The 144,179-nt window shown below is 36.7% G+C and overlaps 2 protein-coding genes across 2 annotated transcripts; both read left to right on the forward strand.

Moving 5' to 3' along the window:
- Window positions 1–5,763: 5,763 nt before the first annotated feature.
- On the forward strand, window positions 5,764–97,773 carry LOC131429718 (uncharacterized). Its single transcript, XM_058594032.1, has 6 exons — window positions 5,764–6,380; window positions 74,535–74,700; window positions 89,462–89,641; window positions 96,631–96,699; window positions 96,876–96,962; window positions 97,062–97,773. The coding sequence occupies exons 1-6, from the start codon at window positions 5,764–5,766 to the stop codon at window positions 97,170–97,172; spliced, it is 1,230 nt and encodes a 409-aa protein (XP_058450015.1). The 3' UTR covers window positions 97,173–97,773.
- A 20,666-nt stretch (window positions 97,774–118,439) lies between these two features.
- On the forward strand, window positions 118,440–119,776 carry LOC131430615 (lipase member H-like). Its single transcript, XM_058595720.1, has 3 exons — window positions 118,440–119,271; window positions 119,335–119,494; window positions 119,551–119,776. Exons 1-3 carry the CDS (start codon window positions 118,452–118,454, stop codon window positions 119,603–119,605), a joined length of 1,035 nt encoding a protein of 344 aa, XP_058451703.1. The 5' UTR covers window positions 118,440–118,451; the 3' UTR covers window positions 119,606–119,776.
- Window positions 119,777–144,179: the final 24,403 nt, after the last annotated feature.

Below are 144,179 nucleotides of genomic sequence, written 5' to 3' on the forward strand. Positions count from 1 at the left end.
ATACGCTGCTGTCAACGATACGTTCAGGTAAGTGTGCTTTGATGTTGTCATGGGTTGCTATGTGTTTGCTTTCCCAATGACTACAACGCTTTTCAAAAATGCAAAACAAAAGCAGACTGTGATCTAATTCGTGAATAATTTCACATTTTGGAATTGTAAAAAATAAAAAAGGAGCGTAGCTGATTTTAACATTTCCATAGTTATTTTTATTCACTGGATAAAATCTCCCAAACAAGTTTCAGAACTTTTAGATAAATCAAATCTGTGCAATTTATTTTCATACCATCCGTCGTTTTTTGAAATACTTTCTAGAATATTATTTTCAGTGCAAAATAAATCCAAGCTTCCCTTGTGTCAAATTTTGAATTGCGCCGTAGGTTAGATTAAATTTAACTACTCGAGCAAGTATTTTTCTCGAAATGTCAAATTATAATCTACAGGTTAAAGTCATTCGCTATGTAGTTCACAGTGAGTTTGCGTATTTATGTAACATTTTTTTTTTGTTTCTCGGAGATAGCTTATCCGAATTTCTCTAACTAAGATTTAAATAAAACTTTTTAAAATGCCATAGAATTTCTAAATTTAATCTTGATCCACCAATTCTACGGATTGCGGAGATAATAAGTATGAAAAAATGCCATTTCATGAGTGTTTAATTTTTGTTTTCAGAGAAGACCGCGTAAATAGTAGTAATTTCTTTGGAACTGATTTTAAAGCCTCTCTCGACTGTAGGGCCTCCTAGGAGATGATCAAATAATTTTACTTTAGTCGTGCTGATTCTCTGTTTCCGGTTCCAGAAGTAATAGGCATCAAAAATTTGAAAAAGAAACTCACATCGATTTCTCAGAGACGACTAGGCCGATTTCCGCAGAATTAGATTCAAATGATAAATACTTCAGTTCCCAGGTTCCAGTTTTGGAAATATCGGAAATAGTGGTCACATTCAGAAAACCCTGTTTTAATCCACCTAGTGGTGTAATGATGCCTTTCTCATGTATAATATTGTGGTATTCTGTTCAAAATTTTTCTCTTCGATTTTTGAAAAAAATACAAGGGATTGCTTGTGCATGAACTAGTATAACATACAGAATGAAACAATACTTTGCTCGCGTAGGTTATTCTTAACAAAACCAAGTGAGTTCACTATTATATGCCCTTCCGGCACCGGAACCCGAGAACCGGTATAATCGAAGTCGGCTCGTACGGACACCAACTAACATGACGCACAAACTCTACTAGTTTTTATTCAAATTGTGAAGATTTCATACAATTTTACCATCGCACTCTAAATGACGATTTAAATGTTTGTTGTATCCGAAAATAAGCAGTAATTTTTGGTAGGACCGTAAGACCTTTCATTTCAGCCTATCAGGAATCAGGAATCAGAACAAATTGGCTCAAATGGCACGTTCCCCTTGATATTTGGAGATTTGTGCCTTGCCATCAATTTGTTTTTAGCATCATTTTCCCGATATATAAGAGGGAAGGATTGAAAGGAAATGGTAAGGGTTGGACTAGGAGGATGGGAAAAATTGACGACACAAAAACACATAAAAGCAGAAGTAAATTCTGCACCCCTAAGGGATGCTGAACAATCTGCTGAGGATCACATTTAGTGGAAGCAGAAGGAAATTCTGAACCTCTACGAGGTCCCGAACGGTCTGCTGTTAATAAAACCTCCAACCCCCGAGAGGATTTAGAGATCTTACAAAAGCGACACCATTCTGCACTCCCGGAAGAATGCAGAACGACTCGCAGTATGTACGAGCAGAAGTAAATTCGGTACCCCCCAAAGGATGCCAAACAATCTGCTAAACCCTATTTAAGGTGAATACAGAAGGGATTCATTCACTCCAGGAAGAACGATGAACCCTTCTGACTATAGCTCCTTACCACATTGGGTGAGAAACGAGAGAAGCTCCGCATACACAGACTCAACCATGTATGGAGAACCAAAAACCCGGATACGTAGCTGCGTCAATGCGGGACAGTTACATATCAGATGATATGAAGTACCATAATCGCATTCACATAAATCACACGAATAATACTCAGCACGTTGAATAGTAGCCATGTGATAATTGAGTTTGCAATGTTCTGTCAGAGCTCTTACCAGAATACTGCAATGATGCTTGGAGAAATGCAGTAGACACTTTTACATTTTCAGATTTAAATCTGGTAGAAATGCTTTTGTCTGAGCGAAAGTTTGCAAGCTGCGCCAGTAGCTGGCATGTTTGGATGCAGCCCAAGAACGTATCTTGTGCTTTATCCAACTAGTTGAAAGTGGTAAAGCTGGTTCAGGACCAACGAAATCATTCGTTGCACCAGCTCTAGCCAACTCATCAGCCCATTCATTTCCAGTAATACCAGAATGGCCGGGTACCCATAAGAAGTAAACAGCATTTGAAATGCTGAGGTCTTCAATTTGAGTTCGACATGCGATCACTAGATTCGACCGTGAGTCATTCGAACTGAGTGCTTTTAAGGCTGCCTGACTGTCGGAACAAAAATAAATTCGTTTACAACAGATCCTCTGCTGAAGTGCCGATTGTACTCCACACAGAATTGCGTAGATTTCTGCTTGGAACACAGTACAGTATCTACCAAGTGAAAGAGACTGCTCCAGCCTCATTTCACGACAGTAGACACCAGCACCAGCACGACCATTCAACAGAGAACCGTCCGTATAACAAACTATGTGTTCATCAAGTTGTCGTTCCAGACAATCATTCCTCACGAAGAGGATAGCTCACATGGAATGTTTTGAAAGGAAAACTGCATGTGAGAGTTAGGTCACTAGGAGCGAGTAAATACTCATCCCATGTAACCATTTGAGACCACAAGCGAGTGTGGCTGGTAGCATAATCTAATGGGTTACTGTTCCAAAGCCCTGTAACCCTAAGACGGTATGCACAAGACAATGCTTCTTGTTTTAGGAACACATGTAGTGGTTTAATGCACAGTAGCGCCTCTAGAGCAGCAGTAGGAGTTGTCGTGAATGCTTCTGTCATCGCCATTAGGACCATCCTTTGGAGATGATTTAGCTTTGACTGAGCTGTCGCGACTTCTCCTTTCTGCCACCATACAAGACATCCATATGCTAAAATTGGTCTAACAATAGTTGTGTAGATCCAATGAATATATCTGGGTTTGAGTCCCCATGATTTTCCAAAAGCTCGTCTGCATTGGCCGAAAGCCATGCAAGCTCTTTCAATCCTGAAGTCAATGTGAGCAGACCAATTCAGTTTTGAGTCAAGAATAACCCCGACGTATTTAACTTGATCGACCACAGTGACCTCTGAACCAAAGAACTGCAACGGACGAGCTCCTGTGATTATCCTACGATGAGTGAAAAGCACCATTGATGTTTTGCCCGGATTTACAGATAATCCAACCTGACAACACCATTGTTCAACAGATCGCAGGGCTTGCTGCATTAAATCAAAGAGAGTGTTAATGCTTATACCGGTCATCAATATATGATAATCGTCGGCAAAACCATAAGTCGGAAATCCAAGGTTATTAAGTTTCCTTAACAAACCATCAGCGACTAGGTTCCATAAAAGTGGGGATAGTACACCACCTTGAGGAAAAACCCAAGATATTCCGTTTACGACTGCAATGTTTAACCTCCTGCAGCCATTCAGCCATCGGCACGGAAATACACCTTGACTTAGGAGTTCCTATTTTTGTGGCCTTTTACGACATGGAACAGGAAACCAGTGGATCAATTCTTGGTAAAAAAAAATTCCGCCGGATGCCACACGGCTTAGCTGTTTGGTGGACTTATACCACCGGTACAGGTGGACCGTAGCGTTATTCTTAGCCAGTTGGGAAACCGCTACCGACACTACACGGCTATCTAGGCTGCTCAGAGAGGGAAGTTAACATTGCTAAATATATGCTCCAACACAATTTCGCTGTGGATGCCTTTTCCGTCTGCTGCCCACCGTGTTAAGTTGAGTATATTGAATACCTATTAGCTGGTTATTTTTAATCTACGGTGACTAGCGGGCCAATTTTGAAATATCAGCGAAACATTTCTCGGAAATGTTTTTTGATGCGCTTGTATCTTGGTGGTTTGTTGATGGATTTGCCACACTTAACTTGAATCGAAAGTATTACTTCAATATTGTACGCTAAAAAAGAGCTTGTTTTGTCGACGGGGTCGTGTGCATACTGCAATCTCCATCTACACGCGAAACGGTGGCTTGCAAATGGAATCAGTTCGAAGTTCAAGTTAGCTAAAACGTTTTGTGTAAACCAGTATCAAAAAGGAAAATTGACGTCTGATTTGTTTTTTTTAATCATAATTTTGAGCGCGTGCAACTCAGTTATGTTGATAGATTTTTCTTTAGTCCGTTCGCATTGACACATGTTTACATGTCTCGGTGATTTTAGAGGGGATTTATATGATACAACTCATAATCGGTTCGATGTTACTTAAAAGTGTATAGATGTAACATCATTGATCTTTATTGTATGATTCAAATCAGAACTAAACTCTACCAACAAAAATGGAAATGAATGAATTTGCATAAGTTATTATAAGCGATACACTATATACGTATAACAGTGATTATTACCGATACAAATTCTGCGGATTTTTTCGCACATCAACCAATCTTTTTTTTATATATTTTTATATATCATTTATACCTGGCTTCAACCTACTAATGGTCTTTCGCCGTGTTTCTGCGGAGTCTAGTTTTTGTAAGCGTCTACAATGAACCCCTGAAATTAGGTACAACTAAACATACGAGAAATAAAAAAAAATACTTTCTGCATATTTAAAACAAATGTTAGCAGCGATTTTGACACTAGTTATGCAGTCCTACGTCAACGGTTAGAACAACCCCCCATCGTAGTGCCTTGTAGTTTTTCTTAATATCTCAATAGCATACATATTAAGCATCTCACGAGGCTGGTTAATGAATATCCATCTTCCCGTTTACATGATATCGGTCGAAGTTGAAGTCTGCTACACACAAATGATATTTTAAAATAAATAAGACTGGTCTCAAGCGCGCGAACCAAAAAATACGGTAGATGATGTTTTATTATAAATATCAGAAGACAGTTTAAGTAAGCTCCCTTGAACCTGCAGTAGAAACCGATCAATGTAATTACTCGAGCAGCTATATTAGTAGTAGACATTTCTTGTAACTCTCCGCAATATGCTTTCCGGTACAGACAAAATTAGGTCATATAATGAAATTTTACAGTTATGGTTACGTATCTAGGAATTGAAGCAATAATTAAATTTGTTTTGCCTATATGATACTAAGCCAACAATAACAATGTTTTCTTAAGTTCAGTGAACTAATCTATTAAAGTAAAATAATGTCTGCGTTTATCAAATGCCAATCATTTTTTCTTACTTGTCGCTTAAAATCAAAATGTGCACGGCGAAAAAGGTGTTGATTCTTCTTCAACTATTTTCAAACGAATGGTACTTAAAATGGGTATACAGTCTGAGTTAGTTCACTGTAAGTTACAAGATAATTGATATTTCTCAATTGTTCGAACCTTCCTTCACCAAAAGTAATATCATTTCATTAACGTAAGAAATACATTCTTTATTCATAATTAGCAGTACATAATTGCCGTTATAGAATTCCAATATTTTTTCTCAGTGTTCTGATACATAATTGACACTGGTTATTGATACATAATTGACGCAACAAGCCTTAGCTAAATACTCACCAAAAAGTAATTCATTAGTACTACTGGAAGCATCGTACAAAGAATACACCTTCAATCATGCGATGGTTCACCGTGACCAACATTTACGAGTCCATCGGTCCACTGTACTATCCGTTGAAAGCGTTCGGATTGGCTGCGATTCCGTACAATCAAATCTCCACTCGAAGATCCACTGTGGCCCCGTGGCTATATCTACTGGTGTTCGTAGCTTTTTACAGCTACATTGCTTACTTCTGGATGTTCCTGAACCCATTTCAGAGTAGATACCGATCGTTGATCCTGGACCGAATCGAAGACCTTTACACGCTAATATTTTATCTATTGGCGGTGGTTGGCATCATGATGTCCTATTTGATGCGTTATAAAATTGAAATGATACTTCGCTACCAGCATGAAGTGGATTCAGTCCTGCTGCAGTTGGGAACTAAAATGCAACATGCTAGACATCATCGTCTGCTGACGGTGACAGTTGTGTTGGTGGTCGTCATAACTGTCAGTATAAGCACCGGATACTTTCGAGTTTTTTCGTACTTCATAAGTGTCGATCGCCACACTTATCAACGTCAGCTGGCTTACACGATTTATATGAATTGCTTTGAACTTTCCATAGGCTCGGGAATATTTTCAGTGTATTTGTTGCGGAAAAGATACGCTGCTGTCAACGATACGTTCAGGTAAGTGTGCTTTGATGTTGTCATGGGTTGCTATGTGTTTGCTTTCCCAATGACTACAACGCTTTTCAAAAATGCAAAACAAAAGCAGACTGTGATCTAATTCGTGAATAATTTCACATTTTGGAATTGTAAAAAATAAAAAAGGAGCGTAGCTGATTTTAACATTTCCATAGTTATTTTTATTCACTGGATAAAATCTCCCAAACAAGTTTCAGAACTTTTAGATAAATCAAATCTGTGCAATTTATTTTCATACCATCCGTCGTTTTTTGAAATACTTTCTAGAATATTATTTTCAGTGCAAAATAAATCCAAGCTTCCCTTGTGTCAAATTTTGAATTGCGCCGTAGGTTAGATTAAATTTAACTACTCGAGCAAGTATTTTTCTCGAAATGTCAAATTATAATCTACAGGTTAAAGTCATTCGCTATGTAGTTCACAGTGAGTTTGCGTATTTATGTAACATTTTTTTTTTGTTTCTCGGAGATAGCTTATCCGAATTTCTCTAACTAAGATTTAAATAAAACTTTTTAAAATGCCATAGAATTTCTAAATTTAATCTTGATCCACCAATTCTACGGATTGCGGAGATAATAAGTATGAAAAAATGCCATTTCATGAGTGTTTAATTTTTGTTTTCAGAGAAGACCGCGTAAATAGTAGTAATTTCTTTGGAACTGATTTTAAAGCCTCTCTCGACTGTAGGGCCTCCTAGGAGATGATCAAATAATTTTACTTTAGTCGTGCTGATTCTCTGTTTCCGGTTCCAGAAGTAATAGGCATCAAAAATTTGAAAAAGAAACTCACATCGATTTCTCAGAGACGACTAGGCCGATTTCCGCAGAATTAGATTCAAATGATAAATACTTCAGTTCCCAGGTTCCAGTTTTGGAAATATCGGAAATAGTGGTCACATTCAGAAAACCCTGTTTTAATCCACCTAGTGGTGTAATGATGCCTTTCTCATGTATAATATTGTGGTATTCTGTTCAAAATTTTTCTCTTCGATTTTTGAAAAAAATACAAGGGATTGCTTGTGCATGAACTAGTATAACATACAGAATGAAACAATACTTTGCTCGCGTAGGTTATTCTTAACAAAACCAAGTGAGTTCACTATTATATGCCCTTCCGGCACCGGAACCCGAGAACCGGTATAATCGAAGTCGGCTCGTACGGACACCAACTAACATGACGCACAAACTCTACTAGTTTTTATTCAAATTGTGAAGATTTCATACAATTTTACCATCGCACTCTAAATGACGATTTAAATGTTTGTTGTATCCGAAAATAAGCAGTAATTTTTGGTAGGACCATAAGACCTTTCATTTCAGCCTAAGATTGGAAATAAGGGTTTTGAGACCAGTTTACAACATTTTTCACGGTTTTGTTCCACCAGTTTAGGTGACGGTGTACAATATTCAACACACTTTACCCTATAACTTCTGAACCGGAAGTCGGATCCAGATGAAACTCAGAATACCTCTCATTTGAATCTAAGTTTGTGAAAATCGGTCAAACCATCGCTGCGAAGAGTGAGTGAGATATATTGTGGAATATATCACCACTGTTTCCGGTGCTTCCGGAACCGGAAACCGGGAACCAGGATAGCCGAAATCGGTTTGGTTAGTTGCCTACTGATAATGGCTATCGATTTGTGTTGTTTTGAAACCAGTTTAGAAATTTTTTTACGTTTTTTGTCTCGCCGGTTTAAGTGACGGTGTACAATATTGAACACACTTTACCCCGGAAGTCGGATCCGGATGAAATTCAGGAATTCCGTATGGGGCCATGAGGCCTTTCATTTGAATCTAAGTTTGTCAAAGTCAGTTCAGCCATCTCCGAGAAAACCTAGTGAGATTATTTGACACATACACACTCAGACATTGCTCAGCTCGATGAACTGAGTCGAATGGTATATGGTGCCATATAAATTGGTCGATTTTTTTACGGATCCGCCTTCTGGTTCCAGGATTATAGATTGACAAGCGCTCAAAATTTTAATTCCTTGTTTAGAGTAATAGGTATGTTAGTTAATTGCCAATAACAGATCCGGTTCCCAAATTCCGGTTCCGAAAGTGCTGAAATAGTGAAACTCATTTTCTCGGTGATGGCTTAACTGATTCGAAAACTGTTTCATTTTGAAGGTTATACTGGCTGATGCACAAACTTTTTTGTCTTCTATCTAGGTTCAGTAAAAAATAATGTTGAATAAGAGTCAGTGTCATTTCGCAGATAGCCATTTCACCGAGAGCCGTTTCGCCGGAAGGGTTATTTCGCCGAATTGACCGCTTCGCCTAATCTTGCAATTGTCTTAATATCGTGATTCAAATTGATTTAAATAAATAAAAATGAAAGATGATAGCGTTAACGCCCATTTTGTTAACCTACAACTATACTTCTTGGATCAGATTGACTTCCCAAGATAGCTTCTTAACTTTATTAGCTACTAAGCATCAAAGCATTTGCATAAGTGTATCTAACAGGCAAATTTTTGTGGTACTATCCGTTTACTGAGAGAAAGTGAAAAAATATGTAATGCAATATGAATAATATGATGTATTCGAAATTACTCTTTGGGCGAAATGTCCCTTTCGGCGAAATGACCCGCTCCCGTTGAATAATATTACATTAGTAAACAAAGAATAGGAGTTTGATGAGAAAGGTATCGTTACACCACTAGGTGGATTAAAACTTTTTTTTCCTGAACACCCTCGCTGCGAGTTTTTAAGCATTTTTTGCACACTATTTTTCCGCTTACGCATTGCAAATCAGAGATAATAAAAGTCATTTTCATTGACTTAAAATATGTGAAAATGACGAAACATAAATGTCACTTTCAACTCCACTTGCAAATTTTGAGAAACTGAGATCCATGTCCAGTCAACGAAAAAGCGGAATATTAACTATTAAAATGTGCTATTTCTTTCAATTACCCTTTCAGTCATTTCCGGTTTTCAGTGCATATGGTATATTTTGCAGTATCGATATTCAAACGAAGCTTCAAGAATCGATAATAACAGAAAACGATACAAAATTATTTCTACCTGCCGAAGCTCGTTTCTATAGTAGTTTTGGTTTTCAAAGTGGTCATAGAGTGGAATAACTACAATTTTTAGGTATAGTTGTTTAGTAAAAGACGAAAATGTTTCCTCCCTCTTCATTTGCCTGGAATGCTATTATTAACGAATGAGAGAGTTTAGAAAATAAAATAAAACTGTTAGATTGTCTTCATTTCACGCCAAAACAGCAAACTATATAGATCAAGTTATCGGTAATTGTATGTCTCATTCAGAATACCTGATTTTTGTTTATGTAGTTTTGTTCATAAAAACAGAATTCAATGAAGATGAAGATCACTATGAGCACAGTAATGTTTTTTATGTGGAATGAAAACTGTAGTGCTTAAATGACTTAAAATGTTTTTCACCGAAGCTTTAAATATTGCAAATGCCTTCAGATAGTTTTTGTAGTGATTTTTTTTAAAGGAACGTATCGAACTAACATAAATTTTTCGTATTAATAGCAAGTTCAACGAGATATTGATGTGTTTTTTTTTGTATTTTTTTTAATCATGGAAGAACGTTCGACTTTTCATTTTCGGGGTATATTTTGTTGGATGTCCAAACGATTTCCTGAAACTTTTTCTTGCAATCCATTTTGTGCAAACAACATTTTCCGAGTTACAGCAATTATAAGAAAGTACTTACAAAATATACATTCCACCGGTTCGGATAGTAAATGGCAAACGACCTTTGCCTTTACTTTCTGACATATCAAAGACTCGGGTGACTCGTATGGCTAAGATGCCTAAGTTCGACTCCTCTGGTAGAAGGTAAAAGTTTAGATACGAGAAGGCTTCTGCTTACTTAAATGACCCTTGTCACGTCTCACTTTTCCGCACTTTATTCTTCACATCCTTACTCTTCCTTGAGTACTATGGCTCTTTAATTTCATATTCTCTCTCTTCTTATAATCTCTAGTTAGTTTGATATCGTTAAAAACCGAAAAAACTGAACATAATGTCGTTTTCGTTTTTAAATTGTATTACACCGGTGTAGCGAAAGCTGCACTGAAACCGTTCATTTTTGCCAATTGCACTACACCAGTGCTACACTTTTTCTGCACCGACCCAACTGGTGTTGCACTCATCAAAAGTTTGGTGTAGCTCTATGCAATGGAATCGTGTATGGTAGTCAATGGTTACTGTTTATGTTTTCGTCATTTTTGTTCGTTTATTCATGCCTCAGTGTAGCACTGCACCGGTGTAGTGCAAAATAAAAACGAAAACGCCATAAAGTCATCGGTTTGATGCGCCAAAAACGTGTGCAAAGTTTCATCCAGAACAGAGCAAGTGGATCCTGATGTTGTTCTCTACTGACAATTTTATGGGAAGTAATATTACTAAATATGATGAGAATGCTCACTTCTGTTGTCTATTTTCAACCCTTTCTGTCAATGCTACAAATAGTATCTGACGGTTTTTGGAAGTTATGACCGGGTAAACATTTGAAATCTGCCCCCGAATAGAATTCATATCATCAGACCATATTTCAAAGAACTTGGACTTGGGACAATTTTCCCAAATTTTAACATAATCAGAGATGATTGAGGAAATGACAGGTATATTTATATAATTTATGGCTTTCTTCACGTTTCGCCTTCGGCTCATCAGGTCTTAAAGCTCGTTTTGGTTCTAGCCATCAGAGAAGATATTGCATCTTGGTACAATATTATAAAAAGTCGTAACATAAATAGTGTAAACTTTGCGTCTTCTTAGCGACTCTAATTGAAATGTTAGACGGAGATGGCAGTTCAGTTTAAACTGCTTTAAGCTTTAATGAGCCGAAGCCGAAACTTGAAAAAAGCGGAAATAAAATATGTGCTCTTTTGTACCATTAAACCCCTGAATATTAAAAAAATTTCTCTTTTTTGCATTAAAAATACATGAATATTTTACGAAACATTGAAACATCTCTTATTTAGAAAAAATTACATTCAATCATGCGTCTCATTAAAATTCTTTTAGAAGGAAACGCATGGTTCATAACTATTAGAACTGATCAACTCCAAGCTGTTAAACTCCATTTAGATGTAGAAGTTTCAAGCTTAAACTATGATAAAAAACTTTTTATGGTCGCTCCAATAATACTCAAATTTGTACAAATCCACTCAAATCGTTCGTACGCGACTTTTTCTACGTAAAATTTCAGAGTTATGTGCATTATGCAAATCTTTGAAACTAAACGGTTTTAATACAAGTTGTCAAAGTTATGCGCCATATTTTGTCTTATAAATGCATGAAACATCGAGATCTGGTGTTATCTCTTTTTTTTAAATCGACTCTCGGATATTTTTGAAATATTGTTGTCTTGACGCTAATTTTCTTCTAAATTTCATTAATCAAGATCTATTGGTATCCAGAAAAAAAAAACTTCAAAAATGGCTTTTGAAAGAATATAGAATTTTCTCTGAAACAGAATTGATTTTTGAACTTCTTTATCGAGTTTACAACAGATCTCGAAGTTCCATGAAGTTTCACATCTTACGAAAAATACTATTGCCAAAGTTATGCCGTTTTTAGCTGAATTTTCGAAAGTGCTTTTATATTAGCATTTTTTTGTTCAGTTTGTTCAGTATCCTTCTAGAAAATCACAATTAATGGAAATTGTTTTTCAAGAATTATAATTTTGATGAACAGCGAGGTGATATTAGAAGCTTAACACAAACTACTAATGTACTCATGAGTCGATGAGAAATCGTTAATATTAGAAAATTAGACTTGTGCATTTCTCATAGACTGGCTATCTACGAGGTACCAAATACTACCAGGGACCTATACCTATGCACAGTGGTTTAAATCGACAAAAACGTGAACTTAACTCTCTAGCGGGTAAACCGTTGTTCCGATATACATTTTTTCTTTGAAGAATTCATTCACAAAAATATTCCTCGTGATTTGATCACAGTAAAAAATGTGCAAAGCCTACTACGATAAAAGTTCATTTCAACAACTTTTTTTCCTTAAGAGATAGAAAAACGATGTCTTCTACGAAGTTTTAGAACTTCTAACGAGAAAAAACTTTGCTATAGGTCTTTCGGATATATGAAGCATTTTCGTTTGAAACCACTTAAAATCACTTTTTTGTGCATAATTATTCTCAGTGTCTACTATGTTCGAGACAATTACTAAAAACGTAAAATTTCACATTTTTGTTGAAGACTGTGCACGGTTTGGCCTTTTTCTTAAAAAGTTATTTAACATTTAAGCTTTTATATACACTAAATTTACCTACTAATAGGAAGCAGGGTCGCAGACCAAAAGGCACATGCATATACTTTTTGGAAAGCTTAAATGAAGTAATATAGAGTTACGAAGTGTGTAGCGTGGCCCTTTAAAATTGTGTAAATAAGACAACGAAATATAGAGTGTTTTTTTACCATTTTCTTAGCAAAAACATTTACTGAAACGACTATTATTGGTTTATTAAAATGAACTTTGTAGGAAATCGGTCATTAGTGTAGCTTTGGTGTAATGACTGAATATAATTTCATGATACATTCTTGTATGCAATTGATTAAACTAAAGAAGCATGTTTTACTTATTCTTTTAATAGAATATTCCTTATCCGTTCTTTTAATTCCAATCCAATTCATTTCAAGGATGAAATCTTACACCATTACCAGTACGCCTAAAAATAAAAACGTTCTCATGAATTAAGCCATGCACTGAAAAAAATAATGTAATTCACACGATTTCTAAATAAATAATTTTATGAAATGGACATCAGTTGAATAAAAAATTCGATTCAAAACCATCCTCGATGTAAAACTTAATTGAAATACATTAATTTCAATGAATATGACCGTTTATTTATACTGACGCTTAGTTTTACTTTTAATGTATATTGAAAAATGGTTTTCAAGAAATATCAAGAAACTGGAAGTCGCCATCTTGAATTTCAGAACCACCTCAAACATCGTTTTCCGACATCTACTCAACAATCCGGTTCCGAAAATACCCCTATTGTTAGGAGTTTTAGGCAATATCAATAAACCGGAAGCCGCCATCTTGGATTTTGAACTTCATTTTCTTGCACTTACTCTTCATATCCGTTTCGAAAATAGCCGGTGATGGGCGGTTTCCACATTCATTACACAAAACTTTTTACGAACCCCCGTTTAGTTCGTAAATGGAGGTTTCGGTGTAACTTTGAAAATTCGCCTGAAAAACGCATAAATTTGAAATTTTACAAAAAAAGACGCCTTAAAATCGTATAAAAACCGCATAAAAAGGCACTTAAGTATTAATTGTGTAGTGCTAATTTTTTTACATGAAAATATCATTTCGATTAGGAGCCGATCTATTGTATGCATACCATTACTCTTTGAAATTAACAGATTTATTAGAAATTCATTCACATATCTATTCTAAAACAACGCATCGGGAAAGGATATAGAACCCAATATAAAGTTTAGGAATAACAGTTCGGCTGAAAAGTTCGTATCGTTTAATAGAAACATACATTTTTTTGCCAAAATTCGTTTTTATTATTCAACATAATTGCCATCAGAGGCGATACAGCGATTATAGCGATCTTCCAACTTTTCGATACCATTTTTGTAGTACGATTTGTCCTTTGCCTCAAAATAGGCCTCAGTTTCAGCGATTACCTCTTCATTGCTTCTAAATTTTTTACCAGCGAGCATTCTCTTGAGGTCTGAGAACAGGAAAAAGTCACTGGGGGCCAAATCTGGAGAATACGGTGGATGAGGGAGCAATTCGAAGCCCAATTCGTTCAATTTCAGCATGGTTTCTCGTTGTTGTTTTTGATCGATTGTGAGCTCATGCGGCACCCATTTTGCACAAAGCTTTCTCATATCCAAATATTCGTGAATAATATGTCCAACATGTTCCTTTGATATCTTTAGGAAGTCAGCTATCTCAATCAACTTCACCATATGACCAGTACGAAATTTTGCAAACCATTTGCGAATTGTTGCTTCGCCCGGTGCAGAGTCTGGATAACACTCATCAAGCCGTTTTTTGGTATCGGCGGCACATTTTTTCATCAAAAAGTAGTGTTTCATCAACACACGAAATTCCTATTTTTCCATTGTTTTCACAATAACAAAAGTAGCTTAACTCAAAATGCAATATCTTACAAACTAATAATCAGACAGCTGTCAAATTTATACACGTATCTTTTGAAGGTTGGTACTAACTAAAAATGGTATGGATTTAATTCTAGTGGCGCCATCTCATAGAAACGATACGAACTTTTCAGCCGATCTGTTAACACCTGAAAATCATTTTGCACAGCAAAAAAATTTTTTATTGCAGCGCGAAATTTACAGCTGTCGGGATAAACGATTATCGCGGACATTGTTTACTGTACCGTTTACCGTTAAGCAAATGACTGCTGAAGCAAGATATATCTTGAAAACTTTGCAAGCAATACCGGTTCAGATACGCACAAATTATTTGAATATAAACCAACGATTCCTACTTTTCGAGTTTGCCTCGTATGTACGTAAATTGTAAAGTAATTTACGGATTATTTCAGATTTGAAATTTAGCTCAAACCGCCTAATGGGCACTGATAATCAGCACAAATAACTCTGTTACCCGCAGTGGTAGTGTCCATCCTTCACGACCGGCTATCGTTAATAAAACATCACACTAAATTATCTGCAAAGCATTGCGCGGACCAAAGAGCATATAATCATCTGGCGTGGTCAATCACTACTATTATCCATTTACCACCCATCGGCACCTAGGGGCTTTCAGTGCGCTACGCTCTCGTAAAACGGACGCTCGGGTGAAATGAATATCTTTAGGACGAACAAAATTGCGCCACACCCCAATGTCTATGTCTGTTTGCTATCCCATATTGGAATACTATGAAACTGCAAAATAAAAAAATCAACCAATAATTCCGGTTGTGACAGTGGCCAGTGTTTGAAATCCATTCGAGCCATTCGGTTGTATCCTGCGGTGTGTGCTGCCGCGCCATCCAGCAATGGCACACAGTGGAAAAAACGAAGGGAAAGTATTTGAAACCTTTCATAATTTCACCATCATACTGAAGTGCCTAGGACTCTACCCCCTGGTGACCGATCAAGAGCGAGCCTTCAAATGTGGCTACCAACTTTTAAATCTGACAGGTTTTACTTTGTCATTCTTTATCTACGGTTATCTTCTGTATTGCTTCTCACTGAAATCGGAATTTCTTCCGATCAATATGGGATCGGTGATCGTACGGCGGATGCTGGAGGGCTTCCATCTGTTCCGGTTCTGCGGTGGCACCATCAATGTTTTCTTCATCATGCAATCGTTACGCAAACAGCACCGGATGCTGCACCTTCTGCAGGATATCAGTGATGCGATTGTGAAATTGAGTCCTGTGAAGAGAGCTATTTTCGGACTGTTGGAAACACCTCATTTCTATCGACTAGTGATGCTAATTTCCGTGCTGGTCCCACTGACCGGGGTAGCGATTGTCAATATTGCGATGGCGGCCTGTTCCGGTGTCACCGATCTCATCAAACTGATGTTCGTTAGTAAGTTTATGTACTCCTGTGGGTTCGTGCAGATGTGGCTTCAACCGACACTTTTCCTTCTGGTGGTTTGTTCGCGATTTATGGCACTGAACCGGATTTTGAGGTAAGCAAAGGAACCAAACCGTTGTAGAATAATTCGATTCGACTGATTATTTTGTTGTCATCATTGCGGCCGTTCTACACTCGAACTGATGCCTTGTTTTATTCGTTTAATTACTGATAAAAAAAAACTTATCGCTCGTTATCTGGAAAACACACCCTTTAGTAAAAGGTTTTATTACTCATCAGATAGACCGAATCGATTCGTTCGAATACGCCGGCATCCCCTGTTTTCTAGTATGTACAATGCGAAAGTCAGTTGTGTGATTATCTGATTAATTTGTTTTTGTATTCCACGTGTGTGCTATCACCACAGAGAACAGACATCCAAGTGGAGATCTCAATGTGGGTAAGAAATTTAACGGTTGTTTGGCAAAGCTTTGAGCAGCCCAGCAATCTCATGCGTTCAAGCTTGCATACAATGGTAACTCATGCATGCAAAATCGAATGCAACGATGATTTTTAACTAAATTTAAAACAGCTTAGATGTCCGTTATCTGTGCTAGTACTTTACCTGTTAAATGCTATGTAAACAAGCCAGCATAATTCGCTTAAAACATCAGTTACGAAACAACCGCCGTTGCGAAGGAAACATTTCTGTTGTGACCGCGGTGGACCACGATCATGAAAAGTTCCTCGAATCATCCCCGTTTGAAAATAGTGAAACAGTGGAAATTCGATTACGACCGGTTCGACTGGATGTGCAAGTTTTTCGGTATCGTTCCGATTTTCGCGGATCCTGTGCCTTCCAGATGGAGCCGACCGTGCAAAGTTCTGAACTGGACGGTTTCACTTGGAATCTTGACATGGCACATGGTTATGTTTCAGCTGGGGGACGGGTATAGCGTGATGGGTAAGTCGATGCCCTTTCACGCAGCCCACCTGGGTTCGATTCCCAACCCCGCACATAGGGTCAGAAAATTTTTCTGCCCCGAAGAGGCGAATGACCTTAAGGTTAAAACCTCTATAATCGAAACAAAAAAAAAATGTTTCAGCTGCCATTGCAGGAAGTTCTAGAAGACATTATGGAATCGGGTTTGTGGGTTCAAATTATAGGACTCATCCATCAGCATATCATCCTAACGATGGTAGTGGCAGTGTTCGCGAGTGAATTATTAAACAACAAAGTTCGAACAATTTACCGAACATTAGAACATATCGACGCAACATTGACTTCAGTAGTTTCTTTGGGAAAATTTAACCAAATCGCACGATTTGTGATTTTCATCGGAGTACTAGGAGCAACTGGGATGCATTTGAGCTGGTACTTGTTGCTCAGAAGCCAGGTGGAGCCGTCAGTCAAACAGAAGATAACGTGCATCGGATCCCTGTATGTGACGCTGTCGTACACTTTCTACATTTTGCAGCCAGTGTTCATAATTCTTGCCATAACCAGTCGGCTTCAGGCGTTGAAACAAGTATTCAAGTAATTCAAAAATACTTTGTTACTATTGTTGTGTGCTTGACCTATCCCAAATGTTGTATGAAATGTAAAAGATTTTTGCGTTCATCGCATCGCCGCTTTTAAACGGCGGTTTAACAGTTTAACAGATCGGCTGAAAAGTTCGTATCGTTTCTTTGAGAGGGCGCCACTAGAATTAAATCCATACCATTTTCAGTTAGTACCAACCTTCAAAAGATACGTGTATAAATTTGACAGTTGTCTGATTATTAGTTTGTGAGATATTTCATTTTGAGTGAAGCTACTTTTGTTATTATGAAAAAAATGGAAAAAAGGAATTTCGTGTATTGGTGAAACACTACTTTTTGATGAAAAAATGTGCCGCCGATACCAAAAAATGGCTTGATGAGTGTTATCCAGACTCTGCACCGGGCGAAGCAACAATTCGTAAGTGGTTTGCAAAATTTCGTACTGGTCATATGAGCATCGAAGACGATGAACGCAGTGGACGTCCAAAAGAGGCTGTTACCGATGAAAACGTGAAAAAAATCCACAAAATGATTTTCAATGACCGTAAAGTGAAGTTGATCGAGATAGCTGACACCCTAAAGATATCAAAGGAACGTGTTGGACATATTATTCATATGAGAAAGCTTTGTGCAAAATGGGTGCCGCGTGAGCTCACAATCGATCAAAAACAACAACGAATTGATGATTCTGAGCAGTGTTTGGAGCTGTTATATCGAAATAAAACCGATTTTTTTCGTCAATATATAACAATGGACGAAACATGGCTCCATCACTTCACTCCGAAGTCCAATCGACAGTCAGCTGAGTGGACTGCGCGCGATGAACCGAACCCAAAGCGTGGAAAGACTCAACAATCGGCCGGTAAGGTTATGGCGTCTGTATTTTGGGATTCGCATGGTATAATTTTCATCGACTACCTTGAAAAGGGAAAAACCATCAACAGTGACTATTATATAGCGTTATTAGAGCGTTTGAAGGACGAAATTTCAAAATAAACGGCCTCATTTGAAGAAGAAAAAAGTTTTGTTTCATCAAGACAATGCACCGTGTCACAAGTCGATGAAAACCATGCTGAAATTGAACGAATTGGGCTTCGAATTGCTCCCTCATCCACCGTATTCTCCAGATTTGGCCCCCAGTGACTTTTTCCTGTTCTCAGACCTCAAGAGAATGCTCGCTGGTAAAAAATTTAGAAGCAATGAAGAGGTAATCGCTAAAACTGAGGCCTATTTTGAGGCAAAGGACAAATCGTACTACAAAAATGGTATCGAAAAGTTGGAAGATCGCTATAATCGCTGTATCGCCTCTGATGGCAATTATGTTGAATAATAAAAACGAATTTTGGGAAAAAAATGTGTGTTTCTATTAGACGATACGAACTTTTCAGCCGAACTGCCCTCATAGCTTCGAATTTCCGGAATCGGATCCGGATAAACTGATGTTTTGTATACGACCATAATACCATTCATTTGAATCTAAATCTATGAAAATTGGCTGAGCCATCTCTGATAATCGTAGTGAAATCCGATTGGAAATATTGGATCACTTACATCAACTTATGAAAACATAATATTTTTCATTTAAATCTGAGTTTGCGAAGTCCGGCCTGGTGGTTTCTGAGAAATTTGAGTGATCTCCGGTTTGGAACGCACGAACACTTTCCCGGTTCTTCCGGAACCAGGAACAAAGATCCTGTATATCAAAAATCAACGTACTTGGTCGTCAACTAACCATACTTGCTTAATTGAAGCATTTTGAATGTATTTTAGCTCTGAGAGAATCGAGTGCACTTCCGTTACCGGATGTCGGATGTGGATAAAACTCAATAGCAATCTATGGGACCGTAAGGTCATTTATTTGAACCTAAATTGAAAAAAAAAACGGTTGAGCGGTTCCTGAGAAATTCGAGTGCACTTTTTCTTCATTTTTTTCGCACATTTTTCCCCTTTACTCTCGAACCGGAAATCCGATCCGGATAAAATTCAACAGCAACCTATGGGACTAAGACACCATTCATTTGAATCTATGTAATCGGTACAGCAAACTCCTAGAAAATCGAGTGCACATTTTTGTTACACAAACCCATACATTTTGTGTACTTAACGAACTCAGTCGAATGGTATATGATACTTAACCCTCCGGGCCTTAGTTCAAAAGTAGATTTTCACACAAAGATTGCAATCTATATGAGACAGGCAATAATAAATTTTGGATGTTATCAACCTGAAACCAGGAGGGCAATTTTCAACGTCGTAGCACTTTTTCAATAGTTCGAAAAAGTTTCCAACTGCAATCCGGTTGAAACCATGCCGCACCAGTGATTCCAAAACTGATCTCTACTACTACGCCCTACTAGTCAACAGGTGGCAATAAGGCCAAGCTTTCTTTTAAAACTCAAGCCATGTCTACATTTCATATTTAATTCTGACAGAGTAGAAGAAGAAATATGCACTCATGCTTTCTTTTTAGCAAATGCGTATATCCAGAACTGTCGTTTGACTCTTTCCATCAAGTTTTGTACTGTCTCCATGGAAGAAATGAACGTCTTCGGAGGGTTCATGCCCTGGAGCTTGTTCGTGGAATACCATTCCATAATGCCGAGATGACAAATCCGGCCAAAACAAAACGATTCAGTTGTACTGGAAAGGAAGCAAAAGAGCAATTCCAGGAATGAGTAGACGAAAATGTGACAAAATCAGAATCGACCTTCTCCGATTTGGATGAAACTTTGCACATGGCTTCAGTATGGCAAACCATAAGTTTTGAACCGATTGAGAGGTCGATCCGACTAAGGACTGATTTTTAAAAAGGGCGTATGAATTTTTGCATTTCACAAAAATTGCCTTTTTCAAATCGTTGTAACTGGCGATCAGGAAAAAGTTGTAGGGAATCGATTGGGCAGTCTAAAAAAAATATACACAGGAAAAAATTTTTGATTTTTTTCTCAATAAATACAAAATAATCCGAAAAAGTTAAATAAAAAAAAGCATGATTTTAATTTTTTTGATAGTTTTTATTTTAAAGCTGTTATTAAAACCTACAGATTGATGGCTATCCCATCCGTGCCTTTTGAAAAATGAAGAAGTTACAGCTAAAACAATTTACATACACATTCGAAATTTCAAATTCACGTTGAAAGATAATCATTTAAACAGTAGAATATTATTCTACGGGTTAAAGGCAATAAATTTGTTCATGATATCCTTTCTTCTAAAAGTAGCTGTTCTTGAGATACACCATTTTTTTATATTTCCATGAATTGTTTATTTGCTTGCTATATCTACAATTATTACATGTACATGAATAATCGGAGAAGGTCGAGTCTGATGATCTGCTAAGCATTTCTGGAGTTGCTCAAAAGGTGCTCCGATGCAAAAATATGGTTAATTTTGAATTGAATGTCGCTCTTCAAACCATTGGGACAGATGGTTCGCAAAACGAGGTATTTTATTTGCAAGTTTGGATAGTTTAACATATTTGAAAATAGCCGTTATTTCATCATACACCTAAACCTCCGTTTAAGTCAACTTTTTTTACGTTACCTCTTTTTACGTAACTCATTTTACGAACAAAATTTAAAATAACGTAATATTTTTTTACGAACCAAATCCCAAATAACGTAGAAAAGAGAGTTTTGCATACAATGAAAATGTGGTCGCCGGAAATGGACCACAGTAAAGTATTGTGGACCTGGAAGGGTTTTTGAGTCCTCCATTACATAAGTCTCATTGTCCATCAAAACGCATTCCGACACTCGTCCCTGCTCTTTTGGCCAAATCACGTATTGACATTGATTTGCTCTTCATGATTAGAGATACCACTTTCTGGTCCAATTTCAGGTTGGAAGAACCGGGTTTTCTGCCTCTTCCTGGTACCTCATCCAAAGAGTAGTGTTACCCAAACTTATTAATGGTGGTTTTAACACTGGCATGATGAATTCCAAACCGCTTCAACAATTTTCGCATAGTAATACCCTTCTCACTTAGCCATGTGCCCAGAACCTTAATTTTCACTTCCTTTTCAATACGCGAAATTTTGAAAACGCAGAATTTCAACCACACAAATAAGTAAACAAACGAAAGCTGACAGCCAAACGCACAGCATGCTGTGATCTGAGCATAAAAAGCCGTCACAAATACATGCGTACAGCACAAATGTATGTGGATAGCTTATTTTCGATACACTCCTTACTACTGCTTCAAAAATGTAAGCGTCTACTCATGGAAACCGTTCCAAAAATATACATAAAGACTGTCCCAGAAAGTATGGACGCACTTCGATTTCGCTGTAAATAATTCACAAGTGTTAGATATTCAAATTTTATTCGATATACTGATAATATTAGACTACAACAACAGAATATTATTCTCAACATTTGCTACTTAGCCATTGTAGACTAGTTGACGCACCTTCTTGCGAACTTTTCTCATTAAATTCCGTACAGACTTCTTGGCGACACGTTTTGACACTTTTTCCCAATTTTTTTCGAGCTGTTGAATGGTTTCGGCTGCCAAAACATGTTTCCTAAGATGTGCCTTCGTTAATGCCCAAAACTCCTCAATTGGTCGAAGTTGTGGGCAATTTGGTGGATTCATGTCTTTTGGGACGAAAGTGACATTTTTGGTAGTATACCATTCTACCGTTGATTTCGAGTAGTGGCAAGAAGAAGATCTGGCCAGAAGACAACAGGATCCTTGTGGCTTAGAATCATGGGTAGAAGTCGTTTTCCTTGATGTATATTTCGCTGTTTTCATTGAAACAGTGGTGATGAAGGGTTTCGAAATCTTACCGCAGCTACAAATTGCTTGCCAGACCATAGCTTTCTTACCAAATTTTTCGACTTCAATCGAAGTCTCCGACTGGTTTAACACTTGCCCTTCTCGCACCGTATAATATTGTGGTCCCGGCAAGGATTTGTAATCGAGTTTCACGTAGGTTTCGTCGTCCATGATTATGCAGTTCAAATTTCCAGCAAGAATCGTATTGCACAGCTTTCGAACCCTCGGCCTGATCGATGCTTCTTGTTTCGGACTACGTTTTGATTGTTTCTGCTTCTTATAGGTTCAAAGATTCAAACGTTTTTAAGCACGAAGAACATTTGACTTCGAAGTGCCCACTTTTTTGGCTACATCCCGAACTGAAACCTCCTTTTTTGCTCGAACGTCTTCAGTATACGATTATCCAACTGAGGGTAGGCAGGACCTTTTTTTCGACCCGTTTTCGGTTTATCCTCAAAGAACTACCTCACGGAACTGCCTGATTAGATTTCGCACGACTTTTTCACTTACTCCTTCCATTTTTGCTTTTCACTGAAAAAGAAGTGACAGTCCGCGTTCTGTGCACCATTTGTACACAATTTTTCGACGTTGTTCTGCTGAAAGTCCACGCTTTTCGAAACAAACGAATGAAAAACGAATAAACAACTGCAAAAGTGGTTAGAGAGGAGTGTAAACAACAGGACGCAGCCATAAAAATTGACAGATTCTGATCCATTACGAAATGGCAGCGGTTTTTGGTTGCGTCCATACTTTCTGGGAAAGTCTTTATTACCGTACCGTTGTGCATTATTAGGTACAAAACATGATGATTTTGTATCTTTCATGCTCGTAATTAAAATCGTTTATTTGAGGTTTTTGTAAAGCATAGTTCGAAGGTTCGGTAGACGTATTTGCGAACTAGAAAACAGTAATATTTCATTTGTAATACTATTTTGTAATACTTAAAAAAGCTTAATAAATACGAAACATTTTGTACTAAACCAGTGCCGATCGTCAGTGCATTATTAGGTACAAAACATGATGATTTTGTATCTTTCATGCTCGTAATTATAATCGTTTATTTGAGGTTTTTGTAAAGCATAGTTCGAAGGTTCGGTAGACGTATTTGCGAACTAGAAAACAGTAATATTTCATTTGTAATACTATTTTGTAATACTTAAAAAAGATTAATAAATACGAAACATTTTGTACTAAACCAGTGCCGATCGTCAGTTGAAGGCTGGATCTTTAAGATATCGATCACTACGACCCATTATTCGAAATTTAAACTAACTGCAAAAAAGGTAAAAATTAATCCATCAATCATTGTTTTAACGCAGTATAGATCAGGGTGCCCGTATGAAATAAGTAAAAAAAGCCTCGTCCACAGCGGCAGTCAATGAGAACTTTATATGAAAAACCAGAATAAAACCATTCGTTTTGGAAGAACCGGCTAAGTTTTTACTTGATTTTTGTATTCAAAATAATTTAGTTCGGTTATTGCAAAAAATGTTTTTAAACGATTCTTGCATTGCTACATCCTTGTACGATTTTTGCATTCGAAAATACTTGAACGGATTTTTCCAAACTAAGCTGCATTTGTCCGTTCATATCATCTAGGTGCTAATGACTCGATGTCGTTTGTTTGGATTTTATGACTAAATAAATAAGTGTATAAAAATAGAAGCAATATGAAATTGTATCCTGGATGCTCTATGAACAAACCCAAATATTTATATTGGTTGTTAAATTTTCATTCTCTGTGGAAATAATGGGAGGGGCAAACTTGACCCTCTGGCAGTCTTGTCCCACCTTGCCCTACTCATCAGACTTTGTCATGTCAAACTAATTAACAATTAACTTTCTCCACGCGTCGATCTAGTGAAACATGACTCCGATGAAATGTAAACCTTTCAGAAAAAAAAACTTTGACTCCACCCAATTATTATCAACAACGCCAATTCGCCAATTAATTTTACTTTCCAAATGGAATTTCAATCCATCATTCCAATGGACACAACAGTCAGTGTTTAGAATCCAGGCCGATTTGTCCAGCCATGGTGAATAGTTGCAAAAGTACAAACAACGTATTCGACACCTATCATAGCTTGTCCATTATACTGCAGTGTCTGGGGTTGTACCCAATCGTAATGGGTTCGCATAGAGCCTTCAAACCGGGCTATCGTTTGTTGAATTTCGCAGGATTTATCCTCTCATGCTTCGGCTACACCAATCTGCTTTGGTACTTTTCCACAAAATCGGAGTTTCTGCAGGTCAATCTTGGTTCTACGATCGTTCAACGATTACAGGAAAGTATCAATTTGCTGCGATACTGCGGCATTTTAATCATCCACGTGTTTGTTTGGCATTCGTTGGGTACACTGCACCGGATGTTGAATCTCCTTCAGGAGGTCAGTGATGTGATTGTGGAATTGAGTCTCACGAAAGGGTCCCACGTCTTCGGGTTTATCGAAACGACCGGATTCCGTCGTCTAGCAATGTTGGTTTCTCTGCTGGTGCCACTGACAGGAGTGACAATTGCGAATACCCTGTTGATCCGTGCTGGAGTTACCGACCTTACGGATCTGATGTTTTTGACTAAGTTTGGATACTCTTCCGGGCTGGTGCAATTGTGGCTTCAATCGACACTGTTTCTGCTGGTAGTTCAATCGCGTTTTGTGGCACTAAACGCGGCTTTAAGGTAAGTGTTAAAAAAATATGAAACCTAGAATTTATTATCAGGCTGAACAAAAAACGCTTTCATTGTTAATAAAAACACTTCAAGCTTCGAATTTGTTATTCATTAAAATTGAATTGCAAGTCGGTCGTGGCAGCGTTGGATGTGTGTGTGTGTGTGCGAAATAGTTTATCACTCCAACGCCGCACACCTCAAGGGAGGAGTCCAGTGTGAATGTAATTTGCATTATCGGAAAACCACTCCCATTAGTGGCACTATTGCTACCAATTGCACTGTGAAACAAAATCGATACGTTCTGGTCGGTAAATACAAACATTAGTTTTCCCCGTAGCCGTAGTCCTGTGCAAATAAAACCAATTAGCTTTTCAACGGGTGGTGGTGGTGGTGGTGGTGGAAGAACACTAATTGAGTACGGCACCACCCACAATTCGGTTCGCTTCGCTAAATACACATCATTTGAAAAACCGCAGAACACAGGCAGTCGACAGATCAGTTACCATCCTGCCTTGGCCGTGTTTGAAGGTTAGTTCCACCCGGATGCTAAATGTGCCGGTTAATCGGTCACGGTCCGGGATGAATATGACTAGTGAACCTAAAGCTCCCTGTTGGAAAAAATTGAAACCACGCTCGATCGTGCCTCGGTCCGCCTACCATCGGTTCAATGTGGCGTGTAAATTGTTCGGCATCATTCCGGTCTTCACGGATGTGGTCTACTGCAAACGGAAGCTTCTCTACAGTGTCCTCAACCGGCTGATGCTGATCGCGTTCCTGGCGTGGTACACTTTCCTCTTTCAACTAACCGTTCAGATGCGGGACGTGATGATCGACGTGATCAAATCGCTGCTGATGGTCGGCATGATGGAAAGTATTCACAAAAAATTCAACATGATCATGATGGTCGTGATATTCGTGAGTCATTTGTTGTACGGTAAAATTAGCATTATTCATCGCAAACTACAATTGGTGGACGGTACATTTGATCTGGTGGGGAGCCCAGTTTCGTTGGAGAAATTCAATCGAACCGTAGTTTGGATGGTGTGCCTAAGCGTTCTGTCATCTGTGATCATTCATCTGTGTGGGTACTTGATGCTGGAAGGACAGGTCGATATCTCAACAACCCAGAGATTTACGATGATAGCCTCATCGTATCTCATGACAGCGTACGGCTTTCTGGTGCTAAATGCCACGTTCATGGTGCTAGCAGTGGTGGTGCGATTCGATGCCGTCAATCAACTGTTTAGGTAACGTGATAACATATTAAATTATATATCAGGTGTACAATTTTGCTTCCGCCGTTTTCCGATAGGTGGCTGTACCGGCCGAGGCTGGTCAAAATACATAGATGATAATGCCTTTAAAGTGCGTGTGTACAGTGCCTAACGAATTGTCATCGCAGTCTCAGTGACAGTTGTTCTTGTTTTCGTATTATTCATGCTCGAAAATGTCTGTTTATGTGCCCAATTCTCGCCATTTGCGAGAAGTTTTACTTTTCTGTTACAATTCGAAAAAAACTGCAGCTGAAGCGCATCGAATGCTCTCAGAAAATTACGGTGATGCTGCTCTGAGTAAAAGAACGTGTCGGGAGTGGTTTCAACGTTTTAAAAATGGTGATTTAGATGTCGAAGACAAACATGGTGGTGGAAGAGAAAAAACTTTCAAAGATTTATTTAAAAGACCTTTAATTTATTTATTTATTTAATCAACAGACAAATTTAAGTCCTAATGATTGTTTCTAAGAATATTTAAAAAATTTTCCCTTATTCGGCTGCGGGAAAAATGAAAATCGAATCCCGTCGAAACACCGTTGAAGGTTCGTTGCAATCCAATGATGGCACCGTTGATTCCGTAGTTAGTACGACGTAGAGGCAATCTGAGGAGGTTGTTGTTGAGGAGAGCTCTGGAGCGAACATTGATGTTGATTTGACTAAGAAGTGCTGGGGAATCGATATTGTTCGTCAAGACATCGGCAATAAGCATTGCACGGAACAGGTCACGACGCACTTGCAAAGTATCGAGCCCGATAAGCGTTCCACGGCTTTCGTAGCTCGGCAGCTGATGAGGGTTGTTCCAGGGCAATTTGCGAAGAGCGAAACGAACGAAACGTCGTTGGATTGACTCAATTCTGAGAACACCGTTAACATAGTGAGGGTTCCATATCACCGAGCCATATCATTCGAGTGTTGAACGAACAAGTGAGCAGTAGAGCGACTTCAAACAGTATATATCTGTGAAGCGCTTAGCAATTCTCATAACAAATCCCAAACAACGAGAAGCCTTCGTAACTATGTAACCAATATGCTGCTTGTAATTCATTTGTTCGTCTAGATAAACTCCAAGATCCTTGACACAAGTGACTCTTTCAATCGCTGCATCATGGAGGCAATAAACAAACCGCAAAGGGTCTTTCTTACGAGTGAATTTGATAATAGAGCATTTGCTAATGTCTAAAGTCATTCGGTTGATCTCGCACCACCTCGAAAAAATCGTCAGTTGACGCTCTGCACTCTTGATTATTTGGTATAACTTCAAGTCATCAGCAAAAGATAGTCGTGAGCCTTCTAGTGAGTAATTTACATCGTTGAAATAAAGGAGGAAAATCAGTGGACCTAGATGGCTTCCTTGAGGTATTCCGGAAAAAGCAAAGAACTCCTGCGATAGACTGTCATTGATTTTAACCGCCAGCCGTCGATTGCAGAGATACGATTGCATCCATCGAAGAACACTGGAACCGAAACCCACCTTATCCAGTTTGGCGATCGTGATAGCGTGATTGATTTTATCAAAAGCTGCGGAGAGATCCGTGTAAATAGCATCCGTTTGGAAGCCACTAGACATAGCATCCATTATGTACGTCGTAAAAGATAAGAGATTGGTAGCAGTGGAGCGTTTCGGCATGAATCCGTGTTGAGTTTCCGCGATGTATTGTTTACAGTGATCGAAAATTGGCTTAAGAACTACTAATTCGAACAATTTAGGTATGGCGCTTAGGGCAGTAATACCACGATAATTGTCAATGTTCTTTTTGTCTCCTTTTTTGTGAACTGGAAACATGTAGGAAGATTTCCACATAACGGGAAAGACTCCGGTCGTGAGTGATAGTTGAAACAGTTGGCATAAGGGAGTTACTATTGCACTTGAACATCTTTTCAAGACAACTGCCGGAATACCGTCGGGTCCAGGCGAGTGTGAAGGTTTAAGTTTTACGATTGCCGTTAGTAAAGCTTCGAAGTCGATATTGATTACATTCAAAAACTGGCTCGATATGGTAACATTAAGAGCCGCCTGAGAGATTTGGTACGGGCTTAAGGTCTCTCTAGAAAAAACACTAGAAAATTTTTTCCTAAACATATCGCTTATCTCTTGCGTGCAGGAACCAGTTTGTTGTTCGTAAAACATGGTCGAGGGTAGGTCTGATTCCTTTCTTAGCTCGTTTACATGTTTCCAAAATGATTTTGGATCGGACTTTAGCCTCCTTTGCACATTGCGCAAATAGTTCGAGTAGCAACGCTTGGTTGTCTTTTTGAATACTTTATTTATTTGCATGTAATTTTGTCGAAACACTAAGCCGCCATTCTTCGAGTATTTCTTCAATGCGGTCCTTTTTACCTATTTTTATATATATAAAAAATAGGCATAGAATTCGCTCAAACTTTCGAAAATTTTTCCGAGGCCCGGAGGGCCGAATGACATATACCAATCGATTCAGCTCGACGAACTGAGCAAATGTCTGTGTGTGTGTGTGTGTGTGTGTGTGTGTATGTGTGTGTGTCCGTATGTGTGTTGTCAACTAAGAGGTCGAGATCTCAGAGATGGCTGGACCGATTTTCATCAAACTAGTCGCAAATGAAAGGTCTCCCCGTCACCCAAAACGCTATTGAATGGTTTTGAGATCGGATGTTTACTTTTTAAGTTATACAAAGTTTTATGTCAAAATTTTCAGTTTTTTGACAGTATCTGTCACAATTGACCTTGAAAACAGAATATGTTTTCAGACTTAGATTCCGCACGGTAATACCTATCCAACAAGCCATAGATTGTTAAAATCCGTCCATTTTTAACGGAGATATCGAAATTTTTGTGCAAGCGACTTTTTCCCCTATTCCAGCAGTAGAAGTTCTGAGCGCTGTATGGCAAAGAAAGGCTTGGAAGCAACGGAAAACACGATTTTTTATACTGTTACATACAATTGTTTCTAAGAACCAAAAGGATTGTGTACAGCATTCTTTTTCATGACATTTAGCCTCGGACCGATTTTGGCACGGCTCGTTTTTGGCAACATAATCGTTCGAATATGACATATATAAACCAGATGATGGCAGAATTTTTTTTAATTATTTTGTTTTAAACTACTTACAGCAATAAATGCTGGAACAACATAACATCCATATACCATTCGAATCAGTTCGTCGAGATCAGCAAATGCGTGTGTGACAAATAACTTCAATCAATTTTCTCGGAAAATTTCTTTTCTACAAATTCAGATTCATACGAAAAGTCGTATGCTCCCAAACAAAGTTCCTGCATTATGTTTGGTTCCGACCTCTGGTTTCGGAACTACAGGATGATATGTGAAACGAAATCAAAATTGTGTAACTCATTTTTCTTGAAGATGGCTGAACCGATCTAAGATGCAAATGAAATCTAAGAATCATCTAAGATTCAAATGAAAAGTTTCAAAGTTCTATAAAACATCTTGCTTTTCAGTCAGATCCAACTTCCGGTTTCGGGGATTGTATAAAAATGTCTATTCCACATAATTTAATCAGGTTTATCGGGTTAGCAGATTTGGATAGTCGATAAAAAAATTAACTTTTTTCAGTTTTAGTGGTATTCAGTTGTCGATCAGAAGGCACCTAAAAATTTAATTCGTGCTATGATCTCTCAAAGATGTCTTAACTGATTTTCAAATGTTTTGAAACAAATGTAAAGTGTACAGCTACTCAGGTGAATTTATCTGACTTCGGCCATACCGCTTTTAGAATTCCGGTTCCAGTATAAAATCGTTTCTCAAAGCTCAATCGTTTTCTCAAAAAAAGCCTAATCAAATTTCAGAAACAAAAATTTTAATTAAAACAAACTTATATACAAAAATTAATTATTTTATCCAATTATGACTTCCGGTTCTCGAATTACATGATGATGAATTTTTAAAATTCAAACCGATATAGAAGATGACAATCCCGAAAAGCTTCAAAGTTGAACTCAAAACTGTTGTAATTTATTCGTCATATGGCCATACGAATCGGTTTGGGTTATGCTGGTTCCTGAATACCGGCTCTGGAAGTACCTTAAATTACCGTAAACTCTAGAGTGGAACTTACATATCATGGCATGTTTAATCGATTATCACACTTCTAGATTCAAATTCGATCCGATTTGCAGTTTCGACATTACAGAGTAATGAGTGATTAAAATCTCAAATTGTCGCTTAAAACGAGGGTCATTAAAATAATGTCATGAAAACTTAAACACCGAAGAATATTCATGCAAAAAACACATGCGGATTGATAAAAATAGGTATCATCTCACTGCTAGGTGGATTAAACACGTTTTTAACTTTTCAAATGTATTAGCTCTGCGGTTTGCCACGGAGCCTGTTTGGAGGGCTGGATAATTCGCTTTGGAACGTATTGATCGATTGCATACGTCATAACGTTAGAAAAGGTTTGAGTCGCAAGATTAACATCGTCGTTGTCAAGAATTTCACTCCAGGTCAAGTTAGAAAGAAAAACAATGATACTATTGTAGTCGGCTTTTTTGAAATTGTAGCTGACGATGCGAGAATTATATCGATCGTGCGACGATCCATCTGATTCGAGTACAATGTGGAGCGGAGGGTGGTGTCTAACGGATTTCACCACAGGAAAGGGTGCTGCGATAATTCTGGGTGCACAATCGGATTGGCTCGAGAAGCAGAGGTCGAGTATTCTGCCATTCTTTTGTCGTGAATACGACTTACTTTACTATGGGGCGCCTTTTCAAAATTTACCCTCTGAGAGAGTGATAAGTTTTTGATCGAGAATATCTCATGTTATATCTAATGAATCAACATAATTCTTGCTACACGTCATCGGAAATATGATCACAATTTTACAATAAAATTTTCAGTTCTGTGACATATTCTCAAATAGTTCAAAATTAAACTTTTCTGAAATGTTTGGTATAAACGAGTATCAAAGAAAATAATTCATAAGGTGCGTTTGCCTTTCTCGTATTTTGAAAGCTCATAGCTCAGTGATCTGTAGAAGGATTTATATAATCTAACTACCAATAGAATCGAAAATTTTTAACTTGAACGTGTATTGCAACAACATTGAAGTTTTTCAATAGTACACTATTGAAAAAGCACCAGCCAATCAAAACGCGAGATGTGTGCTTCTATACAAGAGCATCCATATAAAAGTTGAATGGTTCATTTTTCCTACCATTTGCTGAGCAACTGTTCCCGAAACAAGACACACGAGAGCAACATCGAGGACCTGTCGTCTCACTGTTTCCCGATCTGAATGCACGAGACACAATGATGCACAATGACACCGAAAATCGGTAGAAAGGCAGCCAAAAAGTCCAGCAAGGCTCATTGCTGAAACAAGACACACACGAGAACCATATCAGATCTCAATATTTCCTACCAAAAGATGGAAGCTAAATTAATTTGCACCGTCACTAACACATTCAATTACAAACGGCAATGCGAAAGCGAATGTGATGATGTTGAACACATCTTTATACTAGTATGGGGTCGTGTGAAAATATGCCATGCGATACAGGGTTGCCATATATACAGGTTAATCTGTATTTTATTTATACATACGTATGGTCGTCAAATGGTGAGATAACTAAGTCCTCACAAGTCCCTATCTCATGCCTCCCCGAGCGTCTATGATGACATTTGGTCAATAGAACGGCGTCGACTGGGTGCTATCGCCTTCTGCGTTAGTAGCAGAATGAGAGGGTGCGAAACGGCTTGCAGGTTGAAGCCCATCCTAAAGTGCAGTGTTTATCATAGTATATTACAACATATAATTCTGTTGTTTATTACATCATGTATTATTATTATTATTATTATTATTATTATTATTATTATTATTATTATTATTGTTATTATTATTATTATTATTATTGTTTTTATTATTATTATTATTATTATTATTATTATTATTATTATTATTATTATTATTATTATTATTATTAGAAGAGCGTAACTTACACTGCGACATTAACTGTTATATTGTATCATAGCATATTATTTCACATATTATCGTCTTACACTATTTTATGTTATTATATACTATGTTGTATAGTATTATACTGCATTGCATTATATCATATTATATTGTATTATATTATATTATATTTTATTATATTATATTGTATTCTATTATATTATGTTATATTGTATTGCATTATGTTGTATTATATTATATTATATTATAGGCTTTATTATGAGTAGTACTACGTACCTCTGCGCAAAATATAAATTTGTTTTCCTTATAAGTTATCATTTTTAAAGTAAATTTTAACTAAATATCAAGGTCGTCACAAGGTGAGCTTGGTGCTCACTGGTTCCTGTTTCATGCCTACACGTGTATCTGTGGTGACAATTGGTCGATGGAATGCGTTGATGGCAGAATGAGAGGATGAGAAATGACATATAAATTGAAGTAATATAATATCATAGCATATCGCAACATATCATTTTATTCATGCTATTATTTATTATATAATTCATTGTACTAAATTATGTTGTTTTTTATTATTATTTTCATTATTATATTTATTGTTATTATTATTAATTTGTCATCAATAATAATAACATATGTTATTTTTATAGATGTGGATATTATTATTGTTATTAGAAGAGAAATATTCTACTTCCTGCAGTATCGCGAAGATAGAAGAGCATAACTGACACTCTACATTAACTGTTATTTTATATATTGATTTATAATATATTATATTGTATGACATTGTATTATATTATATTAAATTAAAATATATTATACTATATTATGTTATATTATATTATTTTGTAGTATTTAAGTATTATTATTATTATTATTATTATTATTAGTATTATTATTATTATTATTATTATTATTATTATTATTATTATTATTATTATTATTATTATTATTATTATTTTTATTACTATTAATATTATTAATAATATTATTAATAGTATTTCTATTGTTTCTATAAGTATTATTTTTATGATTATTAATATTATTATTACTATTGTTACCATTATTATAATCTTTATCATTATCAGCTACATTTTCATTTCCATACTAAACATTTCACTTTACACATATATTATTAAATTGTATCATATTATATTACGTCATATTTTGTGGTATTATATTATATTACATTGTACTATATTATACTATATTATGGTACAATGTTTGGTATTGTTTTATATAGTATTGTAATACATTTTTTTAATACACAATTATAAGTGTATTATATTGCATTGTGATGTATTACATTTTTATATTTTATGCATAATAATATTTTGTAATATTCAGTGTCGTATAGTGACCAAACTATATTATAATATATTATGGTATATTTTACTATATTATGTCACATAACATTATGATACTATTATATTCATCATAAAATATTATAGTAGACTATAATACACTGTACCATACGATTTTGCACCGTTTTATACTATATTGTGTTTTATTGTATTATACTGCCGGAAATTATATTTAAGTGTATTATGTTACATTATATAATACTATGCTCAAGTACATTGTAAGGGAAGAGGGATGGGAGTGCATCAGGGTATCTTACAAGTGAATGACTGGATGAAGGAGTGAAATGTCAACCCGATTCACAGGGGAAAGCTGTGTGTTTTCCCCAGAAGGTCTGAAATGAGTAAGACGCACCCTTCTAACAAACAAACCATCAGGCAGGTTTAAGCTGGTACAGCGAATTTTTTTATTATATGGCCGGATGTTATTGCTGGAAGGCGCCGGGTCCTCAAAACCCATTTTGGCCTTCTTAACAGCAGTAATATGAAAGTTATCTGATAATCAAATTCGGATCTACTGTAAGTCTACCTGCATCCACTGGTAATGCCTTGAACTGATGGTGGCTTCACACATACATACATACACATACATACATTTTATTTATACATACGTATATGTACAGATTAATCTGTATTACTATTATTATTATCATTATTATTATTAAAATGACTTGCATACCGAAGATCGTCGATACATTTCAGACCAGGCCATTGCAATTGTTTCGTACTGAAATTTCGAGAAGAATCAGATATCTTCAAACTTCATAGCTTCAATTAAAATAAACTACAAATTTGTCGTACCTAGCCTTCTATATTGGCAAATTAAAAAGGAATTGTTTCAAGTTTGGAATATATAGCTGTAAAATAGTAGCTGTTTAATGTAATTAATCTGTACTTTAATGTAGGTGCATCGCTTCAAACTCTATTAGTGAAAAAGGAGAAAGCTTGCACAATTCATATAATCAATCAACTAACTGATATTCGGAAAAGTGATGGGAGCGTGCCAGTTTTTTCGTATTCACGACATCCAGTTATGTCTGACATTACCCACCCGCCTTTTTTTGAACGTGATTCACTTGACGTAACAGGTTGAGACTGTATCGGTCAAGCAAGTTCGTGATACCAGTGAGGAAGGAAGAATGCAACGCATCTACATGCAGGAAACCGTCGGAAGCGGGGAGCCATTTCAGTCCGGGAAAATTGAAATCACCGATAATAAAGATCTCATCAGTAGGTCGCATATGAACGGAAGTAATTTCGTCTATCGATTGTATATGCGTATCGATCAGTGACAGGTCACGTATCCGGTCCGGTGGAAATAAACCACACAGAGAAATAATGATGAGCTATCACTCAATCTGATCTTCACACATACCTGCTCAACGTTGTTTTCAGAAGCGTTTTGCAAAAGTTGTGCTTTAAAACGACGACGAATAGCAACAAGAACTCCACCACCGATGATTTTGTTACTATTGCGGGAGCTGCGATCGGTTCGAAATACTTCGTAGTTGCTATCGAATGCTTGTATGGACAGCGTATTTTCGGTCAGCCAAGTTTCTGTTAATGCGATGATATCAAAACACTCGTCCGAACAGGCTAGGCGATAGTTCTCCAAGCATGAATTCATACCGCCAGCGTTTTGATAATAAAGTTGAATTTGTTAAACGTTTCTATGTAAGTTTGAGCTGGAAGCAGGGAGGAAGTCAATTGTTGAATTGTGCAAGTTGCTAGTATACTTGCCGGCGGCGACGGGTTGGAAGACCTCTTCACCGCACTCGCACACTGAACCGGGACGGCTGACGAGCGCTGGCTGCGATGGCACGACTGTGGCGAGGGGATCAGAGGCTTCCATAATACCACTGCATTGCGTCCCAGTGTCCGGTGAGTAGAAGTCGTCGAACTGGAACCGGAGAACAAATCAGCGCATACATAACTGGGAAATGATAAATACTTGCCATGGAGAAAAGTTTGGAAACCCCCTTCACCGCATCCGCCCACAGGACCGGGACGGCTGATGAACGCTGGCGGCGGCGGCACGACTGGGGCGGGGGTGTCGGAGGCTTCCATTATTCGAACAACGGTGCGTCCCAGTGTGTTACATCCAGTTATTGTCGAGCAGCATCCACTTGCGGCGATGCCGGCGTAGGAGGCGGGTCCACTACAGGAGGAATTCGAAATTTTTGAGTAGATTTGTCCTCAAACTCGCGAAAGTAAATTCCTTGTGGCCACGTTGCGGGGTTTAAAGCGACGGACTCCAACCCTCGATCAAGACCGACTTTGAACGAGACAAAAGTCATGGTGCTAACGTCAGCACCTTTGGCAACCAATTTAACAACAACCGGGTCCTGTGCTAGTCCGAGATTGGCTCGTACCATGGCAGAAATCTCGTTATTCGTGACATCGGATACGGGACAAATAAAGCCAAAACTTATCAGTCGATTGTTCGCACACTGGAACATGAACGACGTTATCGCCTATAAGTTTAGAACCCGATTGGCACTCGGAAGCTTTTTGTTCGATATCAAGTCCACGAGGTCTTTTAGCCGGACGACGATTGTCCAAGGATGGCCAGGGCCGATTGAATGGATTGGGTGTCCGTGGAATCGGTTTAGATAATGCTTTTATCTCACTCTGTAAGCTGTTTATTGCCTCCGTGAGTGATACCAATGGCGACTTCTCGTCTGCAGCTTTCGTGATAGAGCGGAGATGCGCGTTCTCGAACAAACTAGCCCCAATAGAGCACGTGAGACTCCCGAGCATGCCATGTGAAACGAGCATCCACAGTATCCACGGCAAACTACTGAATCAATACCGGTAATGACTTGACTGCATTTAGCACAATTTTTCTCCATGTTCATCCAGGAAAGCGCCTTTGATTAGGCTATACACCAAGCAGATGACTAAGTATGCGAAGAACTCGATCAAGACGATAGCTTATTGTTTAAACCACAAAGCGACAGCAGCTGTACAAATAGCACTAAGCACAGCACGAATAAACGTAAATCACTAGCCAATATGCAATTGATGGCAAAGAATAACACCTCACACAGATTCAAACAGCATATAGTCAATCATAAGTTGAAATATGAACTAAATAATGATGCGGAAAACAGTTTAAATTGCAAAAATAACGGACTTTTAAAAACACAACAAACTTAATTGAACAGTGTTCCCAGATGAACGACTAGAAGCATTGCTTGATGAAGATTCGTGCCAAACCCAAAAAGAGCTTGCCGAATCGTTGGGAGTGAGTCAGAAAGCCATTTCAAAACGTCTTAAGGCCCTGGACATGATTCAGAAAGAAGAAAACTGGGTGCCGTACGAGTTGAAACCGAGGGACATCGAGCGCCGTCTATTTGTATGTGAGCAACTGCTTCAAAGACAAAATCGTAAGGGGTTTTTACATCGAACCGGTGATGAAAAGTGGGTTCGATACGATAATCCTAAACGCAGAAAATCATAGGGAAAGCCCTGGCATGCTACTTCATCGAAGGCAAAACCGAACATTCACGGCGCCAAGGTTATAATTTGTATTTGGTGGGATCAGCTCGGTGTTATTTACTACGAGCTCTCAAAACCGGGTGAAACCATCACAGGAGATTGCTACCGAACGCGACTGATGCGCCTTAGCCGCGCGCTAAAAGAAAAGCGGCCACAATATCAAGAGCGACATCACAAAGCCATCCTCCAACACGACACTGCTTGGCCTCACGTCGCAAAAGTGGTCATAAAGTACCTGGAAACGCCAAACTCCCCTAATGTCGCCCCTTCTGACTTCCACCTATTCCGTTCGATAGCACACGGCCTGGCAGATCAACATTTTCAATCCATTGAAGAGTTGGAAAAATGGATTGCTTCATGGATAGTGTCAAAAGAGGATTCCTTTTTTTGAGCCGGGATCCGAAAACTGCCGGAAAGATGAGAGAAAGTTGTCGCTAGCGACGGACAATACTTTGAATAAAACATCTATAAGCACTTTTTCGCAATAAAGCTTTTAATTTTGGAAAAAACGGCGGAAGCAAAGTTGTACACCTGATATTAAAGACTGTACTCGAAAACATGCAACATTTTATTTTATGAATAACTTTTCATGACATAGGTAAAAATTAATAACACTTTTTTAGTAAAAGTATAATGTTCTTATGTGAAAAATTTTGCCACAATCTGTCAAGTGGTTGTTGGGATGGCTTCCAAGCTAGACGCGTTGCGATGAAAAATCACGGGCGGGTTATCGTAGAATTTCAAGGAGTCCCCCAAGGGGATACCAAAGCAGTTTGGGATTACCAATTCGACCGTGTCCCGTGTAGTAAAATCGTTCAAAGAAACTCAGCAGAAGGCTTGCTGCAGAAGAAAGATGAAGAAAGGCAAATATTCCTATTGCGCTCGAAATCATCCCTCACTTTTTTTGGGTTCTTCCAAAAGAAAATGAAGCATTCCGGACTTCCCAGTTTTCAGGGCAACCACGTGGTCTAATCGAATCGAAATGTGCGGAGATACCAGTGGTAACCTTCTCACGAACAAACGTGAGATGATCGACAGGTGGAAGCAGTACTATGACAAGCACCTGAATGGCAAAGCACAAGATACAGAGAACGACACAGGAATCAATCTGGGTGCACGCTCAGCCGACGACAGATTCCCAGCCCCTGAACTGTCGGAGATAAGTGAGGAGATCGGCAAGTTGAGGAACAACAAAGCCGCGGGCAATGACCAGTTATCAGGCGAGCTGCTCAAACATGGAGGAAAGGCACAGGCTAGAGCGTTGCACTGGATGATTTCTAGGATATGGGAGGAGGAGATGGAATGGATTGAGTGGTATGTCCCGTCTATAAAAAGGGCGATAAGCTAGGATGTTGCAATTACCGCGCAATCATATTGCTGAACGCCGCCTACAAGCTACTCTTCCAAATCCACATATTCGCGATAAGACAAGTACTCCAGAAGTGTCGTGAATAGAACCATCACCTATTCATTGACTTCAAAGCGACATATGACACAAACGATCAAGAATAGCTATGGCAGATCATGCACGAATACGGTTTTCCGGATAAACTGACGCGATTGGTCAAAGCAACGATGGATAGAGTGATGTGCTACGTCCAAGTATCTGGGACGCTCTCGAGTCCCTTCGAATCTCGGAGAGGGCTACGGCAAGGCTCTCTTGTATCATGCTCAATATTGCCTTGGAAGGTGTGATTCGAAGAGCGAGGATCGACACAAGTGGCACGATCTTCCGAAAGTCCGTACAACTTTTTGGCTTCGCTGACGATATTGATATTGTGACACGTAACATTGAGAAGATGACGGAAACCTACTTCGGACTGGCCATAAATGCGTCGATACAAAATACATAAGAGGAAGAGGCTCTAGAGAAGAAACACTACGCCTCCCACTAAGAATATTGATAGACGGTGACGATATCGAGATGGTTGACGAGTTCGTGTATTTTGGCTCACTGGTGACCGCCGATAATGACACCAGCAGAGAAATTCATAGACGTGTTTTGGCAGGGAATCGTGTGTACTTTAGACTCAGAAAACCCCTACGATCGAGAAAAGTACGCCACCGCACGAAATTGACCATCTACAAAACGCTCATTAGACCGGTTGTTCTCTATGACCACGAGACCTGGACTATGCTGGCAGAGGACCAACGCACCCTCAGTGTTTTCGAAAGAAAGGTACTGAGGACCATCTATGGCAGAGTGCAGATGGAAGACGGAACGTGGAGACGGCGTATGAATCACGAATTACAACAGCTGCTAGGGGAATCACCCATCGTACGGACAGCTAACAGATCGGCTGAAAAGTTCGTATCGTTTCTATGAGAGGGCGCCACTAGAATTAAATCCATACCATTTTCAGTTAGTACCAACCTTCAAAAGATACGTGTATAAATTTGACAGCTGTCTGATTATTAGTTTGTGAGATATTGCATTTTGAGTGAAGCTACTTTTGTTATAGTGAAAAAAATGGAAAAAAAGGAATTTCGTGTGTTGATGAAACACTACTTTTTGATGAAAAAAAGTGCCGCCGATACCAAAAAATGGCTTGATGAGTGTTATCCAGACTCTGCACCGGGCGAAGCAACAATTCGTAAGTGGTTTGCAAAATTTCGTACTGGTCATATGGTGAAGTTGATTGAGATAGCTGACACCCTAAAGATATCAAAGGAACGTGTTGGACATATTATTCACGAATATTTGGATATGAGAAAGCTTTGTGCAAAATGGGTGCCGCGTGAGCTCACAATCGATAAAAAACAACAACGAATTGATGATTCTGAGCAGTGTTTGGAGCTGTTATATCGAAATAAACCGATTTTTTTCGTCGATATATAACAATGGACGAAACATGGCTCCATCACTTCACTCCGGAGTCCAATCGACAGTCAGCTGAGTGGACTGCGCGCGATGAACCGAACCCAAAGCGTGGAAAGACTCAACAATCGGCCGGTAAGGTTATGGCGTCTGTATTTTGGGATTCGCATGGTATAATTTTCATCGACTACCTTGAAAAGGGAAAAACCATCAACAGTGACTATTATATAGCGTTATTAGAGCGTTTGAAGGACGAAATTTAAAAAAAACGGCCTCATTTGAAGAAGAAAAAAATTTTGTTTCATCAAGACAATGCACCGTGTCACAAGTCGATGAAAACCATGCTGAAATTGAACGAATTGGGCTTCGAATTGCTCCCTCATCCACCGTATTCTCCAGATTTGGCCCCCAGTGACTTTTTCCTGTTCTCAGACCTCAAGAGAATGCTCGCTGGTAAAAAATTTAGAAGCAATGAAGAGGTAATCGCTGAAACTGAGGCCTATTCTGAGGCAAAGGACAAATCGTACTACAAAAATGGTATCGAAAAGTTGGAAGATCGCTATAATCGCTGTATCGCCTCTGATGGCAATTATGTTGAATAATAAAAACGAATTTTGGCAAAAAATGTGTATTTCTATTAAACGATACGAACTTTTCAGCCGAACTGTTAAAATCGGACGTCTACGATGGGCTCGGCACGTCATAAGAATGTTGGACGACAGCCCAGTGAAAATGGTTCTTGAATTTAATCCGAATGGTACAAGAAGAAGAGGAGCGCAGCGATCAAGGTGGATCGATCAAGTGGAGGGTGATCTCAGAAGCATCCGTGCCTTGAGTGGCTGGCGACGAGAACTTCTAACGAGAAAAAACTTTTCCGAAAAAGTTATGGGTCTAACGCAAAAAATTTCGGATATATGAAGCATTTTCGTTTGAAACCATTTAAAATCAATTTTTCGTATATAATTATAACATTTCACAATTATTTTCTGTGTCTACTATGTTCAAGACAATTACTAAAAACGTAAAATTACACATTTTTGCAAAAGATTGTGCGCGGTTTGGCATTTTCCTTAAAAAGTTATTTCACATTTAAACTTTTAAATACACTAACTTTAACAACTAATAGGAAGTAGGGTCGCAGACCAACATGCACATACATATACTTTTTGGAAAGCTTAAATCAAGTAATATAAAGTTACGAAGTGTGTAGCGTGGCCCTTTAAAATTGTGTAAATAAGACAACGAAATATAGAGCGCTTTTTTGACCATTTTCTTAGCAAAAACCTTTACTAAAACGACTATTTTTGGTTTATTAAAAGGAGCTTTGTAGGAAATGTTCAAAAATTGGAATCAATCGTTAGTGTAACAGTTCGGCTGAAAAGTTCGTTTCGTTTAATAGAAACACACATTTTTTTGCCAAAATTCGTTTTTATTATTCAACATAATTGCCATCAGAGGCGATACAGCGATTATAGCGATCTTCCAACTTTTCGATACCATTTTTGTAGTACGAGTTGTCCTTTTCCTCAAAATAGGCCTCAGTTTCAGCGATTACCTCTTCATTGCTTCTAAATTTTTTACCAGCGAGCATTCTCTTGAGGTCTGAGAAGAGGAAAAAGTCACTGAGGGCCAAATCTGGAGAATACGGTGGATGAGGGAGCAGTTCGAAGCCCAATTCGTTCAATTTCAGCATGGTTTTCATCGACTTGTGACACGGTGCATTGTCTTGATGAAACAAAACTTTTTTCTTCTTCAAATGAGGCCGTTTTTTAAAAATTTCGTCCTTCAAACGCTCTAATAACGCTATATAATAGTCACTGTTGATGGTTTTTCTCTTTTCAAGGTAGTCGATGAAAATTATACCATGCGAATCCCAAAATACAGACGCCATAACCTTACCGGCCGATTGTTGAGTCTTTCCACGCTTTGGGTTCGGTTCATCGCGCGCAGTCCACTCAGCTGACTGTCGATTGGACTCCGGAGAGAAGTGATGGAGCCATGTTTCGTCCATTGTTATATATCGACGAAAAAAATCGGTTTTATTTCGATATAACAGCTCCAAACACTGCTCAGAATAATCAATTCGTTGTTGTTTTTGATCGATTGTGAGCTCACGCGGCACCCATTTTGCACAAAGCTTTCTCATATCCAAATATTCTTGAATAATATGTCCAACACGTTCCTTTGATATCTTAAGGGTGTCAGCTATCTCGATCAACTTCACTTTACGGTTATTGAAAATCATTTTGTGGATTTTTTTCACGTTTTCATCGGTAACAGTCTCTTTTGGACGTCCACTGCGTTCATCGTCTTCGGTGCTCATATGACCAGTACGAAATTTTGCAAACCACTTGCGAATTGTTGCTTCGCCCGGTGCAGAGTCTGGATAACACTCATCAAGCCATTTTTTGGTATCGGCGGCACTTTTTTTCATCAAAAAGTAGTGTTTCATCAACACACGAAATTCCTTTTTTTCCATTTTTTTCACAATAACAAAAGTAGCTTCACTCAAAATGCAATATCTCACAAACTAATAATCAGACAGCTGTCAAATTTATACACGTATCTTTTGAAGGTTGGTACTAACTGAAAATGGTATGGATTTAATTGTAGTGGCGCCCTCTCATAGAAACGATACGAACTTTTCAGCCGATCTGTTAGCTTTGGTGCAGTGGTGTAATGATTGAATATAATGCATTCTTGTATGCAATTGATCAAACTAAAGAAGCATGTTAACGTGCTCATTAAATTTCGACAAGTTTTACTCTTTTTTTTAATAGAATATTCCTCATTCGTTCTTTTAATTCCAATCCAATTCATTTCAAGGAAGATATCTTACACCATTACCAGTACGCCTAAAAACAATTACGTTCTTATGAATTAAGCCATACACTGAAAAAAATAATGAAATTCACACTATTTCTAAATAAATAGTACTATGAAATGGACATCAGTTGAATAAAAATTCGATTCAAAGCCATCCTCGAAGTAAAACTAAATTGGAATACATAAATTTCAATGAATATGACCGTTTATTTATATTGACGCTTAGTTTTACTTTCAATGTATATTGAAAAATGAAACACAGTGAAGTAACTTTATATTAAATTTCCTGCTCCAAATATGCACTGTTGGTGTTGGTGAGAGCAGCGCTGCATTTTTTTTAAGAACACAAAAGAGCTGGTTGATAATACAGATGCTGAAGCATTTGGTCGATGATAATATTACAATAAAATGCGTGAGTGGTTCAACGTTACATACAGGCGTACACGGTAAAGTATCAAATCAAATTATGTAAATTATTGTAAATTATGAGTCTAGACATTTTGTCGTGAATACGACTTACTTTACTATGGGGTGCCTTTTCAAAATGTACCCTCTGAGAGAGTGATAAGTTTTTGATCGTGAATATCTCTTGTTGTATTTAACGAATCAACATAATTTTTGCTACATGTCATCGGAAATATGATCACAATTTTATGATAAAATTTTCAGTTGTGTGACATAATCTCAAATAATTCAAAATTAAACTTTTCTGAAAGGTTTGGTATAAACGAGTATCAAAGAGGATATTTCATGAGGCGCGTTTGCCTTTCTCGTATTTTTAAAGCTCATAGCTCAGTGATCTGTGGAAGGATTTATATAATCTAACTACCAATAGAATCGAAATTTTTCATCTTGAACGTGTATTGCAACAACATTGAAGTTTTTCTATAGTACACTATTGAAAAACCTGTCTCATTTGAGCCATGTCAACACCAACAATCAGAACGCTTTCTAAGGAAGACAACAATATATCTGCTGCTGTACAACAAATTATTCGAGAAAAATGTTCCTAACAGTGCTTAATATCGTAGTGAGTTCCACAATTTGATCCTTCTAAAAGGCAGGAATGAATCCTGTACAGCATCCTGATAGTTTCTTTCAATGAAATGCAAATCCGAAATGAAACAATCGAAATTAAAATTCTATATGCTGCTATTTTTATAGCCGTTAGGACCGCCCATTAGTGAAAAAGCTACAAACGAAATCAGGTAAAAAAAAGCCTCTCAACAAAAATTGGATCAGTTTGGATTCTATCGTCACTGCGAGCAGATGTATTTTGTGTCGTTTGCAAAGCTAGTTTCGCCTCCGACATGAGCGATTACGTCACAGCTGCCAGTCATTTGCTTTGGTGAAAAAGCAACGGTGGAGAGCATTACACAAAATCAGCCGTTCTAATGGCTCTAAAAGTTTTTTAAAGAACTATTAGGATTTGTTGTTCGTAAATCGAAGGTAAATATCCTCAGTTTAGTGCAAATCTAGAACAGCTTGGTTAGATTTGTGCACTTTTTGCTGTGTGAAATTCACAGTAATCGAGATCAAATGAAGCCTTCTTTGATTTTGAGAAAAAATTTCCAGAGTTTAATGTCGTAGAGAATTACGCAATTTGACCCTTCTGAATGCTAGAAACGAATCCCTACAGCATATTGATAGTTTCTTTCAATAAATTATGCAAATCCGAAATGAAATAATCGACATAAAAATTCGGTATGCGGCTATTTTTATTATGAAGAACTATACTGGTTATTTCATAATATTTGTGTTTCAGAATGTTTAAAGTAACTAATCTGTACTTTAGTTTAGGTGCATCGTTTCAAATTCTGGTAGTTAAATTAAAAAGGGGAATGCTTGCATAATTCATACAATTGATCAACTATTTGATATTCGGAAGTGTTAAGGAGCATGTCAGTTGTTTTCGTATTCACGACATCCAGTTACGTCTCTGACATTACCCAGTCATAATAGTAAGCTATTTTGAAAAGTTTTCCCTTTCGTCTGGTGTTAAAACTAATGTTCTATTTTTATACCTCGACTGCAATTTCTTGTAAAAGTTGTTGCCTAAAGGTAACTTATAGGTCGATATCACAAAAAACGCATGATATGAAGATAAACAATTTTATTAATGTACGTTTTTTTCAAAGAAAATGGTCAATAAAGCACTCTATAGTTTGTTGTCTCATTCATACAATTTCGAAGGGCCACCCTACACACTTCGTAGCTATATATTACTTGATTTAAGCTATCCAAAAAGTATATGTGTGTGCCTTTTGGTCTGCGACCCTGATTCCTATTAGTAGTTAAAGTTAGTGTATATAAAAGTTTAATGTTAAATAACTTTTTAAGGAAAAGGCCAAACCGTGCACAGTCTTCAACAAAAATGTGTAATTTAACGTTTTTAGTAATTTTCTTGAACATAGTAGACACTGAAAATAATTGCGAAAAAAGTTATATACAAAAACTTGATTTTAAGTGGTTTCAAACGAAAATGCTTCATATATCCGAAACTTTTTGCGTTAGACCTATAGCTTATTCGGCAGTTTTTTCTCGTTAGAAGTTCTGAAACTTTGTAGAAGACCTCGTTTTTCCATCTCTTCAGGGAAAAAAGGTGTTGAAATGAACTTTCATCGTAGTAGGCTTTGCACATTTTTTATTATGATCAAATCACGAGGAATATTTTTGTGAATGAGTTCTCCAAAGAAACTATGTATATCAGATCAACGGTTTAGCAACTAGAGAATTAAGTTCACGTTTTTGTCGGTTCAAACCACTGCACAGTGCACAGTGGTCCGAAACGGGAAATTAGCGTTACAAAAATATTTTCACTATTAAATATTAGTTTTTTGTAGTTGGTGTCTTCACAAAAGTTTTTTGTAATCAAATGGCGCTCCTTTTGAAGGAAAAAGTTACTAGGGTGGTCCTTATTTAGATTGAAATCTGAAATCTAACTTTCTTAATTGAACTCAAAAACGATTTTGTTGTACAATAAAGTTGTAGGAAATTTTATTTTGAGCAACTTTGTTGAAAAAAGCACCTCTCTAGCTCTTCATTTGATCGAGTTACATTAATTTTCCCGAGTAAAAGTAGGGTGGCTCCCAAAAAATCACTTTGTTTGTTCTAACTTTTTTGTGAAACGTTCTATCGAAAAGTTGTCTTTGAAAGAGTTGTTGAACTAATCATTGCCCTCAATTTGAATCCACCAAGCTTTTCATATGAGCTACCAGTTAAAAGTTATGATTGCTTTTTCATCAAAAATAAATAATAATATAATATAAGTAGAAATTTAAGAGATAATATAAGTAAATCCAGGGTGATATTTTTTTAACTTATTTAAATTAGTTTTAAAAATACCTTCGAAAAACTCAAAAACATTGCATAACTCTTAAACGCCTTAACGTATCAACATACTTTCTTGAGCAAAATAATAGCATCAAATTAGTTCTACAAATATTCCATACATTGTCCGTTGGAGAAATGAGACACACAAAATCTACAGCCGAAAATAGTTTGCAGAACAATTTTAATTCATTTATCACCAAAACAACAACTTCAATTGAATTTGAATAACTGAGGATTAAAGATACTGTGTAATATGGTTATTCCGAACTAGTTGGCCATGATAAATTTATGAACAGAAATTTTCATGATCTCGCCAACAATTCCAACAAGCTGGTGCAAGTTAGTAAAATGCAAATATTGTTATCCACATCGTGCCAAGACGCCTATGACACTGGCCCTTCTTTTTCATCCACTTGTGTACCGAATAGCCTGTAAAAGCCGGAAAACGACACACAATGAGTTTTGGTTCGAATAAATACATTCTACTCTTTTTAACAAACTAATGATTTTTTTGAGTTTCAGTAAGTGTTTTGACTTACAAAAAAATCTATTTTCGGTTGTATTTTTTGTGTGTCTCATTTCTCGAAAGAACAATGTAAGGAACATTTGTAGAACTAATTTGATACTATTATTTTGCTCAAGAAAGTATGTTGATACGTTAAGGCGTTTAAGAGTTATGCAATGTTTTTGAGTTTTTTGAAGGTATTTTTTAAACTAATTTAAATAAGTTAATAAAATAAAAACTTTCTCTTAAATTTTTACTCATATAATGATCTTTCAGGAACCGCATAGGATACATTTTTATCGATCTGGCATCTAATGAATATTGATATTTGAAGCTTAACTAGTTTTAGATGAAAAAACAATCATAACTTTTTACTGGTAGCTCATATGAAAACGCTTAGTTGAAAAAAATTATGCGCAATGATTAGTACAACAACTCTTTTGAAGACAACTTTTCGATAGAACGTTTCACAAAAGAGTTACAACAAACAAAGTGATTTTTTGGGAGCCGCCCTACTTTTACTCGGGAAAATAAATGTAACTCGATCAAATGAAGAGCTAGAGAGGTGCTTTTTTCAACAAATTTGCTCAAAATAAAATTTCCTACAACTTTATTGTACAACAAAATCGTTTCTGAGTTCAATTAAGAAAGTTAGATTTCAGATTGCAATCTAAATAAGGACCACCCTAGTAACTTTTTCCTTCAAAAGGAGCGCCATTTGATTACAAACAACTTTTGTGCAGACACTAACTACAAAAAACTAATATTTAATAGTGAAAATATTTTTGTCACGCTGATTTCTCGTTTCGGACCATAGTGCAGTGGTTCAAAGGCGCAATTTCATGCTCTTAATTGATAACTCATAGGAACTTGGCTTTTGAAGTATAGTGTCTTTGGCAAAGTTACTCAAAATGATTGACGCCATCTTTTGGCAAATTTTATTTATGTGCTTAATCCCCCTTAAAGTGAGATACAAATATTATTTTAGTTCATGGTCAACATAGAGGCTTAGTTACTTCGACAAAGTTGTTCAGAAAGTTATATTAAACAAATTTACTGAAGGTACTATTCCCGTAACTTGAGTGTAATACATGATATAATGTATTCACTGAAAAGGGTGTCCTAAAACCAGTTTTTGTAAGAAAACACATATATTTTCAATTTATATGAGTTTTTCATGTTATACAAAGTTTTTCGTCAATAGAAACTACACAACTTTCTCAAACATACTATGCTGCTATCATTTGAGTTTAATGAAACAGAGCCATTTTTCATGTTTTTCGACATGATGATTGCCTTTTTTCGAAGTCGTGGCTTCTTATCTCACTTTCAAAAAACGTCTGACAGTTACTTCAAAAAACGTCTGTAATGATTACTAAACTTTTCAATTTGTAGACTTCGATGTCCATAAAAATCATTTATTGTGAGAGTTATCGTGGTAACGAATATATACTGAAGTCTGATCTGATATACAATTAACCTTATTATTGCAAATGCCAAGGACAAGGATATTTGAAAAGAACATATCTCGCCTGCAGACGATCGCAGACGAGTAATTAAACCACGGTATGAAAGTTCTTTGGAAGTAGTTTAATATGTAAGTAGTCTCATCTGCTTCATTCTGTGCCTTTTGATGATAGACAAGTTGATATTTTGTAATAAAAATCATGAAAAATGGCTCTATTTCATTAAACTGAAATGATAGCAGCATAATATGTTCGAAAAAGTTGTGTAGTTTTTAATGATAAAAAACTTTGTAGAACAATATATATAAATATATGTGTTTTTGTACAAAAACTAGGTTTATGACACCCATTTCATAAAATACATTATATCATGAATTACACTCAATTTACAGAAATAATACCTTTAGCAAATTTGTTTGAAATGACTTTCTGAACAACTTTGTCGAAGTAACTAAGCCCCTATGTTGGTCCTGAGCAAAAATAATATTTTTATCTCACTTTTAAGGGAATTCACAAATCACAAAAACAAAATTTGCCAAAAAATGGCGTCTATCATTCTAAGCAACTTTGCTGAAGATACTGAACCTTAAAAACCACGTTCCTATGAGTTATCAATTAAGAGCATGAAATTGCGCTTTTGAACTACTGTGCACTGTGAGTTGGACTTGAGATGGGTTGCTCTTTAGCCTTTATTTGCTGATTAGATGATACGAAAATGTTTACTTTTGTGAGTTCCGCTCTTCTTTGAAACAGCCATGACATGAGCATTTAGAAAAAGGTCCAATTTAGAGTTGAGTTTCCATGTAATAAAATTACACTTGAATGAATAGAAAGAGTTATCCATCAACTACAATGTCTATTAAAATCGATAATCATTCGAACATGTCCACCATAATTGCACATGTAATTTATTTACATTTATATTCATGAAACCTGTCAAATGCGATTGAGTTCACTAGTAATTTGTGTCATTGCCATATCCTTTACTTATTTGCAATAATTCCTACCCCATCGTATCCGTGTAAATATTGACTATTGCATTAGCGAAATTAGATTATTTAATCATAATAACTGAAGCCGTCACTCGCTGTTAACTTCGGTGGAAAAATGCAACTCACACCGAAAGCATCCAACGTGTTCGAAACCTTTCGTCCGGTGGAACTGTTTCTGGTTCTGTTCGGTCTTTTACCGGTGGTTCGTCACCGTCCTTTCGAGCATCGATCCGAGCGAGTTTGGAAATGGTTTATCAAACCGGCTCACATCGCCCTGTGCTTCGGAATATACGGGCTCGCGATTGGAACCTCCTACGAGTACTCCTTCCGGAAACAATTCGATCGAGTGGTTTTGGTTCAAAGTGGAACGTTTGTACAAACGGTGTGCTATGCGGAACCCATCGTCACCATGACCATGGCCGTTCTCATGGGCGACCGAATGCGCGGAATCATCCGGATGCTGCATGAGGTTGATGGTCAAATTTTAACAACACCCGGGATCACTATCAATCACCAGCAACAGAAAACGCTGATTGTCACGTATTTGACGCTGCATTCGACTGTCCTTACGGCTTTGAGTGTGTCATATTACTATATCGTAGATAGATCCTATGTAGAAAGTAGCCTTTATCTCGTAGGATTGCTTCACATTTGTTTTCATCTAATTGCAATACACACACACTTCGTGGTGACAGGAAGTTTGACACTAGAACGTTATCGGAAACTGGCGAAAATCATGAGGTAATTCCATTTTCGAAATTCGAAACATACTTCGAATGGTGGGCGCAAAACCATATTTGCAAAACTAAATAAACATAAACAAGGACGGTCCCGATCGGAAATATGTGAAATTGATATATTTTTCATGACGGTTTTTCCGCCGGCTGATGTCAGTATTCTGTGACTTTTACAACCGGCAGGTTGATTCACATTTCCAGTATGACAAAACGAGCCGAAGAAAATATTTCCGTTTCGGAAGCCTACCGGAAAGTGACTGTGCTATCGAAATGTTTGGGACTGCATCCACTTTTGGTTGATCAGACGAAAAGATATCGTTCAGTTTATCAAGTGTTGAATCTACTGGTCCTGATTCTTCTGATTGCGATTCATGGTTACCTGTTGAAACGATACGCATTGGACTCGGAAATTGAGCGACTAAATTTCGGTGCATTGTTTGTGGAAAATATGCTTGTGATCTTTAATATCTCACGTTATGTGACGGTCGTTGTGGTTTTCGTACACACATTTCTGGTCCTGGATTCCACTCATCGTCTGCTACAACTGCTTAACGAAACGAGCCAAACAATCAAACAACTTTACGATCGACCAGGCTTTCAAATAGTTTTTAGTGCTAAACTTCTAAAATTGGTACAGATGACTTCCGTTTTGGTACCGACGCTGTTCGGAACGGTGATTCGGTTGCTGCTACATCTCAGCGGACATCAAATACACTACGACTTACTGTTCCGACTGAACAAGTTCTTGTGTCTAGTGGTATATGTGCAACTTTTACTACCGCCAATACTCGTAGTAACGTTCGTTCAGAGGAGTTATCGAGCACTGAACAGGATAATGAGGTGATTGTTTTTTTTTTAGTTACGTCCTATCACATGATTCGTTGCTAAAAAACCAAGGACTACCCCAGAAAGTATTGATGTACATTTTACTTTTATCATTTATGTAGGCGTTTATTTGTTTCCATCAGTTTACACAAATGGTTCGCAGAACCCGGACTGTTATAGACAAATTTTTGGTGACAGGTCGAAAAAAAGGTCCTGCTAACCCTCGTTCGGACAAAAGTATACAGAAAACGTTCAAGCAGAAGTAGAAGTGTAACCAACAAAAAACGCACTTTTAAGTCAAGTGTTCTTCGTGCTAAAGAACGGAAAAAGAAAAGCAAAAGTAGCCAAACCGCGCTTGCTGGGAATTCGAACTCTATAATTACGGACAACGAAGCCAACGGGAAATTCTTTTGCAAATCTTTGCCTAGTCACAAAATTGCACGGTACGAGAAGGGTAAATATTGTACCAGTCCAAGACAACGATTAAGGCCGAAAAATTAGGCAAGCAAACTGTGATCTGGCAAGCTTTTTGGGGCTGCGATTAGATTTTGTCATCTTTCATCACCACTGTTTCGATGAGCAACAAAATATGCATCAAGAAATGTTTACAAAAACGACATCTACCCATAATTCGAAGCAACAAGGATCCGATTGGTATCTAGCAAGTATGCGAAAATACCGATAGAATAGTTTACCTACGAAAATGTTAAATGTTGCAAACTAGCGATGATCGCGTTTCGGGTATTTGGCACGTGTTTTTTTTTCTTCGGGTTCGAGTCGGGTTGCAAATTAACCAATTTCGAAAATAACTGCAATCATTGATTTTCGATATCCACTATCTAAGCCAAATTTCAAAAATAAAAAATTTCTGATTTTGGCATTTCCCAAATCGATTGTTTTTTTTATGCCACATGTCTTAGAATTACATGAAACGTCATGATTTTTCGAAGTTTTCAGATTTCCGAAATCCTATTTTTGTTGTTGTCGAATGCCTTAGAATCGCACGAATTATTTTTCTAAATAACGCCAGATCTTCCATTCATACAGATTTATCTGTATTGTATAGATTTTTGCGTTCGCGGTCGTTAAATCAGATTACAAATTTTCTAAATTTAATACAGATTTGTAAAGGTTCATATAAAGTGAAGTATCTATTAGTATTTGATTTCAGTATTTCTTTAAAAGTTTATTAATCAACGGACAAATCACATGATAAAATTGAAATCTTTCGTGCAAATGTTTGATGATGAACACTGATAAACATTTATATTAAAATTTGAAACCAATTTGAATTTGATTCATTTTATTAGTGAAAACTGATACAGCAGATACATATTTTCTATGAAAATATCTGGCATTTCTGTGCACAGCCGATGAAACACACACATTTAATAGTGTTATGGTGACGTATAGCGGAAAAAAACCAGTGCTACTAGATTTGCCACAATGGTTATTTGAATAGTATTTAACACGCTCTATTTGGTAATATTAGAATCCGAAACAGTTTTTTTTATATATAAATATCAATGATATAATTAAACTAATGTCACGTATACCAAAAAATACTTGTTAATGATAATTTAAAGAAGAAAAAATATTTTTTTTTATTTAACATTATGAGAAAACTTGGCAACCTTGCGATACGAAATGAGATGAAAACAAAGCGCAATCAAATGAATTAAGTGCAAATTTTCATCTCACATTTTTGATTGCTTTTATTGCTTATCAGGTAATTTCAGAAGTCTTCAATCGTTGAATAAACAAGTGGAAAGTGAACATTACTAACTATTAAGTCATCCAACATTGAATAGTTGTGTAATTATGTGAAATAGTGATCATGTTTTGAGACTAATCGATTAGCTAATATACAGAAACATGATGAATTGTAAAACTTCAGACGAAAGTGGTTCAAAAAGTGAGTTTATTTTAAATGAAAAAAGCGATCGTTGAAGGTTTTTTACCTATTTTTTTCATTTGGAAAGTGTGGCAAAACCTAGAATAAATGTTTTAAAACGTTCCACAGTTTTGTTCAGGTACGTTTAAAGATATGATTAATGTTCAAAGTTATGAGGTGAAGGAATGAGATGGAAATTGGAGCTGAGATGAAATCGGGAGCCCTTACCCTAATCGATTGTTGTTTTAACTAAACTGTCATTTTTGTTTTTCGATTAGCAGAAACGATGGTTGAAACAACTAATTTAACTGTTTGAAAAATAATGCTGTCAATTAGTGAGGACACACACCTTTCAAATTCAACAAATATTTTAGTTGAAATAACTGATGTTGTTATTGAAACGAAATTCTGTTAGTTGAAAAATAAATCGGTTTTATTTGTTTTAGACATTGCAAATAGTTGAGTCAACTTGAACAATGTTATTGATTTGCTAAAATAATCAAAATATACTCACTGATACACGTCATGATCTATTTGAAATAAGTTCGGTATGTTGAGATTCATGAAATAAATATGGTTGGTAAAATATAAACAGTATTTTATATTGACATGTAATAATTGGAAAAACAACCGATCACTGCTGATTTTAAGTGATCTTAACCAAGGAATAAATTATCATTACGAAACTGATCTGATCTCTAAGAGATTTTGATTTTTGTATGATCATGATCATGTCAAGTCAAGATCAGTAAAGATAAATACTTCTGATTCGATCGGAAATTATTGATGTAGAAAAACGGTTTTAATCAGCATAAGCGCCCGAAGGGGCGAGTAAATTAGCGAAATTATTAAATTTACCTAAAATGAGTATTGAATGCCTTCAAACGGTTGAACTAAAGTTATGCACTGATAATTTTAGTCAATTTATATGAGCTTGGGTGCATCAACCGCTGGGAATTGGAATTTTGCGACGGCAATTCAAACGCGCCATTCAATCGCAGTTCTGTGTATTTGAAACCCTTTGCTCCTGTTACTTGTATAAATTAAATTTATGTCAAAAAGCGTTTTATTGCTAATGCATGAACATCATCATCGGTATCAAACAGCTGGAAGTAAAACAGTCTGCTGGAAGTAAATCAATGATCGAATTTGAAGCATAAAATTTTTGGGCATACCTGAAAGATTACGAGATGATCATTCATTAACATTTTCTAATTTGTCACCAAATCTTTTTCATCTTAAACAAGGTTACCTTTATCACAACACCGCTGTTACATAAACACTTGTTATCATAAATTTCTCAAATCGAATGAACACAATTTCAACAAACGCTTTAACCATCGATGTTGTTTTCATTGACATTTTGAAGCGACGCGAACAGATTTCAACTAAAAAACTTGTTGATTTTGCATTGCGATTATTGTTTTGCTTTCAACTGTCTCCGGCATTTGACAGCATTCAAAACAACATATTTTTCAACTACTTGAATATATGCAAATCAAAAACCATATTGGTTGAATCGAAAAGAAATTAGTTAAATCAACTGTCGCAAAAATCAAAAACTGCGATATCGCAATTTTATGATCGAAGGGTACTCCGTGTGGATACGTACAACCTCAAGATATGAATCTGGACAAAAGAAACGATTTTATATCAGAATAATTTTCATGACAGAGAACGTACAAACTTATTCATTTTATAAACAGCGATTAGAGAAGATTTTATATATTTTATGATAAGACACTTGTTTTTTTGATGTAAATGATAATTTAACTGAAACTGGCGGTGACCCGAGTTCAGTGAGGATTCAAATGATACATGTAAAATCGCAGGTCAGCTTATCTTGAGTTTATTACTAATACTACATTTTATTGCATCTGATAATTTTATATATGTGAGTCTGTGTATTATTTGTACTAAGCTCCGAATCTTTTGAAGCGTTTCCTGGTGGGACAACAGCTTGTTCCAATCGATCTCTTCTATAAGATTCTAAATTAATTTCTAACTATGCAATTAGGTTACACGATTATTGTTTAGTTCAATAATAGTGCTTAATGAATTATACTAAGAGAGAGTTTCCGAATCGATTGGTTGTTAAATTATGTCAATCCATCAACAAATGACTGAGTTATTAACGTTCAAAATTATGACGCTAAAAGGTTATGTTCGCAGATCAGCTCAAAACTACACTTATATAGTCTTCTCTAAATTATTATATATTTATTGTTAGTATTATTATTATTATTATTATTATTATTTTTTGAACATCTCTACCATTAGTACTAAAACATTAAAGCTTGATAAGTAAGATTATATATGAGAGCGAACGAACGAAAGCGAAGAGTGATAGCTTATAAGAATGTAATTGCTGTGTGATCAGTAGCCACCCGTTAGCGGTCAGATAAGGATTGGAGCAATAAACGTTTGATTTTCGTTAAATAGAGGGAAGAAATAAAGGCTGTAATTTCTTTGCATAATATTCGGAGGTTTGTTTGAATTTGCAACCGGTTATAATCATTTATGCTGTGCAACGTAGTCAACGGTTCTACAAATTGCTCAACCTACGAACCAGCTGAAACATTGGTGCCGTGACCAGGATGGACGGTTGAGCGTCACTTCTTTTGTGTAATCATCAATTGTTCTGGATAAAAGGAATTATTCTCAACAACATCGACATTTTGCTGGCACTTCAATTAAAACTGGAGCAGATCACCCTGAAATATTTCAACGGATGCTGTGACCAACCAGACTATATCTTAAATGCGCGAATAGTCCACGATAGGAGAAACCTGATTATTGTTTCAAGGCCCATAGTATTGAGCCACAGATTACAACTATGAGCAATATACTTGCATGCAATATCACCTGTCTTTCGCTGACAGGCATCATATTGAATTAAGCGGTGTTCAAGGTGATTACAGGACAACTTCGCCCAATACATCAGTCGAATTGGAGATATTATACTTACATACTTTAGCAATACAAGGCATATTTGGTACAGGCCTCAGGTGAGTACCTGTCCAAAGCATACAACTTCTTGTTGACGATACTTCCGGTTTTCGTTTGGATTTTTATTTCTCTTTTCTCGGTACTCTGAACCGTGTTTATTGTTACCGGATTGGTAGTGGGTATGGCAGAACGGTTGGCTAAGGAAAAAATCAAAAAGCGGGAGCGCATGTTTGCGTCGTTGAAGCGGCATGTTCAATTTTTGGAATCGTATAATGCGGAAACACAGAGCGGGCAGGTTCAGAGCAGGTTGGAAAAATTGGAAAAGAAGTTAGTCGAATTTGAAGAGCTTCAGGAAGAGATAGCCGAATTGGATCAAAATGGAGAATACGAAGAAGAAAATAACCGAGTGTATGATCGATTCGAAAACCAATATTATGAGATTCGCGCAGAATTATTAGAGAAACTGGCATCATCTCATGTACAGCTCTCAGCGAACTTGGATAGCACTATAATACGGAACAACAATTCCTTTGGTTTACATACTAGTGTTCGTTTGCCGCAAATCTCATTGCCGGATTTCGATGGAGACTACCGGGGATGGTTATCGTTTAAATCTACTTATGAATCCCTTATCCATGAATCTGTTGAGCTCAACAACGTTCAGAAGTTTCATTATTTAAAATCGGCATTAAGAGGGGAAGCTGCTAATCTCATTGAATCTTTGACGATCACGAGTGAGAATTACGACATTGCTTGGAACACAATTACTAAGAGATACTCGAACGAATATTTGCTCAAGAAACGGCATCTTCAAGCATTGATGGAATATCCGAAGATCGAAAAAGAATCCGCGGTTGCAATTCATGGTCTAGTCGATGAATTCGAACAGCGATTAAAAATACTAAAGCAGTTAGGTGAAACTACAGACAGCTGGGGTGCTCTAATAATTCATTGGATGTGTTCAAAATTAGATGGTCATTCTTTACAACTTTGGGAAGATTATGCAGCATCAGTTGATATTCCTACTTTCGAGATTTTAGTGGCCTTTTTAGAAAAACGAACACGCGTCTTAGATGCTGTCTCAGCTAACGCTTTTGAAACCAGTAATTCTTCGTCCAAGTCATTGTTAAAACGAAACAAGTTAGCTATTAACGCTGCCACTGGCAATGAGAGAGCCAATACGAAATGTGTTTGCTGTGGTGTTAGTCATTACTTGGCGAGATGTGCGAAATTTCTTAGCTTGAGTCAAAAGGAAAAATTAGATTTTGTTAATAGTAAACGGCTATGCAGTAATTGCCTTCGAGAAGGACATTGGGTACGGGAATGCAACTCAACTTTCTTCTGTAGAACCTGTGGTAAGAAACACCATTCTCTCATCCATCCTGGTTTTCCGCTGAGTAGCAGAGCAATAAATAATACGACAGATATGCAGCTATCCAGAGGACCAGACGTGCAGTCGTCATCCAATTTAGTTACTAGTGAACTGGAGACTGAGCAACTGGAAATAACGGAAGCTGATGCAATTGGAATATATAATGCTGGTCTAAACAGTGGCGTTACAAGTGTGTTTTTGTCCACGGTTGTTTTGCAAGTGCGAGATAAAAATGGGAATAAACAACTAGCAAGGGCGCTTCTCGATAATGGATCTCAAGCCAATATGATGAGTGAGCGACTATGTCAAATGTTGGGGTTGAAACGTCGCTCTGTTAATGTTCCGATTTGCGGGGTTGGACAGTCTGAATTACGATCTAAGCATGCAGTTAGCACGGTTATTAGCTCTCGAGTAACGAAATTCTCTACAAAAGTAGATTTTTTGATTTTAAAACGGGTCACTTCTGAGTTACCGACCTATACAGTAGCAGTGGATCATTGGAAAATACCAGAACACCTTCAGATGGCCGATCCAGACTTTAATACGAGCAGTAGGATTGATTTATTGATTGGGGCGGAACATTTCTATCAATTTATGTATGATCGCGAAGGCCGACATATCGCTTTAGGCCCGGATTGTCCTGTACTAGTAGACACTGTTTTTGGTTGGATTGTATCGGGAAGAGGTACAAGTAGGAATGAACAACCAATCCAATGCTATCTGGCCACTGCACCAGAGAAGCTTGAGAATATTCTAGAAAGGTTTTGGAAGGTAGAAAGCACTGAAGATAAACCCACATGGACTAAGGAGGAGCAGGATTGTGAGGCGCACTTTGTCAACACACATGGACGTTTAAGTGATGGTAGATACTTTGTACGTTTACCGAAGCATTTAAATTTTAGCAGAATGTTGGGCGAATCTAAAGCCGCTGCACTTGTAAGGTTTTCTAAATTGGAAAAACGATTGCAACTGAACCCTGAGATGAAATGTCAATATCACGCATTTATGCAGGAATACTTGGACTTGGGACACATGAAAAAACTAGCCGTTCCGGTGACTGATGCCGTGAACGATATTCAGCCGAATGCATATTATTTACCCCATCATGCCGTGGTGAAGGAATCTAGCACTACAACAAAAATGCGCGTCGTCTTCGATGGGTCGGCGCGCACAGACAGCGGATTTGCATTGAATGATGTTCTTCTTAAGGGACCGTTGATTCAAGATGATCTATTAAGTCTCCTTGTGCGGTTTCGTAAGCATGAGGTGGCGCTTGTTGGTGATATTGAGAAGATGTATAGACAAGTAAGCTTACATCAGGACGATACGCATTTTCAACGGATTTTATGGAGATTTTCGCCTAACGAACCCATTGGAATCTATGAGCTGTTAACTGTGACCTATGGATTAACACCATCATCCTTCTTAGCAATTAGATCACTACACCAACTTGCAAATGATGAGGGCTCTCTCTATCCCCTAGCGAGTGTCGCTTTGGTTTATGATTTTTATGTAGACGACTACATAGGGGGAGCAGCTACTGTGTCTGAAGCCATTCAATTACGGATGGAGTTGGATGAGCTTCTGTCGAAGGGAGGTTTCACTCTAAGGAAATGGTGTTCGAATCGTTCGGAAGTTCTGGCTGATGTACCCAAAGAGCAACTTGGAACGAGCTTATCAATCTCATTTGAGCCATTTCTGAAATAAGAAGTTAAGGCCTTGGGGATTACTTGGGAGCCTAAAACGGATGATTTACGATTCGTTTACAACATTGGAAATCAGAGTAATAAATGGACTAGGAGGAATATTCTATCCACCATTGCTAAACTTTTTGATCCCCTTGGTTTGATTTCACCAATTGTTATTGTGGCAAAAATTTTGATGCAAGAAATCTCCTTGTTGCAGTCTAGCTGGGACGCTCCTGTACCAACATTACTAGAAAAGAGATGGTTGAATTTTTATACTCAGCTGAAGGGATTGGCAGAGCTTCGAATCAGCAGATTTGCATTCATCCCAAGTTGGACTAACGTTCAATTTCATTGTTTCGCAGATGCCTCGGAATCAGCCTATGGATCCTGTTTCTATGTACGCTCAGAAGATAAAGCAGGCAACATTCGCATTGAGTTGATATCATTTAAATCTCGCGTTGCTCCACTAAAAAGACTGACCCTTCCCCGTTTAGAGCTATGTGCAGCAAATGAAGCAGCTTGCTTGTATGCAAAGGTGGCCAAAGCGCTCCATTTAACTGAGATTAGATGTACCTTTTGGTCAGATTCCACTATAGTATTACACTGGTTAAATGCCCCGCCGAATACATGGAAGACCTTCGTGGCCAATCGAGTTTCCTCGATTCAAACCATTACTCATGGTCATCGTTGGCAGCATATCTCTGGTAAAGAAAACCCTGCTGATTTAGTATCTCGCGGAATGTCAGTTAGTGAATTTGTGGAGAGCTCTCTTTGGAAAAGTGGACCCCCATGGTTGAAAGCTTATGAGGAGACCTATTCGTCACAAACTCCCGACGTAAGCGGAAGTCATTCTGAGGAAGAATTGGAAGTTCGTGTACTGACACATTCTGTCGTTTCCCAAAGGGAGCCCAACGTATTGTTTTTGTTGCGATCTTCATTAGAACCGTTTTTACGCATAGTGGCATATTGCATCCGTTTTTGTCGTAACTGTCGAAATTCAAAGCAACGTAATCTTACCCCTTTTTTGACAGTTGAGGAAATTTCAGAGGCAAAATTGGCAATGATTAAACTAGCTCAAACTGAATGTTTCCCAGAAGAACTTAAGCATCTACGTAAACATCGATTGGTCCAAAAGGGATCTACGCTCAGGCTACTTCATCCGTTTCTGGACGATAACGGGGTTATCAGAGTTGGTGGTCGTTTGCGCAATTCCGAATATGAATATGAAGCCAAACATCCAGCGATCATACCCAGTGCACATCCGTTCACGAGTTTGCTTGTAGACTATTTTCATCGTATAACTGTCCACGGAGGACGTCAATTAACGTTAGCAGTAATGCGACAGGAATTTTGGCCTATACATGGCAAGCGAGTAGTTAATTCAAAACTTCGGAACTGTTATCGCTGTTTTCGTTCCAACCCAGTACCCATTCAGCAACCCATGGGCCAACTTCCAGGTTTAAGAGTTCGTCCAAGCAGACCATTTACAATTGTAGGTGTTGACTACTGTGGCCCTTTCTATTTGAAACCTGCGCATCGTCGTGCGGCAGCTTCGAAAGCATATATCGCTGTTTTCGTCTGTTTTACTACAAAGGCAATACATTTGGAAATTGTTAGCGATTTATCGACGGTTGGATTTATTTCTGCCTTTCGTCGCTTCATTGGACACCATGGAGTACCAACTGAGATTCATTCGGACAACGCAAAAAATTTCTCTGGTGCGCACCACGAACTAAACGAACTATATGGTATTTTGAATAACGAGGCAAGCCGAAACTGCATAGGTCGCAACTTTTCTCAACAAGGAATTTTATGGAAATTTATCCCACCCAGAGCTCCCAATTTTGGTGGACTATGGGAGGCAGCGGTTCGTTCTGTGAAAACATCATTGAAAAAGGAAATCGGTACTAATCAGCTCAGCCTTGAAAATTTCTCCACGCTTCTAGTACAAATAGCTGCTGCATTGAACTCCAGACCACTTGCCCCGCTATCTGATGATCCATCAGATTTAGAGGCTCTCACCCCCGCACATTTCCTAATAGGCTCTGCTATGAAAGCCTTACCTGAAACAGATCTTCGTAGCATTCCCACAAACCGTTTAGCCCACTACCAGCAACGACAACAAATGTTTCAACATTTCTGGCAACGTTGGAGCAGAGAGTATCTCACAGAGCTTCAAACCGCTAATAAAAATCATCAGTCAACTTCAATTCGTGTTGGTGACGTCGTGGTGCTACGAGAGGACAATCTGTCACCTCTATGCTGGCCTTTGGCTAGGATCATCGCAGTTCATCCCGGCTCTGATGGCGTAGTAAGAGTGGTAACCGTGAAAACCATCAATGGAATATACAAACGGCCCGTATCCCGAATTTGTCCTTTGCCATCTGCAGAAGTTTTAAACGATCCACCAGGAACGTTAGGCGAGAAGCAGAATGATAATTAGTTTTAGTTTTTTTTTTTTTTTTTTTTTTTTTTGAATTGATTGTTGTTGCTTTGTTAGTAATGTTGTTTTATCGATGTATATTGTTGAAGCTAGTTCAAGGGGGGCAGTAATGTTCGCAGATCAGCTCAAAACTACACTTATATAGTCTTCTCTAAATTATTATATATTTATTGTTAGTATTATTATTATTATTATTATTATTATTTTTTGAACATCTCTACCATTAGTACTAAAACATTAAAGCTTGATGAGTAAGATTATATATGAGAGCGAACGAACGAAAGCGAAGAGTGATAGCTTATAAGAATGTAATTGCTGTGTGATCAGTAGCCACCCGTTAGCGGTCAGATAAGGATTGGAGCAATAAACGTTTGATTTTCGTTAAATAGAGGGAAGAAATAAAGGCTGTAATTTCTTTGCATAATATTCGGAGGTTTGTTTGAATTTGCAACCGGTTATAATCATTTATGCTGTGCAACGTAGTCAACGGTTCTACAAATTGCTCAACCTACGAACCAGCTGAAACAGGTTACGCGGCTATTTTTGAAACTTTTAATTGGCCCCCGGCCCCGTATTGTGAAGAGTAAGGCATTTTTAACGCCAAAAAAAATTTCGATTCCGGAAGTTAATTTGCGATTCATAGACTAATTTGCGACAAAAGGTCAAGCAAACGTTTTGGTACAAACGTCCCTCGATGGATACAATCATATCTCAGGAATCGTCATCTTGTGGTTAACATTGACGATTGTGTTTCGGAAGAATTTTCTTGCAACTTTTGGAATCCCGCAGGGAAGTCATCTCGGCCCTTTGATATTCTTGCTATACTTCAACGACGTTATTTTCTCTCTGGAAGGACCGCGGTGATCTTAAGATCTACCGTGCTGTCCGCAGCTCAGAGGATACAACGTTTCTGCAGTGACAAATGGCAATCTTATCGGATTGATGCAAATTGAATCACATGATCATTAATCCAGACAAATGTTCGATCATTACGTTCACGAGAAAAAAGTGCCTACAAAATTTGAATACTATATTGAAGGATTCGTGATCGGTAGATCGACGTATATCAAGGACCTTGACATTTTTCCTGACGAACAGTTAACATTCAAGCCATTCATCAACTACATTGTGACTAAAGCTTTTCGCTGCATAGGATTCGTGATTGGCTAGGCTTTTTACGGATGTTCACTGCTTGAAATCAATATACTGTTCACTCTATCAAAGTATTCCATCTATTTTGATCTTTTGATTTTCGCGAATTTGCGCTGCTTTCCTTTTCATAGATTGACGAGGCATTTTGAAAAGATTGCAATACTTGAGCTGTTTGTTTTTTTTTTTCATTCCGTTGCGACGGTGAATAATACCGTTTTCGTTTTTGAACCTAGACGCGGGCTACTCTGACTCCGAGTAAAACGAACACGGGATACGCGCCCTAAACAACAACTCATGAAAAAAAGAAAAAATAAACAAACTCGGCTGGATGCGTGGTGCGACCCGAGAAAATTTTCAGAGCGAAACTACGCGATTGGAGTCCGATCTAGAGCGACCTCAGGTTGCTAAAACAAACATATCAAACGTTGTTTGGGCGACTCTGGGCCAGCTCTCGGGCTGCTCTGATCAATAAACGAAAACGGTATAAGACAACAGAGTTCAGGATTACTTGGAGGGGAAGCAATGTTTGAAATGAAAGTAAGCGAAATGTTATCGTTATTTAAAAAAATATTTATGTTTTAGATGGTGATGTACGAAAGTAGTTTTGATCCGAAAATTGAACTGTATCAATATGCGACTAATAGAAAATAAGTCCATTGCTAGTGCATTGAAAAGTTTGTTTGTTTTTTTTTAATTATGTATGGCATCACTGCCAATATAAAAGAGTGGTATTATCAGTGTTGGTGATTGCCGAAAATTTGACAGAAGCTGCTCGATATTCAATATTGTATACAACATTTTCAATCCGGTAGAAGATGCTACAAGAACTCGAGTCTCTCAATGCATGAACCGCGAGAGAATTTTTCTACATTTCTTCGTTCCACTTTTTACTCTGAGTCAGTGCTGTAAAACTTCATTCAATTCAATTGAAATCGAATGTGTGCACACATTGACGATTACTCTTCTACAGTAAATTTCACATTCTAACACACTATCTTCGCTGTCGCAGCGAAGAGGCATCATCCTGTTCTTCATTCGTTTCTCTTTCTACCGATGCTCAGTTCAATCACCGTCAGTTTATCTCTTGAAGTAACAAAATATCTCTTACAATTCAATGAGAGAGCGACCTTCAAGTGAGGTTTATGTAAACATTCAAATTGGTTCAAGATAGTGAATTAAAGGTAAGCCAGTAAATATAACCGAAATATCGATAACAAAATAAACGTGAATTAATTGTTCTTTCTTTCAGTTTTTATTTTTAATATTTTGAAACACATCTCAATGCATTTCAAACAGTCAAAATTAACGATTTTAACTTGCTGGTGATAATTCAAAACTCAAATGAGAACCGCCACCCTCTATTTATCATTATGGTTGTAGAGAATTTTGTTTTATCTAGTTGATGTTTAGGCCTATTCATTCGCACTTTTCACTATTCACAGTAAAGACAAGGAAGACAATGATTCGACTTGATGATTCTCATACTAGGTTGCAATATTTCAAAACCTTTGTGTGAATCATTCACATACATTTTCATAGACACAACTCATACACAGGTTATATGCACATAGTTAGAATAAGCGGCAATAGTAAAATAATTCTATCGCAATTATCAACTGCCTGTAAAGAATCAGATCGCGAAACGAGAATAAGCGACCGTTTGTTGCTTCAGAGAGAATCCCCACAGCAGCGAGCTAACTTTTGATTCTAAGACAGTTCATCGAGAGAAATTCGCTCTCGCACTGGTGTCTATTCTATGTTAAATGAATAATGCCGGTTTTTTGTTGCTGCGATGATATCCGTCTCTCTTTGATGGCACTGATAGAATCGTGTGAAGAGTTGCTAGTGAACGTCCTTTGATATGATAAAAGCCATCTTTGGGTATTACCAATACTAAAGTACGCCGGAAAACTTTATATCGTGGATTTGTGGAAAATTTCAAAACCACAATTATGAGTTATCTAAAAGTTATCCAATAAAATTTTTAGATCAGATGATAAGTTTGTCGGTTAAGAACAATCTAATGTTGGTTCATAAAGCTTACTTATGCCAAAGAGCTATAAAAAGCAGTTGAAATCTTGAAGAAAATAACAACATTCTAAGAAGAAACTTCCAATGAAGATCAATCATTCATATTTACCCCTACGCGTAAAAAAATGTGTAGATTCAAATTGTCCTATGGTTCTATACAAAACTTTCAATTTCATTTGGATCCGACTTCCCATTCCGGAATTACAGGATAAAGAGTGTTGAACAATTCAAGCAGTTATACAGAGTAGTAATGTAAAATACGGAAAAAGTGGAATTGTTGAGGGCTCGAATCATATCCAGTCGATAAGCGTCGTTAGTTGACGGCCAAAAGTATCCAATTGGGTACCAGTCTCCGGATTCCGACTCCGGAAGCACCTGAAAAAATGGTCACAATCTGTAACATGGGACAAACTCACTTTTCTCACCGAATGCTTGACCGATTTTAACCAACTTAGCTCAGGAAAGGTCTTATCATTCCTGAATTTAATCTGGATTTGACTTCCGGATCCGGAATAACAAGGTGATGAGTATCAAAAAATTCAATTGCATTTATAAACAACACCGCCTCTATGAAGAAAACAGAATTACGACACTAGGTGTTGAACAGTCGTTCGCACCGCACGCGTATAGCTCTTGGCTCCTGGAATTTTTTTCTGGCTACCTAGAGTTTCATTGATTCAAGGCTTCAGTCTTTTTCAAGGCTACCTGAATCACTAACTAAGTGACTAAGTGATACAAAGAGTGATATTAGAGTGACTAAGAAATTAATCAGCCTTTTTTAAGGCTAGCTAGGAGTCTAATCGAAGACTAATTTAGCCTAGTTAATTTAATTTAAAATTTCATTAATTTCAAAAATGCCTGCGTCCAACCGGAAAGGCAACAAGCCTAAGGCTAAAAATAATTCAATACGGAATAAATCACAATCCGTTATTCAACATTTTTCTAATAACATTCACGATCTTATAGAATCTGAATGTAAAAATAAAAGACAACGGACGGATTTCCCTTCCGTTGATCCTATGCCGTCTAACAATATTTACGAGATTCTTCCTGAATCCGATTGTAGCGACATAGAAGAAAATTCTTCAAAAATTCCCAAAATGGACGCTTGTCGTTCTGGGAAGAAACATCAATCTATGCCACCAGTGACGGTGATGATTTCCGACTTCAAAGCATTCCGTACTGAGCTTTCTACTTTTCTCCCGGAAGTAAAAGTCTCATTTCAAATCGGACGAAGAGGAGAATGTCGAGTCTTGGTGGATGGATTGGAAGATTACGAACGTCTTATTCGATATTTGTCCGAAAAACTTCATAAATTTTATTCATATGATATAAAATCAGACAGACCCTTCAAGGCTGTCTTGAAAGGATTATCAAATGATCAAAGTATTGATGAAATTAAAAATGAAATAAAAGAATTGCTTGGTTTTGCCCCTTCCCAAGTAATACTTATGAAAAAAAGAGCGAATGGTACTTCTAAACCACGCTCTGGAATTTCCCATGAACTTTACCTAATACACTTCAATCGAAGTGATGTAAACAATTTGAAAACTTTAGAAAAAGTACGTTTCATTTCCCACATTAAAATTCATTGGGAACATTATAAACGGCATAATCGTATTGCTAACTTAACGCAATGTCGTCGTTGCCAAGGCTTCGGTCATGGAACCAAAAATTGTCATATGGATATACGGTGTTTGAATTGTGGTAAATCGCATTCGAAAGACGTTTGTCCAATGAATGAAACCACTGATAAATTTTCATGTTCAAATTGCAATGGAAATCATAAATCCAATTATTTGAAATGTCCTGTCAGGGAAAAAATTTTAAAAGCTCGTTCGCTTAGACAACAAGTCAAATCAACGACCTTAAATTTACACAACATACCTGAAAATTCTTCTAAGGCACCTGCCAATTCGTCTTCTAACGAAAACAATTTATTGACAGGTAGATCGACCTCGTCATCATCTTCTTCTAATGTCAGTTATGCTGGTATATTAGGTAGAAATCTATCTCCTATTTCTTCTAATGTAAATAATCAAAACACAGGTCCGCCTTGCAGTTCTTCTTCTAACGAAAACAATTTATTAATAGGTAGACCGGCCAAATCATCTTCTTCTAATGGCAGTCTACCTACAAATATTCCTTCAATGCCATTCGCTTCTTTAAATGAAATCGATTTAGGCGATATAACTGAAAATAAAATGATCTACCTACAAGATCAACTTTTTCAAATGATCATCCAAATGAATTCGACTTCATCACTTTTTGAAGCATTTCAAATCGGATGGAAATTTGCAAATAATATTATAATGAATTTAAAATTTAACAGTGATGTTAAATAATTATTTGAATATTTTAAATTGGAATGCTCGATCTTTGAAATCGAGTGAAGATGAATTTTATAATTTTCTCAAAGTTCACAAAATTCATATTGCCATTGTGACAGAAACTTTTCTTAAACCAAATGTAAAATTGAAAAGTAATCCACATTATGTGGTTCATCGATTTGACAGGTTTACTGGAATTGGTGGTGGAGTTGCCATTTTTGTCCAACGGCAAATTAAACATCGAATTTTACCTTCTTTCAATACTAAAGTTATTGAAAGCTTGGGAATCGAAGTTGAAACCATTCATGGAATTTATTTCATCGCTGGAGCATATTTGCCATTCCAATGCACCGGCGAACAATTAAATTTCTTTAAAGGCGATTTGCAAAAACTTACAAGATATCGATCGAAATTTTTCGTAATAGGGGACTTAAATGCTAAGCATGTCCAGTGGAATTGTAGGCAAAATAACAGTAATGGTAAAATACTTCATAATCAACTCTCAGCTGGTTACTTTACAGTTCTTCATCCCAGTAATCCTACTTGTTTCTCTTCCGTGAAAAACCCGTCTACAATTGATCTGGTTCTAACAGATCAAAGTCACATTTGTAGTGAACCGATTACTCATGCTGATTTTGACTCAGATCATCTTCCTGTAACATTCAGACTTTCCAACGAAGCTATAATTAATCCAATTAGTTCTATTTTCAACTTTCATAGAGCTAATTGGTTGGATTACAGATCTCACATTGAAAATCATGTGGACCATGAAACTATTTTAGAAAATTCTGCGGACATCGACACAGCAATTGATAATTTGAATCATTATATTATCGAAGCTAGAAATCTTTCAGTTCCCAAAGCTCAAACTAAATTAAATTCTCCTATCATCGATGACAATCTTCAACTGCTCATTCGGTTGAAGAATGTTCGTCGACGACAATATCAACGTTCTCGTGATCCTGCTATGAAAAACATAGTTAAGGATTTACAAAAAGAAATTAAACATAGATTTACTCTTTTGCGAAATGAAAATTTCGCTAAAGAAGTTGAACAAATTAAACCATATTCTAAACCTTTCTGGAAACTTACTAAGGTTCTTAAGAAACCTCAGAAACCAATTCCTGCTCTCAAGGAAGGAAATCAAATACTTCTTACAAATGGTGAAAAAGCTCAAAAGCTAGCTCAGCAGTTTGAGAGTGTCCACAATTTTAATTTAAACGTTGTGAGTCCTATTGAAAATGAAGTCTCACTGAAGTATGATCATATTTCAACCCAAGTGTTATCACACGATGACATTATTGAGACGAATTTTGATGAAATTAAATCAATTATTAGGAAACTCAAAAACATGAAGGCTCCTGGTAATGATGGAATTTTTAATATTCTTATTAAAAATCTTCCCGATGTTGCCTTGAGACTCCTGGTTAAAATTTTCAACAAGTGTTTTTCATTAGCTTACTTCCCAAAAAGATGGAAAAACGCTAAAGTAATTCCTATCCTAAAACCTGATAAAAACCCAGCAGAAACATCAAGTTATCGCCCAATTAGCTTACTTTCTTCAATCAGTAAACTTTTTGAAAAAATTATCTTGTTAAGAATGATGACTCATATAAATGAGAATTCAATATTTTTACCAGAGCAGTTTGGATTTCGTCATGAACATTCAACTACTCATCAACTTGTCAGAGTAACGAACATGATAAAATCAAATAAATCTTCTGGGTTATCCACTGGAGTTGCTCTTCTAGACATAGAAAAAGCATTCGACAGTGTTTGGCACAAAGGTTTAATAGCAAAAATGTCTGATTTCCAGTTTCCTATTTATTTGATCAAAATGATTCAAAACTATTTAACTGATCGTACTCTTCAGGTTAGCTATCAGAATTGTAAATCTGAATTGCTACCCGTACGAGCCGGTGTTCCGCAGGGTTCGAGTGTAGCTCCAATCTTGTATAATATTTTCACTTCTGATCTTCCAAATCTACCCGTTGGTTGTCAGAAATCGCTATTCTGTGACGACACAAGTCTGTTAGCCACAGGTAGAAATCTAAGAGTGATCTGCAGTCGCCTACAAAGAAGTTTAAATATTTTCAGTGATTATCTGTCAAAATGGAAAATTAAACCAAATGCAGCAAAAACGCAATTAATTATCTTTCCTCACAAGCCAAGAGCTTCTTTTCTTAAACCAAACAATAATCACATTCTCAAATTGAATGGCTTGGAATTGACATGGTCTGATCAAGCTAAATACTTAGGTTTAACGTATGACAAAAAACTCACTTTCAAGGATCACATTGAAGGAATCCAGGCAAAGTGTAATAAATATATTAAATGTTTATATCCTCTTATAAACAGAAATTCTAAGCTCTGTCTAAAAAACAAATTGTTAATTTATAAACAAATTTTCAGACCAGCCATGCTTTATGCGGTACCAATTTGGTCAAGCTGTTGTTCCACCAGGAAGAAAACGCTTCAAAGGATTCAGAATAAAATTCTGAAAATGATTCTGAAGCGTCCTCCCTGGTTTAGTACAAATGAGTTACACAGACTCACAAATATATGTAGAACCATTAGATGTAATGTCACATAATATTATAAGCAAATTCCGACAAAAATCGATGCAATCTTCAATTGAATCGATTCGCTCTCTGTATTAGTTAGTAAGTTAGTATATAAGTTCCTTTTCCCCATTACACAATACAAGTAGGTTTAGAATTTTCCCTACACAAAAATCTCAGAATTGCGGAAGCAAATGATGTCTTCATGGTAATAACCAAATCATATATATATAACAGGGCTGAAAAGTCACCACTTGTGGCTGAACACCCAATTTAAATCTTAATAATTTAATTTCAACTCATATTCCAATAAATAGTTATTTAAAAAAAAAAAAAAAAAAAAAAAAGAAAAAAAAAAGAATTACGACACTACTGGGGTAGAGACAAATCATAGCCATCTTACGAGATGTGCGCCTGAAAGAAAGAAAGAATTGCAATAGATCAAGTTTATTTCTACAGCCATATCGTACCGGTAGTGTAGTGATTTCAATGAAAACTGTAAATAATATTTTCATAAATGCGTTGCCAAAATTGATTAAAATTCCAATCACAAAGTAGGTTTTATGCAACTGATTAAAAAATAATGCCTTGTTCAGCTAAAATTTCATATACAAAAGTATCAAAAGTGCAGGACAGTTCGTGCTCGCATCTCACCCAACACAGTCGAAAATCGTTTGCGGTCGAAGCAAAAGAAACAAAGACAATACAGTGCAGTGAACAATAGAGTGTACGTAATGGTCAAATACGATTTAACAAAGCCTGACACTTGGCCTGCAAGACCGAATTCAATTTGTATAGATTTCAAGTGACCTTCCCCGCAGGCCACCGATCAGTCCGTTCGGGAGATCATGTCGCAGTACGGTGAAGTTCTTTCCATCGAAAGAGAAGTATGGCGGAATTTCTTCCCCGGCATCCGGAATGGCGTGTGAATGGTAAGTATGCAACTACGTAAGGCAATTCCATCTTATATCATTTGTGGTCAAGGTGGGATACATCCGTGTAAAACGCTGGTTACCTATGAAAATCAGCTGGTTACATGTCAGTTTTGTGAACAACCTGCACACTACGGTAAACCTTGCACTGAAACTGCGAAAATAACATATTCAACCAAAGACAAGGTCAACCGCTCAACAACGAAAACTAGTGAGCGTAGTACTCCTGTTTTACCATCAAATCAACCAACAACTGCAACCAATGTACAACAAGGCGCTTCTACATCATCTAGCAACGAGCTCAAGACTGTGAACAACAAGAAAAACGAAAAGAAGACGGAAATCAACAACAAAACCACCGATGCGGCAATGGAGGACGAGACGAGCCACGAACAAAGTGCCCCTCAACCCTCGCAGGAGGGAAATGGAAGCTATTCTCCTCCTAGAAAAAGAGTGACAACGAGATCCACTTCAAAACATTCTTTATTTAAAAATTCGGCTAATTCGGCCACGTAAGGCTTGTACGCAAATAGGCCTGAATAAAAATATCTTTTAAATAAAAAAAGTGCAGGATTTCGCTTGGTTCGTTTATATTAGAATAACTGGTTCAATTGAAATAGAACATGAGAGGTAATCCAAACAATTGGAATGAAAACAAATATTTAGTCTCTGCAATCAATATTCAGAATCAAATACTTTTATTTTTGAATTTCTTGCAAGTGGGTAGTGAAAATGGCTTAGAAATAGTCAGTAAATTCTTTGATCGTGCAAAATTTATTAGCTTATAATCAAACAAACTAACCGTGATGGAACCGGTCGAACTATAATTTAAATATTGCCTTCTATTGAATGAGGTTTGGTTTCATCCGGATCCGACTTCTAGGATAATGAAAGATAAAAATGTCTATCCTTCATACACAGTCTGTTACATAAGAGCGTGTACAATATTACTCGCGATCGGTAAAGTGGAATGGTGTGATTATTTTCAACACAGAGCGCAGTAGTGTCCAAAATCAGCTGACTATTGTTTACAGTTCGAAGCAGTTTTTTGTGCCGCGGTGAAATACATGCAAAAGTCGAAACAGTTTGTGAGTAAGTGGGTGAATCGTTTTATAGAGTTGAAAAAGTGTGTGAGTAAGTGCGTGAATCGTTTTATAGAGGTGAAAAATGTCGACGACGACATCTTGGGTTATTTTTATGGAACCTTTTGGGTGCGAAGCGTACGCGATACTCATTTTGGAAAAATGCTGAGATCGAATTGTAAACAATAGTCAGTTGATTTAAACTCGCATAGCATGAAGGACACAACCACCATCTGTGTTAAAAAATCACGCTATTCCACTTTACCAATCCCAGTAATCGTGACCACGCTCTTATGTAACAGACTGTAGTTGAAGAAACAAAAAAGTAGGAAATTTTCGAAGCAGATTGTAAAACTTTTTGAACGGATTCCGATTTTGAAGGGTCATTAAATTGCCAGGCCTCCAGACAATTTAATGACCCTTAAAAACCGGAATCCGATTCCGTTAATGTTAAGCAGAAAAGCAACATTACATCACTAGGTGGATTAAAACAGGTTTTTATATACGTAAACGCTATCGTTCAACCTCAGGATTGGAATCTCTCTAAAATTACAAATTGTCAATGTGTTTACAAATAAACGGTACAATTCAATTCAAAAACCTATTGAAAAGAAGCTTTTATAATAATTTTTAATATTTGAGTCTGGTCGATTTCACTATAAAATATTAATAGTTAAGAAGTACCTGCAGTACCTCCCAAAAATACCCGTGTTTTACAGATTTTCGAAAACTATCAAAAACCGAAAGTCATCTTGTGTAACGAGAACACTTCAACCATCAATTCTCAGTACCAACTAACTAAACCCATTCCAAGAATACTAGATATGGGCCGTATGAATAAAATGTAGTAAAGTCTGTTTTTTGAAGTATCTGTTCAAAAACAAAGACCATAGAGTAAAGCGCGTTTGATAAGGAGTGTATCGAAAATAAGCTATCCACATACATTTGTGTTGCACGCATGTATTTGTGACGATTTTTTATACTCAGATCACAGCGTGCTGTGCGTTTGGCTGTCGGCTTTCGTTTGTTTACTTGTTTGTGCGGTTGAAATTCTGCGTTTTCAAAATGTCGCATATTGAAAAGGAAGTGAAAATTAAGGTTCTGGACACATGGCTAAGTGAGAAGGGTATTAGGTATTACTATGCGAAAATTGGCGAAGCGGTTTGGAATTCATCATGCCAATGTTGAAACCATCATTAATAAGTTAGGGGAACACTATTCTTTGGTGAGCTACCAGAAAGAGGCAGAAAACCTGGTTCTTCCAACCCGAAACTGGACCAGAAAGTGGTATCTCTAATCATGAGGAACAAATCAATGTCAATATGTGATTTGGTCAAAAAAGCACGAACAAATGTCGGAATGATCCAGCGTATCAAGAGGCGAAATCACCTGAAGACCTGCAAGAAGCAGAAAATCTCGAAACGAAGTGTAGAACAGAAGAAGCGAGCAGCAACAGGGGCCCGGAAATTGTATTCGCGTCTTTTGCAGTGTCCGGATGCATGCATTTTGATGGACCATGAGACTTATGTTAAGGAGGACTCAACAATCCTTCCAGGTCCACAATACTTTACTGTCGTCATTAAGGAGAATGGAGCGATGCGGACATGTCGATTCAAGTGGAGAAATTCGGTCGAAAGGTATGGCAAACAATATGTTCCTGTGGTTTGAAGTCAACCATTTTTTACACTACCGGAACTATAAATGCAAAAATCTATCGATCTGAGTGTCTCCAGAAGAGATTGCTGCCTTTATATAAGAAGCATAATACATCTCCACTATTTTGGCGTAATTTAGCGTCGGCTCACTATGCCAAAACCACTCTCAATTAGCTTGCGGAAAAGGGTATAAATTTCGTTAAGAAAAATATCGTTCCACCAAATTGCCCTCAGCTTGAACCCATCGAACGTTACTGGGCAATCGTGAAGATGGTCTTCAAGAAGACTGGTAAGACAGCTGGGAACATGCAGGAGTTCAAAAGAATATGGGCTCAAGTGTCCAAAAAATGCGATGCAACACTACTTCACTTTATCAGCAAACACACGAGTAGCAACCTCAGGAGCTACCTACCGAAAATTGTAGTAAATACTACATGTTCGAAAGTTGTTGTGTAGTAAAGTCTCTGCTTTTGACAGGAACGTGATCCACATGTAGCATTTACTACCGAAATTCAAGCATGCTATGTTTTATTCATACGGCCAATTGTCATGATTTTTGTAGTACATCGGCAGAACCGAAGTTGCCATCGTCGTTTTTTAAATGTCCTAATTCAACGTTACCCGATACGGTTAAAGCCATTTAAGAAAATTGAATTTCAATTTTGAATTGATAGAACGAAAGCATTTATTTCCATTTATTGAATGATTCTTAAATTTTCATTAGCAAATCTTGAATTGCGTGCTAATGAATGCCGAACATTTTCTGGTAGCAATTTCGTATCTAGTATCTAGTATCTAGTATAGCTTCCAATATATCATGGGATCGAAAGAGCGAAAATTTTTTATACAATTTTCTTTGTCCTTGGATTTCCGGAAGTTTTATTTTCTCGCCACCAAACACACCTCATCGGCGCTCACCACTCCCCTGTAGTCAATTAATTTCATTTTGCATGCATTCGTGTTAAGTTTCCCAAAACCAAATGTTTGCCAATACTGCGTAATTAACCATAGTCGCCAGCACACGATGGGAGGTCTTGTTTATCGTTTCGAATTGTTTATTTTTTCCTAATACGATGATATTCATTCCCAGCATGGAATCTAACCAACACTGCCAATAAAAACGGGAAGGTCGTCGGCTTCCGCTTCAACAGCGGGAATTCAGTCCTGGTTTCTCGTTTGACCCGTCCGGATCTCCGAAATGTTGTGGACCAGTGCCAAAGATGTGCATGGGGCCATCGCCCCCTGTACGATCGTTGTTAAGTGTTTAGGATTAATGCCACTCTTCGCGGGTGATGGGTTAAAGATGAGTCAACACATTGTCAATCTGCTACATCTGCTAGTGACGTATGGCGTTTTGATTTGGATGACCGTGGTTTGTTTATCTATCGACCTCAGTATTCGATCGGATTCTACGGTGATGAACAAAAGCGGAGTCATTGTTCTAATGGTGTACTATATTCAGCCTATTTGTTGCATTTCTTTAAGTCGAGCTCTGAACAAGACAATTAATCGGATTTTAGTGTGTATCGATTCAGCTGACAGAGAAGTAATGGCGAACATCGAAAACTTGTAATCAGTGTAAGAAATTAACTTTATATCGATTTCAGTTGGAAACGCTGGGCGTTTATGTTGATCATACGAAGCATCGAAAAACTACTGTCAGTCTAACAGCATCCGGGTGGATTGGCTGTGTGTTTTCGTTTGCCATGTTTGAGATTGCCTCGGTAGAGTTTGACTTACTGTACGCATTCGGAAGTTTGCTTCTTATTTTTCTTTATGCCGATCTGTGCATCTGGGCAACAGTTTTGACATTTCTGCTGTCCGAACGCTACCATGCTTTAAATCAAACATTCAGGTATAAATTGTAAAGGCTGCACTTGACGGGCATTCTATTAGTTCCCGTTAATTAGTTACCCATAGCAAATGCAATCACTCATACCCGTTCTGGTTTTCTTTCGTTGCAGGATGTACTTTCCAACGACCCCCACATCGACTGGATTCCTGTCCGTTCACACCGAGACGACCGTGTGCAATGAGAAGGAACAGCTAGCGGTCCTCAAACAGATTAAAATTTTGCACGACAAACTGAATGACGTGGTGGAGCTGGTTAATTACTGCTTCTCGGTGCAGGTACGAGCTTCGTTTCATTAGTTTCTGTAATAGTCGACAGACCTGAACGATCGGTAAGTTGCTCGTTCGACCTAAGATTAATGGACCGATTCCGAGTTGAGTGCAAGTAGTGCCCCCCGTTTTCTATTCAACACATTTATGCTTTCACCGGAACTAGGCTGCGACCCCCATGAAAATTGTTATATCTTTAGCAAATTTTCTTAAAAGTATTCGACAGACTCTATTAGAAATTAGTACAGTGTGAATTTTATGTAAAAACTAGCTGACCCGTCGAACTTCGTCTCGCCGAAATTATTTTTTTGAATTTATGTTTTCGGACAGCAGAATTGTTAAACGTCTTATGCTGTTGATGTATCTTTCCATTATTTTACTGATTACTTGGATGCGGTGAATTCATCGAAAAAGAATGTGAATATGTTAAAAGCTTTGTTACACAAAAAATTAAGCACCGAAAACCATATCATCTTTTGAGTCAGTGCATCGAACAGCGATTGTAGATCTCTCTCGAACTAATGGTTTCGACATATGAGATAAAAAATGAAGCAAAAATAACTAAGATACTACTTCAAATTGATTCCGCAAATTTACAAAAGCTACCCTCGCGAATTGTAGTTTGTCACTTCTCGCTCGTAGCGTGACAAACACAGGAACAATTTTCGATTAACAATTCAGCGATAATTTTTTTTTTACTTTTAATTTATGACTTCTGATCAGTCAGTAATTATTTAGTAAATTACTGACATATCAGAGACTCGGATGATTCGCATGGTAAGTTCGACTCCTCTGGTAGACGGTAAAAGTTTAAATGCGAGAAATCTTCTGCTTACTTAAATGAACCTTGTTACGTCGAATTTTTCCGCATTTTATCTTCAAATCCTTACTCTTTCTTGAGTACTATGGCTCTACATTTTTCATATTCTTTCTTTCTTCTCTCACAATCTTTAGTTAATTTGATATTGTTAAAAAGTGAAAGATAAAATGAGTAATTTTTGGACATTCGAAAGTTCAAGTTATCATTCTTTTAAATATTGTGTCCATTAACTTTTACATGAACACTGCATTCGTTTAATATTTGTATGGTCGTCTCATTGGTCGACATCACATCATATTGTTTAGTACCCCACCTACGATTAATGAATGGAGGAGTTCGGTACTGAGAATCTATATCGGAAAGTGTTATATGAAAATAATGTGCAATTCTTCTGTTATAGTGGAGTGAACATGAGGAGTGATTGTACCAGTATTCTGATTATCGCTCGAGCCAATGCATAAAATCTCACAACTAAGGGTTTTTAATCCACCCTTGAGAATTTACCCGATGCGACTGAACGAACTTCAGCATACTAAATGCAAGGAAAACCTCTTTGTTTGATCTCATTATTTAAACTGCAGAATCCTATCATTGATTCGTACAAAAATCGTTCTATAATGTAATTTGTTCAACTCACGCCTACGATGGCCAACATTAATCACCTAACTGATTTCATTGCACACAATGCATCTTCTGGTAAACAATATCAGATTATTTGACCCTGTTTACGGTATAGCTAGAACACTCATATTCGTTCCATCATTAAATCATTTGGCAAGCAATAATGTTGATACCCAATGGGCTCGGAATGACGAATCACATAAATCAAGTGTGCATGTGAAAACTTCACACAAAACAACTCGTTGCGCGCCAAAAAAATCTTTCTTCGGCGGCCAAACACTTATGCAACTCGTTATGCGCCAAACACCTATCGATGATCTAGCAATCATTGGCGACTTTTTCAGTGGAAAATTCCATTGTCCATACAAAATAGCTTTTTTGGTTTTTCCCACTTATCCGGTAAGTTTTCCTAATTTTTTTGATGTACGAACCCGGTGGGGGTAAACTCTGATCAAACAAAAAAAAAATCATCTCAATTCGTCGCCAACAGAGATTGTAGATCTCTCTCAAACTAAAGATTTGACATGTGGGATGATGGATTGGATTGAATCATATCTGACTGGTCGTAGTATGACCGTGAAAATTGGCGACTGCGTTACTCCATCATTCATCGTGAGCTCTGGCGTTCCTCAGGGAAGCCATCTAGGACCATTCATATTTCTGCTATATCTAAATGATCTAAATTTCGCATTGCAATGCATGAAGCTATCATTCGCCTACGATTTCAAGCTGTTTCATCTCATCAAATATCTGAAAGACTCAAACTTCTTGCAGTCACAGTTGGATGTATTTTTTAACTGGTGCAACGTCAACAGAATGGATATAATCGCCTTCAAATGTTTCGTTATCTCCTTCTCTTGTAAACGAACCACGATCATGTATGATTACACTATTTCGCAAGCTGTACTAAAACGGGAGACATCAATTAAGGATCTAGGAGTGTTATTGGATTCAAAACTTAGTTTCAAAGATCACATAGAATATACCCTCTCTAAAGCATTAAAGATGCTAGGATTCATCTTTCGCATCTCAAAAAATTTCAATAACATATACTGCCTGAAATCGTTATATTGCGCTCTAGTTCGCGAGTATGCTGTTGTTGTTTGGGCACCATATTATCAAACAGATAAGCTACGCATTGAAACTGTTCAGTGCAAGTTCATTCGTTTTGCTTTGCGTCGCCTGCCCTGGAGAGATCCATTTAATCTTCCAAGCTACGAAAAAGCTGTTTTCGCCGCGGACCTCATCCAATCTCGAATTGATAGTGCAGATCTCCTACAACAGCTAAGTTTTGACATTCTTCGGCGTAATTTGCGGTTTAATCCCTTTCTCAGAATTCCTCGTGCTAGAACTAACTATGGGATTGCACCGTTTTCGAGTATATGTCGCGTATTCAATACTTGCTCTGATGGATTTAATTTCAATTTATCTCGTAACGCCATTAAAACCCGTTTTCTCCAAAATTTTCCCGCTAATTTTATTAGGATAATTAGTCAATATGAATAGTTGTTAGTTAGCTTTGTAGTTTAAATAATGGTAATTTAAGATTTCGTTATGCATCATTTGGTCAAATGTTATTTGTTGCTACAAAAGATGAGAAGGTTTTATGCCTGCTGCAGAAGGAGAACCAAAATCTCAGCTCCAGCAAGCTTTTCCTTTGCTCCTAAATAAACAAATAAATAAATTAACAGATGGATGAAAAAGAGATGACCAAGATAAATACTTTAAATTGACCCCACAAATTTCCAAAAGCAGTCCTCGGGGATTTTTGTTTATCATTGAATATTAAGACTTATTTGTACTGAAGACGTTTAAAATTTAATAGCAAATTTTGAACGGTTGTCCATAACCTACTTCACCGCTAGTGATATTACTTAGTCGTGTTTGATGAATGTTCGTAGCAGGATAATGACAGGATCAATTTTCGATTAACGAATTAGCGATAAAATGAAAAATACTTGGACATTCGAAAGTTCAAATTACCCTTTTATTAAATATTGTGTCCATTAACTTTGACATGAACGCTATATTCGTTCAAGAATTGTATCAAAAGGCCTCTCATTCGTCGAGCCACCACATCGGTTTGCTTAGTATTCAGTCCTGAGAATCAATATTCTGTTCTAGCGGAGTGAACATGAGGAGTGATTATACCAGTATTCTTCTTATCGTTAAAGCCAATGTATAAAACAGCAGATCTCACAACTAATGGTTCTTACATGCCACGATTTCTCCTTCAGATATGATATTCACGATTCGCATATGGGAATTCGTCAAGTAATCCAAAGCTCGGAAAATGAAATGATTTGGCTTAAGCAGCTTACAAATATCATGAATAGCATCCTAAGCAGACCGTTTTGAAAAAACCACTCTTGAAAACTCTCCCGAATCGGCTGAACAAACTTCAGCATGCTAAATGCATGCTAAATGCAAAATATTTTCATCTGAACTCATTATTTCAGCAGTTACATTAATTTGATTTGTTCAACTCACGCCCACGATGGCCAACATAATTCATCTAACTACATCTACTGGTAAATGACATTAGAACTTGTGTTTCTGTTAACGGTATAGCTAAAACAGTCATTTGGCAAGTAATGATTTTGATACCCTATTAAGCACGTGTTTCCAAATGACGAATCAATCATGCATGTAAAATCTCCACCCAAATCTACTCGTTGCGCGCCAAACGATTTTACAAAGATCTAGTATTCTTTTCTTCAACGGCGAAATACTGAGCATCTTCTTGCGCGCCAAACATCAATTGTAGATCTAGCAATCATTGGCGACTTTTCAGTGGAAAATTCCATTGTCCATACAAAATAACTTTATTGGTTTTTCCCACTTTTCCGGTAAGTTTTCCTAATTTTTTTGATGTACGAACCCGGTGGGGGTAAAAACTGATCAAACAAAAAAAAAGCATCTCAATCCGTCCATCCGTTCTTACGTGATGCGATTACAAAGAATGATCTCTGCATTTTTATATATATAGATATCAAGTTGTTCCTGCCATATGGTTGCTCAAAGTAGATTTTTATCTTTCTCGTATTATAATTAAGTTGACCAGATACGACTTCTTATTTTGGAATACAACATTGATAAGTGTGAAATCCATTAATTTGAAGAGAAAAAAATACCTTATAACTATTAAGTAAACCTTTCTAGTTTGAAAATTTTTTATGGATATTTACTGAACAAATGTACTTCCACTATATCTGTTTCGAAAGCACCGGAAGAAACCTGTTTTAATCCACCTAGTGGTGTAATGATGCCTTTCTCATATCAATCATACTATCATATATAATACTGTGGTATTCTTCAAAATAATTTGCTTCGATTCTTAAAAGAATAAATGAAATCGGTTTGTTTGACCGTTATGTCAACGTCAGAATAAGCCGAAAACAATGTTTTTGTTCGGCACGTCAGGAAAGAGGTGGTACTTCGGTACCAAATTTATAAGTGTTTTGCAAATAGCATTAACTGTACGTCTGCTTAGCGGTTCAAGTTGAACTGTTTAAGTTTGCAATAAGCAGTTCAATTTGAACTGCTCTATACTGACGAGTCTAAGACGAAACGTAAAGAACAGTGAGTTATGTCAAGTTAATAAGAATTTTTCTTTATTTTTCATCATCGTACTAATTGATTCAACACATTTTACCCTATAGCTCTGGAACAGGCGGTCAGATTCGGGTGAAATTAAATAGAAACCTATGAAAATATAGGAACTTTTATTTGAACCTGTTTGTGGAAAGCGATAAAATCATCTCTGAGCAAATTGAGTGAGTCCCGTTTTAAACGTTTTTGATCACTGAAAAATATAAGTTTTAATGTGACAACCCTGCACGCTATACGAATTTGAACAAAGCACGCTGCGAACGGAGCAAAGTCGTACGTACCGTCGCATACTAGTTTTGCATCACCATTTTGAAAGACGATTTGATTGTTTTGACACTCATCGCCCTATAATTTAAAGACAATGTGAGCATTAATTTGAATCATAATTCATGAAAATCGGCTTAACCGTTGCTGAGAAATCGAAGTGAGTTTCGTTTTTGGAGATTTTCTTCATTATTATCGGTGCTTTCGGAAGCGGAAACCGAGGACTAGTAGTCCCAAAGTAGTTTTATGAATTCACCAACTAACAAGATCTATAAACTAGATGAATTTAGCAGTAAGTTTTATAAAGGGTGATTTTTTAAGAGCTTGAGAACTTTTTTAAACAATAAAACGCATAAAATTTGCAAAATCTCATCGGTTCTTTATTTTAAACGTTAGATTGGTACATGACATTTACTTTTTGAAGATAATTTCATTTAAATGTTGACCGCGGCTGCGTCTTAGGTGGTCCATTCGGAAAGTCCAATTTTGGGCAACTTTTTCGAGCATTTCGGCCGGAATAGCCCGAATTTCTTCGGAAATGTTGTCTTCCAAAGCTGGAATAGTTACTGGCTTATTTCTGTAGACTTTAGACTTGACGTAGCCCCACAAAAAATAGTCTAAAGGCGTCAAATCGCATGATCTTGGTGGCCAACTTACCGGTCCATTTCTTGAGATGAATTGTTCTCCGAAGTTTTCCCTCAAAATGGCCATAGAATCGCGAGCTGTGTGGCATGTAGCGCCATCTTGTTGAAACCACATGTCAACCAAGTTCAGTTCTTCCATTTTTGGCAACAAAAAGTTTGTTAGCATCGAACGATAGCGATCGCCATTCACTGTAACGTTGCGTCCAACAGCATCTTTGAAAAAATACGGTCCAATGATTCCACCAGCGTACAAACCACACCAAACAGTGCATTTTTCGGGATGCATGGGCAGTTCTTGAACGGCTTCTGGTTACTCTTCACTCCAAATGCGGCAATTTTGCTTATTTACGTAGCCATTCAACCAGAAATGAGCCTCATCGCTGAACAAAATTTGTCGATAAAAAAGCGGATTTTCCGAATGGACCACCTAAGACGCAGCCGCGGTCAACATTTAAATGAAATTATCTTCAAAAAGTAAATGTCATGTACCAATCTAACGTTTAAAATAAAGAACCGATGAGATTTTGCAAATTTTATGCGTTTTATTGTTTAAAAAAGTTCTCAAGCTCTTAAAAAATCACCCTTTACAAATGTGCATCCGCTATCGCTTGTGAAGAAATACTCATGAAATTGAAAATTTTCAGTAATCGCGCTGTATTATCGAACCGAAAGTCGGATCTGGATCAATTTTTCAGGACTTTTTAAAGAATTTTGAGACCTTTTATTTGATTCTTAGTTTGCGAAAATCGGTCAAGAAATTTCCGAGAAAATTGAGTGAGCATTTTTTAATAAGTTTGCACATATTTCCTTGTAATTCAGGAACCGGAAGTCGGATCCAAGTGAAACTCAGGAACTTTGTTTTTTTTTTCGAGGAAGTGCTTTTAACAACAGCTTTCTCGTATCGGCACTAAGTTTTTTCAGCATCAGTGTCGTCGACAACTAAACTAAACTGAAATTCATATTCATCCAAGAATCCAATGAAACTTAATTTGTGAGATTTCACAGAACACTGTATCGCTAATTGTCCGATATTTGCAATATTTAGGAACATATTTACCTACCTTGGGATAAATGTCTGAGAAATCGATGTGAGCTCCATTACAAAGTATTTAATCTTTTTGTCTTTCTCTTATAGAAAGCTTATGCAATCACTGTGATAACCGACTTTTGAACCAAGGTCCGGAGGGCCGAATGCCATATACCATTCGACTCAGTTCGTCTATTACGCAAAATTTCTCTCTCTCTCTGTGTGTGTGTATGTAACGTTTTTTTGCATTAACTTTCCTCGGAGATGGTTGAACCGATTTTCACAAACTTAGATTCAAGTGAAAGGTTTTGAGGTCCCATAAAAAATTCCTGAAAATCATTTGGATCCGGTTCGGGAGTTATGGGGTACAATGTGCAAAAAAAAGAAAATATGTGTTCTAATTTTTCTCATAGATCGCGCGACCGATTTTCACAAACTTAGGTTCAAATGAAAGGTCCTGTGGTCCCATGCGTAGTTCCTGAATTTCATGCGGATCCGACTTCCGGTTCCGGAAAAATAGGGTAAAGTGGGTTAATAATTGTATACCATCACTTAAAATGGGGAAAAACCTTAAAAAAAATTTCTAAATCGACCTCAAATCTTTTCCAATTGATAGTTTTTATCAGTAGACGGTCAAACAAACCGATTTCGGTTATTCTTTTAGGAATCGAAGAAAATTATGTTGAAGAATACCACAGTATTATATATGATAGTATGATTGATATGAGAAAGGCACCATTACACCACTAGGTGGATTAAAACAGGTTTTTTTCTTTGTATTTTGTTACAGTGAAGCATTTCAAGAATATACTGTGAAACTTTCAAGCCTATCGGAACAAAACTCAGCAAGTTATGGGCCTTTGTCTTTGCTTATCTCATATTGCGACGAAGTAAGAGCTCGGGGCACAGACTCAAGATTTCTGCTTCGATTGACTTAAAAACTTGACAAAACATTCGTACATTGTTGCATTATAACGACATACAAAAGAGAAATATATGTTTTTGAAAATGTTTGACGGAGTAAATTGTTTCCTACGATTTAATAGACAACAATCTTTAAACGCGTTTCATCGAAAGCAGGTTTGGAAAGGCCGTGTCCATCGTCATTCAAAAACTACTGCACCATTTTTGTTCTAATTTTGCACACATTTTCTACATGTAAAATACCAGACGCTAACGTTTTTCCTTTCATTGTTTGTCACATTGTGGAGGTTTTACAGCTACAAAATGGCGGATTTTACAGGGAACGGGTATAGCGTGATGGGTAGCTCGATGCCTTTCACGCAGCCCACCTAGGTTCGATTCGCAACTCTGTACATAAAATTAGAAAGTTTTTCTGACCTGAAGAGGCGAATGACCTAAAAGTTAAAACCTCTATAATCGGAACAAAAAAAAGGTGGATTTTTATGTGAAACATCATACTTTTGACTTTAAGCAACCACCAAAAATTTAAAAAAAAAATAAAAAATCAAGCAGAATCGTTGGGGTCTAGAAAAACATCTACTCTATCTATGTTGCTTTGGTTTTTTGCTTTCTGAGATACAGTGGTCACCGCAAATCACGATTTTTAAGAAACTCAAACAAGAACTTTTGAATTATTTCTCAATTATTTTCCAAGAACAAATTGCAAAATATTGTTCGAATGCAGAACGTGTGAATTTGTTTTGTTGAACGACTCGCGAAGCTACGATGCGACTTACTTGTCATGTTCTTGATATTCAAATATAACCCGATTTTAGCTGATTTTGGGAATATGAGACGGTTAGATGTGGACTGCTAAAGGTGAAATGAGAATTCAGTTCGATCCCGAGTAGTGCAACATGGGTTCGTAATGCGGTTTTCGGTTTCTTAAATTCAAAATCTCGTATCTGAGGATTAACAGTTTTTCTGATCAATCATTTCAATTTGGTCAGTGGAAGAAAACAGAGTAATTAAATTTGGGTAGTCAGGTTAGTCTTACAACATGAGACTTTTTAGATCAGGCGAAGTTACAGAGTTTCACTTTTAGAAACTTGTAGTTGTATTAGCACAGTTAGGAGATCGTACAAGTGCGAAGACTACAAAAGGTAATAAAAAGGCTAACGTACGGCGTGTATACAATAGCTTACAGTGTCGATCAACCGTGCGACGGTTATTATTTGCAGATTTTGCCGGACTTTGTCAACTCAGTCAACTTTGTATCAATTATTAATATTACTTCACCATTTGATTGGAAATATTTCTAAGTTTCGATTTGAATGTATCAAGCATTTTCAATTATATATGATTAAAATTTTGATTAATAGCTTATCCTATTGTCAGTGTCGTATTTTATCGGCTGAAAATCAAAGATGCTATGCAAGCTTACTGGATTTTCTTTATGTTATATTATTTCAAATGAAGTATTACAAACAAACCAATTCGCATCCTCTAATTCTGAACAAAATGTCACCATAGACACACGGGGAGGCATGAGATAGGAACTTGTGAGCACTTTTGACGACCTCATTATAATGAGCATAAAAAAGCGGTGATCGGAACGGAGATGTTAGGAATTATCGAAGCATAACCATTTTATCAGCCGAATCTAAGCTATTTGAAATAATTGCGGGCACTGAGATACTTTTCCGTACTTAAAATTACATCTCTATCGATCAGCATCGATTCATGCCAGATTAGATTCACTTCCACTTGTTTTTCGAGTTTGGAGAATAGAGTACAAATTGTTGCAGAATACACTGATCTGAAAGCTGCTATCGATCGAATTGACCACCGAATACTATTGTGCAAGATGTTGCGGCTGGGTGCAACACAAAAGTTTACTGACTGACTACGCTCTTACTTATGTGGTAGAGCCCTGCGCAGTAAGCTTGGTTCCTGTGTATCATCTCCGTTCTTAAGTTTATCAGGATTTCCTCTAGGCAGCAATATGGGTCCACTTTTGTTCTTGTTGTTCTTCAACGATGCTGTTTCGGTGCTCGAAGTTGGCTGCAGATTGGTATATGCCGATGATTTGAAATTATATCCTGTAGTTCGCTCTATGGACGACTGCATCCGGCTTCAACAACTTCTTGCTACATTCGTCGCCTATGAAATTGGTGGACAAACGCTCCGGTTGATCATGTTAATGAACTTGGTGTTTTGGTAGATGCCAAACTTACTCTAGAAGACTCCCAAACTTACTCTAGACTGCCAAACTTACTCTAGAAGACTCATGGACTGAAACTTCTATACTGTGTCTCTGGAACAACGCTTCTGAGGCTGGAACTCTAGGACGTGAACCCTGGGTTAGGACTCTGGTATAAGGACTCAGTAATCAAAACTCTTGGGTTGAGACTTTATAATTGAAGCTCTGAAACGATAACTCAGAGAATGAAACTTTGAGAGTACGGCTTTGAGGTTGGCACTGTAGAAAATATCTGTTATTGAACCTTCTAGAATGATACTTTGGGCATTGAACTGCGGGACTGGAGCTCTGAAGCTGCAACTATGGAATTGACACTCTGACACTGTAAATTAGACACCTGAGATTGAAACATTAGGCTAGGCTGATGTAAGATGGAATTGCTTTACGTAGTTGCATCCCGATCAACAGAGCATAACAGGATTCTATCAAAATTATATGTGATCTTAATATTTATATCTCATTATGTTATAAATATGATTCCAAATCAGAAGCAAACATTCAGATTTTATTAAGATTATAGCAAGTCCAGATATTATATTAAGGGCCGTTATATTTCAGGTAAAACTATACTAGAGAATTGAAAAAAAAGAGTTCAAACACTTTTGTCGATCGTGTTTTTGACTTTCAACCCGAAAAATGCTATGCTTCAATAAAGAGCAGTAACAAACATTTTTTTCCAATTTTACATACCTGCAGATGCTTTTGAAAACAATGATTTGATATTTGATTTTGAAATGACAGCCTAAATTTTAAATTTTAGAACGTTCCTAAGTAATTTCTACTTGAATTATGTAAAGTTTTTATTCAAATATTAATTTTAAATTGAAAATAAATATTTTTCAAGATAATTTTGCGCTTTTTCTCTTAGGAATAAAGAAAGGTAAGGCAAAAGCTTTAAAACTCGAATAATAAATATTGGAAATAGTGATATAGCATTCGACTCCGTTCATTGAATCCGCAATGTTTCCTAAGAGATGATTTTCGGACCCCGAATGTACTGAAAATAGAGAAAAAAATCTTATAAAATTCTTATCGATTTATGTTAAGGTCTTGCTGTACTTTATACTATGTTGATCGGATGATTTTTTACGTAGTTCTAAATAAAAAGCTTTGTTAATATTACATTGAAAAATGTTCACTAGTGGCGCTGATGATATCATCATGGTCTAACGCAAACTAAAATAATATCGAATCACTTTCACAATTTTCGGATAAAAAAAAGTTGGTTAGGTCATCGAATAATAAGATCTACGAATTGCAGATATCGAATTTTGCCCGTTGTCATCTATATCATTACATTAACATTTTTACATTCATAAATCAGATAAAAACGATTCATCGCACCATAATACCTTCGATTTGAAAAGTTCAATCTATCCAAATCTGATCAATTTATGATAGTCGTATTTCGTAGTTTTTTGATTATTTCCAATCCGGAACCATCAGCTGGGAATCGAAATTTCGCAATGTAGAATTTAAAGCAACCGACCCCCATTATGAGACTTTCCATTTGAATCATTTTTCTGTGAGTCAATCTAGGTAGATATCAAACAATCAAACCGGAATGAAAGTTCAATTTTGATGGCTTTTGGACAATACTTACGGGGCTTCTGGCTGCGGATATCGCAAACTAATGTGGCTAATAGGCAATTGGTTGATCATCAATCATAAAAACTTGCTATTCGAATCGATGTTATATATACTTCTGATTTTTCACTGACTTCAAACGAATTTTTATTCTAATCTAAATTAACGAAAATCGATTCAGCCATCTCCGAAAAAATTAAGTGCACATTTTAATCAAATATACCCGCCAATCGACATACATACACGTACAGACAAATCACTACTTCATTTGATCGAGCGAACTGATTCGAATTGAATTGAATTGCCCTCTTGGTACAAAGAAGAAAAAACTGAAAAACTATCATTCATTAGTTAATTTCCTCAGATTATATAAGATAGTTTTGTTTCACTGAATTTAATGATTTCCGTTCATTTGATACTATTCTTCAGCACCAAAAAAAAGCTTGCTCATAGTTCTAAAATAGCCCCTTTGTCATTCATATGCCGGTTGGAAGGAAACGACGAAAAAGGTGGAGAGCGATAGATTATTTTTGTAGCAATATGGACTTACACTAGTTATATTATGATGCCAATATATCCTTCCAACCTCAGTTGGTTCTCATGCCCCGATGCAATCGTAGCGTATGTTGGCAACTCAAAACTTCCCGGTTCGAAACCAGTCGCTTAACTGTTCATGTTTTTTTTATCGCAAATCAAATCGCCTGAAGGTATGCAATTTTATCTCACTTCGCGAAACCTATTTTTAGATTTGCACGATGAAGCCTTTCGCCCCAAAAATGGGTATTAACAGCTGAAAAGTTGTACTAAATTTGTAACAAATTTAGATAAAATATTGATATTTACATATCAAGGTTTGTAATAATTTTGCTATCACCTAGGTTAAATTGAGTTATAATTTTTGTTATTTTAACTATTAACGAGGCCAAAATTATGACTAATTTAGATAGAAAAAATGAAACAACCCCAGATACAATTTTGTTATCCCTTGTTTATCGGGATACAACTGATGTACTTCATTGCACTATGATTAAAGATGGGAGAGTAACAATCAAAAAAGTGTTTTTTTTTGTTTTTAACAAAAATTCTAATTTTTGGAAAATGCTCTGCATTTTGCATTTTTTAGGTTTTTTAAGAACACAAACACAAGTACAAAACAAAATTTGGTTGAATACTACCGCTTCACTAATAATAGTACATTTTTATTATGTTAAAGTTTCTTACTAAACTATATAAAATGAAAAATGACGAAAAAAATGAATGCATGAAGTGGTTTTCGTGGTTCAATTTGGGAATTTTTATATGGACTACAAGAAAGTTCCGGAGAACAGAAAAAGTGCATGTGGTGGGATCAACTGGGCGCTATTTATTATGAGCTACTCAAATGCGTTTGGACAGAGCATTGCATGAAAAGCGAACGCAATATGAAGATCTTCATGACATAGTATTTTTTCTTCATGACAATGCAAGACTGCATGCTTCGAAAGTTGTAAAAGCTTTTTTTTATAATCGCTGCAATGAAAAGTTCTGCCCCAGCCACCATTTTTTATCAGACATTGTTCCATACGGTTGCCATTTGATTCAATCTATGGCGCAACCAAAAATTGGATTGTCGTTTGTCGAATCTGAGGGAAAAGGAATTTTTCAAACTTGGTATCCGAGTCTTAGTGGTGGTGTATAACGATGGACTATACTTTGAAAAACGATGGACTATGCTTTGAAAAACGGTACTGAAATGATACTCTCACTAAATATCGTGAAACTTTAATAATTTATTCCAACGCCTGATATATTATAAATAGATTCATATAACGACATTCACATAGGTGTTTTATGTTATGTATGTTATAAATATTCTGATTTCACTTATCATAAAGCCGTTTATTTAAAATTTACTGACACCGACTTCAGTAACAAAAGTCTGGCCCTTGTTTCTGTGATTCTTATTGTCGACACCGCAAACTATTGAAAATAACCTTTAAGGTGCAGAAATGTGCAGGATCGCATAGTGTTTTTTGAAAAGTAGAGAAAAAATGCTATAAAATCAAATACAATTGAACAGTGGCAGCCCTTTCCTACCTATATAGAACTCTAATCGCAAAACATCGTCATTGCGCCATATATTTTGTATGGAAGGATGAAAAGAAAGTTTACAATACCCTATCTTTGAGAGGATATGGAGAAATTATTTCTTATTTAAAAATTTTTATACCTTAAACTGTAATCCTTCACTTATCTGAGAATTCAAAAAAATCATACAGTGCAAGAAAAAAATAAATTAATTTTTTGGATTTCTGCCACCTTGGCATCACTGTGCATTGCTCCTCCAACATTTTGATGCCCTTTGAAAAAAAAACAGATTTGCCATGGCCTTCAAAATAGGATTCCGTTTCTGCAATGGCCTCAGCATTCGACGAAAATTTCTTTTCCTGGAGAAACCTTTTCAGGTTTGGAAATAGATAATAGTCGCAGGGGGCCAGATCAGGAGAATACGGGGGTCCACAACAACCCGTACCGCAAATCACCGCATCAGAAACAAAAAATCATTTTTCGGTTTTCTCTAGTGCAATGCAGTGTATTCTGAATTTGGTTCGCTATGTTGAATGCTGAATTTCCATGCTTTTTCCATGGCTACACTCATGTCGATATGGAAATTAAAATTATTCCACTTTCTAGAACAACACTGTGAAAATATTATTTTTCTCTGCTCTCGGATATAACTTATCTAGTTACAAAATCTCAACACATTTTTCGGTAAGCGAATTACAACCGATGAGTTTCTACTTTTAATTCCAAAATGAATCAACAATTACAAGCATAATGAAAACTAATCCTGTTGAGGCCCTAGAATATGTTAGGTCAACAACGGTATCCAGTTTCCAGCCAGGACACGAAAATAATCTAATGTAATTTGAGCAACTCCGACGCCGGTTGCCAATCTGCTCCACATAAACCACCGCAAAACTTAACCATCCCCCTCACCACCACCACTCTCACTGCTCTTCTTGATGTTTTTTTTTTATCCCAAACAGATAACATTCTGCGTCGGCCTGTGTTTCGTCATAGGCGTCGTCTGCTCGTTCGGTCTGTTCCGGGCGTTCATCTATCGGAACGAGCTGTTCTACATGGGAGTACTGAACTTCATCTGGTACATGTACTATTTGTTCTTTGTCCTGTGTTTCATCGCCGTTGGAAGTAAAATTACACGAGAGGTAAGTTCCACTCTATCTACACTGGTTGTACGAGTACAAGACACCATCGAACCGCTGCTTGTTTTGAACTACCCTCCGTCCCCATTAGTCGTACTATCCCAGCCACCCCACCCCCACCTGGCCCGGGCCATCATTGCATTGTCATAATCATTGCCACGCCGACCGGGTAAAGTGCGGTGATTGTTTCCCGCAGCCCCCTCGACAGCAGCATAACAACGTCTGGCATGACGGTTCCCGTTGGGAGAAAATGAAAATCAACGCGACACGAAACGTTGCTTCTGTCGCTCCGATATTGTTCGTTACCTACCGAGCGGCTTCGACCGTGAAGGAAGATGACAGAGCTCTAAAGGGAGAACAAGCCAAGGAGGCTGAACGATTTTAATTTCTCGCATAGTTCTTGGTCTCAAACGTGTGCGATGAGTCCCGTTTGTTTACAAGGACAACAATTGTGCCGCCCTGTGTCGCTCGAAACGACTGCTTGTTATCGTTGTTCTGCGGCGAAAGGGTGCTCCTGGAAGGATAACAGTCCCGGCTCTGTCGTTGGTAGGCAATCGCTACGATCGTTACGCCAGAGAGCCACACGAGGAAGAAAACGGGGTTGAGTGGCTGTGTAGCAATTATGCCGATGCGGTGACAGAACCTTTGACACGTGTTAATTAATTTGATATGGTTGTACATAATTCAAAAGAGACATTCGAGGGACCGAACGATGTTCCAGCTAATTGTTTTAGTGTCGAAATGGAGAAACTTGGTTATTAAGGGAAAGAGTATTTGTTGTAGGTCTTCATTTTTTTTACGTCGCCATCGCCGAATTTTATACCGAGTTTTTGTGCATGTTTCATGGTTCTCTGTCTCATTTTCTGACCCTCAACTACAAGTTTAAAAGTTCTATATTATAGAGAATACAAAATACAACTATAGGAAGATTTAAGATTGTGTTTGTAAATGCCTTCGATGTTTTTAAAAAATTTTCATAAGGAGTGTATCGAAAAGTAGTTAGCAACATTGATTATTGAATAAAAAAACGAAAAAAACATATTTTGACATCAGTTTTCGATATATTGAAGAAAAATTACATTTTTAGGCATTTCACTGAGATTATATTCAAGAAAATCCTAGTTTCTGTAGAAGGCTCGCACTTTGGACTTGACATTCTTCATTAAATTCTACACAATTACTTTTGTGACTTTCCTGGTGGCCGCTGTCCAGTTTTTTTTGAGCTCCTGCATGTTTTGGGATACTGTACCTTCCTTCCGAGAGTGCCGCTTGACAATTGCCCAATACCTTTCAATTGGCCAAAGATCCGAGCAGTTCGGTGGGTTGATGTCCCTTTCCACGAATTTTACCTTATTTTTTGACAACCACTGTAGAACGGAGTTGGCGAAGTGGGCTGAAGCCAAATCCGGCCAGAAGAGAGGAGGAGCCTTATGCTTTCTGTACAGTGGCAGCATTCTCTTCTTCAAACATTCTTCCTCGTACATCTTGGCGTTAATTGTGCCCTTCGTGAAGAAAATCGACGACCGCAAACCACAGGTACAAATTGCTTGCCAGACCAACACCTTTTGCCCAAACTTTTCCATCGCCACCGTGGTGTCATCGTCTTCCAGGTCCTGGTACACCGATTTCGTATAATATTGCTGTCCGGGCAGCGCTCGAGAGTCTTCCTTGGCGTAGGTTTCGTCGTCGATCAGGATGCATCCGTCTTTATTCTGTAGAATCCGGTTATACAGTTTTCGCGCTCTTGTTTTGGCCTGAACTTGCTGTACCAGGGACTTTTTCGGCACCTTCTGTTTCTTGCACGTTTTGAGGGAGTTCCGAACTTTGATCCGTTGAATCCCGCGTCGACGCCGATGGGTTTTTCCTGATGTACTCAACCACTTTTAGGTCCCGGTCGGGCTGGCTGGGACCCGTTTTCCTACCGGATCGGGACAAATCCTTCATGGAAAGGGTCTTACCGAACTTCTCGATAATATTTTTGACACTGGTGTGGTGCACTTTCACCCGTTTTGCAATTTCGTTGTACGTGACACCACTTTCTGAGCAACAAGTGTGCAGAATTTTCTTTCGCGTTTCCGGATCAATTCGACTCGATGCAATTTTTTTAGGTCTTTCTTCTTTTTTCGACTTTCAATATTTAAAACCCACTTTGGAAAGACCTAAAAAAATTGCATCGAGTTCCACTTAGATTTTTTATGATATTGTTAATTGTCAAAAAGTAAACAAAATAAAAATCCCAACAATTTGCATGGGTTCCGCGTGCAAGCATAAGCATGTTTATGCGTGTTTACGCGCACTTTGTAGTAGATACTTAGGTAATAGAGGTAGATTCTACGTAGATAAATCCAAAAAAATTGTTTTTAAAATAAAGTGAATATATAATATATATAATTTTTTTACACTATTTATATCTTCAGCAAAAATACTTCAAATATTTTTTTCTTCAAAATGAGATAGAAAAAAAATTTGTCAAAAAGTTCAACACGAAACTTGTGCAGCTTAATTTTACAAAAATTTTGAAAAAAATGACCTGGCATCCCTGATCTCTACGCTCACTGCAAAAGTGAGTTACAGAAATAGCAGACGCGTCACGCCCTCCGTTTCTTAACCATTCATGGTTTCAGCATGGTCATAGTGAAAATGAGTCACACGAATAGTACTCAGGATATTCTCATTGGAAAATAATTTGGATTAGGAATATATTTTCCTAAAAGTATTGTAAAAGTTTGCTGCATTAAATTGCATATTTTGCTTCGGTACAAGGTTTCCTAGGTAAAAATAGGTAAAATGATGCATAACTTTTCCAGAAAAGAATGAACCTATGCATTACCTTCAACAAAATTATGGGATTTTATATTTTCTACAAACAAAGTATTTATAAAAAAAATAACTTGAAACAAGTTATGATTAGAAAACTAGTTTTAAGGGTGTTGTCATGATTCAATAACTAAAACTAACTTCGAAAAGGCCTAAAAAAAGTTCCATCGAGTTCCACTTAGATTTTTTTTATAGTATTGAGAATATCTTTTCCTATAAATTTTGTAAAAATCAGCTGCACAAAGTTGCATATTTCGCTTCGATGTAAGATTTTATCATAGATAAATAAGGTAAAATGATGTATAACTTTGCCAGAAAACAACAAACCTATGCACTACCTTCAACAAAAATATGGGATGTTTTATTTTCTTCAATTATTCCAAACAAAACAACTCGAAACGAGTTATGAATAAAAAACTAATTTTAGGGGGTTGCCACAAAAACGCTTTGTATATCCGAAACGGTGTGACCTAGACCTTTTGGTATATTTGACATAGTAAATTATGTTCAATAGTTCTAAAACTTTGTGGAAGAAATGTTCTATCTCTTCTAAAAAAAAGTTATGGTCATATTTTTTGTCAAAGTAGGTCATGAACAATTAGAGATAGAATCAAATTACGCGGTATATATTTGTAAATAATTTCTTAAAAGCAACTATATGCATTGAAAGAACGGTTTGGCAGCTACTGATTTATGTCCACGTTTTTATTGATTCAAACCACTGTGCAACGGTGCGAACGTTGAACAAAGCAGATTCCAATCGTCCGTTTTCTCCTAACGCAGTAGGCCAGGGAAGTGCTGTCATCTACCTCATTCATAGGGCAGCAGAACTGCTCACAATGCAAGTTGATTCAATACTGAAGCAATTTTGTTAAGGGCTTTCTACAAAAGTAGTAACCTATTAATTTTTTAATATCGTTTATTTTGGCCCGGCCTTAATCGTTACCGTCGTTCGCCAGATACTGAATTTTTATGTTAACTATTTCATTTCAAATTTGCACATTTCAACGGAGAAACTATCAAAACAAACGGAGTTCGAACGCTAGGTAGCCAAATGTTGGTTTTATTTACACTTGTTTGGTGCGAAGTTCGCCCTGCGAAAAGTTCACAAAGCTGATTAAATTATTCTAGACTTGCACTTAACTGATGATTCTAACATCTGATTAGAAAAGAAGTAAGTTTTCTTGTTCTTTAGTTAACACTTAAAGCCCTTAGAAGGGCCGATTCGTTGTACACTTTTCGATGTATTTTTCTCGAAAGCAAACGATCAGCAGCTGGAAGAAGCAATCGCTCTTGTTTGAAGCGAAACCCACACAACGAACGCTTCAAAACAGATATATTTACAGAAGAACTAGCTGTTTTTTTGCGTTTAGGTTTCACCATTCACTGAAGCACCAGTTGAATAAATCCGGGTGTAGTTACAATATCTTGACGTAGATGGCGGTCTGCGCACTCGATGTGTCTCCGTTCATGGATTATCGTAGACTAAGGCTAGCAACCGTGCAACAAGGTCTGTTTATAAATTGATTTTGGTTGAATTTACAATGCAAGGAAAAATGAAAACAACAATGTTTGTTTCAAGCAAAATCGGTTTCTACCCTTGGCGCAATTCATACACCTCGCGTTTTTCCTCTGAATTTCTAGGTGCTGAGGATTTCCTTCGTTTTTAAACCGAATTCAAAATTCATTTCAAAATTTTCAGAAGATTTCAGAATATTTCAGAAGATCTCAGAAGATTTCAGAAGATTTAAGAAGATTTGGGAAACATTTCAGGAGATTTCCAAAGATTTCAGAAGATTTCAGAAGATTTAAGAAGATTTGGGAAAGATTTCAGAAGATTTCAGAATATTTCAGAAGATTTCAGAAGATTTCAGAAGATTTCAGAAGATTTCAGAAGATTTCAGAAGATTTCTGAAGATTTCAGTAAATTTCAGAAGATTTCAGAAGATTTCAGAAGATTTCAGAAGATTTCAGTAGATTTCAGAAGATTTCAGAAGATTTCAGAAGATTTCAGAAGATTTCAGAAGATTTCAGAAGATTTCAGAAGATTTCAGAAGATTTCAGAAGATTTCAGAAGATTTCAAAAGATTTCAGAAGATTTCAGAAGATTTCAGAAGATTTCAGAAGATTTCAGAAGATTTCAGAAGATTTCAGAAGATTTCAGAAGATTTCAGAAGATTTCAGAAGATTTCAGAAGATTTCAGAAGATTTCAGAAGATTTCAGAAGATTTCAGAAGATTTCAGAAGATTTCAGAAGATTTCAGAAGATTTCAGAAGATTTCAGAAGATTTCAGAAGATTTCAGAAGATTTCAGAAGATTTCAGAAGATTTCAGAAGATTTCAGAAGATTTCAGAAGATTTCAGAAGATTTGAGAAGATTCAGAAGAAAATTCTGAAATTCGGAAACTTTTAGTTATTATCAAAGATATCTGTTAAAAAGTGCCAGTTTCCAAAAATAATTCTCTGATATCTAAGTGTACTTTAAAAAATGATTAATTTTCTGGAGCTGAATCTAAAATACTTAAAAATATTTTCATGAATTCTTGATGATTCGAATACCCCAGAATATTGAAAAAAAAACATTCAGAATACTTCAGAATTTTCCGATATCTCCGATATTTCCGAAGGTTTCAGATTCTTAAAGTTACAATAAAATATATTGAATTCCAATATAAGACAAAATTCGAAATACGATGAGATTTCAACAGTCAACAGTATAAAAAAATATCAGCCGATTTGAAATAAAATGAAGGAAATTCTGAGGGAGTCAAATAACATAATTTAGGCGGGTTTCAGGTGATTTTCAAATTTCATGAAAATTTCGAAGGTTTGGAAGATTTCAGAAAACCTCGCAAAGTTTTTTTTAAATAACAGAAGATTTTCAACCATTTCATAAGAAATCAATAAATTTCTTAATAGTTCAGAAGAACTAAAATGATTTAATTTGAATTAAGAAAATGGTTTACAGAAAAAAATCATAAGATTGAAGAAAATTTCAAAACTTCTCAGTATATCTGAAAAAAGGGTTTCGCCTATCTCTACAGAAAAATAATGGAATTCCTTGAAAACCTGACTTTCGAACGAAGCCACGGAGACCCATACTATTATATACCGCTCGACTCAGCTCGACGAAATCGAAAGATGTCTCAAATATAATGGTATAAGTGACGTAACCGACAAAACGCGTTGTTTTATTACTTCCCGATTTTCTCAGGTATGAATTTTAACAAATTTAGGCTGGTTTTGAATCTACTTTTGAGCCATTATTCAAGTTGGAAGACCAAATGGTTGTTGTTCCTGTTACCGAAGATATAATGGTATGAGTGACGTAACCGACAAGAAGAAAGTTTTTTTTCTCACCGCTCAATTTTCTCTGAGATGGCGGAACCGATTTTCAACAAGGTTAGGCTCATTTCGAAACAACTATTGGTTTATTAAATAGGTTTGATGTTCCAATGGCTGTAGCTTACAGTTCCGGTGACACAATGGCATAAGTGACGTAAACTTAACGACAAAATTTATTGCCGCTCAATTTTCTAAGATGTTAGGCTCGTTCGAGATAAAAATTGGGCTGTGGGTCGATTTCGAAGGTCATATGGCTGACGCGTCAAGTTTCGGAAATATAATGCGGAATGCAGTCTTTTTTTAAACTTCGAACAGATTTTTAAATTTGACAGTTAATTATGGTCTTCTTCTTCCATTGCCTACTTACAAAATTCATTAGAATTTCAATCACTTTAGAATACTTTAAATATTCCAATACAAAATGAAAATGTCATCGCAGTTTTCTACGTTCTTATTATATAAAACTTTACCAACTATCCTCTCAACATCAAACTAGTTAATGTTACATCATCCGAACCACCGAAGACACCGGATATTAGAAAATCCAGGTCGACAATATGCTTTACTGCCATTGCAATAGAGTATAAAAATAACTTTTCCAATCCTCTTCCGACCCTCTCGGTTATACGGAATCATTTCAAACCCAAATATTGGACTTTCATCAATTTTCCCACCCCACATTGGAAAAGCTTTGTCGTAAACTATCGGCCCTCTTCTCATAGCATCTCAAGAGAACCGCCACAAAAATAGCAATTATCCGTCGTTTTCCCACTAATTACAAACCTGACATGACCAGTTCTTTTTCGCTTTCCATTATCTTCCCCTCCCAGGGCAAACGGATCGGAGTGCTGGTCCATAAAGCCATCAACTGTTCCACTTCGAATGCGGTCATAAATGAGGTAAGTTTCGAATGTCCGCAGCCGGGCCCGGGACTGTCAGGTGGCATCTTGCATTTTGACCCGGATCCCGGCATTCGTCGATTTCAGGGTTGCTCCGCATGTTTTCCCGTGGTGTTGAACGAAGTGTTACACTAACTCCTCTCTCTCTCTCTCTCTCTCTCTCTCTGTTATTCCAGCTAAACATATTCTCTCAGCAATTACTGCATCGCAGTCCGGTAATTACGTGCGGTTTGTTCGTCTACGACTGGACGTTGCTTTACACGGTGAGGACATAATTAGATCCGTTTCCTGCACGTGTTGGAATTCGTGCCTCGGCACGGCTCGCGGCAACATCCAGCGTACTCACATTTAGTCATTTTCAGATGATTGGAGCCACCGCAACGTACCTCATTATCCTGATTCAGTTCGACGTATCGTTTCCGAACCTGGTGAATGTAAATGGCACTACAGTAACCGGTTCGGCAGGTTCCTAGGTCAACAAGTTCTCGCACCGGCACTGCCCCCACAAACCAACGCCAGCAAGCAACCCATGGGTCCGAAGCAATCGAGTTTGCGGTAATATTTCGTGCGCAAGTGAAGAGGGTTCGAGTTCGAGAACTTTACATTTATGCCCGGACCGGAAGGACTGCTGCCGTTACTGAACTGGCCCGAATAGCGAAATAGCGACGCGGTGCGATCGAGCGAAGCGATATGGTTCCATAAATTTGATTGTAATTTTTCGATAATCTGAATTTTATGTTACTAAGCCGTGCCAGTAAATGTATCGAAAAGGTTTCACTGTGTATGACGACGTTGGATGACCGAACTGATGAACTAAAATTTCAATCGAAGCGAAAAAATAAATGTTCGTCGAGAGCTATAAATATTAATCATAATAAGTATTCTTAATTCGGCGTACAATTAAAGCATAATGTTCGGTTGATAACAATTTAAATTTGATAGTTAAAAATTTAGTTTTTTATCGGTTACGAAAATGGTACCAAGCTTTGGTGCATTAAAAAATAAACAGTTATTGTAGTATATTCTGAATTTATTAGAGTTCATAGCCATGACCATGTATCTACGAATTTTACACTCAGCGTATTCTTGTCAAGGATAAATGATTTTTTTTTTTGTAATAAATTGATCTGATGAAAAAGACTGAAGTTTCAATGAGAAATGCAAAAAGGTTTCATACGGAAAATTTACGCTCAACTGCTCTTTTTTTCTCGTGTTGTTCGCATTCGGAAACTGAATATATAGCCGTTGAAATCGAACTATTAGTGCAACTACTCAGTTCAATATGAACAACTAAACAGTTGAATATCACAATTCGCGAACTATAGGAAAAACGATAGGCGTCAATCCTATGAAGCTGTTCGAACTGTTGACGTAGAACCAGCATGTTTTTACAGTCTCGTGAACATCGCCTCCCATGTTTAAACTTGTATATGCTGAATCGTACTTAAGTTTGTACACAAGCGCAGTGTACAAGTTGGAACATCGTCTTTTAAACTCGTGTGTGGAAAATTAGTACACAATTTACGTTTCAATCTCAACATAAAGAAGAAACGTAAGTCTATAGAATAAACCCTGTTTCAATTCACGTAGCGGTTTAATTATGTATTTATTATATTCTCTCCTATATTACTATGATACGGAAAGTTGTACACAAGTTTACCGCGATGAATGTTTTCTTGAAAACTGCCTAGGACTATTCAACAGTTATTCAAATCTCTCAGTTAATTTCCATTTTCTATATTTAAGAAGCATTTTTTCAAGTGTTCCTAACTTGTGTGTAATTTATCAGTATACATGTAAAATATGTTTTCGAAAATTATTCTTAGAGATGTTTAGATACCCTGAAAAGAAACCAAGCAGTAAATGAAATATTATTCAAAATCTGCTGAAAAATAGCCAATGCCGATGCGTTCAAAATGTGACCACTGTTTGTATTTCAATCAAACTAAACATAACTAAAATTAACGCATTCATTTAAAACGATTAGCTAAAAAATGACTTTTTATTTCCAACTAGCTGAATTACCCGGCGTTGCTCGGAAATGTTTCGAGAAGGGAAGGCCGGAAAAAATTCTCAAAGTTATCCTGCTTAGTAAAATACTCTGATTGTAGTGAAACATAACTTAGACGAAAAACCGATCGAACAATACTCCGTTCATGTTCAGATTGTTCAGACTCGTTCAAGATCAGTGTCCCATCTCAGATCTCAAAATAATCATAATTTTCATGGCATTCTCGACAAATTGGGTCAGTTTTATATTTGAACCCTTTTGTTAGGAACATTTAAAAGACCTTTCTCTCTATAAATACCTTCTTAGTAACCTCCGAGTTTCATATGTATCACAATTTTCGTCACAATCGATCTACAATACCTTTGGCTTCCATGGATATAATCACTTGCTACTCCCCCTTCTTTATAAAAATTTTATGACATCATGCGTGGTTCAAATTTTTCCATCTGATAAAGATTATTTTATAACGAAAGGTTATTTAACATCATAACTACATTCGTACTATAGAATAACATTTGTATATAATTTATTTTACCAAGGCTTTAACCACTTTTGCCGTTCGTCGGGGAGGAAAACCTGTAGAATAATGATTCAGTTAATACAAATGTTGTTGTAATCTTATTTCCATCTCCTTGAGTCGACAGTTTACATAATAAAATCCACATTGATTGGATGATTTCGTCAATTCAGATCAATGTTGAGAATACTTATTTCCCCTTCCTCTTGTGAATATTTTTGTGAACCTCACTTAGTTGCTAGAAATATGCTGCACTCGTAAAGAAGTACCAATTTTTCGTAAAATCCGATAAATTTTCCCTTACACTTTCCATGTTCGGGGCACTTACTCCACTCTCTCACTCTCAAAATAACCTTATAATCTATTTTGATTTAACTTCCTTTTTGTCAGTGAACCTACTACAGATCTCCTCCATGATTACCTTGAGTAGTGTAGTGTATCTGTGTTTTTAAAAAAATATCGATTCCCACCTTTGGTACATGTACCAAACTTGGTGGCGATTCGTTTAGCGCTTCTTTGTGCCAAATTTGATAGCAATCCGTTCAGTAGTTCCGGAGTTGCGCCGTTACAAACATTATATCTTCTTTTTAGAGGGAATGAATACCCTAAGTTGCGCAAAAACTAAAAAAATGTTTGCATGATCTTAAAAAATTATCGATTCTAGTCAAATTTTATGAATTTTGTTCTTGGCCTCTCCTGTTAATGATACTTGCTACGCTTCCTCCCCTATGAAAATACACATATGACTATTTCTGAAGAGCAAGAAATAACTGTACCAAATTTTATAGCAATTCGTTCAATAGTTCCTGAGTTATGCCGTTACAAACATTGCACTCCTTTTATAGAGGCACACCTCTCCTAACAGAATATCCTTAAAATCTTATCTAGGTTGTGCAAAAAGTGTCTTCAAAAAGTACCGATTCTCGTCAAATTAGATAATATTTTTAATTACCACTTGCTACGCTACCTTTTAAGGAAACTTGCTACGCTGCCTCCCCCCATAAAAATACGCTTATGACCATCTCTGAAGAGCAAGAAGTACATGTGCCAAGTTTGATAGCAATCCGTTCAGTAATTCCGGAGTTATGCCATTACAAACATTACACCCCCCTTTTTAAAGGCACTTGCTACATCCATCCCCCATATAATCATATCTAATATATGCAAAATGTTTCTATGGACTTAAAAAAGTATCGATTGTCGTCAAATTAGACAAAAATTTTCATGAGCTACCCCTGTTAAGAACACTTACTACGCTCCCTCTCCCCATAGAAAAACGCTAATGACAATCTCAGAAGAGCAAGAAGTATCTGTGCCAAGTTTGGTGGCAATCCATTCAGTAGTTTCGGAATTATGCCGTTTTAAACATTACATCCCCCTATTTAAAGGCACTTGCTACATCCACCCCCCATATATTCATATCTAAGATATGCAAAATGGTCCTACGGTCTTCAAAACGTATCGATTCTTGTCAAGTTCTATGAATTTTTCCATAAACCCCCCCCCCCCTTGTTTATGACACTTGCTACGCTCCCTCCCATATAAATATACTCCCTAAACTATCTTTGAAATACAAGAAGAACCTGTGCCAAGTTTGATGGCAATCCGTTCAGTAGTTCCGAAGTTATCGTGTTATAAACATACAAACTTACATTTATATATATATATATATATATATATATATATATATATATATATATATATATATATATATATATATATATATATATATATATATATATATATATATATATATATATATATATATATATATATATATATATATATATATATATATATATATATATATATATATAGATGTTGCTTTACAAAATATTTATTTAGCTTTAGACATTTCGAAGACATCTTCAGGTTAAAACGACTACACTGCTCAAAGTCTACATCTTTTTTTCAAAGTATCTCTCTTCATAAAATAATATTTTTAGTCGCTCTTAAAAATCAAATGCGGTCCAAATGCACTTAGTCTTTGTTAAGACGTAAAGCTATTGTGTATTTCCATAAATAGCAAAGGATAGTAGAAGGAAAAATAAAATCGTGATCGATGTGTGTGTGTTTCTGTTGAATTTGTTTCCGTAGATATAGGACTGTAAAGTGAATGCCGTGGTGACCAAGTACAGCAAAGCACGCTTGGTTTCGTCTAGTTGGTTGTGAATACTACTTCAGGTTCCGGAACTTCAGGGTAAACAGGATTTGGAGAGTTTGTTAGATTAAGTTCGACCAAACTTTCCTATTTCTATTCCATGAACAGTTGTTTTTGCGAATTCAATAGTAATGAGTAATATGAGATTATTACACCACTAGGTGGATTAAAATAGGTTTTTATATGCTGGGTAGTTCAATTGGAAAAACGATTTCCCCAGTGAGGAGCTAGCTACGGGTTCGAGACCCGTCTCTGCGGTAACATTTTCGCGATTTACATTACATAATTGCATTCACATGTACATTTTCCCCGTTAGATACTGAACATATTTAAAACTGTCGCTTGCTTAGTCTATAGAGAAATTCACCAGGAATTGATTTATTCTTATTTGAATGACACATAAAAGTTTATGTTTCCAGGTAATGGTATGGTGGTTCGTAAAGAAAAATCGCACATTTTCTTTAAAGGGTTTGCATCAGTCAACGAAAAAGAAAATATAGATTTTACATTGAAATTAATTAGGTAACTAATATTGAATAAACTATATAGAGCAAATTGTTTTGATCTTAATATCTAAATGATGACATTTCAAAAACAAATTTCCATGCATTTACTATAAAAAAGTAACCAGCATGAGAATTAAGCATAGAATAAAAAAATTTTGATCAGTTTTTATTAATTTAATTTTGATTAATCTGTTGAAGATTTATGGAATTTCCGTTGAGCAAAATTTGAAATAATTAACACTTGAAATTAAAGTATTATGTCAAATACAGTGCAATTAAGAGTAAAAAACTTCAGCCCAACGTAATTTCATTCGTTTTTACCAAAACGCTATCTTTCAATAAATTTTTAATAAATTCCAAAAGTGCTCGTACCGCTTCTTCTACTAACTGTTACGAGAATTTCTCGGGCGTCCTTAAGCAAGCCACGATCCAAACAGTGTGAACGTTTTAGCTATATTTATTTATGTTGCTAATTTAGAATTTAAGGTACATTGAGAAACTACAAAATTTTCAATTTATCTTCACCACTACGTCACACAAACTAACACTAACAGCTCGACGAGATCAGGAAAGGTATGTGTGTGCGTGTGTTTCTTTACTCGTTTTACCTTTTTTTCATATAAAAATTAGTTATTGACGGCTTTCTCAGTTCCAAATCACTAGGCAATCGATATAATTCTTAAATTACCCGACGTTTCGACCGTTTTCGATGGCCTTTTTCAATGGAAATTCGTTTTTGTCGAGTACGTTGGCAATCAATCGTTTTCCCTTGTTTCATAAATATAAAAATTAGTGCAGAATTCGGAAAACTTTTCCGAAGCCATGACAGCCCAGGCCATGACAGTGTCATATACCAGTCGATTCAGCTCGACAAGATGAGCAAATGTCTGTGTGTATGTATGTGTGTGCAACGTACAGAAGTGTGGATCTCAGAAATGGCGGGGCCTATTTTGACCAAACTAGTAGCAAATGAAAGGTTTTCCTGAAAATACAATAGCGTGTTTTTGTTTTTGGATCTGATGGTAAATTTCTGAGTGGTACAATTGACAATATCTGTCACAATTGACAATGAAAACTAAACAAAGTTTCTATTTTTAGATATCTTTTTTGTATGGAAACCCATTACCGGCGCCACGATTAAAAATTCTGAAGCATGTCTTCTCATGAGATTTGAAAAACGATTGATATCATGAATATTTTCATGGGAGATAAGTTATTGTTCATGGTATCAATCATGATGAATATCATGAATAACACATGGATCAATAAGTCCCGAGACTAAAGCAGAGATGGCGCTCGTAGTAAACCAGTAAACACGTCTTTCTAGAGTACTAACTTTTGCTTGAAACGGGTCAAAATTTTAAGTCGATCCGACCAGAAACAGCTGAGTTATCGAGGTTGGAGTAAAGTCGTTTTGTAGTTTGTTTAAAAAATGGAAAAACCCGAGTTTCGTGTTTTGATAAAACATTGTTTCTTAATGGGTAAATACACCGTGCAAGCGAAACAATGGATTGAAAAATGTTATCCGGACTCTTGTCCATCAAAAGCAACGATTTGTCGGTGGTTCGCCGAGTTTAAACGTGGTCGTACCGACACAAATGACGCGGAACGCTCGGGTAGACCTGTGGAAGCCGTCACACCGGAAAATGTGAGTGAAATGACAAAAATTGTAATGAATGATCGTAAAGTGAAGCTCCGTAAGATTGCTGAGATGACACAGATATTATATGGTATGTATTTACTATCCTTCATGAAAAATTGAGCATGAAAAAGGTTTTTTCCAAGTGAGTGCCGCGATTGCTTTCGATGGAACAAAAACCGCCTGCCACAAGTCGATGAAAACAATGGCGAAAATGAACGAATTGGGTTTTGATCTGCTTCCCAGTGTACATGATCTATTTTATTTTTTATTTTTTTTTATTTTTTAGGAGCAAGGGAAAAGCCCGCTGGAGCTAAGATTTTTGTTTTCCTTCTCCACCAGGCATAAAACCTTCTCATCTTTGTATCAACAGATTAGCTGTTGTAGGAGATCTGCACAATCGATTCAAGATTGGATGAGGTCCGCGACGAAAACAGCTTTCAGTGTATCACGGCGGACAGATAGCAAATGGAGGTGTACGAGCCTACATCGATTTTCGTAGCTTGGAAGATTCAATGGATCTCTCCAGAGCAGGCGACGCAAAGCAAAACTAATGAACTTGCGCTGGACAGTTTCAATGTGCAGCTTATAAGTTTGATAATATGGTTCAGAAACAACAACAGCATACTCCAGTGTAGAACGAACTAGAGCGCAAATTTTTTGAGATGAAACCTTGCATCTTGAATGCCTTAGAGAGGGTATATTCAATGTGATCTTTGAAACTATGTTTTGAATCCAATAACACTCCTAGATCCTTAATTGATGTCCCCCGTTTTAGTACAGCTTGCGAAATTGTGTAATTATACGTGTTCATGGTTCGTTTATGAGAGAAGGAGATAACGGAGCATTTAGAGGCGTTCAGGACTATTCTGTTGACGTTGCACGTTGCTACTGTGACTGCAAGAAATTTGAGTCTTTCAGATCTTTGATGAGATGAAACAGCTTGAAATCGTCGGCGAATGATAGCATCATACATTGCAATGCGAAATTCAGATCATTTAGATATAGCAGAAATATTAATGGTCCTAGATGGCTTCCCTGAGGAACGCCAGAGCTCACGATGAATGATGTAGTAACGCAGTCGCCAATTTTCACGGTCATACTACGACCAGTCAGATAAATTAGATAGAATTGCAACAAACTGTTGCTCATATTGTGGCGGTCCTGGTGGACGGATTTGGAAGTTCTTGGTGCCCACGTGTCGGGAATTTTGTTAGCTTCACGTATGATTTTAGACATTCCGCAAAACGACTGTACTTTGTAAACAATCAACATGGAAGCCGAAAGAAGGGAAAAAATTGTGCACAGTTATTTGGAAAATCCATTGTGGTCTGCATCTAGGCTAGCTAAACAGCTGAAATTGCCCAGCAATACCGTATGGTGCTTTATCGAACGGTATAAGGAAACATTGACGACGATTCGGAAGCCTCAAGCCAATCGTCGGAGTGGAACTGTCGACCGGAAACTGCGTGGTAAGATTTTGAGGACGATTAAGAGGAATCCTAATCTGTCGGACCGTGATTTGCCCAGAAAATTCGGTGCTGCCCATAGTACCGTGAGGAGAACTCGACTCCGGGAAGGAATCAAGTCGTATCGAGCTAGTAAACAGCCAAGTCGGACCATAAAATAGAATAGTGTGGTCAAAATTCGTGCTCGGAAACTATATGACCAGGTGCTGACCAAGTTCGACGGGTGTCTTCTGATGGACGATGAAAACTATGTCAAGGCTGACTTCGGGCAAATCTCAGGTCAAAAATTTTTACTTGGCAACGGCTCGGGTGGATGTTCCAGCCAAATTAAAATCTGTTTTTGCCGACAAATTGCAAGAAAATTTATGATTTGGCAGGGCATTTACAGCTGTGGTAAAAAACGAATGTTTTCGTTATAAATAAGACAATGACATCGGAACTATACCGAAAAGAGTGTCTTCAAAAACGAATTTTGCCGTTCATTCGATCCCACGACCATCCCGTAATGTTTTGGCAAGCTGTCATTACAGCAAAGTCGATCAAAAATGGTATGCAGAGAAAGGGGTCCAGTTTGTTCCGAAAAACCTTAACCCACCCAACTGCCCCCAGTTCTGCCCTACTGAGAAATACTGGGCAATCATGAAAAGAAGACTCAAGACAAAGGGAAAGGTTGTCAGACATCAATCAGATGACGATCTGGTGGATTAAGATAGCTGAAACGATGGACGAAGAAAGTGTGCGCCGCCTAATGAGCCGTGTTACAGGAAAAATTCGAGAATTCCTTCGAAACCGCGATAAATACTTTTATCCGTATTTTTTCTTAAAAGTATGAAGAAAACGCTACATTTGTATAAAAAGAGATCTTGAATTCGATAATAATAAACTGAAATACAGGCAATTGTCTTTGTTCCAATTCTATCTGAAGCAAGCTTTATGATTCCATCCAATTGAGAAAGGGGCCGCTGAATCCAAGCCTGTCAAGCTTTGCAATTGCAATTTGATGGTTAATCTTGTCGAAAGCAGCAGTAAAATCTGTATAGATAGCATCAGCTTGATGCGCTTGTAGCTATTTTAGATGATTATTCCCTTAAATAAAATGTATTTGTTGATAAAAAATCCGATGAACATTTCTAGTAAACTTATTGATCTTTGATTTTGAAATAATCTCTAACAATTTTGATTTTACAAAATCAATACTTCGTTATTCAGAATACGGGTGAATCACCCTTCGTAACGAATACCGATTAACCGGAAGTCGCAATATTGGATGTTCAAAACGACTTCGACCATAATTTTGTTAGAGCATATGTTTGCATATTAAACCAAAACCGCATTTTACGTTATTTGGATCGAGTTACGTGAATGGAGGTGATGTAGAAAAAGTTTACACCCAAATGGAGGTTTCTGCTGTATTATGGCTCGATTCGTTTTAAGCACGGTTCCTTATTGCAACATCATTGTTCGACAGTGCAGTATTGAACCTTATATTGAAAATTTTGCATTACCTACAAATTCAAAGTGATATCCCATACATTTTCACAAGTAAACCGATTATGACTGTCTTCAACTACAACCACCGAAAAAACGAAACTTCTATATCACTCAAATATGTTCAAACATAAATATGTATATTTTTTAAAACTGCCCCGTTTATTTTAATAAATATTTTATACTTTCCTGTCAAAATTTTGTCGTGAATACGACTTACTTTACTATGGGGTGCCTTTTCAAAATTAGCCATACGGAAGAATGGGCAGAACTTAATCGTGAATATCTCGACTTGTAATAACGGCATCAACATAATTCTTTCACCATTTCATCAAAAATATGATCAGGAATTTAGGATAATACTAGCTGAATTACCCGGCGTTGCTCGGAAATGTTTCGTGAAGGGAAGGCCGAAAAAAATTCTCGAAGTTGTCCTGCTTAGTGAAATACTGTTGTAGTGAAACATAACTTAGACGGCAACTCGATTGAACAATACTCCGTTCATATTCAGATTGCGAATGATCAGTGTCCCATCTCAGAACTCACAATAATCATAATTTTCATGGTATTCTCGACAAACTGGGTCAGTTTTATATTTGAACCCTTTTGTTAGAAACATTTAAAACACCTTTCTCTCTATTAATACCTTCTTAGTAACCTCCGAGTTTCATATCTATATGTGCTTGTAACGCACTTCCGTACTTCTTCGTCACGATCGATCTACAATACCTTTGTCTTCCATGGATATAATCACTTGCTACTCCCTCCTCTTTATAAAAATTTTATGACATCATGAATTGTTCAAAATTTTCCATCTGATAATGATTATTTTATAACGTAAGGTTGTTTAACATCATAACTACATTCGTACTATAGAATGACGTTTTTATATAATTTATTTTACCAAGGTTGTAACCATTTTGGTCGTTCATCAGGGAGGATTGTTGTAAACTTATTTCCATTACCTTGAGTCGACAGTTTTTTCAATTTACATAATAAAATGCACATTGGTTGTATGATTTCGTTAATTCAGATCAATGTTGAGAACACTTATTTCCCCTTCCTCTTGTGAATATTTTTGTGAACCTCACTTAGTTGCTAGAAATATATTGTACTCGTAAAGAAGTACCAATTTTTCGTAAAACCTGATCAATTTTCCCTTTCACTTTCCAAGTCGGAGCACTTACCCCACTCTCTCACACTCTAAATAACCTTATAATCTATTTTTATTTAACTTCCTTTTTGTCAGTGAACTCCTTCATGATTACCCTGAGTAGTATAGAAAGTATCTGTGCTTTTCAAAAAATATCGACTCCCACCTTTGGTACATGCTGAGACTTGAATACACTCACGTTCATAGGCAGACAAAGATTATTTTCCCTTAGTTCTTTGGATTCCCCGGAAAAATGGAACCAGATCTTTTGAAATTATTCAAAGAAAAATCCGACCTTTAAATTCTTGCCACTGTCTTGTTTTATAAAAAATGGGAGATGAAAATTTATTTTCAAAAACTCCTCCTTCTAGTCGAAATATCGATTCTCTTCAAATTTCGTCATTGACCCTCTCCCCCCATGTCAAGGACACTTCCTACACACTTTCCCCTCTGAAAATGTCCTAATGATCATTTCTGAAGAGCTTCTTTGTGCCAAATTTGATAGCAATCCGTTCTGTAGTTCCGGAGTTGCGCCGTTACAAACTTTACATCTCCTTTTCAGAGGGATGTACTACATCCACCCCACACGAATACCTTAAGTTGCACAAAAAGTATCTATGGTCTTCACAAAGTATCGATTCTCGTCAAATTGAATAATTTTTTTCATGACCCCTGTTGAGGATAGTTGCTACGCTCTCTCACCCATAAAAATACCCTTACAACTATCTCTGAAGAGCAAAAAGCAGCTATGCCAAGTGTGATAGCAATCCGTTCAGTAATGTCGGAGCTATGCCGTTACACCCCCCTTTTTAAATGCACTTGCTACATCCACTCCCTATATCTATCATATCTAAGGTATGGAAAATGTTTGCATGATCTTCAAAAATAATCGATTCTTGTTAAATTTTATGATTTTTTTTCATGGCCCCTCCTGTTAATGATACTTGCTACGCTTCCTCTCCTATAAAAACACCTTTATGACAATTTCTGAAGAGCAAGAAATAACTGTTCCAAATTTTATAGCAATTCGTGAAATAGTTCCGGAGTTATGCCGTTACAAACATTACACTCCACAGAATATCCTTATAATCTTATCTAAGTTGTGCAAAAAGTGTCTTCAAAAAGTACCGATTCTCGTCAAATTAGATAATATTTTTAATGACCACCTTTGGTAAGGACACTTCCCACGCTCCCTTCCCCCATGGAAATATTCTGAAGAGCAAGATGTACCAGGTTTGATAGCAATCCGTTAAGTAGTTTTGAAGTTATGCCATTACAAACATTACACCCCTCTTTTTAAAGGCATTTGCTGCATCCATCTCCCATTAAATTATATCTACGGTATGCAAAATGTTTCTAAGATCTTCAACAAATATCGGTTTTCATCAAGTTATGTGGATTTTTTCATGATCCCTCCTTGGTTATGACACTTGCTACGCTCTCTCCCCACATAAGAATACGCTTATGACCATCTCTGAAGAGCAAGAAGTACATGTGCCAAGTTTGATAGCAATCCGTTCAGTAATTCCGGAGATATGCCATTACAAACATTACACCCCCCCTTTTTAAAGGCACTTGCTACATCCACCCCCCATATAATCATATCTAATATATGAAAAATGTTTCTATGGTATCGACTCTCGTCAAATTAGACAAATTTTTTCATGAGCTCCTCCTGTTAAGAACACTTACTACGCTCCCTCCCCCCATAGAAATACGCTTATGATCATCTCAGAAGAGCAAGAAGTATCTGTGCCAAGTTTGGTGGCAATCCGTTCAGTAGTTTCGGAATTATGGCGTTTTAAACATTACACCCCCTATTTAAAGGCACTTGCTACATCCACTCCCCATATAGTCATATCTAAGGTATGCAAAATGGTTCTACGGTCTTCAAAACGTATCGATTTTTGTCAAGTTGTATGAACTTTTCCATGACCCCCCCCCCTTGTTTATGGCACTTGCTACGCTCCCTCCCATATAAATATACTCCCTAAACCATCTCTGAAATACAAGAAGTACATGGGCCAAGTTTGGTGGCAATCGGTTCAGTAGTACCGAAGTTATCGCGTTACAAACATACAAACTTACATCCATTTTTATATAGGGTAAGGGCTCCCTATTTCATCTCATTTGTAAGGACGTTACCTTAAAAACCTGATTTAGCCACTAAAATCACTGTAACTATTTCATATTACTGCTTCATTCACCTTGCTCCACGTTGAGAATAGATTCACATTTCTAGAAAATTCTACTAATATTTATAAAACAGCTGAAAACACTAATGATGTTTTCACTACTCTGCTCCTAATTTCATCTCAATGGATTTTTATCCATCCTATCGTTGATCTTTTATTCATCCTATAAATTAGCAATGGCGACAGCAATCAAAACAAAATATTCCACTATTACACTCTCATCCGCATACGCATGGCTGCCAGATGGCTGACTAAACGCTGCCAGCTGGAAAAATATGGCTGGGCAGACATTCTGATGACCGACTGCCTCACCGCTGCCAGATATACAACTCAAACGATACAACCGTACCCACCAGGATTTTTCCACATTATTATTATTGGTAAAAAATTTACTCGTTGAATTATCTAATTAATGGGGCAATGGCTTACGGAGATCTAAAGAACTATCTTTTAACATCATTTTATTAGTGAAAACAGATAGAACAGATAAAGACTTTCTATGCAAAGTAATACATATTTTCTATGAAAATATCTGGCATCTCTGTGCACAGCCGATGAAACACACACACACACTTCACAGCGTTATGTTGGCGTATAGCGGAATGAAACCAGTGCTACTAGATTTGCCACAATGGTTATTTCATTAGTATTTAACCCGTTCTTTCTGGTAATATTCGAAGCTGAAACAGTTTTATTGAAATATTAGTATCAATAATATAATTAAGCTAATGTCACGGATACCAAAAACATACTTTTTGATGATAATTTGAAGAAGATAAACAATTTTTGTTTTGTAACATTATGAGATAACTTGGCAACTTTGCGAAACCAAATGAGATGAAAACAAAGCGCAATCAAGTGAACGAAGTGAAAAACTTTCATCTCATATTTTTGAAGACTTTTATTGCTTGTCGGGTAATTTTTGAAGTTTTTAATCGTTAACTAAACAAGTGGCAAGTGAACATAACTAATTATAAAGTCATCCAGCATTCAATGGTAGTGTAATTGTGCGAAATAGTGATCATGTTTTGGGACGAATCGATTAGTAGATATTCAGAAACATGACGAACTGTAAATCTTGAGACGAAAATGTGTCCTAAATTGAAAAGTGAGTTTATTTTATAAGAAAAAAACTATCACCGAAGAATTTAAAACCATTTCTTTCAATAGGAAAGTGTGACAATAGCTTTTCAAATCATTTTAAAACATTTCACAGTTTGCTTCCGGTAGGTTGTAAAATATTATTCATGTTCAAAGTTATGAGGTGAAGGGATGAGATGGAAATAGGAGCTCAGATGAAATAGGGAGCCGTTGCCCTATATAGATTTTGACCATTGTGAGATAACCACAAACAACTCAAAAAATAAGTTTTCTAAAACATTGAAAACAACGCGGAAAACTCATTACTTTTGCTTGACTTGTTCGCGCAAGGACGACGATTTTGAGGTAGTCAGGACATATCTTCATCTGAATGCGTATAATAGGGGAACCTTGGTCGAAAATCGATCATTTCTTCTTGTGCGTTGGATGGAATTAGACGTCGTGGGAATCATTTAATCAACCAGCAGCGACGGAGAGTGCACCTTTGAACTGAATTCTGTGTCTTTTCTAAGTTCTGAATTTAGTTCTTGAGCTCAGGTCCAGTTCCTAATTCCAGAATTCTTTTTAGAACCATAATAATCCGAAGAACTATGCGAAATTTTACTTCACTGTACTCAGTGTTGGTGATTGCCGCAAATTTGACAGAAGCTATCTTGCTATCTAAATTGTATACAACATTTTTAATTCGGTAGAAGATGCTACAAGAGCTCGAGTCTCTCAATGCATGAACCGTGAGAGAATATCAAAGGAACTACACATGTCTTATGATATGTTACCAAGTGCGGAATAATCAAATTTGACTAAAATTTTTCCACGGCAGCGATGAAGATAACAAGCTAAACAAACCAACTGTCGTGAGTTTTGAAACGTTGCTACCGTAGAACAAAAAAAAAACTTTCGAGCAGAGCAGCTGCTTAAACATCACAGAAAATTCAATACGAGTGTATTTAAGCCGGCGTAAAACGAAGCGTAGCGAAGGGTTAAATTCATGGCGGAACAGCGATTGCCTCAGCTGGGAAGCGGATTATCCTCCTCAGTCATCAGGAGGGAAATGGAATGTCGTCGCACAATTTTCCGCACACATTGTCATTCCGGAAACGAATTGCAGACATAGTTTTTAAGTACTTTCTTGACATATGACTTAAGTTTCAAGAGAAACATCCCGCAAACTTTCCGCTACACGCTCTCGACGAATTCCACTGAACTGTGGAACCATGGTAACAGATAAAAAGAGACAACCGGCGTTCCTTTCGGCTACCCAGTCGATGTACCTGGTACCCATAAGTGGGGCGCTTGTAGCTGAGAAGGAAACTACAATTCGATTATCCCCGTTCTATTTAAACTTTCACATTTCTTCTGCTAGAGTTGGTCCGCCGGAAAACTCAGTTCCCCGGACTGCAGAAAAAAGAACTGGGGGAAACCACGGGTGGAGGAAGAATAAAAATTCTACCACTTCCTACGTTTCGCTAGTAAGTACGTTAGTTACGTTTGTGATTAAAATTTCATTTCCTTAGAAAGCTTTCGAGCGGAACTTTGTTGAACAGGTTTGTAAGAGGTGATGGAAAGCAAACTGGCGAGATACGAACGCAAATTCTAGGAAACTTTTGCGCGAGCAATTCGAACGGACCGAGGGTTGCAATTGCACAAGAAAGCTAGGCGATGAAAAAGGGCACAGTTCTGTTGTTGGAATTCGTAACAACAGCATCTTGATATAATCTTTCAATTGAATCTGTCAGATGGTTTTAAGGCCACCAAGCGCATGATAAAACTTTAATACTGTCGTTAAATTCAATTACATTTTATTGAGTTCCGAGCTCACAATTTAAACTGCGAACTCGCAATCAGCACACTCGGAACGTGTGTCACGGCAGGTAAATCGCCCCAATCCCGGCACCAGTCCGTTAAAACAAACACAATCAGGCGAATCGCTAACAATTATCAGCAATGCACCGGGATCCGGGAAATGCTCACCGGAAAAACGGATTTCAAAATTGGAAGAAGCGAGCGTGATGGCGATCGAAAATTGCAGTTTTTCAGCCTTAGGTGGGTGTAGCTGCGAGAACCCCCCCGGGGCCGAACCTTGACCCATGTTTGGCTACCACAACAAAGTGCACCGACCAGAAAGGAAGGGGGCAGTGCGACCGGTGGAAAGAGGCCGATGCAGTTTTGGACTGTTAAGCAGCAGCAGCGGAACCGATCCAAGTTCGTTATCCCGTAAGCAAACAGAACAATATTTACCCTTCCCTGGTGATGATGATGATGATGATCATGGCAGGTTGTTTCCTGGGTGAGTTGGAGGAGGCGAAGGAGAAGTCGATGAGAGAAAGCAGCATGTAATCAGAAACGGTGTTTTTCGAAAGTGTTGTTTGCAGAGGGAGCTCGCCGTAGATTGGCACTCGCACCACAGATTTGTTGAAAAACAATAATTAATTCTTGTGGGGTGAAAGCGGTGCAGTTACTGGAGGATCCAGTGGGAGACTTGGATGACTCATGTTTTCAACTGAACATAATTTTTCACACAAAAGTCTTTTCATGTCATTTTATTTATGACTTGTATTATTTTGTTTAAAATGCCAGTTTCAAACGTAGCCGATTAGAATTGAAAAAGTTTACTTGAACTTGACCCGAGCCTGTCGTGTTAATTTTCGTGATGGGCTTCAGGATATTGATCCTGAACTTTTAAACCTCAAGCTCGACTATTTCCCGTAGAAGCCACTTTTGAAGGCACTCATATAGATTTGCCCGTGGATGGTATCGGTTGTGATGACTAATCTTGCCGCATGTACAGATGACCTGCCAAACCCACAACTTTTTAGCAAATTTTCCAATCTTCTTATTTTTACTATCACCTCCGAAATATCTGCTGTGATGAAGCAATGTAAAACACCTGTCCCGAACACTGCTTTGACTTAGGACTTGGGACTTGGGACTTGGGACTTGGGACTTGGGACTTGGGACTTGGGACTTGGGACTTGGGACTTGGGACTTGGGACTTGGGACTTGGGACTTGGGACTTGGGACTTGGGACTTGGGACTTGGGACTTGGGACTTGGGACTTGGGACTTGGGACTTGGGACTTGGGACTTGGGACTTGGGACTTGGGACTTGGGACTTGGGACTTGGGACTTGGGACTTGGGACTTGGGACTTGGGACTTGGGACTTGGGACTTGGGACTTGGGACTTGGGACTTGGGACTTGGGACTTGGGACTTGGGACTTGGGACTTGGGACTTGGGACTTGGGACTTGGGACTTGGGTAAAAGATACACGCAAAGACTAGACTTGAGCCTGCATTCGCTCAAAATTCGTAAGAACGTAGGTTCGAGGCCTGTTTATAGGCATATCTTTTTTTCCAAAAAATAATATATCTTATGTTTTTGTGTTTTTTGAGTTTTGGAGTTTTGGAGTTTTTGAATTTAGAGTTTACAGTTTGCAGTTTACAGTTTACAGTTTAGAGTTTGGAGTATAGACTTTAGACTTTAGACTTTAGACTTTAGGCTTTAGACTTTAGGCTTTAGACTTTAGACTTTAGACTTTAGACTTTAGACTTTAGACTTTAGACTTTAGACTTTAGACTTTAGACTTTAGACTTTAGACTTTAGACTTTAGACTTTAGACTTTAGACTTTAGACTTTAGACTTTAGACTTTAGACTTTAGACTTTAGACTTTAGACTTTAGACTTTAGACTTTAGACTTTAGACTTTAGACTTTAGACTTTAGACTTTAGACTTTAGACTTTAGACTTTAGACTTTAGACTTTAGACTTTAGACTTTAGACTTTAGACTTTAGACTTTAGACTTTAGACGTTTGACTTTAGACTTTAGACTTTAGACTTTAGACTTTAGACTTTAGACTTTAGACTTTAGACTTTAGACTTTAGACTTTAGACTTTAGACTTTAGACTTTAGACTTTAGACTTTAGACTTTAGACTTTAGACTTTAGACTTTAGACTTTAGACTTTAGACTTTAGACTTTAGACTTTAGACTTTAGACTTTAGACTTTAGACTTTAGACTTTAGACTTTAGACTTTAGACTTTAGACTTTAGACTTTAGACTTTAGACTTTAGACTTTAGACTTTAGACTTTAGACTTTAGACTTTAGACTTTAGACTTTAGACTTTAGACTTTAGACTTTAGACTTTAGACTTTAGACTTTAGACTTTAGACTTTAGACTTTAGACTTTAGACTTTAGACTTTAGACTTTAGACTTTAGACTTTAGACTTTAGACTTTAGACTTTAGACTTTAGACTTTAGACTTTAGACTTTAGACTTTAGACTTTAGACTTTAGACTTTAGACTTTAGACTTTAGACTTTAGACTTTAGACTTTAGACTTTAGACTTTAGACTTTAGACTTTAGACTTTAGACTTTAGACTTTAGACTTTAGACTTTAGACTTTAGACTTTAGACTTTAGACTTTAGACTTTAGACTTTAGACTTTAGACTTTAGACTTTAGACTTTAGACTTTGGACTTTGGACTTTAGACTTTAGACTTTAGACTTTAGACTTTAGACTTTAGACTTTAGACTTTAGACTTTAGACTTTAGACTTTAGACTTTAGACTTTAGACTTTAGACTTTAGACTTTAGACTTTAGACTTTAGACTTTAGACTTTAGACTTTAGACTTTAGACTTTAGACTTTAGACTTTAGACTTTAGACTTTAGACTTTAGACTTTAGACTTTAGACTTTAGACTTTAGACTTTAGACTTTAGACTTTAGACTTTAGACTTTAGACTTTAGACTTTAGACTTTAGACTTTAGACTTTAGACTTTAGACTTTAGACTTTAGACTTTAGACTTTAGACTTTAGACTTTAGACTTTAGACTTTAGACTTTAGACTTTGGACTTTAGACTTTAGACTTTAGACTTTAGACTTTAGACTTTAGACTTTAGACTTTAGACTTTAGACTTTAGACTTTAGACTTTAGACTTTAGACTTTAGACTTTAGACTTTAGACTTTAGACTTTAGACTTTAGACTTTAGACTTTAGACTTTAGACTTTAGACTTTAGACTTTAGACTTTAGACTTTAGACTTTAGACTTTAGACTTTAGACTTTAGACTTTAGACTTTAGACTTTAGACTTTAGACTTTAGACTTTAGACTTTAGACTTTAGACTCAAAACTCAGTTTTGAGTTTAGAGTTTTGAGTTTTGAGTTTTGAGTTTTGAGTTTTGAGTTTTGAGTTTTGAGTTTTGAGTTTTGAGTTTTGAGTTTTGAGTTTTGAGTTTTGAGTTTTGAGTTTTGAGTTTTGAGTTTAGAGTTTAGAGTTTTGAGTTTTGAGTTTTGAGTTTTGAGTTTTGAGTTTAGAGTTTAGAGTTTAGAGTTTAGAGTTTTGAGTTTTGAGTTTTGAGTTTTGAGTTTTGAGTTTTGAGTTTTGAGTTTTGAGTTTTGAGTTTTGAGTTTTGAGTTTTGAGTTTTGAGTTTTGAGTTTTGAGTTTTGAGTTTTGAGTTTTGAGTTTTGAGTTTTGAGTTTTGAGTTTTGAGTTTTGAGTTTTGAGTTTTGAGTTTTGAGTTTTGAGTTTTGAGTTTTGAGTTTTGAGTTTTGAGTTTTGAGTTTTGAGTTTTGAGTTTTGAGTTTTGAGTTTTGAGTTTTGAGTTTTGAGTTTTGAGTTTTGAGTTTTGAGTTTTGAGTTTTGAGTTTTGAGTTTTGAGTTTTGAGTTTTGAGTTTTGAGTTTTGAGTTTTGAGTTTTGAGTTTTGAGTTTTGAGTTTTGAGTTTTGAGTTTTGAGTTTTGAGTTTTGAGTTTTGAGTTTTGAGTTTTGAGTTTTGAGTTTTGAGTTTTGAGTTTTGAGTTTTGAGTTTTGAGTTTTGAGTTTTGAGTTTTGAGTTTTGAGTTTTGAGTTTTGAGTTTTGAGTTTTGAGTTTTGAGTTTTGAGTTTTGAGTTTTGAGTTTTGAGTTTTGAGTTTTGAGTTTTGAGTTTTGAGTTTTGAGTTTTGAGTTTTGAGTTTTGAGTTTTGAGTTTTGAGTTTTGAGTTTTGAGTTTTGAGTTTTGAGTTTTGAGTTTTGAGTTTTGAGTTTAGAGTTTAGAGTTTTGAGTTTTGAGTTTTGAGTTTTGAGTTTTGAGTTTTGAGTTTTGAGTTTTGAGTTTAGAGTTTTGAGTTTAGAGTTTAGAGTTTAGAGTTTAGAGTTTAGAGTTTAGAGTTTAGAGTTTTGAGTTTTGAGTTTTGAGTTTTGAGTTTTGAGTTTTGAGTTTTGAGTTTTGAGTTTTGAGTTTTGAGTTTTGAGTTTTGAGTTTTGAGTTTTGAGTTTAGAGAAAAAATTGTCAAACAAACTTACCAGTTTGTAGGTTTCCATTTGTTCTTTACATTTGAATTATTTTCAAACCGAAAATGCTTCCTCTGATTTCTATACATACAAAAATTTGACTCAAGAGATCCATTTTAAATACGGCTTTGTGAATCGCTTGGAAGCATCGTTAACCAGAAATGCCTAAGCCCATAATCCCAATAAATTGCAATTCTTATTTAGTGCCATTCCAAAGCACTTTGCAAGCAACGAATCGACTCGAAACGATTCATGTTAATTGCAAAATCGGCTGCAGTTTCCTGTTCTCATATATTCGAGCCTCGTAAATGGAACATTACAATCTATTCTATTATTCATCCGAACGACTGTGCCGCCTCCGTCGTACGTACTTACCCTTTATTGTTCCCAGATGGAGTATTAGATAATGTGAGATGTCGAACTGCCTGGTTCCGGGTTAATGCCGCTGCCAGCAATCATCGCCGCCGCTGTAGACGACCGTCTCCTCCGACGGAATTTGACTTGCCATACGTATTGGCATTCAATACACTTTGCGACTTCTCAGCAGTTTCCATTCGTCGTTCTCAAGTCCTCCTTGCTGGCAGCGAAACGGCAGCAGGCTACCGAAGTCAATGGACAGAATTCGATTGGATTATTCATTAGATTACAGGTTCTTTGCACACACGCTTAATGCAGGAATCGTGTTGCATCCGTTCATATTCCGCCCGCTTGGAGCTGCTCGGTTTCGATTTTTGTTCGATCAAACACTAAGCTCGTGTTACTTCTAGACAGTGGAGATGCATTAGCTGCCTAACTTAATGTACCTGATGGGGAGGTTTGGTGCGACACTATGCAGTTGGCAATCGCCATATTTTCCACTTCAAGCGAGTTTTGATCTTCAATAATTATGAGTTATTTTGAAATTATTGCCATCCGGAGGACATCCTACCATTAAAAATTTAAAAAAATGGTTATAATTATTTCTGAAACTAAATTCAAGGGGACCTTTTTCAATCTTACTCGTATTTGGCTTAACAATTCTTATCAAATTTCAACAATTTGCTACACTGAGAAATCAAAACATTACGTCAATCGCTGGTCAAATATCGACTGTTTGTACATATTTCAAACTGGCAGCTGGAAAGTACCATCATTTTTTTTGTTGTATTTGCACAGCCGTTTGATTGAACAGCATTCATACAGGATGATCGAACTTGAACTCGATTCATTTGTTACCAGCGTTTCAAAGTAACAATGTGGCAGCACTTATTGCTAGTATCACTGTTCCTATCACTTTCCCGGCAGGTTCAATCGGCCGACATAAAGATCAGTCTATCAGACAAATCGGAAGATGTCCTGGTATCGCTGATGCACGATATTTCCAAGCTGTTGGGAATCGGTCATCCGTCGTCGCCCGGTCCGATCGACAAAGAGGTGACTTTCAGTTGTAGAAATCGATTGAGTACCGGTTTCCAGCAGGTCCTGTTGAACGATGCCAATGTGGTTAGGAAGTTGGATTTTAGAAAACCCGTTACCTTTATCATACACGGCTGGAACAGTTCGGCCAAGGAGCTACATTTCCAGAACATGGCTCGAAACTACACACGCTTCGTGGACAGTAGCGTGTGCCTGCTGGATTGGTCCAACTTGGCCAGTTACGAGTACGACATTGCCGCTCGACAGAGCCTTCAGATGGTGGTGACGTATTTCTCGCGGTTTTTGGGTTTCCTCAATCTGAAAGGGATGGACTACGGCAAGATCACGCTGATCGGACACAGCTTGGGAGCACAGATTAGTGGACTGGTTGGAAAGAGTTTAAGTGGATCGATCGGACAGATCTACGCACTTGATCCTGCCGGTGTACTTTTCACACTACCGGACGATGTTGGCGAGAAGAACCGACTGGCGCCGACCGATGCAAAGTACGTTCAGGTGATCTACACTTCGAAGGGCGAACTGGCCATGGATGTCAGTGCGGGTCAGCAAAACTTCTGGACGAACAGCAACGGAGAACATCCGCAACCGGCCTGTGAGAATGTTAGTAAGGACAAGGGAATGCTGACACAGTATTTCGGTGAGTGATGATGATTTATCGTTTGCGGGGATCACAGTTGCAAGTAATGTCACTGGGTTTCAGATTCGCTCGTTTGCAGTCACCGGATCAGTGTCCTGTATTTCACTGCCGCGCTGGATCCCGCTGTGACTTTCACGATGAAACGTTGCAAGGCCTATTGGATGTTCAAAACTGGGCTGTGCTATTTCGGACAGAAGGATGTGCTTGGGATTTACGCCAAGAGGTTCGAGTCTGTTAAAATGGTTTGAAGTTATAATTGATTTAAAATTTAAATTTCAGAACCGCTGGTGATTTCTACGGAGATGTGGCTCTGCCATATCCGTATGAGTCTTAGAATGTGCGGTTTTGAAACTGCTTCATCGAATGAAAGGTTAGACTTGATTCTTCGACTTTTGAGTTTAACACAACAGAAACAATCAATTGCCATAAAATCACAAAAAAAATTGAAATGTTTTATCTGAAATGACCTTTCAGGAATAAAAAAAAAAATTATGGTTCTATTTGATATTTAGAGTTTTATTAGATGAATTGAATGTTGGAGTGGCTATATTGTGACTTTTACAGTGACAGCAGTGAAACTCATAACCCTGTAACTCCAGAATTGTATAAAATTCATTAATTTTGTATGGGACCATAAATCCTTTAATTTGAATTTCTGTTTTTGAAATTCGATTTGGCCTTTTTTGAGAAAATGATTGAGCTTTGAGCAACGATTCGATACTGGAACTGGAATTCTAAAATCGGTGTAGACGAAGTCAGATAAATTCACATGAGTAGCTGTATAGTTTAAATTTGTTTCAAAATGTTTGAAAACATCTTTGAGAAATTGTAGTGCGAATTAAATTTTTTGGTAGCTTCCGAATCTAAAACTGAAATAAGTTTATTGGGTTATCGACAATTAAAATCTGCAAACCCGATAAACCTGATAAATTTATGTGAAATTGACATTTTTTGTATTAATCACCCTGTATCCCCTAAACCGGAAGTTGGATCTGACTAAAAAGCAAGATGTTTTATAGGATCTTAAGATCTTTCATCTGTTTAGCTGTCTTAGATCTGTTTAGCCATCTTCGAGAAAAATGAGTAACACTATTTTAATTTCGTTTCACATATCAGCCTGTAGTTCCGGAACAAGAAGTCGGATCCAAACGTAATTCAAGAACCTTGTTCGGGAGCATACGACTTTTCATATGAATCTAAGTTTGTAGAACAAAAGAAAATTTAGTGAAATTATTTATCACACACGCATTTGTTGATCTCGACGAACTGATTCGAATGGTATATTGGTGCTATATTCTTTCAGCATATATTATTGTAAGTAGTTTTAATCAATATAATTATGGAGTTGCTTTCAACTCGAAAATGCTGCCATCATCTGGTTTACATATGTCATATTCGAACGATTATGTTGCCAAAACCGAACCGTACTAAAATCGATCCGAGACAAAATGTCATGAAAAAGGATGCTATACACAGTCTTTTGGGTACTTAGAAACAATTGTTTGTAGCAGTTTAAAAAATCGTGTTTCACGTTGCTCCCAAGCATTGCTTTTTCATACAGCGCTCAAAACTCTTACTACTCTAATAAGGCTTACACAATAATATCGATATATTTGTTAGAAATGGACGGATTTCAACAATCTATGGCTTGTTGGACGCTATTACCGTGCGGAATCTAAGTCTGAAATAATATTCTGTTTTCAAGTTAAATTGTGACAGATATTGTCAACAAAATGAAAATTTTGACATTAAATTTTGACATAACTCAAAAAGTAAACATTCGATCTGAAAACCATTCAATAGTGTTCAGGGTGACGAGGAGACCTTTCATTGCGACTAGTTTGATCAAAATCGGTCCAGCCATCTCTGAGATCTCGACCTCTTTGTTAACACTCCTAATACCAAGCCTAAAAAAGTTACGCGAAGCACCAAGCCTCAAAAAAAGTTGGAACGGTAACTTTGAGCTACCATAGCTCAGTTGTTACTTGACCAATTTCGATAAATTTTTCACCCTCCAATTTTGTGAAGTTTGTAGATTATTTTAAGTATATCATTATTGGCAATCTTTTAGGAAAAACTAATGAAAATCAGATTTTTCCCGTTCCAAGTTTTTTTTCGAGCTCAAAACGTGCCCTATCTGCATTCATGCGGCATCTGCATCGCGAATCGGATATTGAGAACTTCAACTTTACCGAGTCATAACTTTGTTGTTAGTCAACCGATCTTCAAAATTTGTTCACCATTGGAAAGGTAATACTTCCAGAAATAAAATGCACTCAAAAAACCGAAAAATAGGGTTATCTACCCAAAGTTATAATGAAAACTGTAGATAGATGACCTAAGAAAAGATGAGACTTTTTACAATGATCGTAAATATCTCGAAATTCAAAGCGATGACCTATATATTTTTATACATCATTCGATTGCTAGTGATACCAGCTACAATTTTCGCTCAATTACCATTCCTACACAATCAGAAGAAAACATTGAGAAATCGATGAATTTATAAATATAAATGAATTTTTCATTTTTTTTTCACATGTTTGTATATAACTCGAAAATTAAAGCGATGACATGTAAATTTTTTTGATTCAAAATATTGAAATCATTACCAGAAATAATGTATTGATGATCAAAATTATATAACCGTTCAAAGAATCTCAAGAAATTTGGTACAAATACAGAGAATTTGTGTTATTGGGAAAATTTTGCCAAACAACATGAAATCAAAACTTTTAAATTTTATGGCATACATTTTTTTATTATTTTAGTTGAAAATTTAATATAAACAAAATTTACATAAAAAAACTGAAACTTGGATTTCACTGAAAATTTTAAAATTTTTGGTAAATAACTTAAAACTCTTTAAATATTTTTGTATTGGACAAACAATCTAAACAATTTTTATGCACAACACAAACGCATTTGATAACTACTAAAATTCTGGTTTTGTTGTAGGTTTGCCGTAGAATCTCAAAAAATAGGTAAAAGATCAGAAATTTTAAAATTTCCGAGTTAAATTGCATTGCACAGTGGTCCGGATCCACAATTTAGGGGGACAAAAACATTTGTGGCTTAACCTTATACTAAAGAGCTATGATGTCTTCAAAACAAATGATCAGTGAAGATAAGCCATATGTCGATGTACATGGTATTAGGGTGGCTCTTATTATTAAGGTGATCCAAAACTTATTTTCCGGATGTATTGAGGTAGAGGACAGCATTCTTCGGCAAAACTGTAGATAAACTTATATCGAGCAGATTTTCTGAGGACACCATAGTAGTATCTGCAACGGTTTTAGTGTTACAGCTATTTTTTAAGAGCAACTTAGGGTGTTCCTCAAAAAATCAGATTTTTTGCTCTAGCATTTATATTTTTCTCTTTTCGTGCAGGTATATTTGAACATCTTTTAGAGTTTGTTAAAACCAATTTTTTAATGACTGGCGTGTTCAGGTAGCGTTTTCTGAACCGAAGTTATGAGCGAAACTAGTTCAAAAACAGTTTATTTTTAAACTGCTATATCTAACATTGAGGAAAACGGAAAAAAACCGTTTCTTGTATTTGACAAAAAATATTTTCGAGCATGTTTATAAAAAAAGGCGGAGGAGATATTTTTTAAAATTTTTTTTTAATTATGTTCATACATTGGATTTTTTCATTGAAAAATATTCGTATCACTCATTTATTAGCTATAGAAGGTATTTTTGTCTTCTAAAGTGTTAAATTAATTCAAGTGCATATTCGGGAAGAAATCGTTCTGCTTTCTTCTGGGAATGCACAATGGTGTCGCTTTTGTAAAATCTCTAAGGCCTCTCGTTGGTTGGAGGTTTTATCAACCGTGCATTTTGGCACCTGCAGATCGTTCAGCATCCTTTCCGGGATGCAGGACGACTTATTTCTTTATGTTTTGTGCTGTTTTCCCACCTCACCCAATTCTCAATTCCCTCCAATTTTTTTTTTATCCTTCCCCTCCCATCAGGAAGTTGATGAGAAGCTACGCAAGGCACGAATCTCCAAATAACTAGGGGAACATGCCACTTGAGCCAATTAGTTCTGATAACATAGGTGCAGGGTTTCATTCAGTAAAAAGCATTCAAACGAAGAGGTTGTTTTTCGAGACGAAGACAACTGTAAGCTGCAAAAAGATTGGTTGGTTGGTGCTAATCGCAAAGGCTGCTGCGAAGCCAATATTCGGGGCGATTTCAGTTTCATAAGTAACTGAAATAGTGGAACTTTCTTCACTGAGAAAGATGGCCTAACCGATTTGAGAACTGTTTCATTTTGTAGGTTACACTAGTTCATGCACTAGCTTTCATGTTCTTCAAAAATCAAACAAAACTGTTTGAAGAATACATTTTATATGAGAATAAGAGAGATATGAGAAAGGCATCATTACACAACTAGGTGGATAAAAACAAGTTTTACTTAATTTCGTATGATTTTTGTGCTAAATTCAGAATTCTACTTTTTCTAAATTGTTTACTAATAGAAAATTCAAATAATTTTCGAATTCTATACATTCCGAAATAATTCTAAGTTTGTGATATTTAAATTCTAATATTCTATCGATTATAATTGATGTCGTTTAGGATAGCGGAAAATTTAAGATATATTTTTTTGTTCTCAATTCCTAGTAAAACAAAAATCAAGCAATTGTTTTTTTAAATTTTAGTTGGTTTCTTTGGCCATGGGTTAGTATATGGAATTCGTATAAATTTACGTTCTATTCCTTTTTGTACAAAGCCATTGAAATAATTTAAAATTTTCGTGTTGTCACAAAATTTATTTTATTAATAGAAACAAATTCTACGTCTCTTTGAAACAGATGAAATCAAAACGGATTCCAATATTTTCACTTTGATTTGCAGAAACGTTATACGCAATATATATCAGAAATTTTGAAATTTCCGATCTTCTACCGATTTTCTGAGATTTTACGAAAAACCTAAAACAAAAAAAACCTAATTTTAGTAGTTAACTATTCCGTTTGGGTTGTGCATAAAAATTGTTTAGATCTTTTGTCCAATACAAAAACATTATTATTTTTAGATTTTAGGTATATTTACCAAAATTTTTAAGATTTTCAGTGAAATCCAAGTTTCAGTTTTTTTGTAAATTTTGTTCATAATAAATTTTCAACTAAAATAATAAAAAAATATATGTCATAAAATTTCAAAGTTTTGATTTGTTTTTTTTTTGGCAAAATTTTCCCAATAATAGAAATTCTCTGTATTTGTATCAAATTTCTTGAGATTCTTTGAACGGATATATAATTTTGATCATCAATACATTGTTTCTGGTAATGATTCCAATATTCTAAATCAAAAAAATGTACATGTCATCGCTTCAATTTTTGAGTTATATACAAACATGTGAAAAAAATTGAAAAATTCATATATATTTATAAATTCATCGATTGTTTAATGTTTTCTTTTGATTGTGCAGGAAAGGTAGTTGAGCGAAAATTGTAGCTGGTATCACTAGCAATCGAATGATGTATAAAAATATATAGGTCATCGCTTTGAATTTCGAGATATTTACGATCATAGTAAAAAGTCTCATCTTTTTTTAGGTCATCTATCTACAGTTTTCATTATAACTTTGGGTAGACAACCCTATTTTTAGTTTTTTTCAGTGCATTGTATTTGTGGAAGTAGTACCTTTCCAATGGTGAACAAATTTTGAAGATCGGTTGACTAACAACAAAGTTATGACTCGGTAAAGTTGAAGTATTCAATATTTTCTATGCGACGTTTATGCCAAAGGAAAGAAAATTGGAAAGCAGATAGGGCATTTTGGGCGCGTGAAAAAAATTTGGAACGGGAAAAATCAAATTTTCATTGGTTTTCCTTCGCCAATCGTCTGCTACAAAGTTTTGGAATCAATCTACGAACTTCACAAAATTCGAGGGTGTAAAATTTATTGAGATTCGTTGAAAAACAGCTGAGCTATGACAGCTCAAAGTTACCGTTCCAACTTTTTTTGAGGCTTGGTATTTGGAGTGTTAACAACACACATGCAGACCCAGACTCACACACACACACACACACACACACACACACACACACACACACACACACACACACACACACACAACACAGTGCAGGCTTATATCAACATTGGTGTGCAAAAAGAAAAGTTCACTTGTTTTGCTTTCTCGTAGAAAAGGTTTTCCTGGATCCTGAAGTAGATCTAATAATGTTTCATTGAACATTTGCCCTATATACACTGAGGTCTTTTTTTATGCGGTCTTTTTTTATGCGGTTTTTTTTACGCGACTTTTTTTATGCGAATTTTCAGAGTTATGCGGTTTTTTTTTATGCGAAGTTTCAGAGTAATGCGGTTTTTTTTTATGCGAATTTTCAGAGTTATGCGGTTTGCCCTTCTGCGGTCTTTTTTTATGCGAAGTTTCAGAGTTATGCGGTTTTTTTTTATGCGAATTTTCAGAGTTATGCGGTTTTTTTTTATGCGAATTTTCAGAGTTATGCGGTTTTTTTTTATGCGGTACGTAAATTCGCATAAAAAAAGGCTTCAGTATATATATATATATATATATATATATATATATATATATATATATATATATATATATATATATATATATATATATATATATATATATATATATATATATATATATATATATATATATATATAAATATATATATATATATATATATATATATATATATATATATATATATATATATATATATATATATATATATATATATATATATATATATATATATATATATATATATATATATATTTATATATATATATATATATATATATATATATATATATATATATATATATATATATATATATATATATATATATATATATATATATATATATATAGGGTGATTTTTTAAGAGCTTGAGAACTTTTTTAAACAATAAAACGCATAAAATTTGCAAAATCTCATCGGTTCTTTATTTTAAACGTTAGATTGGTACATGACATTTACTTTTTGAAGATAATTTCATTTAAATGTTGACCGCGGCTGCGTCTTAGGTGGTCCATTCGGAAAGTCCAATTTTGGGCAACTTTTTCGAGCATTTCGGCCGGAATAGCCCGAATTTCTTCGGAAATGTTGTCTTCCAAAGCTGGAATAGTTACTGGCTTATTTCTGTAGACTTTAGACTTGACGTAGCCCCACAAAAAATAGTCTAAAGGCGTCAAATCGCATGATCTTGGTGGCCAACTTACCGGTCCATTTCTTGAGATGAATTGTTCTCCGAAGTTTTCCCTCAAAATGGCCATAGAATCGCGAGCTGTGTGGCATGTAGCGCCATCTTGTTGAAACCACATGTCAACCAAGTTCAGTTCTTCCATTTTTGGCAACAAAAAGTTTGTTAGCATCGAACGATAGCGATCGCCATTCACTGTAACGTTGCGTCCAACAGCATCTTTGAAAAAATACGGTCCAATGATTCCACCAGCGTACAAACCACACCAAACAGTGCATTTTTCGGGATGCATGGGCAGTTCTTGAACGGCTTCTGGTTGCTCTTCACTCCAAATGCGGCAATTTTGCTTATTTACGTATCCATTCAACCAGAAATGAGCCTCATCGCTGAACAAAATTTGTCGATAAAAAAGCGGATTTTCCGAATGGACCACCTAAGACGCAGCCGCGGTCAACATTTAAATGAAATTATCTTCAAAAAGTAAATGTCATGTACCAATCTAACGTTTAAAATAAAGAACCGATGAGATTTTGCAAATTTTATGCGTTTTATTGTTTAAAAAAGTTCTCAAGCTCTTAAAAAATCACCCTGTATATATATATATATATATATATATATATATATATATATATATATATATATATATATATATATATATATATATATATATATATATATATATATATATATATATATATATATATATATATATATATATATATATATATATATATATATATATATATATATATATATATATATATATATATATATAAACAAGTGTATTTTATTAATACTGATTTGTTTCCACAAATTTATTGAAAATATTGTAAAGCCCACAATGTAAGTCTCACGGTCCACCCGTTGACCATTTCGAGTTCACTGCCCACTAGAAATATTCTCGAGCCCCCTGGTGGTCCATAGGGAATCATCGGAAAATGAAGCGTCTAAACTTTGAAGCGAGCTTTTTCGAAATCATCGTTCACAATGCTGTCCCAATAGACACGAACCTTTTATTATTAATTTTGTTAAATGTTATACAGAAAAGTTCTTGAACCTGTGAAATTCATAAAAAGTTCGTTTAAAGTATTTTATTTTTAATAAAAACAACTAGAACAAAATCGTGTGTACATATAAAATGTATGCATGTAAATATGTATATATGTCGCTAAATATTCAACATTCTTATAGTATCTAAGGTTCACGCATTTGATACAAGTTTTTTCATCATTTCATATACCATTTGGATGACTCCAAGGTCAACTCCGGACGATATCGTATGAGCGATGAAACGACTCACTTCAGACAATATTCAATATAGCCATTCATTTTGAATTTCTTTGATTTTTAAAACCTGTTTTTCTTATTCTCTAACCTAGGCCTGTGCGCAGAGGGGGAGGGGGTTTAACCCCACCCCTCTCCCCTGGAAGATTTATCAACAGTAAGTTTCATGAACAATACAGTACTTTTTATATAAAAGTACAAACCTGACTTTCTTTTTAAAATTTTGCACCTTCCCCATTTTTTGAAAACCCCCTCCCTCCCTTGAATCCCCACCCCCTTGAACATCACCACTTCTTTTGACCCCCTTGAACTCTCTCTTGAACCCTTCCTTGAAAATATAATAATTTTTATGATAACAAAATTCTATAATAAAATGATGATACAATAATTTTATGATCAAATCTTCAGTTATGTGACATAATTTCAAATAATTCAAAATTAAACTTTTCTGAATTGTTTGGTATCAACGAGTATCATAGAAGAAAACACATGACGCTTGTTCGCCTTTCTCGTATTTTGAAAGCTCATAGCTCAATGATCTGTGGAAGGATTTATATAATCTAACTACCAATAGATTCGAAATTTTTCAACTTGAACGTCTATTGCAATAACATTGAAGTGTTTCAATAGCCAATCAGAACGCGTTCTGAGTACGAGAACAAAATATGTGCTGCATCGATATAAAAAAACGAATATTTAACCTTTGGCTTTCATTTCCTGAGCAACACTTGTCAAAGCTACGGCCTACGGAGAGCAACACCACCAAAGACTTCACGCTTTTGGAATGAAGCGAGTGTCGAACAACGGAATTGTGCCGGGAACATACCAAAAGCTTGCCAGTGGAACTAATCAGTCGGCATGTGAACGCTTCTCAGTTAATTTGAACGGAATTATAGCTGGATCTCAGTGTGTGTTCCAAATACACCAATTGGTTCCCCCCGAAATGAATTATTTCATGTTCGTTGGAATCCATCTGGAAATCACAATGAATTCCTAGTCAAATTTCGGACGAGTTTACCAGATGTGCATACCAAGAACCATCTCAGATCTAAATGCAGATCCTGTTGGTCATGACAATTCAAGGCACTTTTCAGTCCCACAGATCATCATTAGGAAATAATAGCAATTTTCTCCATTTTCTACCGAAAGCATCAGATTCATCATCTAACACATTCAATATAGATTCCTTAAAACAAGATATTAAATTCATTAATTTCATGAGCAAATGTATAAAATTGCATGGAACGTTTTGAATTAGTTGATTTTAACAACAACAACAATTTCCAAAATGACTGAAATGAGTTAAAAATTGAGAATTTACTTTGCTGAAAAAAACTCTTATTTTTAGTCATTTAGGTTTTGGTACCTCATGGGTACCGGTTTGTGCAGAAGTACACATGACTGTTTTGATTGTTTTACGTTTTGCATTCAGGTCATCAGTGCATTAGCAGATTATGTTCACTGCTAATGCCACCTCGCGGATCAACATAATCCGCTAAGCAGACGTAAAGTCATTGCTATTTACAATGCACTTATTTTTAGGGAATGTGTTGATTTGGCGAATGTCATGGACACAAACCAGCAATACTTCAATTCAACACGAAATTCTCATTGACAACTAATTTTGTTATTAAAATCAGACAATTTGTTTCTATTTATCTATTGCCATCATTGTTGAAGGACAGCACAAAGAAAACAAAAATGAAATTGGTTTTATTTAACAAGTTTATTAGCCAAAAACTCATGAGAAGTGTCAAAGCAAAACAATCCATTAAAAAGCTAAAAGGGACAGTCTTGTTGAAACTGCTTGCAAATTGTTTCGATGTATTTCGCATTTGTTACGATATATCCAAATTTAAATTTTTAATCCGATAGTTAAAAATGCCGTAAACTCTTAGTGGAAAGTGTATTTATTCAGAATTTGATTCGATTGTGCGTAATAATGTTTTTACGTGGAACAGTGAAGTGAGTTTCGAATGTTGCACTCTAATTGTAAATGTCAAATGATGTTTTTTGTATCTTCCAACCTTCCGGGCTACGCCGTCTGGTGTACTACAGTATTCGGTTTTTGTTTTCCGAGTGCTCAAAGTTGTCAGTGAGAGTGTCGATTTTGCGAAGTCGAATGAAGAAAACAGCGATTTAGAAGAAAAATTTTCAAAAAGAAGTTTATATTTCGCTTATGTCTTTTTCTTCAATACTACAACATTAGTATTTATACCTGCCAATATAGAAAAGACCACCGCGATTGAAAAATTCTTTTCTGTAATAGTATGCCATCTAGTGGTTAGTAGTCAGTCATTACGGTGTTAACGTTTCTTCGGTGACAGTGCGCCATATGGCTGCAAATTGCAGAAGCCAATTCAACCATTCATGTTGGTTGAAAACAACATTTTATTTTTCTAATTCCACTAAAAAATTAGTTGAATGGAAATGGACTGTGGCTTAGCTAAGAAATGACAGCTCGATTAATTGGTGAATTCAACTAAAAAAATAGCCATTTTAATTATTAATTATTATAAATTAGCAAGAGTAAATTTCTTTTTAGCTTCCAGAAAAAATAACTAACTAAAATCAACTAATTTTTTCGCCGAAAAGCTGATTTCGGTCTTTCAGTGTATTAACTGTCCGAAGTCGTCAATACTTTTTCGCGGTCGGTTATTGAATAATCGAGTAAATCGAAAAATCCGTCATCCCTACTTGCCAGTATGATTTGCCAGCATTGAATTTAGAAAGATCAGAATTTTTCATGCTGGCAACAACCAAGCATGCTGGCAACCGGTAAACGCCACATACAGCAGAGATGCCAGATCTGCAGATTTGTCTGTAAATCTGCCGATTTCGCACATAGTGCTGCAGACATTTTTTGTAATGCAGCCTTTTGTAGACTTTTGAAAATCGAGTTTTTCGCAGCCTTTCGTCAAAATTTACAGACTTTAAAAAATGTCGAGACCATTTTTTTTTCTCGCCAAGTCAGTTTAGCGTATCATGCTTTATAGAGAAATTGCTGCCAGCAAGAGACATACTTGCTGACTGCAGATTTTGTTTCGGATATACAGACTTTTACAACCCTGTCTGAAGATATTTGAAATTTTACCTGACATCTCTGATGTACAGTTATAGTTAGCAGTTGCCAACACTGCCCTCTCAGCAAGCGGTTATACTTTGTTTGTCGTTGAGCGCTTGTTGAACGACATACTGCAAGAAATATTCGTTCAGTTTACTGGAACGGTTTGTTGTTGTTTTTTCTCTAGCAAAAATAGTGTGAAATCAAGGTGTTACTTCATATAGAAAGAAGATTTGTGGTTATTCTACGTGAAGTAGAGGTATTGTACAGATATGTAGTGTTGGTTTAAAAAAATAAGTGGAAAAAACTTCGGAAATTGTCCAGTAAAACTAGTCCAATAAGGCTCCAACTCCTCATATTAAAAATGGCTCAACAATGGACCTCTGTCTGCCGGGTTTGTTAAACGAAACATTGTACTCGGCCATTGTAGACTAGCTGGCGCATCTTCTTGCGAACGTTCCTCATTAAACTCCGTACAGACTTCTTGGCGATAAGTTTTGACACTTTTTTCCAATCTTTTTCGAGCTGTTGAATGGTTTCGGCTGCCGAGATATGTTTCCTGAGATGTGCCTTCGTTAATGCCCAAAATTCCTCAATTGGTCGAAGTTGTGGGCAATTTGGTGGATTCATGTCATTTGGGACTAAAGTTATATTTTTGGTAGTATACCATTCTACCGTTGATTTCGAGTAGTGGCAAGAAGCAAAATCTAGCAAGAAGACAACAGGATCCTTGTGGCTTCGAATCATGGATAGAAGTCGTTTTTGTATACATTCCTTGATGTATATTTCGCTGTTCATTGAAGCAGTGGTTATGAAGGGTTTCGAAATCTTACCGCAGCTACAAATTGCTTGCCAGACCATAGCTTTCTTACCAAATTTTTCGACTTTAATCGATGTCTCGGACTTGTTTAACACTTGCCCTTCTCGCACCGTATAATAATGTGGTCCCGGCAAGGATTTGTAATCGAGTTTCACGTAGGTTTCGTCGTCCATGATTATGCAGTTCAAATTTCCAGCAAGAATCGTATTGCACAGCTTTCGAACCCTCGGCCTGATCGATGCTTCTTGTTTCGGACTACGTTTTGGTTGTTTCTGCTTTTTATAGGTTCGAAGCTCCAAACGTTCTTTAGCTCGAAGAACATTTGACTTCAAAGTGCCCACTTTTTTGCCACATCCCGAACTGAAACCTCCTTCTTTCGCTCAAACGCCTTCAGTGTACGTTTATCAAACTGAGGGTGCGCAGGGCCTTTTTTTCGACCCGTTTTCGGTTTATCCTCAAAGGTGTTATCCTCACCGAACTTCCTGATTGCATTTCGTACGGCTTTTTCACTTACTCCTTCCATTTTTGCTTTCTGTCTCAGTAACAGTCCGCATTCTGTGCACCATTTGTACAGAATTTTTCGACGTTGTTCTGAAGAAATTCCACGCATTTCGAAACAAACTAGTGAAAACAAATAAACAACTGCACAAGTATTTAGAGAAGAGTGTAAACAACAGGACGCAGCCATAAAAGTTGACAGATTCTGAACCATTGCGAAATGGCAGCGGTTTTTGGTTGCGTCCACACTTTCTGGGACAGTCTTTATATATACAAGCAAGTGTATTTTATTAATGCTGATTTGTTTAAACATATTTTTTGAAAATATTGTAAAGCCCATTATGTAGGTCTCACGGTCCATCCGTTGACCATTACGAGTTCACTGCCCACTTAAAAATATGCTAGCGCCCACTGGTGGTCCATAGCGAATCATCGGGAAATGTAGCGTCTAAACTTTGAAGCAGGCTTTTTCGAAATCACCGTTCACGTCAATGAAGTAAAACTGGTGTCCCAATTGACACGAAGCTCTTATATTTCATTTTGTTAAATATTATACAGAAAGGTTCTTTAATATATGAAATTCATGAAAGGTTTGTTTCAAGTGTTTTATTTTTAATAAAAATAAGTATAACAAAATCTTGTTATTTTATATTTATATGTTTGTATGTATATTTGTCGCTAGATATTCAACATTCTTATTTCACGCACTTGATACAAGTTTTTTTTATCATTTTATATACCATTTGGATGACTCCGAGGTCAACTCCGGACGATATCGTATAAGCGATGCAACGACTCACCTCGGACAACATTCAATATAGCCGCTATTTTTAATTTCTTTGATTTATGCAACCTGTTTTTCTTATCGTCAAACCTATCTCTACAGACATTATAAAAAAAAAATTCCTATCTGTACCTGTTTCTGTATACAAAAATAAAGAAAATGGACCCTTACAACTTAAAAATTTATATAAATGGTTTGATGCCGAATGAACTTCCGGCACTTAGTCAGAAACAAGACCGGTGAAATAATATTTGTCAGCAAATTTTCCAGTTCATGCGTGACCCTGGTTACTCCAATCTTTTGTATGTATTTATGTACGTATATATGTGTGAAGCCACCATCAGTTCAAGGCATTACCAATGTATGCGGGTAGACTTACAGTAGATCCGAATTCAATTATCAGATAGCTATCATATAACTGCTGTTAAAAGGGCCAAAATGGGTTTTGAGGACCCGGCGCCTTCCAGCAAGAACATCCGGCCATATAACAAAGAATTTCGCTGTACCAGCTTAAACCCGCCTGATGGTTTGTTTGTTTGTTAGAAGGGTGCGTCTTACTCATTTCAGACCTTCAGGGAGAAACACAAAGCTTCCCCCACTTGACTCAGGTTGGCAATCCACTCCATCATCCAGTTATTCACTTGTACGATACCCTGATGCACTCCCTGCCTCTCCCTGTTGTCGATATACTTGAGCATAATACAATATAATATAATATAATATCATACAATACAATATAACATGATATCTATATCTATCTATCTTCTATCTTCTATATATATATATATATATATATATATATATATATATATATATATATATATATATATATATATATATATATATATATATATATATATATATATATATATATATATATATATATATATATATATATATATTTATATCTATATATATAAAAATGCAGAGATCATTCTTTGTAATCGCATCACGTAAGAACGGATGGACGGATTGAGATGCTTTTTTTTTGTTTGATCAGTTTTTACGCCCACCGGGTTCGTACATCAAAAAAATTAGGAAAACTTACCGGAAAAGTGGGAAAAACCAATAAAGCTATTTTGTATGGACAATGGAATTTTCCACTGAAAAAGTCGCCAATGATTGCTAGATCATCGATAGGTGTTTGGCGCATAACGAGTTGCATAAGTGTTTGGCCGTCGAAGAAAGGAATACTAGATCGTTGAAAGAATCATTTGGCGCGTAACGATTTGTAGTGGATCATTTCGAGTCACGTGCTTAATTGGGTATTAAAATTATTGCTTGCCAAATGACTTAATGACGGAATGCATATGATTGTTCTCGAAAACCGCTGTAGGCAGGAGAAAAAGTTCCGACATAATTTACCAATTGATGAATTGTGTTCAGTGGAGTCAGATGAATAATATTGGTCATCGTGGGCGCGAGTTTTACAAATCAGAAAATTTTTGAATGAATCATTGCAAAGATTGTGCTTTAGAAACGCTAAAGTCAAACTGCGATTTCCCTCACATTTTGCTTTCTAATGATTTAGATTATACTAAGCGCACATAATAAGTGGCAATCAGATATCAGTGTTCAAGATGATTACCATATTGCATATTCTGTGAAGAATGTTAAAATTGGTAAGATCAATATCAAATTAAAATTTAAGCGTCGTCTCTCTTAGCAACCAAAAGTTCGCAAGTTCGCGTGGCACTTTTTGGCAACTTGAACGTGCAAAACAAGTACTGAGAAAACTTCCTTGCTTAAAAGTTGTACAAGAACTGTTTCAAACTTTGTTCTGTTGCGTCGGGTGAACATTCGAATATGAGTAATTCCTAAAAAAAACGGACTATTCAGAATGATGCTTAAGTCAGATCTAAGTCAGTTGGGCTAAATACAAACTGTAAATAATGAATAACTCTAGAAGAGAATCTCTTCAACATTGTGTTAAGTTTATCAATACAAAAGTGTGTTAGTGAGCTTTTTTGTCCATTACCGGAAGCAAGAATCACACCTGGAAGAGAAAACGTGGCACCTTATATCCATTATGTCGACGCGGTTAGAGAGGGATCTCTGCTCAGTGCATTGAGTCTAAGGATGAGATGACAATCTGTGCATATACTTAATTTCTGCTTAACAGATGTATTTCACATTATCACATTAATTTTTGGTGATAGTTCTTTTTTGGGCTAAAGCGAATGTGAATCAAATTGCGGGTTAGGTAATCAGAAAAATAATGGAGATAAACGTTAACCACTTAGTCGCTTGACAACTTTGCTGTCCGAAAACAAATTCGAACAAATAATTTCTGGGCGAGACGAAGTTCGACGGGTCAGCTAGTCTATATATATATAAAAATGCAGAGATCATTCTTTGTAATCGCATCACGTAAGAACGGATGGACGGATCGAGATGCTTTTTTTTTTGTTTGATCAGTTTTTACCCCCACCGGGTTCGTACATCAAAAAAATTAGGAAAACTTACCGGAAAAGTGGGAAAAACCAATAAAGTTATTTTGTATGGACAATGGAATTTTCCACTGAAAAAGTCGCCAATGCTTGCTAGATCTACGGTTGATGTTTAGCGCGCAACGAGTTGCATAAGTGTTTGACCGTCGAAGAAAAGAATACTAGATCGTTGAAAAAATCGTTTGGCGCGCAAAGATTAGTAGTGGAGATTTCCCGTGCATCATTTAGAGCCACGTGCTTAATTGGGTATTAAAACTTGACAAATGACTCAATGACGGAATGCATATGACTGTTTTCTAGAAAACCGCAGCAGAAAAAGTTCTGATATCATTTACCTGTTGATGAATTGTGATTAATGATAAATATTGGCGTCCCGGCTTAACAAATCAGTAAACTTTTGAATAAATCAATGCAAAGTTTGTGCTGTAGAAGCGTTTAGGTCAAGCTAAGAGATTTTCTGTGCAGTTTGTTTTCTAATGATTTAGAGTATACTAAGCCTCTCTAAGCAACCAAAGCTCCACAGTACATGAAAAATATCCACTTTATTAGAGCTCTAAAGTTTGCGTGCCAAAAAGTGCCACTTAAACATACAGAACAAGTTCTGAGAAAACTTTCCCGCTGCCTTAAAGCTGTGCAAGGAACTGCTCTCTGTTCAGAGAATTGACTCAAAGGATGAGATTATAATCTATGCATTTGATAAATTTTTGCTTAACAGAAGTGTTCCACATTTTCACATTAATTTTTGGTGATATTTCTTTTTTGGGCTAAAGCGAATGTGTATCGAATTCTATTGATTGTAGGTTAAGTAATCAGAAAAATAAGGAAAACGAGTCGGAGGAAAGAATACTAGATCGTTGAAAAAATTGTTTGGAGCGCAACGAAATGGTTCGTGTAGTCAATCTAAGAGATGAAGAATGTTCAAACTGGTAAGATCAATATCAAATTACAATTTAAGCGTCGTCTCCAAGCAATCAAAAGTTCCACAGTACCTGAAAATATCCACTTCATTAGTACTCTGAAGTACGCATGGTACTTTTTGATAACTTGAACGTACAGAACAGATTTTGAGAAAAATTTCTCGCTTAAAAGCTGTACACACCGAATTATTTTTACGGATGTCGGTACAGTTTTACTGACTTTCAAACAGCTGGACATTCGGTAATTCGTTCGGTAAAAGTTTTATTTGCTGAATGATCCGTATAGTTCCAATGAACTTCGATCTGTCATAATTCTAATGACTTCTTCATCATTCAATACCGACGTTCGGCAAAAATCATAAAACAATCCTAAAAATATGTAAACGTCTTGACCCGTAAAATATAACTGTTTTTGGTAAATTGTATTAGAGATCTAGGAAAGGAAGGAGCATTTTTGTTTCGAAAACATATTTTCATCCGATTAATTTATTTATTTGCGTGTGATGAATGAATTGAATTACATTTGCTCTTCAGAAATATTTTTTTCAAATAAAATGATCAAATATCTTTCGGATGCAATTCAGTAGAATATGGGATCACCCTTCATATTTTTAGAGGGCAGAAATGATAAGTTGTAGAAGGCTTTTTGAATATATTCACTAAATGAAAAATTACCGCTAGGAATCAGTATTATCTATTTTTTGCAAGCAATCAATTCGCACGACTATTTTTTTCTTTACAAATCTAGAAATTTTCACACCTTTACGTCCGAAAATTATGTTTTTTTGACAGATCTTTATTTCTGCTGAATGTTTAGTGATGATTACTGAAATTCTTAATTATTTTTTATTCATTTTCCGGATATTGGTAAAACTTTTACTGAGTTCGTCAAGAGAAATGACATTTCAGAGTTCACAGTCCGTGTCAGTAAATAATAAATAATCGTAACTTTTACATAGGATTTTCCGATATTCAGTAGTTCTTTGACAGATGACCGTAAGTTGGATAAATTTTACGTATCTTTCAGTAAAAATAATATTTTACAGATCGTTGCCGGAAAAATTATTACCGAACACAAAAATAGAAATTTTTTGTGTATAAGAAACTGCTTTGAAGTTTGTTCTGTCGGGTGAACATCCACGTATGAGTAATTCTTTAAAACGGACTGTTCAGAATAGATATCTGTGCATTTGTTCAATTTTCGCTTAAAAGAGGTATTACATATTTTCACATTAATCTTTGGTGATATTTCTTTTTTGTGAGCTAAAGAGAGTGTGTATCGAATTCCGTTGATTGTAAGTTAAGTAATCAGAAAAATAATGGAGAGAAACGTTGACCACTTAGTCTTTTGACAATTCTTCTGGCGAGACGAAGTTCGACGGGTCAGCTAGTATATATATATATAAATGCAGAGATCATTCTTTGTAATCGCATCACGTAAGAACGGATGGACTGATTTACATGAATCTTTTTTTGTTTGATTAGTTTCTACCCCCACCGGGTTCGTACATAAAAAAAAATTAGGAAAATTTGCCGGAAAAGTGGGAAATATCCATAAAGTTGTTTTGTATGGACAATGGAATTTCCCGTTGAAAAAGTCGTCAATGATTGCTAGATCTACGATTGATGTTTGGTGCGCAACAAGTGTTTGGTAGTCGAAGAAAAGAATACTAGATACTCGAATAAGTTTTTTGGCGCTCAACGAGATGTTTTGTGGAGAATTCTCATGCATACGTGATTAATGCATATGACTGTATGACCGCTGCAGGTAGACGAAAAATTCTGATATCCAGTTGAAGAATTGTATGTAATGAAATCAGATGAATCAGTTATCAGAAATTTTTTTAATGAATCAATGAAAAGATTGTGCTGTAGAAGCGCTAAGGTCAAACTAAGAGATCTTCCTTGCAATTCACTTTCGAATGTTTTAGATTACACTAGGCACACATAATAAGAGGCAATTAGATTAATGCTCAAGATGATTACCATATTGGATTGAGATTGCCATTTTCTATTTCATATTCTGTGAAATATGTTCAAATTGGTAGGATAAATATCAAACTAAAATTCAAGCGTCGTTTCTCCAAGCAACCAAAAGTTGCACAGTACCTGAAAAGTATCGACTTTATTAGAACTTTAATGTACGCGTGGTACTTTTTAGCAACTAGATCATACAGAAAATGTTCCCAGAAAACTTTCTCGCTGCTTTAAAGCTGTACAAGGAACTTCTGCAAAGTTTGTTCTGTTACGTCGGGTGAACATTCAAGTTTGAGTAATTTCTTAAAAACGGACTGTTATGAATTTTTTGTATGCTACTTGAGCCAAATCCTTTTTTTACGAACTTTTGGTTACTTGGGCTAAAAACAAATTGTAAATATATCTTATTCTACCGAATGAACAACTCTAGAAAAGACGCTCTGCAATATCGTGTTAAGTTTATCAATCCAACATTATGGTAAGTGAGCTTTTTTATCCATTACCGAAAGCAAGAATCACATCTGGACGAGAAAGCGTGACACCTTATATCCATTGTGTCGAAGCCATTAGAGAGAGATTCTTTATTGACTAAAATGATGGGATGACAATCTGTGCATTTGCGCAATTTTTCCTTAACAGAAGTATTTCACATTTTCAGATTAATTTTTGGTGATATTGCTTTTTTGAGCTAAAGCGAATGTGTGTCGAATTCCGTTGATTGTTGATCAGAAAAATAATGGATTAACTACTTAGTCGTTTGACAATTCTGCTGTCCTAAAACATAAATTCGAATAAATTATTTTTGGGAGAGACGAAGTTCGACGGGTCAGCTAGTAATAATAATAATAATAATAGTAGTACTAATAATCATAATAATAATAACAATAATAATAACAACAACAACAATATATAGTACAATGTAATACACCCAAACCTCCATTTACGAACCTTATATATGTATGTATGTATGTATGTATGTATGTATGCTTACACATATAAATGATCGCTTTTACTTCACCAATATTTATGTGTATTAAGAAATACAAATATTTGCACACATGCGTACATATATTAATACATATATACATATATAAGTTACGTAAATGGAGGTTAGGGTGTATAATTCAATTCAATATATAACAAATAATGCAACAAATAACAGAACCTCATGTTGCGATATACTATGATGAATATTGCACTTTAGGATGGGCTTCAACCTGCAAGCCATTTCGCACCCTCTCATTCTGCTACTAACGCAAAAGGCGATAGCCCCCAGTCGACGCCGTTCTATTGACCAACTGTCATCATAGACGCTCGGGGAGGCATGAGATAGGAACTTGTGAGGACTTAGTTATCTCACCATTTGACGACCCCCTGGTTACTCCATTCTTTTGGTCACAACATTATTGCCGAAAAAGCAAAAAAAGTTAAACCGACGATACGACCTGTCACTCGTTTATCGAATCTGAATCGCAAATTTAACTATCCTTCAGTGACTGGTAATGTCGAAACGAAATCACCTGAAAACAATTGAAACACATGTTGATGAACTGTTGAATTTGAATAACAGTTGCAATAACTTTGGTTAACATATATTGAAGAATTGCGAAATGTAAACAAAATATACTGACTCCTTATTTCGTGGTAAGTTGCTAGTTCTCCAGCATCATCATCACGTGTCAGAGCAGAGGATCGATTACTTCAATGGGATAGAGATTCTCGTTAGGACTGGCTAGAGCTCGAACATATGAAAAAATGGCTTTTAAAACGATTCAATATCCGTCGATGCTTGTTAAATGGTTTAATTTAACCAGATTATGTACATGAATATTTTAAAGATGGTAAAGTCAGCAGTCATTAAATAAGTCAGTGCTAATCTTTTGTTGTGAATACGACTTACTTTACTATGAGACGCCTTTTCCAAATTTAACCCCTGAGAGAGAAAAAGTGATAAATTTTTGATCGTGAATATCTCTTGTTCCGCCAGTAACGTATCAATACAATAATTTTTATGATAAAACAATTCTATGATAAAATGATGATAACATGATTTTATAATCAAATTTTCAGTCGTATAACCTAATCTCAAATAATTCAAAATTAAACTTTTCTGAAATGTTTGGTATCAACGAGTATCAAAGAGGAAAACACATGACGCTTGTTTGCCTTCCTCTTATTTTGAAAGCTCATAGCTCAGTGATCTGTGAAAGGATTTATATAATCAAACTACCAATAGATTCAAAAATTTTCAACTTGAACGTATATTGCAACAACATTTCAATAGCCAATCAGTTTAAAAAATGTTTTACGTGTTTTGTTTCGCCTGTTTAAGTGACGGTAATTTTTAACACGTTTTACCTTATAATTCCGGAACCGGAAGTCGGATCCGGATGAAATTTGAGTGTTTTATTTAGGACTATGAATCCTTTAATTTGTACTCAAGATTGTGAAAGGAAGTAGTGTGAAACAAGATTGTTTCCCTAATCACCCTGTAATTCCGGAAGCGGAAGTTGGATCAATATAAAATTTAGGAACTTTGTACAATTCTACCTTTCATTTGAATCTAAGTTCGTGAGAATCGTTTCAGCCGTCTCTGAGAAAAGAAACCCACACACACACACACACACCTAAGCGACCGTGTGTCGCTCAAAGCCCACAAGCCCTGCGGGAGTGCCCATCAGGATTGATATCAGTGAAATCCTGATTATGGTATACTGGTCACGGCGAACATCAACGGACAGGATTTTTTCGGTTTATGGATAGGATATGACGACTTTGGCCTGACAGTCGTGCTGTTCTGCTCCCTCAGTAAGGAAGGGTGATATCGACTTGAAATGGCGAGTAGGATAACAGTACGGCTGCCTCCGTCCCGGTAAAACCGTGGCAGGCCTTCGGATACGTTCGATACCCGTACATCAAACATGATGAGTACTAGGCTCGGATGTAACATTCCCGACTTACGCCGATCCGGCTCTGAACACGGTTCTTATGAGGGGCCGTGTCAACCCTAGCATAGCCTCACTGCTTGCATAGATAACCATGAGATCACAGAAGGCAACTAGTTACTTCGGGTGGAGATAGCGGTCCGAAGGGGGGACCCTGGAAAATGGAAGAGAGCACTAATCAAAAGGAAGTTGGAATGATAAATCCGTTTGTCAAAGGCGGTTTATCTAGATCTCCAGTCTCGTGATAAACAGCAACAGAAGTTGCAGCTGCAGTCACAGCAGCAGTCGCAACAGCAGCAGCAACAGATGCACCAGCCAAAAGCAGAATGTGTTGAACTAAACAATGCAGAAGCCGAGAGTACTAGAAGCGAAAAGTTTAGTGGATGAGCTCCATAGTTTCGTGGACGCAAGGAACAACATCCACAAAGAAATTAAAGAGATGGTCCACAGAATTCGGAAGGCGGAGGTATCGGCCTTCAAAGAGTACGAAACGATAGTAGAACGAGCAAACACAGCGGAACTTACATTAACATCCGCTAAAGTTGCCGCTATCACGAGTTCTCTGAAGCAGAGAGGCACCAGTGCAGCTCCGGTGAGCTCAACGAAACAAGGGAAAGAGGGGGTTGCTGGGGTGGATAATGTCTCTGTTTCCATTACTCCAAAGAGGCCAAGAACATCTCCAGGAGACGAGAGACCAAGCGGTTCCAAGAGACCTATACGCCTAGACGAGGACTCCGCTGAGGAGGTGGCTGAGCAAAAGGAAGGATGGAATTATGTTGCTGGCCGGCAAACAGAAAAAAAGAGTCAGCAAAAGCGAAAAGAGCGGAGAAAATTGGAGCAGAAGGAGAAAGAAAAGTCTCGGTGAGAACGTGGTGAGAGCAAGGCGCACGCAAAAAGGAGAAATGCTTTTCGAGTTGAAAAAGGACCCTACGGTCGACAGCTCGACCATGAAGGAGCTCTTGGGTAAATCGTTGGGTAAAGGAGCGGAAGTGAAAGCTTTATCAAGCAATAGTGTATGCTTTGCACTTCGGAGGAGGGAGATGATCATCAGACTGGTAGCTTCAAGTGCCCTGCTTACAAGAGGGCGACTGCGGGCCAACAGTAATGGAGATAACCCAGATAAATCTGAATCATTGTGATACCGCACAGCAACTGTTATTGCAGTCAATAATCGGATGAAAACCAGTAGTCATAGGAGGAGACTTCAATGCCTGGGCGGTGGAATGGGGCAGCAGAGTAACCAATGCAAGAGGATACATCCTGCAGGAAGCTTTAGCAAAGTTAGAAGTACGATTGTGTAATGAAGGCTCCGTTAGTACATTTCGGAAAGACGGTAGAGAGTCGATCATCGACGTCACGTTCTGCAGTCCTAATCTGACAGCAAACATGAATTGGAAAGTGAGCGAGGAATACACTCATAGCGATCACCAAGCGATACACTATCGCATCGGCCAACGAATCCCAGTGGCGACACGGAGAAGGATTACCGATGGGCGAAAGTGGAAGACGAAAACCTTTAACAAGGACTTCTTTATTGAGGCACTTCGACCGGACGGCGGCGTCGATAACATCGATGCGACCGAACTGAAAAGAAGAATGACAGACATTTTGCGTACTCAACGAACTGAGTCGAATGGTATATGACAGCCTCGGTTCAAAAGTCGGTTTCCACAGTGATTACATCTATATGAGAAAGGCTAAACTAGAGAGGAGGTTTTGATGTGAACTGAGTTGTTTCCACCTATAAACGTTTTCCATTGATGCATTTGATGTGTTTCACTTATTTCATCTAATTCGGCCAACAAACTCCGGCCCTGGAGTTAGTTGGCCGATTTTTTTTTTCTCCGCATTTGAATGTTATACATTTTTCCCGGATATTTCTAGAGTTATGAAAAAATTCACAAATGTGCTCAAAAGATATATCTTCAGGATAGCGTAAACCGTTCATCGAAAAGTCCAACCAGAATGAGTACAGAAATTCCGAAATTTTGCCCTAATGGAAAAACGAGAAAACAAACAACATGATTAAATCGCTCGGTCTAACATTGACACTAAGAGCTATTGCAGATATTACTCCGATTTCATTTGATTTCGAGTGTGATTTTTGTCTACTAGTATTTAGTTTTTGACTTCTATGAGGTTATCGTGTTCAGTTATCTATTTTCTGAAGCGAATTTATTTCTTTTATGTCATTTCTTCATGTATTATATGAACAAATTTTGTTACTGTTAACTTTTTTTTTCTTATTCAGTCCGTATGCTCTGTTGCACTCGAAAATGCATGGCCAATTGCTTCAAATATTAGAATACATTCATATTTTACGGCTACCCTAAACGGGAGGAAAACGGGTACCAGTCGAAGCATATTTTTCCATGCATTTTTTTCACATACTATCCTCTTTCATTTCGAACCGTCCAACCATAAATTTTTGTTGCGCTGTCGAACCACTCAAACCAAGTCTAGGTTCGTTCAACTGAGGGGTTGAGCCGTTGTTGAAGGATTTTTTGTTTCATTGGGCATTGATAAACGCCACCAGTTTCAGTGCTTGATTGCACCCCGTCCCGTGTGCTCGAATGATGGCCAGTTCCGCGTCCGGTTCCCACTGTATGTCGGTGGACGAGTCGAACAAATCCGGCAGAAAGCTAGAGAAGGAAAAAAATCACCACGAGTTCATCGAAAATGAAAATTATTGACCCGAAAGGGCTGCCATTATCAACGGATGTTGGGAAGAAATTGCAACTTTGAATTTCGCTTCTTCGATTATTTTTATGGTTCTGGTGGCCTTCTGTTAAACGTTGTGCATTTTTTCCCCCTGCAAGGTGTTGGAGTGTCGATTCTGGAATACTGCAGGAACCACAAAAGAACCATAAAAATCCCGTTCGGAGCTAACGTTCGAATTGAGGACGGCAGAGCTTAATAACTGCAGTACCCTCGGGACTAGCAGTTAGTTTCGATGGGCAGTCGTTTCA

This window comes from Malaya genurostris, chromosome 2 (assembly GCF_030247185.1).
Source record: "Malaya genurostris strain Urasoe2022 chromosome 2, Malgen_1.1, whole genome shotgun sequence".
Lineage (NCBI taxonomy): Eukaryota > Metazoa > Arthropoda > Insecta > Diptera > Culicidae > Malaya > Malaya genurostris.

Coding starts and splice junctions, on each gene's coding strand:
- LOC131429718 (XM_058594032.1), top strand. CDS start 5,764: ATGCGATGGTTCACCGTGACCAACATTTACGAGTCCATCGGTCCACTG. Junction 6,381..74,534: donor GCTGTCAACGATACGTTCAG/GTAAGTGTGCTT, acceptor CTTTCGTTGCAG/GATGTACTTTCCAACGACCC. Junction 74,701..89,461: donor ATTACTGCTTCTCGGTGCAG/GTACGAGCTTCG, acceptor TATCCCAAACAG/ATAACATTCTGCGTCGGCCT.
- LOC131430615 (XM_058595720.1), top strand. CDS start 118,452: ATGTGGCAGCACTTATTGCTAGTATCACTGTTCCTATCACTTTCCCGG. Junction 119,272..119,334: donor AATGCTGACACAGTATTTCG/GTGAGTGATGAT, acceptor ACTGGGTTTCAG/ATTCGCTCGTTTGCAGTCAC. Junction 119,495..119,550: donor CTTGGGATTTACGCCAAGAG/GTTCGAGTCTGT, acceptor TTTAAATTTCAG/AACCGCTGGTGATTTCTACG.